At 44.9% G+C, this 144,179-nt stretch overlaps 1 protein-coding gene across 2 annotated transcripts; it reads right to left on the bottom strand.

Moving 5' to 3' along the window:
- Positions 1-39,521: 39,521 nt before the first annotated feature.
- Positions 39,522-127,751, bottom strand: LOC121269783 (RNA polymerase II elongation factor ELL). 2 transcript variants are annotated; one of them, XM_041174695.1, is made up of 12 exons: positions 127,598-127,751; positions 119,679-119,726; positions 80,929-81,059; positions 73,268-73,431; positions 70,651-70,916; positions 59,875-59,999; positions 52,334-52,448; positions 50,227-50,725; positions 49,068-49,131; positions 43,109-43,280; positions 41,495-41,539; positions 39,522-40,795 (listed from the first exon to the last, which is right to left on the bottom strand). In XM_041174695.1, the coding sequence occupies exons 1-12, from the start codon at positions 127,739-127,741 to the stop codon at positions 40,688-40,690; spliced, it is 1,881 nt and encodes a 626-aa protein (XP_041030629.1). In that variant the 5' UTR covers positions 127,742-127,751; the 3' UTR covers positions 39,522-40,687. The 2 variants fall into 2 exon arrangements, with proteins under 2 accessions (XP_041030629.1, XP_041030630.1); XM_041174696.1 differs by having other exon boundaries at positions 80,929-81,056.
- Positions 127,752-144,179: the final 16,428 nt, after the last annotated feature.

Genomic DNA, 144,179 nt, shown 5'->3' with positions numbered 1-144,179 from the left:
GTCCCACTCCCTCTCCCTCCTCCTACTGTCCCACTCCCTCTCCCTCCTCCTACTGTCCCACTCCCTCTCCCTCCTCCTACTGTCCCACTCCCTCTCCCTCCTCCTACTGTCCCACTCCCTCTCCCTCCTCCTACTGTCCCACACCCTCTCCCTCCTCCTACTGTCCCAGCCCCTCTCCCTCCTCCTACTGTCCCACCCCCCCCTCTCCCTCCTCCTACATTCCCACTCCCTCTCCGTCCTCCTACTGTCCCAGACCCTCTCCCTCCTCCTACTGTCCCACCCCCCTCCCTCCTCCTACTGTCCCACCCCCCATCTCCCTCCTCCTACTGTCCCACTCCCTCTTCCTCCTACTGTCCCACCCACTCTCCCTCCTCCTACTGTCCCACCCCCCATCTCCCTCCTCCTACTGTCCCACTCCCTCTTCCTCCTACTGTCCCACCCCCTCTCCCTCCTCCTACTGTCCCACACCCTCTCCCTCCTCCTACTGTCCCACTCCCTCTCACTCCTCCTACTGTCCCACCCCCTCTCCCTCCTCCTACTGTCCCACACCCTCTCCCTCCTCCTACTGTCCCACCCCCTCTCCCTCCTCCTACTGTCCCACCCCCTCTCCCTCCTCCTACTGTCCCACCCCCTCTCCCTCCTCCTACTGTCCCACCCCCTCTCCCTCCTCCTACTGTCCACCCCCCCTCCCTCCTCCTACTGTCCCACTCCCCCTCCCTCCTCCTACTGTCCCACTCCCTCTCCCTCCTCCTACTGTCCCACACCCTCTCCCTCCTCCTACTGTCCACCCCCCTCTCCCTCCTCCTACTGTCCACCCCCTCTCCCTCCTCCTACTGTCCAACCCCCTCTCCCTCCTCCTACTGTCCACCCCCTCTCCCTCCTCCTACTGTCCCACTCCCTCTCCCTCCTCCTACTGTCCAACCCCCTCTCCCTCCTCCTACTGTCCACCACCTCTCCCTCCTCCTACTGTCCCACTCCCCCTCCCTCCTCCTACTGTCCCACTCCCCCTCCCTCCTCCTACTGTCCCACCCCCCTCTCCCTCCTCCTACTGTCCACCCCCTCTCCCTCCTCTTACTGTCCCACCCCCCTCTCCCTCCTCCTTCTGTCCCACTCCCCCTCCCTCCTCCTACTGTCCCACCCCCCTCTCCCTCCTCCTACTGTCCACCCCCTCTCCCTCCTGCTACTGTCCACCCCCTCTCCCTCCTCCTACTGTCCCACCCCCCATCTCCCTCCTCCTACATTCCCACTCCCTCTCCCTCCTCCTACTGTCCACCCCCTCTCCCTCCTCCTACTGTCCACCCCCCTCTCCCTCCTCCTACTGTCCAACCCCCTCTCCCTCCTCCTACTGTCCACTCCGTCTCCCTCCTCCTACTGTCCACCCCCCTCTCCCTCCTCCTACTGTCCCACCCCCTCTCCCTCCTCCTACTGTCCACCCCCCTCTCCCTCCTCCTACTGTCCCACCCCCACCCTCCTCCTACTGTCCACCCCCCATCTCCCTCCTCCTAACGTCCACCCCTCATCTCCCTCCTCCTACTGTCCCACTCCCTCTCCCTCCTCCTACTGTCCCACTCCCTCTCCCTCCACCTACTGACCCACTCCCCCTCCCTCCTCCTACTGTCCCACTCCCCCTCCCTCCTCCTACTGTCCCACTCCCTCTCCCTCCTCCTACTGTCCACCCCCCCTCCCTCCTCCTACTGTCCACCCCCCTCTCCCTCCTCCTACTGTCCCACTCCCTCTCCCTCCTCCTACTGTCCACCCCCATCTCCCTCCTCCTACTGTCCACCCCCCCTCCCTCCTCCTACTGTCCACCCCCCCCTCCCTCCTCCTACTGTCCACCCCCCATCTCCCTCCTCCTACTGTCCCACTCCCCCTCCCTCCTCCTACTGTCAACCCCCCATCTCCCTCCTCCTACTGTCCACCCCCCCCTCCCTCCTCCTACTGTCAACCCCCAATCTCCCTCCTCCTGCTGTCCACCCCCTCTCCCTCCTCCTACTGTCCCACTCCCCCTCCCTCCTCCTACTGTCCACCCCCCTCTCCCTCCTCCTACTGTCCCACCCCCACCCTCCTCCTACTGTCCACCCCCCATCTCCCTCCTCCTACTGTCCACCCCCCATCTCCCTCCTCCTACTGTCCCACTCCCTCTCCCTCCTCCTACTGTCCCACTCCCTCTCCCTCCTCCAACTGACCCACTCCCCCTCCCTCCTCCTACTGTCCCACTCCCCCTCCCTCCTCCTACTGTCCCACTCCCTCTCCCTCCTCCTACTGTCCACCCCCCTCCCTCCTCCTACTGTCCACCCCCCTCTCCCTCCTCCTACTGTCCCACTCCCTCTCCCTCCTCCTACTGTCCACCCCCCATCTCCCTCCTCCTACTGTCCACCCCCCCCTCCATCCTCCTACTGTCCACCCCCCCTCCCTCCTCCTACTGTCCACCCCCCATCTCCCTCCTCCTACTGTCCACCCCCCCCTCCTCCTACTGTCCACACCCCCTCTCCCTCCTCCTACTGTCCAACCCCCTCTCCCTCCTCCTTCTGTCCCACGCCCTCTCCCTCCTCCTACTGTCCCACCCCCTCTCCCTCCTCCTACTGTCCCACTCCCTCTCCCTCCTCCTACTGTCCCACTCCCTGTCCCTCCTCCTACTTTCCCACCCCCTCCCTCCTCCTACTGTCCAACTCCCTCTCCCTCCTCCTACTGTCCCACCCTCCTCCCACCTCCTACTGTCCCACCCCCTTTCCCTCCTCCTATTGTCCAACTCCCTCTCCCTCCTCCTACTGTCCCACTCCCTCTCCCTCGTCCTACTCTCCCACTCCCTCTCCCTCCTCCTACTGTCCCACTCCCTCTCCCTCCTCCTACTGTCCCACTCTCTCTCCCTCCTCCTACTGTCCCACCCCCTCTCCCTCCTCCTACTGTCCCACTTCCCCTCCCTCCTCCTACTGTCCCACCCCCCTCTCCCTCCTCCTACTGTCCAACCCCCTCTCCCTCCTCCTACTGTCCACCCCCTCTCCCTCCTCCTACTGTCCCACCCCCCTCTCCCTCCTCCTACTGTCCCACTCCCCCTCCCTCCTCATACTGTCGCACCCCCCTCTCCCTCCTCCTACTGTCCACCCCCTCTCCCTCCTGCTACTGGCCACCCTCTCTCCCTCCTCCTACTGTCCCACCCCCCTCTCCCTCCTCCTACTGTCCACCCCCTCTCCCTCCTCCTACTGTCCACCCCCTCTCCCTCCTCCTACTGTCCCACTCCCCCACCCTCCTCCTACTGTCCACCCCCCTCTCCCTCCTCCTACTGTCCAACCCCCTCTCCCTCCTCCTACTGTCCACTCCCTCTCCCTCCTCCTACTGTCCACCCCCCTCTCCCTCCCCCTAATGTCCCACCCCCTCTCCCTCCTCCTACTGTCCACTCCCTCTCCCTCCTCCTACTGTCCACCCCCATCTCCCTCCTCCTACTGTCCCACCCCCTCTCCCTCCTCCTACTGTCCACCCCCCTCTCCCTCCTCCTACTGTCCCACCCCCACCCTCCTCCTACTGTCCACCCCCCATCTCCCTCCTCCTACTGTCCACCCCCCATCTCCCTCCTCCTACTGTCCCACTCCCTCTCCCTCCTCCTACTGTCCACCCTCTCTCCCTCCTCCTACTGTCCCACCCCCCATCTCCCTCCTCCTACCGTCCCACCCCCTCTCCCTCCTCATACTGTCCCACCCCCTCTCCCTCCTCCTACTGTCCCACCCCCCTCCTTCCTCCTACTGTCCCACCCCTTCTCCCTCCTCCTACTGTCCCAACCCCCTCCCTCCTCCTACTGTCCCACTCCCTCTCCCTCCTCCTACTGTCCAACACCCCCTCCCTCCTCCTACTGTCCCACCCCCCTCTCCCTCCTCCTACTGTCCCACTCCCTCTCCCTCCTCCTACTGTCCCACTCCCTCTCCCTCCTCCTACTGTCCCACCCCCTCTCCCTCCTCCAACAGTACAACCCCCTCTCCCTCCTCCTTCTGTCCCATGCCCTCTCCCTCCTCCTACTGTCCCACCCCCTCTCCCTCCTCCTACTGTCCCACTCCCTCTCCCTCCTCCTACTGTCCCACTCCCTCTCCCTCCTCCTACTGTCCCACCCTCCTCCCACCTCCTACTGTCCCACCCCCTTTCCCTCCTCCTACTGTCCCACTCCCTCTCCCTCCTCCTACTGTCCCACTCCCTCTCCCTCGTCCTACTCTCCCACTCCCTCTCCCTCCTCCTACTGTCCCACTCCCTCTCCCTCCTCCTACTGTCCCACTCTCTCTCCCTCCTCCTACTGTCCCACCCCCTCTCCCTCCTCCTACTGTCCCAAACCCTCTCCCTCCTCCTACTGTCCCACCCCCTCTCCCTCCTCCTACTGTCCACCCCCCTCTCCCTCCTCCTACTGTCCCACCCCCTCTCCCTCCTCCTACTGTCCCACCCCCTCTCCCTCCTCCTACTTTCCCACCTCCTCTCCCTCCTCCTACTGTCCACCCCCCATCACCCTCCTCCTACTGTCCACCCCCCAGCTCCCTCCTCCTGCTGTCCACCCCCCATCTCCCTCCTCCTACTGTCCCACTCCCTCTCCCTCCTCCTACTGTCCCACCCCATCTCCCTCCTCCTACTGTCTCACCCCCCTCCTTCCTCCTACTGTCCCACCCCCTCTCCCTCCACCTACTGTCCCACCCTCCTCCCTCCTCCTACTGTCCCACCCCCTCTCCCTCCTCCTACTGTCCCACACCCTCTCCCTCCTCCTACTGTCCCACCCCCCTCCCTCCTCCTACTGTCCCACCCCCCTCCCTCCTCATACTCTCCACCCCATCTCCCTCCTCCTACTGTCCCACCCACCTCCCTCCTCCTACTGTCCCACTCCCTCTCCCTCCTCCTACTGTCCCACTCCCTTCCTTCCTCCTACTGTCCCACACACTCTCCCTCCTCCTACTGTCCAGCCCCCTCCCACCTCCTACTGTCCCACCCCCTCTCCCTCCTCCTACTGTCCCACCCCCTCTCACTCCTCCTACTGTCCCACTCCCTCTCCTTCCTCCTACTGTCCCACCCCCTCTCCCTCCTCCTACTGTCCCACCCCCCTCCCACCTCCTACTGTCCCACTCCCTCTCCCTCCTCCTACTGTCCCACTCCCTCTCCTTCCTCCTACTGTCCCACACCCTCTCCCTCCTCCTACTGTCCCACCCCCTCTCCCTCCTCATACTCTCCACCCCCCTCTCCCTCCTCCTACTGTCCCACTCCCTCACCTTCCTCCTACTGTCCCAACCCCTCTCCCTCCTCCTACTGTCCCACCCCCCTCTCCCTCCTCCTACTGTCCCACACTCTCTCCCTCCTCCTACTGTCCACCCCCCTCCCTCCTCCTACTGTCCCACTCCCTCTCCCTCCTCCTACTGTCCCACTCCCTCTCCCTCCTCCTACTGTCCCACTCACTCTCCCTCCTCCTACTGTCCCACCCCCCATCTCCCTCCTCCTACTGTCCCACACCCTCTCCCTCCTCCTACTGTCCCACCCCCCTCTCCCTCCTCCTACTGTCCCACTCCCTCTCCCTCCTCCTACTTTCCCACACCCTCTCCCTCCTCCTACTGTCCCACACCCTCTCCCTCCTCCTACTGTCCCACTCCCTCTCCTTCCTCCTACTGTCCCACCCCCCTCCCTCCTCCTACTGTCCACCCCCCATCTCCCTCCTCCTACTGTCCCACTCCCTCTCCCTCCTCCTACTGTCCACCCCCCATCTCCCTCCTCCTACTGTCCCACTCCCTCTCCCTCCTCCTACTGTCCCACTCCCTCTCCCTCCTCCTACTGTCCACCCCCCATCTCCCTCCTCCTACTGTCCCACTTCCTCTCCTTCCTCCTACTGTCCCGCTCCCTCTCCCTCCTACTACTGTCCCACTCCCTCTCCCTCCTCCTACTGTCCCACTCCCTCTCCCTCCTCCTGCTGTCCCACGCCCTCTCCCTCCTCCTTCTGTCCCACCCCCCTCCCTCCTCCTACTGTCCACCCCCCAACTCCCTCCTCCTACTGTCCCGCCCCCTCTCCCTCCTCCTACATTCCCACCCCCTCTCCCTCCTCCTGCTGTCCCACCCCCTCTCCCTCCTCCTACTGTCCCACCCCCTCTCCCTCCTCCTACTTTCCCACTCCATCTTCCTCCTGCTACTGTCCCACCCCCCTCCCTCCTCCTACTGTCCCACTCCCTCTCCCTCCTCCTACTGTCCCACTCCCTCTCCCTCCTCCTACTGTCCCACCCCCCTCCCTTCTCCTACTGTCCCACCCCCTCTCCCTCCTCCTACTGTCCCACCCCCCTCCCTCCTCCTACTGTCCCACCCCCTCTCCCTCCTCCTACTGTCCCACACCCCTCCCTCCTCCTACTGTCCCACTCCATCTCCCTCCTCCTACTGTCCCACCCCCCACCCTCCTCCTACTGTCCCACCCCCTCTCCCTCCTCCTACTGTCCCACCCCCTCTCCCTCCTCCTAATGTCCCACTCCCTCTCCCTCCTCCTACTGTCCCACTCCCTCTCCCTCCTCCTACTGTCCCACCCCCTCTCCCTCCTCCTACTGTCCCACTCCATCTCCCTCCTCCTACTGTCCCACCCCCTCCCTCCTCCTACTGTCCCACCCCCTCTCCCTCCTCCTACTGTCCCACTCCCTCTCCCTCCTCCTATTGTCCCAACCCCTCTCCCTCCTCCTACTGTCCCACCCCCCTCCCTCCTCCTACTGTCCCACCCCCCTCTCCCTCCTCCTACTGTCCCACCCCCTCTCCCTCCTCCTACTGTCCCACCCCCCTCTCCCTCCTCCTACTGTCCCACCACCTCTCCCTCCTCCTACTGTCCCACCCCCCTCTCCCTCCTCCTGCTGTCCACCCCGTCTCCCTCCTCCTACTGTACCACCCCCCCTCCCTCCTCCTACTGTCCCACCCCCTCTCCATCCTCCTACTGTCCAGCCCCCTCTCCCTCCTCCTACTGTCCCACCCCCTCTCCCTCCTCCTACTGTCCCACACCCTCTCCCTCCTCCTACTGTCCCACCCCCTCCCTCCTCATACTGTCCCACCCCCCCTCCCTCCTCCTACTGTCCCACTCCCCTCTCCCTCCTCCTACTGTCCCACTCCCTCTCCCTCCTCCTACTGTCCACCTCCCCTCTCCCTCCTCCTACTGTCTCACTCCCTCTCCCTCCTCCTACTGTCCCACTCCCTCTCCCTCCTCCTACTGTCCCACTCCCTCTCCCTCCTCCTACTGTCCCACTCCCTCTCCCTCCTCCTACTGTCCACCCCCCCTCCCTCCTCCTACTGTCCCACCCCCCTCTCCCTCCTCCTACTGTCCCACACCCTCTCCCTCCTCCTACTGTCCCACTCCCTCTCCCTCCTCCTACTGTCCACCCCCATCTCCCTCCTCCTACTGTCCCACCCCCCTCCCTCCTCCTACTGTCCCACTCCCTCTCTTTCCTCCTACTGTCCCACCCCCCTCCCTCCTCCTACTGTCCACCCCCATCTCCCTCCTCCTACTGTCCCACCCCCCTCCCTCCTCCTACTGTCCCACTCCCTCTCTTTCCTCCTACTGTCCCACCCCCCTCCCTCCTCCTACTGTCCCACTCCCTCTCTTTCCTCCTACTGTCCCACCCCCTCTCCCTCCTCCTACTGTCCCACCCCCTCTCCCTCCTCCGACTGTCTCACTCCCTCTCCCTCCTCCTACTGTCCCACCCCCCTCTCCCTCCTCCTACTGTCCACCCCCCATCTCCCTCCTCCTACTGTCCCACCCCCCTCCCTCCTCCTACTGTCCACCCCCCATCTCCCTCCTAGTACTGTCCCACCCCCTCTCCCTCCTCCTACTGTCCCACTCCCTCTCCCTCCTCCTACTGTCCCACCCCTTCTCCTTCCTCCTACTGTCCACCCCCCATCTCCCTCCTCCTACTGTCCCCCCTCCATCTCCCTCCTCCTACTTTCCCGCGACCCCCCTCCCTCTTCCTTCTGTCCCACCCCCTCTCCCTCCTCCTACTGTCCCACTCCCTCTCCCTCCTCCTACTGTCCCACTCCCTCTCCCTCCTCCTACTGTCCCACTCCCTCTCCCTCCTCCTACTGTCCCACCCCCTCTCCCTCCTCCTACTGTCCCACCCCCCATCTCCCTCCTCCTACTGTCCCACCCCCCTCCCTCCTCCTACTGTCCCACACCCTCTCCCTCCTCCTACTGTCCCACACACCTCCCTCCTCCTACTGTCCACCCCCTCTCCCTCCTCCTACTGTCCCTCTCCCTCTCCCTCCTCCTACTGTCCACCCCCCATCTCCCTCCTCCTACTGTCCCACACCCCCTCTTTCCTCCTACTGTCCCACCCCCTCTCCCTCCTCCTACTGTCCCACCCCCTCTCCCTCCTTCTACTGTCCCACACCCTCTCCCTCCTCCTACTGTCCCACCCACCTCCCTCCACCTACTGTCCCACCCCCTCTCCCTCCTCCTACTGTCCACCTCCCATCTCCCTCCTCCTACTGTCCCACTCCCTCTCCCTCCTCCTACTGTCCCAGTCCCTCTCCCTCCTCCTACTGTCCCACTCCCTCTCCCTCCTCCTACTGTCCACCCCCCTCTCCCTCCTCCTACTGTCCCATTCTTTCTCCCTCCTCCTACGGTCCCACTCCCTCTCCCTCCTCCTACTGTCCCACACCCTCTCCCTCCTCCTACTGTCCCACTCCCTCTCCCTCCTCCTACTGTCCCACTCTTTCTCCCTCCTCCTACTGTCCCACTCCCTCTCCCTCCTCCTACTGTCCCACACCCTCTCCCTCCTCCTACTGTCCACCTCCCATCTCCCTCCTCCTACTGTCCCACTCCCTCTCCCTCCTCCTACTGTCCCACTCCCTCTCCCTCCTCCTACTGTCCCACTCCCTCTCCCTCCTCCTACTGTCCACCCCCCTCTCCCTCCTCCTACTGTCCCACTCTTTCTCCCTCCTCCTACTGTCCCACTCCCTCTCCCTCCTCCTACTGTCCCACTCCCCTCCCTCCTCCTACTGTCACACCCCCCTCTCCCTCCTCCTACTGTCCCACTCCCTCTCCCTCCTCCTACTGTCCACCCCCCTCTCCCTCCTCCTACTGTTCCACTCCCTCTCCCTCCTCCTACTGTCCCACTCCCCCTCTCCCTCCTCCTACTGTCCCACTCCCTCTCCCTCCTCCTACTGTCCCACTCCCTCTCCCTCCTCCTACTGTCCCACTCCCTCTCCCTCCTCCTACTGTCCACCCCCCCTCCCTCCTCCTACTGTCCACCCCCCTCTCCCTCCTCCTACTGTCCCACTCCCTCTCCCTCCTCCTACTGTCCACCCCCCATCTCCCTCCTCCTACTGTCCACCCCCCCCCCTCCTCCTACTGTCCACCCCCGCCTCCCTCCTCCTACTGTCCACCCCCCATCTCCCTCCTCCTACTGTCCACCCCCCCTCCCTCCTCCTACTGTCCACCCCCCCCTCCCTCCTCCTACTGTCCACCCCCCATCTCCCTCCTCCTACTGTCCACCCCCTCTCCCTCCTCCTACTGTCCCACTCCCCCTCTCTCCTCCTACTGTCCCACCCCCTTCCCTCCTCCTACTGTCCCACCCCTTCCCTCCTCCTACTGTCCCACCCCCTCTCCCTCCTCCTACTGTCCCACTCCCTCTCTCTCCTCCTACTGTCCCACACCCTCTCCATCCTCCTACTGTCCCACACCCTCTCCCTCCTCCTACTGTCCCAATCCCTCTCCCTCCTCCTACTGTCCCACTCCCTCTCCCTCCTCCGACTGACCCACTCCCCCTCCCTCCTCCTACTGTCCAACCCCTCTCCCTCCTCCTACTGTCCACCCCCTCTCCCTCCTCCTACTGTCCCACTCCCTCTCCCTCCTCCTACTGTCCAACCCCCTCTCCCTCCTCCTACTGTCCACCCCCTCTCCCTCCTCCTACTGTTCCACTCCCCCTCCCTCCTCCTACTGTCCCACTCCCCCTCCCTCCTCCTACTGTCCCACCCCCCTCTCCCTCCTCCTACTGTCCAACCCCCTCTCCCTCCTCCTACTGTCCACCCCCTCTCCCTCCTCTTACTGTCCCACTCCCCTCTCCCTCCTCCTACTGTCCCACTCCCCCTCCCTCCTCCTACTGTCCCACCCCCCTCTCCCTCTGCCTACTGTCCACCCCCTCTCCCTCCTGCTGCTGTCCACCCCCTCTCCCTCCTCCTACTGTCCCAGCCCCCTCTCCCTCCTCCTACTGTCCACCCCCTCTCCCTCCTCCTACTGTCCACCCCCTCTCCCTCCTCCTACTGTCCCACTCCCCCTCCCTCCTCCTACTGTCCACCCCCCTCTCCCTCCTCCTACTGTCCAACCCCCTCTCCCTCCTCCTACTGTCCACTCCGTCTCCCTCCTCCTACTGTCCACCCCCCTCTCCCTGCTCCTACTGTCCCACCACCTCTCCCTCCTCCTACTGTCCCACCCCCTCTCCCTCCTCCTACTGTCCACCCCCCTCTCCCTCCTCCTACTGTCCCACCCCCACCCTCCTCCTACTGTCCACCCCCCATCTCCCTCCTCCTACTGTCCACCCCCCATCTCCCTCCTCCTACTGTCCCACTCCCTCTCCCTCCTCCTACTGTCCCACTCCATCTCCCTCCTCCTACTGACCCACTCCCCCTCCCTCCTCCTACTGTCCCACTCCCCCTCCCTCCTCCTACTGTCCCACTCCCTCTCCCTCCTCCTACTGTCCACCCCCCTCTCCCTCCTCCTACTGTCCACCCCCTCTCCCTCCTCCTACTGTCCACCCCCCATCTCCTTCCTCCTACTGTCCCACACCCTCTCCCTCCTCCTACTGTCCCACCCCCTCTCCCTCCTCTTAGTGTCCCACCCCCTCTCCCTCCTCCTACTGTCCCACTCCCTCTCCCTCCTCCTACTGTCCCACCCCCTCTCCCTCCTCCTACTGTCCCACCCCCTCTCCCTCCTCCGACTGTCTCACTCCCTCTCCCTCCTCCTACTGTCCCACCCCCTCTCCCTCCTCCTACTGTCCACCCCCCATCTCCCTTCTCCTACTGTCCCACCCCCCTCCCTCCTCCTACTGTCCACCCCCCATCTCCCTCCTAGTACTGTCCCACCCCCTCTCCCTCCTCCTACTGTCCCACTCCCTCTCCCTCCTCCTACTGTCCCACCCCTTCTCCTTCCTCCTACTGTCCACCCCCCATCTCCCTCCTCCTACTTTCCCGCCAGCCCCCTCCCTCTTCCTTCTGTCCCACCCCCTCTCCCTCCTCCTACTGTCCCACTCCCTCTCCCTCCTCCTACTGTCCCACCCCCTCTCCCTCCTCCTACTGTCCACCCCCCATCTCCCTCCTCCTACTGTCCCACCCCCCATCTCCCTCCTCCTACTGTCTCACTCCCTCTCCCTCCTCCTACTGTCCCACTCCCTCTCCCTCCTCCTACTGTCCCACCCCCTCTCCGTCCTCCTACTGTCCCACCCCCTCTCCCTCCTCCTACTGTCCCACCCCCCATCTCCCTCCTCCTACTGTCCCACCCCCCTCCCTCCTCCTACTGTCCCACACCCTCTCCCTCCTCCTACTGTCCCACCCACCTCCCTCCTCCTACTGTCCCACCCCCTCTCCCTCCTCCTACTGTCCCTCTCCCTCTCCCTCCTCCTACTGTCCACCCCCCATCTCCCTCCTCCTACTGTCCCACACCCCCTCCCTCCTCCTACTGTCCCACCCCCTCTCCCTCCTCCTACTGTCCCACCCCCTCTCCCTCCTTCTACTGTCCCACACCCTCTCCCTCCTCCTACTGTCCCACCCACCTCCCTTCACCTACTGTCCCACCCCCTCTCCCTCCTCCTACTGTACACCTCCCATCTCCCTCCTCCTACTGTCCCACTCCCTCTCCCTCCTCCTACTGTCCCAGTCCCTCTCCCTCCTCCTACTGTCCCACTCCCTCTCCCTCCTCCTACTGTCCACCCCCCTCTCCCTCCTCCTACTGTCCCACTCTTTCTCCCTCCTGCTACTGTCCCACTCCCTCTCCCTCCTCCTACTGTCCCACACCCTCTCCCTCCTCCTACTGTCCCACTCCCTCTCCCTCCTCCTACTGTCCCACTCTTTCTCCCTCCTCCTACTGTCCCACTCCCTCTCCCTCCTCCTACTGTCCCACACCCTCTCCCTCCTCCTACTGTCCACCTCCCATCTCCCTCCTCCTACTGTCCCACTCCCTCTCCCTCCTCCTACTGTCCCACTCCCTCTCCCTCCTCCTACTGTCCCACTCCCTCTCCCTCCTCCTACTGTCCACCCCCCTCTCCCTCCTCCTACTGTCCCACTCTTTCTCCCTCCTCCTACTGTCCCACTCCCTCTCCCTCCTCCTACTGTCCCACTCCCCTCCCTCCTCCTACTGTCACACCCCCCTCTCCCTCCTCCTACTGTCCCACTCCCTCTCCCTCCTCCTACTGTCCACCCCCCTCTCCCTCCTCCTACTGTTCCACTCCCTCTCCCTCCTCCTACTGTCCCACTCCCCCTCTCCCTCCTCCTACTGTCCCACTCCCTCTCCCTCCTCCTACTGTCCCACTCCCTCTCCCTCCTCCTACTGACCCACTCCCCCTCCCTCCTCCTACTGTCCAACCCCTCTCCCTCCTCCTACTGTCCACCCCCTCTCCCTCCTCCTACTGTCCCACTCCCTCTCCCTCCTCCTACTGTCCAACCCCCTCTCCCTCCTCCTACTGTCCACCCCCTCTCCCTCCTCCTACTGTTCCACTCCCCCTCCCTCCTCCTACTGTCCCACTCCCCCTCCCTCCTCCTACTGTCCCACCCCCCTCTCCCTCCTCCTACTGTCCAACCCCCTCTCCCTCCTCCTACTGTCCACCCCCTCTCCCTCCTCTTACTGTCCCACCCTCCTCTCCCTCCTCCTACTGTCCCACTCCCCCTCCCTCCTCCTACTGTCCCACCCCCCTCTCCCTCCTCCTACTGTCCACCCCCTCTCCCTCCTGCTGCTGTCCACCCCCTCTCCCTCCTCCTACTGTCCCAGCCCCCTCTCCCTCCTCCTACTGTCCACCCCCTCTCCCTCCTCCTACTGTCCACCCCCTCTCCCTCCTCCTACTGTCCCACTCCCCCTCCCTCCTCCTACTGTCCACCCCCCTCTCCCTCCTCCTACTGTCCAACCCCCTCTCCCTCCTCCTACTGTCCACTCCGTCTCCCTCCTCCTACTGTCCACCCCCCTCTCCCTGCTCCTACTGTCCCACCACCTCTCCCTCCTCCTACTGTCCCACCCCCTCTCCCTCCTCCTACTGTCCACCCCCCTCTCCCTCATCCGACTGTCCCACCCCCACCCTCCTCCTACTGTCCACCCCCCATCTCCCTCCTCCTACTGTCCACCCCCCATCTCCCTCCTCCTACTGTCCCACTCCCTCTCCCTCCTCCTACTGTCCCACTCCATCTCCCTCCTCCTACTGACCCACTCCCCCTCCCTCCTCCTACTGTCCCACTCCCCCTCCCTCCTCCTACTGTCCCACTCCCTCTCCCTCCTCCTACTGTCCACCCCCCTCTCCCTCCTCCTACTGTCCACCCCCTCTCCCTCCTCCTACTGTCCAACCCCCTCTCCTCCTACTGTCCACCCCCTCTCCCTCCTCCTACTGTCCCACTCCCTCTCCCTCCTCCTACTGTCCAACCCCCTCTCCCTCCTCCTACTGTCCACCCCCTCTCCCTCCTCCTACTGTCCCACTCCCCCTCCCTCCTCCTACTGTCCTACTCCCCCTCCCTCCTCCTACTGTCCCACCCCCCTCTCCCTCCTCCTACTGTCCCACTCCCCCTCCCTCCTCCTACTTTCGCACCCCCCTCTCCCTCCTCCTACTGTCCACCCCCTCTCCCTCCTGCTACTGTCCACCCCCCTCTCCCTCCTCCTACTGTCCACCCCCTCTCCCTCCTCCTACTGTCCACCCCCTCTCCCTTCTGCTACTGTCCACCCCCCTCTCCCTCCTCCTACTGTCCACCCCCTCTCCCTCCTCCTACTGTCCACCCCCTCTCCCTCCTCCTACTGTCCCACCCCCCCTCTCCCTCCTCCTACTGTCCACCCCCCTCTCCCTCCTCCTACTGTCCACCCCCTCTCCCTCCTCCTACTGTCCCACTCCCCCTCCCTCCTCCTACTGTCCACCCCCCTCTCCCTCCTCCTACTGTCCAACCCCCTCTCCCTCCTCCTATTGTCCACTCCCTCTCCCTCCTCCTAATGTCCACCCCCCTCTCCCTCCTCCTACTGTCCCACCCCCTCTCCCTCCTCCTACGGTCCCACCCCCTCTCCCTCCTCCTACTGTCCACCCCCCTCTCCCTCCTCCTACTGTCCCACCTCCACCCTCCTCCTACTGTCCACCCCCCATCTCCCTCCTCCTACTGTCCACCCCCCATCTCCCTCCTCCTACTGTCCCACTCCCTCTCCCTCCTCCTACTGTCCACCCCCTCTCCCTCCTCCCACTGTCCCACCCCCCATCTCCCTCCTCCTACCGTCCCACCCCCTCTCCCTCCTCCTACTGTCCCACCCCCTCTCCCTCCTCCTACTGTCCCACCCCCCTCCTTCCTCCTACTGTCCCACCCCTTTTCCCTCCTCCTACTGTCCCACCCCCCTCCCTCCTCCTACTGTCCCACTCCCTCTCCCTCCTCCTACTGTCCAACCCCCCCTCCCTCCTCCTACTGTCCCACCCCCCTCTCCCTCCTCCTACTGTCCCACTCCCTCTCCCTCCTCCTACTGTCCCACTCCCTCTCCCTCCTCCTACTGTCCCACCCCCTCTCCCTCCTCCTACTGTCCAACCCCCTCTCCCTCCTCATACTCTCCACCCCCCTCTCCCTCCTCCTTCTGTCTTACGCCCTCTCCCTCCTCGTACTGTCCCACCCCCTCTCCCTCCTCCTACTGTCCCACTCCTTCTCCCTCCTCCTACTGTCCCACTCCCTCTCCCTCCTCCTACTGTCCCACCCCCTCCCTCCTCCTACTGTCCCACTCCCTCTCCCTCCTCCTACTGTCCCACCCTCCTCCCTCCTCCTACTGTCCCACCCCCTTTCCCTCCTCCTACTGTCCCACTCCCTCTCCCTCCTCCTACTGTCCCAAACCCTCTCCCTCCTCCTACTGTCCCACTCCCTCTCCCTCCTCCTACTGTCCCACTCCCTCTCCCTCCTCCTACTGTCCCACTCTCTCTCCCTCCTCCTACTGTCCCACCCCGTCTCCCTCCTCCTACTGTCCCACACCCTCTCCCTCCTCCTACTGTCCCACCCCCCTCCCTCCTCCTACTGTCCACCCCCTCTCCCTCCTCCTACTGTCCCAAATCCTCTCCCTCCTCCTACTGTCCCACCCCCCTCCCTCCTCCTACTGTCCCACCCCGTCTCCCTCCTCCTACTGTCCCACTCCCTCTCCTTCCTCCTACTGTCCACCCCCCTCTCCCTCCTCCTACTGTCCCACTCCCTCTCCCTCCTCCTACTGTCCACCCCCCTCTCCCTCCTCCTACTGTCCCACTCCCTCTCCCTCCTCCTACTGTCCCACTCCCTCTCCCTCCTACTACTGTCCCACACCCTCTCCCTCCTCCTACTGTCCCACACCCTCTCCCTCCTCCTACTGTCCCAACCCCTCTCCCTCCTCCTACTCTCCCACTCCCTCTCCCTCCTCCTACTGTCCCACCCCCCATCTCCCTCCTCCTACTGTCCCACTCCCTCTCCCTCCTCCTACTGTCCCGCTCCCTCTCCCTCCTCCTACTGTCCCACTCCCTCTCCCTCCTCCTAATGTCCCACCCCCTCTCCCTCCTCCTACTGTCCCACCCCCTCTCCCTCCTCCTACTGTCCCACACCCTCTCCCTCCTCCTACTGTCCCACTCCCTCTCCTTCCTCCTACTGTCCACCCCCCTCTCCCTCCTCCTACTGTCCCACCCCCTCTCCCTCCTCCTACTGTCCCACCCACTCTCCCTCCTCCTACTGTCCCACTCCCTCTTCCTCCTCCTACTGTCCCACTCCCTCTCCCTCCTCCTACTGTCCCACCCCCCCCTCCTCCTACTGTCCCACCCCCCCTCTCCCTCCTCCTACTCTCCCACCCCCCTCCCTCCTCCTACAGTCCCACCCCCTCTACCTCCTCCTTCTGTCCCACTCCCTCTCCCTCCTCCTACTGTCCCACCCCCTCTCCCTCCTCCTTCTGTCCCACTCCCTCTCCCTCCTCCTACTGTCCCACTCCCTCTCCCTCCTCCTACTGTCCCACCCCCTCTCCCTCCTCCTACTGTCCCACCCACCCCCTCCCTCCTCCTACTGTCCCACTCCCTCTCCCTCCTCCTACTGTCCCACCCCCCTCCCTCCTCCTACAGTCCCTCTCCCTCTCCCTCCTCCTACTGTCAACCCCCCTCTCCCTCCTCCTACTGTCCCACCCCCTCTCCCTCTTCCTACTGTCCCACCCCCTCTCCCTCCTCCTACTGTCCACCCCCTCTCCCTCCTCCTACTGTCCCACACCCTCTCCCTCCTCCTACTGTCCCACTCCCTCTCCCTCCTCCTACTGTCCCACCCCCTCTCCCTCCTCCTACTGTCCACCCCCCTCTCCCTCCTCCTACTGTCACACTCCCTCTCCCTCCTCCTACTGTCCAACCCCCCCTCCCTCCTCCTACTCTCCCACCCCCCTCTCCCTCCTCCTACTGTCCCACTCCCTCTCCCTCCTCCTACTGTCCCACTCCCTCTCCCTACTCCTACTGTCCCACCCCCTCTCCCTCCTCCTACTGTCCAACCCCCTCTCCCTCCTCCTTCTGTCTTACGCCCTCTCCCTCCTCCAACTGTCCCACCCCCTCTCCCTCCTCCTACTGTCCCACTCCTTCTCCCTCCTCCTACTGTCCCACTCCCTCTCCCTCCTCCTACTGTCCCACCCCCTCCCTCCTCCTACTGTCCCACTCCCTCTCCCTCCTCCTACTGTCCCACCCTCCTCCCTCCTCCTACTGTCCCACCCCCTTTCCCTCCTCCTACTGTCCCACTCCCTCTCCCTCCTCCTACTGTCCCACTCCCTCTCCCTCCTCCTATTGTCCCACTCCCTCTCCCTCCTCCTACTGTCCCACTCCCTCTCCCTCCTCCTACTGTCCTACTCTGTCTCCCTCCTCCTACTGTCCCACCCCGTCTCCCTCCTCCTACTGTCCCACCCCCCTCCCTCCTCCTACTGTCCACCCCCTCTCCCTCCTCCTACTGTCCCAAATCCTCTCCCTCCTCCTACTGTCCCACCCCCCTCCCTCCTCCTACTGTCCCACTCCCTCTCCTTCCTCCTACTGTCCACCCCCCTCTCCCTCCTCCTACTGTCCCACTCCCTCTCCCTCCTCCTACTGTCCACCCCCCTCTCCCTCCTCCTACTGTCCCACTGCCTCTCCCTCCTCCTACTGTCCCACTCCCGCTCCCTCCTCCTACTGTCCCACACCCTCTCCCTCCTCCTAATGTCCCACCCCCTCTCCCTCCTCCTACTGTCCCACTCCCTCTCCCTCCTCCTACTGTCCCACCCCCCTCCCTCCTCCTACTGTCCCACACCCTCTCCCTCCTCCTACTGTCCCACACCCTCTCCCTCCTCCTACTGTCCCAACCCCTCTCCCTCCTCCTACTCTCCCACTCCCTCTCCTTCCTCCTACTGTCCACCCCCCTCTCCCTCCTCCTACTGTCCCACTCCCTCTCCCTCCTCCTACTGTCCACCCCCCTCTCCCTCCTCCTACTGTCCCACTGCCTCTCCCTCCTCCTACTGTCCCACTCCCGCTCCCTCCTCCTACTGTCCCACACCCTCTCCCTCCTCCTAATGTCCCACCCCCTCTCCCTCCTCCTACTGTCCCACTCCCTCTCCCTCCTCCTACTGTCCCACCCCCCTCCCTCCTCCTACTGTCCCACACCCTCTCCCTCCTCCTACTGTCCCACACCCTCTCCCTCCTCCTACTGTCCCAACCCCTCTCCCTCCTCCTACTCTCCCACTCCCTCTCCCTCCTCCTACTGTCCCACCCCCCATCTCCCTCCTCCTACTGTCCCGCTCCCTCTCCCTCCTCCTACTGTCCCGCTCCCTCTCCCTCCTCCTACTGTCCCACTCCCTCTCCCTCCTCCTAATGTCCCACCCCCTCTCCCTCCTCCTACTGTCCCACCCCCTCTCCCTCCTCCTACTGTCCCACACCCTCTCCCTCCTCCTACTGTCCCACTCCCTCTCCTTCCTCCTACTGTCCACCCCCCTCTCCCTCCTCCTACTGTCCCACCCCCTCTCCCTCCTCCTACTGTCCCACCCCCTCTCCCTCCTCCTACTGTCCCACTCCCTCTTCCTCCTCCTACTGTCCCACTCCCTCTCCCTCCTCCTACTGTCCCACCCCCCCCCTCCTCCTACTGTCCCACCCCCCTCTCCCTCCTCCTACTGTCCCACCCCCCTCCCTCCTCCTACAGTCCCACCCCCTCTACCTCCTCCTTCTGTCCCACTCCCTCTCCCTCCTCCTACTGTCCCACCCCCTCTCCCTCCTCCTTCTGTCCCACTCCCTCTCCCTCCTCCTACTGTCCCACTCCCTCTCCCTCCTCCTACTGTCCCACCCCCTCTCCCTCCTCCTACTGTCCCACCCCCCCCTCCCTCCTCCTACTGTCCCACTCCCTCTCCCTCCTCCTACTGTCCCACCCCCCTCCCTCCTCCTACTGTCCCTCTCCCTCTCCCTCCTCCTACTGTCCACCCCCCTCTCCCTCCTCCTACTGTCCCACCCCCTCTCCCTCTTCCTACTGTCCCACCCCCTCTCCCTCCTCCTACTGTCCACCCCCTCTCCCTCCTCCTACTGTCCCACCCCCTCTCCCTCCTCCTACTGTCCCACTCCCTCTCCCTCCTCCTACTGTCCCACCCCCCTCCCTCCTCCTACTGTCCCACTCCCCCTCCCTCCTCCTACTGTCCACCCCCTCTCCCTCCTCCTACTGTCCACCCCCCTCTCCCTCCTCCTACTGTCACACTCCCTCTCCCTCCTCCTACTGTCCCACCCCCCTCCCTCCTCCTACTGTCCACACCCCATCTCCCTCCTCCTACTGTCCCACCCCCTCTTCCTCCTACTGTCCCACCCCCCTCCCTCCTCCTACTGTCCCACCCCCTCCCTCCTCCTACTGTCCCACACCCCCTCCCTCCTCCTACTGTCCCACTCTCTCTCCCTCCTCCTACTGTCCCACCCCTCTCCCTCCTCCTACTGTCCCACCCCCCTCTCCCTCCTCCTACTGTCCCACTCCCTCTCCCTCCTCCTACTGTCCCACCCCCCTCTCCCTCCTCCTACTGTCCCACTCCCTCTCCCTCCTCCTACTGTCCCACTCCCTCTCCCTCCTCCTACTGTCCACCCCCTCTCCCTCCTCCTACTGTCCCACTCCCTCTCCCTCCTCCTACTGTCCCACTCCCTCTTCCTCCTCCTACTGTCCCACTCCCTCTCCCTCCTCCTACTGTCCCACCCCCCCCTCCTCCTACTGTCCCACCCCCCCTCTCCCTCCTCCTACTGTCCCACCCCTTCTCCCTCCTCCTTCTGTCCCACTCCCTCTCCCTCCTCCTACTGTCCCACCCCCTCTCCCTCCTCCTACTGTCCCACTCCCTCTCCCTTCTCCTACTGTCCACCCCCTCTCCCTCCTCCTACTGTCCACTCCCTCTCCCTCCTCCTACTGTCCCACCCCCTCTCCCTTCTCCTACTGTCCCACCCCCCCCTCTCCCTCCTCCTACTGTCCCACTCCCTCTCCCTCCTCCTACTGTCCCACCCCCTCTCCCTTCTCCTACTGTCCCACCCCCCCCTCTCCCTCCTCCTACTGTCCCACTCCCTCTCCCTCCTCCTACTGTCCCACCACCCTCCCTCCTCCTACTGTCCCACTCCCTCTCCCTCCTCCTACTGTCCACCCCCCTCTCCCTCCTCCTACTGTCCCACCCCCTCTCCCTCCTCCTACTGTCCCACCCCCTCTCCCTCCTCCTACTGTCCACCCCCTCTCCCTCCTCCTACTGTCCCACCCCCTCTCCCTCCTCCTACTGTCCCACTCCCTCTCCCTCCTCCTACTGTCCCACCCCCTCTCCCTCCTCCTACTGTCCACCCCCCTCTCCCTCCTCCTACTGTCACACTCCCTCTCCCTCCTCCTACTGTCCACCCCCCTCTCCCTCCTCCTACTGTCCCACTCCCTCTCCCTCCTCCTACTGTCCACCCCCCATCTCCCTCCTCCTACTGTCCACCCCCCCCCTCCTCCTACTGTCCACCCCCCCCCCCTCCTCCTACTGTCCACCCCCCATCTCCCTCCTCCTACTGTCCACCCCCCCTCCCTCCTCCTACTGTCCACCCCCCATCTCCCTCCTCCTACTGTCCACCCCCCCTCCCTCCTCCTACTGTCCACCCCCCATCTCCCTCCTCCTACTGTCCACCCCCCCTCCCTCCTCCTACTGTCCACCCCCCATCTCCCTCCTCCTACTCTCCACCCCCTCTCCCTCCTCCTACTGTCCCACTCCCCCTCTCTCCTCCTACTGTCCCACCCCCTTCCCTCCTCCTACTGTCCCACCCCTTCCCTCCTCCTACTGTCCCACCCCCTCTCCCTCCTCCTACTGTCCCACTCCCTCTCTCTCCTCCTACTGTCCCACAACCTCTCCATCCTCCTACTGTCCCACACCCTCTCCCTCCTCCTACTGTCCCACACCCTCTCCCTCCTCCTACTGTCCCAAACCCTCTCCCTCCTCCTACTGTCCCACTCCCTCTCCCTCCTCCTACTGACCCACTCCCCCTCCCACCTCCTACTGTCCAACCCCTCTCCCTCCTCCTACTGTCCACCCCCTCTCCCTCCTCCTACTGTCCCACTCCCTCTCCCTCCTCCTACTGTCCAACCCCCTCTCCCTCCTCCTACTGTCCACCCCCCCTCCCTCCTCCTACTGTCCACTCCCTCTCCCTCCTCCTACTGTCCACCCCCCCTCCCTCCTCCTACTGTCCACTCCCCCTCCCTCCTCCTACTGTCCACACCCTCTCCCTCCTCCTACTGTTCCACTCCCCCTCCCTCCTCCTACTGTCCCACTCCCCCTCCCTCCTCCTACTGTCCCACCCCCCTCTCCCTCCTCCTACTGTCCAACCCCCTCTCCCTCCTCCTACTGTCCACCCCCTCTCCCTCCTCTTACTGTCCCACCCCCCTCTCCCTCCTCCTACTGTCCCACTCCCCCTCCCTCCTCCTACTGTCCCACCCCCCTCTCCCACCTCCTACTGTCCACCCCCTCTCCCTCCTGCTACTGTCCACCCCCTCTCCCACCTCCTACTGTCCCACCCCCCTCTCCCACTTCCTACTGTCCCACCCCCCTCTCCCACCTCCTACTGTCCACCCCCTCTCCCTCCTGCTACTGTCCACCCCCTCTCCCTCCTCCTACTGTCCACCCCCTCTCCCTCCTCCTACTGTCCACCCCCTCTCCCTCCTCCTACTGTCCACCCCCTCTCCCCTCTCCTACTGTCCCACTCCCCCTCCCTCCTCCTACTGTCCACCCCCCTCTCCCTCCTCCTACTGTCCAACCCCCTCTCCCTCCTCCTACTGTCCACTCCGTCTCCCTCCTCCTACTGTCCACCCCCCTCTCCCTCCTCCTACTGTCCCACCCCCACCCTCCTCCTACTGTCCACCCCACATCTCCCTCCTCCTACTGTCCACCCCCCCATCTCCCTCCTCCTACTGTCCCACTCCCTCTCCCTCCTCCTACTGTCCCACTCCCTCTCCCTCCTCCTACTGACCCACTCCCCCTCCCCCCTCCTACTGTCCCACTCCCCCTCCCTCCTCCTACTGTCCCACTCCCTCTCCCTCCTCCTACTGTCCACCCCCCTCTCCCTCCTCCTACTGTCCCACTCCCTCTCCCTCCTCCTACTGTCCACCCCCCATCTCCCTCCTCCTACTGTCCACCCCCCCCCTCCCTCCTCCTACTGTCCACCCCCCCCTCCCTCCTCCTACTGTCCACCCCCCATCTCCCTCCTCCTACTGTCAACCCCCTCTCCCTCCTCCTACTGTCCCACTCCCCCTCCCTCCTCCTACTGTCCCACCCCCCTCCCTCCTCCTACTGTCCCACCCCTTCCCTCCTCCTACTGTCCCACCCCCTCTCCCTCCTCCTACTGTCCCACCCCCTCTCCCTCCTCCTACTGTCCCACTCCCTCTCCCTCCTCCTACTGTCCCACACCCTCTCCCTCCTCCTACTGTCCCACTCCCTCTCCCTCCTCCTACTGTCCCACTCCCTCTCCCTCCTCCTACTGACCCACTCCCCCTCCCTCCTCCTACTGTCCCACTCCCCCTCCCTCCTCCTACTGTCCCACTCCCTCTCCCTCCTCCTACTGTCCCACACCCTCTCCCTCCTCCTACTGTCCAGCCCCCTCTCCCTCCTCCTACTGTCCACCCCCTCTCCCTCCTCCTACTGTCCAACCCCCTCTCCCTCCTCCTACTGTCCACCACCTCTCCCTCCTCCTACTGTCCCACTCCCTCTCCCTCCTCCTACTGTCCAACCCCCTCTCCCTCCTCCTACTGTCCACCCCCTCTCCCTCCTCCTACTGTCCCACTCCCCCTCCCTCCTCCTACTGTCCCACTCCCCCTCCCTCCTCCTACTGTCCAACCCCCTCTCCCTCCTCCTACTGTCCACTCCCTCTCCCTCCTCCTACTGTCCCACCCCCCTCTCCCTCCTCCTACTGTCACACTCCCCCTCCCTCCTCCTACTGTCCCACCCCCTCTCCCTCCTCCTACTGTCCCACCCCCTCTCCCTCCTCCTACTGTCCCACTCCCCCTCCCTCCTCCTACTGTCCACCCCCCTCTCCCTCCTCCTACTGTCCAACCCCCTCTCCCTCCTCCTACTGTCCACTCCCTCTCCCTCCTCCTACTGTCCACCCCCCTCTCCCTCCTCCTACACTCCCACCCCCTCTCCCTCCTCCTACTGTCCCACCCCCCTCTCCCTCCTCCTACTGTCCCACCCCCTCTCCCTCCTCCTACTGTCCCACCCCCCTCTCCCTCCTCCTACTGTCCAACCCCCTCTCCCTCCTCCTACTGTCCACTCCCTCTCCCTCCTCCTACTGTCCACCCCCCTCTCCCTCCTCCTACTGTCCCACCCCCTCTCCCTCCTCCTACTGTCCACCCCCTCTCCCTCCTCCTACTGTCCACCCCCTCTCCCTCCTCCTACTGTCCACCCCCTCTCCCTCCTCCTACTGTCCCACCCCCCTCTCCCTCCTCCTACTGTCCACCCCCTCTCCCTCCTCCTACTGTCCACCCCCTCTCCCTCCTCCTACTGTCCCACCCCCCCCTCCTCCTACTGTCCCACCCCCCCTCTCCCTCCTCCTACTGTCCACCCCCTCTCCCTCCTCCTACTGTCCCACTCCCCCTCCCTCCTCCTACTGTCCACCCCCCTCTCCCTCCTCCTACTGTCCATCCCCCTCTCCCTCCTCCTACTGTCCACTCCCTCTCCCTCCTCCTACTGTCCCACCCCCTCTCCCTCCTCCTACTGTCCACCCCCCTCTCCCTCCTCCTACTGTCCCACCTCCACCCTCCTCCTACTGTCCACCCCCCATCTCCCTCCTCCTACTGTCCACCCCCCATCTCCCTCCTCCTACTGTCCCACTCCCTCTCCCTCCTCCTACTGTCCACCCCCTCTCCCTCCTCCTACTGTCCAACCCCCCATCTCCCTCCTCCTACCGTCCCACCCCCTCTCCCTCCTCCTACTGTCCCACCCCTTCTCCCTCCTCCTACTGTCCCACCCCCCTCCCTCCTCCTACTGTCCCACTCCCTCTCCCTCCTCCTACTGTCCAACCCCCCCTCCCTCCTCCTACTGTCCCACCCCCCTCTCCCTCCTCCTACTGTCCCACTCCCTCTCCCTCCTCCTACTGTCCCACTCCCTCTCCCTCCTCCGACTGTCCCACCCCCTTTCCCTCCTCCTACTGTCCAACCCCCTCTCCCTCCTCCTTCTGTCTTACGCCCTCTCCCTCCTCCTACTGTCCCACCCCCTCTCCCTCCTCCTACTGTCCCACTCCCCCTCCCTCCTCCTACTGTCCACCCCCCTCTCCCTCCTCCTACTGTCCAACCCCCTCTCCCTCCTCCTACTGTCCACTCCCTCTCCCTCCTCCTACTGTCCACCCCCCTCTCCCTCCTCCTACTGTCCCACCCCCTCTCCCTCCTCCTACTGTCCACCCCCCTCTCCCTCCTCCTACTGTCCCACCTCCACCCTCCTCCTACTGTCCACCCCCCATCTCCCTCCTCCTACTGTCCACCCCCCATCTCCCTCCTCCTACTGTCCCACTCCCTCTCCCTCTTCCTACTGTCCACCCCCTCTCCCTCCTCCTACTGTCCCACCCCCCATCTCCCTCCTCCTACCGTCCCACCCCCTCTCCCTCCTCCTACTGTCCCACCCCCTCTCCCTCCTCCTACTGTCCCACCCCCCTCCTTCCTCCTACTGTCCCACCCCCCATCTCCCTCCTCCTACCGTCCCACCCCCTCTCCCTCCTCCTACTGTCCCACCCCCTCTCCCTCCTCCTACTGTCCCACTCCCTCTCCCTCCTCCTACTGTCCAACCCCTCTCCCTCCTCCTACTGTCCCACTCCCTCTCCCTCCTCCTACTGTCCCACTCCCTCTCCCTCCTCCTACTGTCCCACCCCCCCTCCCTCCTCCTACTGTCCCACCCCCCTCCCTCCTCCTACTGTCCCACTCCCTCTCCCTCCTCCTACTGTCCCACCCCCATCTCCCTCCTCCTACTGTCCACCCCCCATCTCCCTCCTCCTACTGTCCCACTCCCTCTCCCTCCTCCTACTGTCCAACCCCCTCTCCCTCCTCCTTCTGTCTTACGCCCTCTCCCTCCTCCTACTGTCCCACCCCCTCTCCCTCCTCCTACTGTCCCACTCCTTCTCCCTCCTCCTACTGTCCCACTCCCTCTCCCTCCTCCTACTGTCCCACCCCCTCCCTCCTCCTACTGTCCCACTCCCTCTCCCTCCTCCTACTGTCCCACCCTCCTCCCTCCTCCTACTGTCCCACCCCCTTTCCCTCCTCCTACTGTCCCACTCCCTCTCCCTCCTCCTACTGTCCCACTCCCTCTCCCTCCTCCTACTGTCCCACTCCCTCTCCCTCCTCCTACTGTCCCACTCCCTCTCCCTCCTCCTACTGTCCCACTCCCTCTCCCTCCTCCTACTGTCCCACTCCCTCTCCCTCCTCCTACTGTCCCACCCCCCTCTCCCTCCTCCTACTGTCCCACTCCCTCTCCCTCCTCCTACTGTCCCACACCCTCTCCCTCCTCCTACTGTCCCACTCCCTCTCCCTCCTCCTACTGTCCCACTCCCTCTCCCTCCTCCTACTGTCCACCCCCTCTCCCTCCTCCTACTGTCCCAAACCCTCTCCCTCCTCCTACTGTCCCACCCCCCTCCCTCCTCCTACTGTCCCACCCCCTCTCCCTCCTCCTACTGTCCCACTCCCTCTCCTTCCTCCTACTGTCCACCCCCTCTCCCTCCTCCTACTGTCCCACTCCCTCTCCCTCCTCCTACTGTCCACCCCCCTCTCCCTCCTCCTACTGTCCCACTCCCTCTCCCTCCTCCTACTGTCCCACTCCCTCTCCCTCCTCCTACTGTCCCACACCCTCTCCCTCCTCCTAATGTCCCACCCCCTCTCCCTCCTCCTACTGTCCCACTCCCTCTCCCTCCTCCTACTGTCCCACCCCCCTCCCTCCTCCTACTGTCCCACACCCTCTCCCTCCTCCTACTGTCCCACACCCTCTCCCTCCTCCTACTGTCCCACCCCCTCTCCCTCCTCCTACTCTCCCACTCCCTCTCCCTCCTCCTACTGTCCCACTCCCTCTCCCTCCTCCTACTGTCCCACCCCCCATCTCCCTCCTCCTACTGTCCCACTCCCTCTCCCTCCTCCTACTGTCCCACTCCCTCTCCCTCCTCCTACTGTCCCACTCCCTCTCCCTCCTCCTACTGTCCCGCTCCCTCTCCCTCCTCCTACTGTCCCACTCCCTCTCCCTCCTCCTAATGTCCCACCCCCTCTCCCTCCTCCTACTGTCCCACCCCCTCTCCCTCCTCCTACTGTCCCACACCCTCTCCCTCCTCCTACTGTCCCACTCCCTCTCCTTCCTCCTACTGTCCACCCCCCTCTCCCTCCTCCTACTGTCCACCCCCCATCTCCCTCCTCCTACTGTCCCACCCCCTCTCCCTCCTCCTACTGTCCACCCCCCATCTCCCTCCTCCTACTGTCCCACACCCTCTCCCTCCTCCTACTGTCCCACCCACCTCCCTCCTCCTACTGTCCCACCCCCTCTCCCTCCTCCTACTGTCCCACTCCCTCTCCCTCCTCCTACTGTCCCACTCCCTCTCACTCCTCCTACTGTCCCACCCCCTCTTCCTCCTACTGTCCCACCCCCCTCCCTCCTCCTACTGTCCCACCCCCTCCCTCCTCCTACTGTCCCACACCCCCTCCCTCCTCCTACTGTCCCACTCTCTCTCCCTCCTCCTACTGTCCCACCCCCCTCCCTCCTCCTACTGTCCCACCCCCTCTCCCTCCTCCTACTGTCCCACTCCCTCTCCCTCCTCCTACTGTCCCACTCCCTCTCCCTCCTCCAACTGTCCACCCCCTCTCCCTCCTCCTACTGTCCCACTCCCTCTCCCTCCTCCTACTCTCCCACACCCCATCTCCCTCCTCCTACTGTCCCACTCCCTCTCCCTCCTCCTACTGTCCACCCCCTCTCCCTCCTCCTACATTCCCACACCCTCTCCCTCCTCCTACTGTCCCACCCCCTCTCCCTCCTCCTACTGTCCCACCCCCTCCTCTCCCTTACAAAACTGCTGCTGTCATCCCCCTCCTCAAAAAAACCACCACAACCCCTCGGGATTTGCCCATTTTGAACACTGCTTTATTCCTTCAGCCTTTTCTCTCCTAGGCCCCTGCCCACCTTTCCCTGTATGACTCCCTCCTTTGGTCATGTTCCTGTCCCGATCAGGGCATTGGAACATCCCTCATTAAAACCACAAAGGGCATTCTCTGTGACTGTGGCTGTGGGACACTGTCCTTTCTCATCCCGCTTGACCTCTCCTCAGCATTCAATGTCGGTGACCTTCCCATTTTGCTTCCATGTTTTTCCATGGTCTAACAGTGGGACTGCTCCCTCTGATGTGAGCACAGCAACAGCGTCTGTAAGTAGTAGCTTCTCTTCCCACCACCATTTCAGGAGTCCCCCAAGTTATCCATCCTTGACCCCCTTCCCATCTCTAGCTACGTGCTGACCTTCAATGACATCGTCTACATTCATGGGACCAGATACATGTTCACTGATGATGCCCAGATGTAGATCTCCTCCACTTCTCTTAACTGCTGCCACCCCACTGCTATATATTGTATATACCTCAGAGCAATGCAGAGATGACACCAGTTTCTTAGTGTACAACTGGTTTATTTACAAGAGTTTTAAAACATCTCTGCAATCACAAAATGTCCGCACCCCATGCTAACTGCTCAGCTTCTAAGGCTTGTCTGGTGTCTGCTCACTTTGCTCAGAGTCCACACCCAGGCTTAACTAATCAAGCACAGTGAGCATAGATCAGTTACCAGGCTTACATAATCAAACAGAGAACAAATGAACAATTAAACACTCTACCTGCCTCTGTACTATTAGATTCCTGTCAGACATCGAATCTTTGGAGTGCTGGACTTTTTAGGGCTAACATTGGGAATACTGAATTTTGTGTGTTTGGATACGCACTGCGCACTCCCAGAACTCAACTTCAATCTCCCACCATGTCACTGTTGCCAACCCTCCAGGATTGGCCTGGAGTCTCTAAGAGTTGAAGATCAATCTCCAGGTCACTGCTGTGTGCAACCCTGGAGAAAAATCATTAGGACATTAAAAGGGATATCTATATTTTACATTTCCTTTGAACATTTCTCTTTACCGGATGTAAAAATATTGAAAATGGCAGAAGAAAAGGTTGTTTGGCTGATGGTCAAGTATCATCCAATTGGGTAATGAATTGTTTTGCTTTCCAATTGGTGTAGGAAGTCAGTACGTCACAAGGATGGACACGTTGACTGACTAATGGCTGGAGGTAAGTGGGAGTTAGTCTTGTGATGGAATCTCCAGGAATATATTTAATCGCGGTTGGCTAGAAATCCTAAGTGTCTATCTCAGGATGGACCAGAATCTTCACAACCTTGGCTTCCGAACTGACTCCACGTGAAGATCCCAAACCCCACAGCCTCACAAGAAAAGCCCGGCTTCTACCTTGATAACATTGTCCACCTCTGCCTCAGCCCTGCCTGTGCTGAAACTTCCACCTACAGCTTTGTCACATTTAAACTCAGCTGTTCCAAAATTCTTCTCACCAGCCTGGCAGCCTCCACCCTCCACAAACAGCTGTGAATGACCTATTGCCTAGCCGGCGCCCAGACCCTGCCTGTCCTTGCTGCCAGTATACCAACTCAAAAACGTCAGCCTTGCATTTAAGTCCTTCCACAGTCTTGCCACTTCCCTTTTCTGTAACTTTCTCCACCAACGTTAAGGCATCTCGGAAACCTAGGCCTAGAATTTCAATGATGCTGCGCCTGTTTTCCAGGCGTCGAGTGGGCACCTAATCTCCCAACGTGGTGAGCAGGAAGCACGCCCCCTCCCACCTCGCAACACCCACCCGCTCCCCCCCACCCCCCCACCCCACCTTACTGGGCAAAAAAGCAGACACCTGCCAAATTGGTCAAGGTGAAATAGGCACATAGGGCTGTGGCACACATACAAACAAAGGCCTGAATGCCTTTTTGAGGCTTCGCCTCCTCCAGTATTGGTTTGGGCGGTTAGTCCCGGACCAGCTGCTTTCAGGAAAACTACATACAGGCCTAACAGGAGGTCCCTAAATCGGTCACCATAGGTCTCCACCAAAACGAGGTCCTTAAAGGAACTTATCCTGAATACATCTCCCCACCTGATCACCACCTCCCGCCTCCATATCCCGATTAGCCCCTCATCCTGATCGGCCCTTTTCTCCTCCTCATGCATCCCCACCACCCACTCCAGCTCCCCTCCCGTCTTTCCCAGGGAGCTGCCCAGGGAATGGGCAGCAGGTGACAAAAGCCGCCCGGTCTCCTTCAAATGAAGTCCGAGGCCCAATATTTGGCTCACTTCAGGGCCTAATGGTTCAGGATTGTTCCTTGCGCCCCGACTTAGGGTTGCCAACCCTCCAGGGTTAGTCTGGAGTCTCCAGCAATTCAAAATCAATCTCCAGGACACTGCTGTGTACAATCCTGGAAGAAAAGCATTGGGACATTCAAAAAAAAATGTTTTTGTTTGTCATTTTATTTGAACTTTTCCCTTTACCAGATATAAAAATATTGAAAATGGGAAATAAAGACTGTTTGGCTGACAGTCAAGCATCATCCAATTGGGCAATGAGTCTTATTGCTTTCCAATTGGCGTAGGGTAGGCAGTGTGTCACAAGGATGGATGTGTTGGCCAACTAATGATTGGAGCGTGGGGTAAATCATGTGATAAAACCTCCAGGAATACAGTTAATCACAATTGGCAACCCTATGCCTCATTCAGTCATCAATATTTTAACCTTGTTCATGCAACTATAATATATATATGTCCACCAGATGGCAGCATTACACAGATTTCTGAATTATTTGTGGAAAGCGAATATACATGCAGTTAATCTGCCTTTATTATGGATTTTTTGCACATTAGAGAATATTTCTACACAAAACAATGCTAAATACATCCCTGATGTGCTAAACACAGATTAACAGACTGCAAGCTTATTACATATGGATTATGGGTGTATTTCATTTTAATAACGTTTAAAATCTAATTTATGTTGTTAATCATTGTTGGCTTCCCTTTGTAAAGTTTTGAGACCAAATGAAATTGAATTCTGTGTTTGCACTGATATTTAATAATTAACATCCTACTTCATTATTACCTATCTGGTCTAATTTACCATAGGATCTTACGTGAAAGACATTAAATTTGGTTTGACAGATTAAAGACAGAAAGCATCTTTGCAAATCTGGTGCTTAAATCTCAAATGTCAAAACGTCATGTGGGTGGAAAATTCCCTACAAACTAATCAGGAAATCCTCATGTAGCAGGTACCTTTTATTGACTGAGAAATTGTTGATTTCCAGGTAGCATATGCACAGTCTTGGAACAGTTTGCAAATTTGATGCAGGATTTGGACAACTGAAATGCTTTTAATCCATCAGTGCATTATTTACATAGGGTTTGGGAATTATCAATGTGATGTAGCATTCGTTCAATTCCCTAAAAATAGGAGCATCAGAGGGAAGACTCACTGAGCCCAGACTAAATGGCTAAATGGCAGAATAGTGAGGGCTCACACCCGGCGTCACTAGCATTTCCTGTGAATACTGTTTCTTGGCAGGAAGTATGACCGATAATGTTCCCTTTAAATGCGTCATCTTCACACAAGTCAGGTAATCATTCCTGGACAGGTGGCCATACAGCCCCATCAAGTCCATAGAGCAATCCTGTCAGTCCAATTCCCTCGGTCTATCCCCATAGACCTGTAAGGCTATTTCTCTCAAGTGCCCATTTAAATTCCTTTTGAAATCACGGTCCCTGCTTGTAGGCAGCGAATTCCAAGTCAATCCACTGCGTTAAAAAAAAAGTTCTTCACATTTCTACACCCCTGCGCCTCACCTTGCCCAAAATCTTATATTTGCGTCCCCCTCATCCTCGTGCCATTAGTTTCTGGGAACGGCCTTCCTATGTCTATTTTACCTAAACCAGTCATAAACTTGTACACCTGTTTCAAATCTCCCCTCAATCCCTCATCTCTCTTGCTAGGAGGATTACAAATGAAACATGAACCAACCACAAACATGCTGAGGACTGTTGAGCCACCTCAGCGGAAGAACTAAGGTCATTATTGACTGATTTTCTAACTCCAATCCCAAATATTTAGGAAACCTGCCAGAAAAACTAATGCTCATGCGAAGGTTTCATTTTGTGCACGATGCTAATCTGGGACTGATTCACAGAAATGTTTCAACACAAACACCTGTAATATTCCAGTTTTCCATTTTGTTCTAATGTGGCACTGACATCAAAGCAACGTGTAACCAAAATAATCATTGCTATGCCTGAACTCCCTTACCCTCCCACGTGTCCAAGTTACAGATGTGACCATGGCTTGTTGGGAGTGCTCTGGCCTCACTGAAAAGGTTACGTTAAGCCATGTTCTAGAGTCTTGAAGACAAAACCTAGGCTGATAACCCAAAGCCATACTGAGGAGGTGCCATCATTCAGATGAGATGTTTAAACTAGGGTCTTTTCAATCCTCTTAGGTGGAGGTAAAACGCTCTGAACCATTATTCGAAGGGCAGTTCTACCAAGTGCTCTGGTCAATATTTAGCCTTCAACCAACAGTTTTTAAAAAATTTTATTTGGTCATGATCACATTCTGGTTTGTGGGTTCTCGCTGTGTGCAAATTGGCTGCCGCACCTCTCTACAGTTCAGAAGTATTTAATTGGCTGTAAAATCTTTTGGATTGTCTCGAGGGTTTGAAAGATGCTGTTACAGTGCAAATCTTTTCCTTGAACTGCCTGAAAGGTGGCGGCTGTGTAACAGAGGGGTTGGGGGGGGGTGGGGAAGAGAGGGGAGGGAGCGGTGGATGTCTCATTATGAAGAGGGCTTTGTAGAGACACTACTCTCATTTCATGTCACCCCTAGCTCTCACCTTCTGATGCCTTGGTTTTGCTGAAGGATTACAGCAGAACAGTTCCTTCATTCTTCTGGGCTTGTCTGCCTCTTCAAAGCTGCTCCCACTTCTTGTTCTGCTGCAGGGATCTTGTAATCCTGCTGATGCACTGCCAGCATTCCCCTTGCTCCCCCTCAATGATGGGAATCTAGCTTGGAGACTCCACGGCGTGGGAAATGATCCCCGATATAGGGTTATGTCCTGTCATGATTTTATCCCATGGATAGAAATCCAGCCCTAAGTTACTCATGCTTTATCTGAAGTTCATCTTTTGCATTCAAGAGAACTGTCTGCTATCCAAAAGAGAAAAATTATAGAACAACCCCTTTTAAAGGTTTCATAAACCGTTTACTGCCTCCAGTCTGGGACACCTTGTTCTGGATTTATGTCTTGTTTAAGGAAGGCTGAGTTGGTGAAATGAGGCAACTACACACAAATACCACACACACAATTCCCAAGCATTCCAGGATGAACTAAAGATGGGGGAAAGCTGCATATGCAGGAATAAACTGCATTCACAGAATGAGAAACATCCCCAATGCAGTCAGGGAAATTCAATGCTTTGCTGGTTTCAGTCATGTTTAAATTAATTATTTTTATTCATTCATGGGATGTGGGCATCGCTGACTAGGTGATTTATTACCCATCCCTAATTGTTCAGAGGGCATTTTTTAAGAGTCTGGAGTCCCACATAGGCTAGGACAGCAGATTTCCTTCCCTAAAGGACATTAGTGAACCAGGTAGGTTTTTTTCATGGTTTCATGATCATTAGGCTTTAAATTCCAGATTTTTATTGAACTCAAATTCCACCATCTGCTGTGGTGTGATTTGAACCTGGGTCCCCAGAGCATTACCCTGGGTCTGTGGATTACCAGCAACAATACCAATGGGCCACCACCTCCCCATGTAACCCAACCAGTAAATATAAGAAACTCAAGGTTTAAATGAAGTACAAAATTTTAACAGGATGGCTTTTATATTTTGCACTGTACTTTTTGAGACAGGAAACTTTTTGGTACAGGCAGGAAAACATCTTATTTACCTAAACAGAAAGGACAAAAATTGTCATCAGCTACTTCATTCAGAATAAAAGGGGAACAAGTGGAACACCTAGAGAAAATAATCACTCCAAATCAACAAAACCTTCAGCTTATTCTTCAGTGAGTTAGTTATCAGTTCACTTTGATAATGTTTTGATAATGTATGGTTCAAGCTGAAAACAGTTGCATTTTTAAAATCAAGAATGCTTTATTAAGACTTAACAAATTACAGCTAAGAGAAAAATACATTTTGAAATTTTATCTACTTTTTTGACCATTTTGCAGTAATACAATTTCAAATTTTCACAGTGAGATCAATGGACAAATCCAGCTGGTGTGTGAAGTAACATATATGGCAAAGCAAACAAATACAAGATAAAATTATCCTGCATTCAACAGATTTATATGAAGGCATTTTATCTGAATATTTGGAGAGGCCAGTAATCTTTCACGACAGTTCGGATTCAACATAGGAAAACTTTCAATGTCACTGATAACTAATTTTATCCAAATTGTGATGGTTCATTCCTGATTAATAATAGTGTTGCCTATTCAATAAATAGTTAAATAAATCACTTTGTCATAAATTAGTAAGCACTGAATAATCTTCTGCATCATGTTTAAAGTCAGCGGACATCACGTGTAATCGCATACTGAATGACATGTCCTAAAACACATTGCTAGCAATCTTTGCAAGCAATACGTTGGCAGAGTTTTAAGATGACAGGGAAGTTATGGATGGCAAACTGCCTTTGAGCAGTTACAGAAAATCAGACTCCGAGATGGCAGTAGGACGCATATCATCTGCAAAAGTTACAACACTTTTTGAAGGGTTCCTATGATGTACATTTTTCTGAGATTCAACATTGCACATTATCCAGGATTACTACAGTCTACTTCTCAATTAAAGCAGCTTAGTTTAAATGATCTGATCATTCGATCTTTTGAACACCATAGTCCCACTCTGTTGTGTCACTTTTGTTACGTAATGTGAGTCGTTGGTTAATTCTATTTTTTTTGTTTGAATTCTCAGGAATAGCCTGTGTTAAAATCTCATAAAGCCGCCAGAGTTAACTTGCATTTTGACATCGCAGGATTTTATGTAAAACACCACAACACCCAAATTATGCAGGACATGGAATTATGTTGGTTACCATTCTGCAATGGATTATTAGTGAAAGAGTTAAAGCTAGGTAGCAGTTTGCCCTCCCTTCCATCTTGACAATGAAGGCTGAAATGTCTCCCAATCAAATTATGAAAAAGATTTGTGTCCTGATTATTTTGTTCATTTTTTGTGTGGGTTCTCTGAGGGGATTCAGAGCGAGAGAATGATGGATGCAGAACCAACGTTTTCCTACTGAACCCCAAGAGACCCAACTTAGAAGAGGTGAAATGATTCTGAAGAAAGGAACAGTGTGAGGTTAAAATTAAGAAACACTGGCTAGCTGTTACTACCTTATTTCAGAATCTTATAATTTTTCCATGTACAATGGATACTATTTGTGTGCTGAAATTAGTCCAAAATCAACATGTGCGATATGCAAGCACACATTGTGTGCAAACGTTTAAACTCAAATGGACCACAAAACCATTTAATTTGCACCTATTATCCTGGTTTCTGCTACAAACATTAATCAAATGTGTCTCTGAGGTAAAGTGACTCGGAGGTATGAGAAACGACTGTGCACTTCTCAAAAATTGGGAGTGTTTTACGTCAGAATTGGTGGCCCAGGAAAAATGGAGCTATTCAGACACTTTTAAAGGAAGGGGGATAGAGGCTGCCAAGGAAAAAGGGTGTGTCACAAGAGTCAGACATGTGGGTTGTTGAAGGAAGAAGGACAACACGTCTTATTCTGAAAGCAAGGCACAACGTGACATAGAGGAGAACTGACCACGATTATATAAACAGCTACTGAACTGGGAGCTTGAGCCATGTGCAGTCAGCTTCATGTTAACGCAGTCAGCCGCACATACGCCTTGCCAACTAAAGTTAGGGATTTCGAAGATGGGCGTACATTTATGAAAACAAAACCGTGCTTATCCGTTTCCACCTAACAGAAAACGCCGTGAACTTCCAGGGATTTCTGAAGCGATGTTGCTCACGAGCACAGAGCTTTCTGGCTGGGCTCCCTATTACATGTGAAAAGCCATAACACAGAGAGTCACTAACATAAGCTGAGATCTCTGCACAAGTGTGGTTTCAATTTGCGCTCTTCCCATAGAGACAGTTCTCACTGGTCCAACCTGGGACTGCTTAAGTATATAATAACAGAAAATGCTGGAAAAACTCAGCAGGTCTGACAGCATCTGTGGAGAGAAAAACAGAGTTACTATCTTGAGTTCGTATGACTCTTCTTCAGAGCTAGAGAAGTAGAGATGTGATGGATTTTGTATAGATGTTATAAAATCCATCAAATTTCTACTTCTCTTTAGCTCTGAAGAGTCATACAGACTCGAGACGTTAACTCTGTGTTCCTCTCCACAGATGCTGCCAGACCTGCTGAGTTTTTCCAGAATTTTCTGTCTTTATTTCAGATTTCCAGCATCCACAGTATTTTACTTTTATCTTACAGCTTAAGTACAAGTAAACAATAGTCAAGGCTCAAGGGTTTAGAAGTGTATTCAGGGTTCACAGAATCACACTGCAGAAGAGGCCCTTCAGCCCATTGAGGCTGCACCGACATGTGAAAAACACCTGACCTACCTACCTACCTAATCCCATTTACCAGCACTTGGCCCATAGCTTGAATGTTATGACGTGCCAAGTGCTCATCCAGGTACTTTTTAAAGGATGTGAGGCAACCCGCCTCCACCACCCTCCCAGGCAGCGCATTCCAGACCATCACCACCCTCTGGGTAAAAAGGTTTTTCCTCAAATCCCCCCTAAACCTCCCGTCCCTCATCTTGAACTTATGGTTATTACTGGAGCTTAACCAAATGGCTGACTCTGCAATTTACCAGAAAATATTGGTAAGATATGACTTACTTGCCCAGCTATGTATACGCTACCATTTAAGGATTTGAGAGTTACGTTTAGTTAAATGGACCAAATACTAGCCCCAGTGACTGAGTAAATATGACTAGTGATTTCTGATGGCCAAGACATCACAACACCATGGACTGCCAATGCAAAGAGTATAGCAATGACCATAAGAAATAGGAGACTGTTTGGCCCTCGAGTTTGCTCTAGTATTCAATTCGATTATGGCTGATCTACCTCCACTCCACTTCCCTGCCAATCTCCATATCCCCAAATTCCCGGGGGGCTGGGGGCAAAAATCTATCAGTGAAGAGACAAATCAAGTTTCTCATAGTGCTGACATTAGCTGCCATTCATTCATTAGCTATATAATGATTTTTTTCTTACGTAGAACACAGCGTAACAAACATTACCCTGCAGTGTCATTGTGAAATAAAATAGGGTGATTGTAGTAGTGTCAGGTAATCTGGTATTAATATAAAGGAAGAATGCTTAATCCCAAAGCTCTCAAAAGTAGCTTAGCTGTGGCTCCATGGTTGCACTTGCATCTCAGATGGTCAAAAGGTTGTGGGTTGAAGTCCCACTCCAGGGCTTTAAATACAAAATCTAGGCTGACACACCAGTACAGTACTGATAGAGTGCTGCACGGTTGAAAGTCCTTTCTTTCAGATGAGATGTTAAACCAAGATCCCATTTGCCCGCTCAGATGTAGGTAAAAGATCCCATGCCACTTTTTTGAGAAACAGCTGGAGACTTCTCACTGGTGTCATGGCCAATATTTATCCCTCAACCAACACCAATAAGCAGGTTACCTGGTCATGATCAGATTGTTGTTGTGGGATCTTGCTATGTGTAAATTAGCTGCTGTGTTTTCCATATTACAACAGCGATTACGCTTCAAAAGCACTTACTTGGCTGCGGAGTGCTTTGAGATGTCCTGAGGTAAAGGCACTATGTAAATGAAATGTTTTCTTTTATTTTTAAATTATAGACCCCAAGATAGGCAGTGTTTAAGCTGTGCTGCAGTAAATAAAATTGCAGAGCTGCAGCTGGGGATGGGTTAACTGGCTGGGCATTGTGCGAATAGTGTTGTCAGGATGGTGTTCCAGTCAGGCAGTGACGAAAGGACACTTGGTAAGTGAACACTAGAATGCTGAACTATAGCTTTCTGCTGCACTGTCCTTTCCATTTATACGTTTTGATGTTAACAGTATAACTAACAGATTGCAGCTTGTCCTGCAGGCTACCAATAACTTATATCTCTATAGCGCCTTTAACATAATGAAATGGCTGAAGGGAGGGAATTCCAAAGCTTGGAGCCTGGACAACTGAAAGCACGGCCACCAATGAAGAAACAGTTAAAATTGGGGATATGCAAGAAGCCAGAATTGGAGAAGCACAAATATCGGTGGAGGGTGGTGGAGCTGGAGCAGAGGAGAGAGTTAGGGAGGGTGAGGACATGGAGGGATTTGGAAACAAGGATGAGAATTTTAAAATCAAGACATTGCTCGACTGGGAACCAATATAGATCAGAGCACAGGAGTGATAGGGGAAAAGGGCTTGGTGAGAGTTGGGACATGGGCAGCAGTGTTGTTGATGACCTCAGATTTGTGGCACCATATAGTCTAAGTTGTATTTTTTTTAAATAATTTGGTGATTTTCCTGATCATTGCTGTGAATGGGATGAGGCAGTATATAGGGGCGATTCTAGAATGGTTCTCTATTGAAGAAATCTAATACTGTGCTGCAATGTTAGAAAAATAATAGCCACTAGTATTACAGCAAGCATGGCCCAATCAAATAGTCATGTTTTGATGGACCCCTATAATTCCCTGCTGCAGCACACTAAATTCACATTACATCTAAAATTTTCAGTAAAAAGCTGTAAGGGTTTACACTCAAAAAGAAACAGTGTAGAACAAGGAAACAGGAGAAGGACAACTGAACATAAAAGCATAAAAGTTCTTCAAACCCAAAATGCCAATGGATATTTAAATGTGTCGAGCTCTTATATGGCCAACACGCGCCAAACTTGTGGTTATGCTTTAATTGGTTCCAGTATGCAGAAATGCTCTTTCAATAAGCCAGATTATGAGCCATGGTGTGGCACACAGCCACCGTCAAACAAATGCAACTATAGAGTTAATTCTGCATTTGCAAAGGTTGGTTAGTTATGGCTACAATATTAGCAGCACAGGATTATCCCTCATACATACTGCAATCCATTCCGAAAAGGTCAGAGTTAGCCACACAATTTTTAATGTTGACAAAACAAAGTCATTTGGGGTTTTGAGCAAGGCATGCCAAATTTCTTCATCCAAGGAAGCTGTGAAAGTAGCCTTTAACTGCTATGAAAGATCAAAAGTCTTTCAATACATCATGAAATCCCAAATCCTTAAATACATTTGAAAATATTAAGCTCAAATTAGTTCCCTTCTGAGAAAAAAATATAAATAAAGCTCTAGATATAAAAGGGCATTAAAGACTTCAAATCTGATTTGCAACTATTTCTATGTCAACTCGCGTCATGTAATATTTAACATCAAAACAATAACTTTTACGAAAAAAATGACAAAATACGACAGATGCTGACAAGACTCAGCAGGTCAGGCAGCATCTGTCAAGCGAACGCAAGGGCTTGAGGTTCAGGAGGAAGGGTTCCAGATTCTGAATATCAACCTATGCTCTCACACAGGCGCTGACTGTTTCTAATGTGCCTTGTTTTTGTTTCAGTGCTTTTATTTGTGTTTCTTAAGGTCAGGTTTGTGCCGGTGAAGTGTCATTTCACAGGTCCACGTGGGGATTTACTCAAAGTCCATATGTGGCAAAAGATGGACAACAAAAGGAAATGAGACAAGAGAAAGGCAAGATCCAAGAAAATAGATGAGGCTGGTAATAAGCTAGAGTGACAGCGATTACACGAGTAACAATTTAAAATCTAGAATTTCAGAGTGAAGCATAGCTCTAAAAATTCAATAATGGTTGAAAATAATGGAGGGGGGGGGGGTACCTAACACATGGAAGTTATTAGCATGGATATACCTAGTATATCCAAGAAGCAATATAACATTTGGTCAGCTGTTAGTCCCAATTTTTATGCCTACTTCAATCTCCTTTCGCAGGTTGAAAATCATATTGGTTAATGCAAATCTTCAAAAATGTTTACCTTAATAGATTTCGATAATGCAGAACAGCAACAGTAAACAAATCGATGAAATAGTTTCTAACTTTGAAATTTGCGTGGCTAAATTTTAGTGGGATGACAAATGACAAGAACAAGAGCTAAAGCAACCATGTAAACTTAGCATAGAATGTTGCTATATTACACCCAGCAAACATTCTGCATGACTTGCTTATCCAAGGTCTTTTGGCCAGAAATGATAAGATCTTTATTCTCCCACTTGCAAGCATCAATAACATGATAAAGAAAATCCCAAAAATGCTTTCATTTCAAACAAACATATTGTAATATTAGCATCAAATTTACAGGGGACCATATCAGATTGGTTGTGTCCCATTGTTGTAAGGTTTCAATGATATAAACACGGAGTGTACATCTTGGAAAGATCAATTCAACCACATGGGGTGCAGTTCAGGGCAGTATGGGTACGTTACTCTATGATCACTTCACCAGACGAGCTACTATACAGCACTCCAAGCCACGTTTGATTGTGGGTGCCTGCCCTCTGCTGCACACCCAGAGTAAAAGAGGATTCACCCAGAGCACTGGCTGTACTGCAAGAGGGAGCAGTCAGAATTCAGCTAGGGTCTCAGACTGATAAAGAGTTACAAAGATATATGCAATTTCCTACAGTGAACACCTGCCATGTATACATATATATATTATATATATATATATATATATATATATATATATATATATATATAATATATATATTTATATGCACCATTGTTATCTTTGATTCGGTATATTGTATATTTACCTCAAACACTTAAATTTTAAAATCATCCTGTTTTGATTGTGCAAAAAAAAAGCAAAAACAATTGAGCAATAAATTATTTTGTACACACCTCAGGTGTATGGACTCATGCACAAGGATGCAGTAGCATAAATCAATTTAGATAACACGTTTTCACATAGTGAAAATAGAAGAAAATTCCACATCAAAAACACTGTGCACCAGACATACAATCTGGAGATTACACAATATACTTTGTAGTAAAGTTTTACCAAATTGGGCTTTTAATTTTCTTCAACTGGGGTTATGCTCTATCCCTTATAAATGTTGATCGTTTTTCTGATAATGTTGAAAGTTACAATTACAAAAAAAAAATCCATATTAGTAGAAGTGTGAACATGTACAAGATTCTTCTCATACAAGATTTGTAAGCAATCTTGGATGAATATATTATTCTTATTGAAAGACATTTATTTGATACACTCATTGTACTGCCTGGGATCAAATGACAATAAACCATTTCTGGCTGGTTTAATAGCAAACTAAGGCAAAAGCAAAGGTCACTAGAAAACACATACTAGTATTATTCCCAAGAAGAAACACCTTAAGTAATATTACTGCTAAAACTGGGTACTTATGTCTTAAATATCTCAATGATGTTGCCTGAAGCTATAAACGCAGGAGATTGTAACCTTAGGTGATGAATTTATGAACAGAAATTTGCACTGCATATAAAGATTAGCCCCATAAAATGCATGGCAGACTTAAGTTTTAAATTCATATTAAGGCATCGTTGAAGAGATAAATATTTTCCAAAATACTACAATAGTACTTTTTTCTGGTTTTGTGTTTCGTTATGTAGTACATATATACATAGCAAAAATATATAAACAACATGCAGTTTCTGGCTCAGTTCACATGTCAATCACAGGTATTCAAACCTTGCTGCTAGCACTGAGGCCCTCAGTCCTTCATTAGCAGGTCGTATCTCTTCAATGATCAAACTGCAACGGTCAAAAGGTTTCTTTTAAAAAAAAACGCTAAAAATCGTCCTCCTTAAAAGTCATTTTCCAGACAAATAGGTTCTCTTGTGTTGTGCCCAGAACTAGTTGGTCCTAACATTTGAAAAATCGAAGTCTTGGCAGTGAACGCCATCATGACGTGTGGTTCGAGTCATATTCCAGTATTAACTGTTTGATGTGAGATAGCTTCCGGTGCAGGTACTCACAGCGAACCTTCTCTTCCCGATATGCAGGATGGGTCTATTTCAGTAAGGGGGGAAAAAAGCAATCACATTTATAAAACTGCCAGAAACACAAAATATAACAAATAGATAGTGGTTCTCTGCATAAGCTAATTTCACAACGTGCATAAGAGATCCTGGTTTGGTTCACTGCACAGCTTCTACACCTATCATAAACCTTTTGTAGTTGAATTCATATTGTTAATTTAGAAATGGTGATGGAAGAGCACAAGTTGACATGGACATTGATGACACCAGCGGTAAAGAGCAGAGCAAGAGTAAGAGGGAAAATAGAACAACAGGAATAAGCTGTTGAATAAATCTCGAGAGCTGGATTAAATAGCTGAGGTCAGAGAAACACAGAAAATGAAACTGGCCAAAACTGAGAATATTTGCATTGTAAAGGAAACAGATGTTACGCGCAGAGCAGAATGTGGCTACTATCAAACTGATATACAATATCATCCTCTTGAGAGTATTTTGAAAATACCCCATTTCCTATTTTACAACATTCTCGGGCAAGTTAAAGGAAACGTTAAATCCACCGTGTGGTTTGCAGAGATTAATTTGGAACTTAAGAAAACAGCAAGAAACACATTTATGCAATCCAGAATCTTGTAATGTTGATTGATGGCACGAAACAGTTTTCAATTTTACAAGGGCAAGAAAAACAGGAAAAACACTAAACCTCCCTTCTCCCCTAAAATAAGTAACCCACCTTTTTAAACTTCCTATATTCTTCAAATATTTGGTCTTCCACAATCTGAAATACAATATCATCAATAAAATAGGCTTCAAGTTCTTAAAATTTAAGTATACCAATACATCATATCAAACTTTAGAATCTAGTTTCAGAAATTAAGCTCAAATGCAAAACTAGTCCTTCCCCATTTTGAATTATCAATTCATAAGGTAATAAAATAATGAAAATAATTGAGATGTTTAAATGAGACTGTTCTAGTAGGCGCCAACACCAACTCGAAATACATTAAGTATATATTACAATAAAAATTAAATATTTTCTTCCTACGTTACCAACTTAAATGATAATCTAAACTTGTGTTTTACCAAGTCTATTTAAAATATGAGGTGTTGGGTACACATTTTTAGGGGAATCTAAACAGGACAGAGTCATTTTTATTCCGACAAGTATGGTCTTAAAACACGAGTAATCAATTCATAGGAAATGATAGTGGTCCTTTCCAAGAAGGAAGCTTTACTAAACTCAATTAAAAAGACAATGTTTAAGGGAGGATGCTCAGATTGTGGCATTGGGCCACACTTGGCTGCCATGTCCTGACAAACTGGCTCCTGAAGTTCAAGCCACTCAGTTCTACTTTTGCGTGCATGTTTTTGCTAACTTATCCTGTTTGAGATCTGTGGACCCGGAGGTTTAGCAAGCGTTGCTTATATCACTTATGCCTCGTTGGTGGAGAAATCCTAGAGTGGAACAAATCCTACCCCGGTCCACGGCATATAAACTGATCTAAACCACTCTGGCAGCTGCAGTATGACAGCGGTTCTCAGTTTCTCCAAGCTCTTTTGGGCACTGTGGGAGGGTGATGGAAATTACCATGGGCTCCCACTCCTCTACTTTTCCAAACTTTTGTGTTTTCCTGGAAAGTACACTGTTTTTTGCATTTTAACGGCAGATCTTTTTTTGTAATGCACTCTGTGATGCAATTTCAAGCATTGCACTAATTGCTTGGTTGAACTTATTTTAAGAAAGGGAAGCCAAGGGCAATCTCAAATTGGGTTGGAGTTGTCAAAAAGCAAATGTGAGGTTGATGTTGTATTGGCTGTTTATGACAGTGTAATAAGTCAAACAATACAGCATTTTATGGCTGGTTTCCATCTTTGACCTTTAAATATAAAATCTGACATGGTGTATGTGTTCTAGCTCTTTAGCTTGCCTGAACTGGTGCAAATCAGTTGCAGAAGTAGCTGAATATCATTCTATTTTAATAAATTCCCTCCTCTCCCTTCAATCATTTGAACACAATATGCCTACTAAGTTAACATATTTCACTTGCATAGAAATAAACCAGTGTTGAAAGTGATATTTAGTAAATTTAGGAAGGCACAAAACTGAAATTTAAAATTGCAAACACAATATGTCCCTTCCCCCATCCCCTTAGTACCACTTAGGCTTCTCCTCACAATCAGTCAACTAGTTTGCATAGTAACTCAGGAACAGCTGAAGTTCAAGGAGAGGGAGAAGACTGCAGGGTGGGGTTGGAAGGGATGGGTGGTGGTGCATAAAGAGAAGGGGAGAAGAGAGGGAGTTAAACAGCATCAGCCTCTGCCAATCAAACAACTTGCATTCTCTTACCTTGTATTCCTCTGTTCCTGGGTTAAGTGTTTTGATTTTTGATCCTAACTGTATGAATTGCTGAGTTACGTTTCCAATTCTCGCGTGAAGATCCCTGTATTCGCTGTACTCCGCATTGAAATCATTCCGATAGTTTTGACACAGTTCTAAAGATGTAATGGCAGTGTACTTTCTGCAAGAATAATTTTGTTGTTACCTCCAAGCTTTCAAAAACACAGGATTCTAAAGAAACAAATCAATGCAGTCAAACTTAATGAATGACACAGTTAGAAAATTGAAGAATCTTTGCTCAGGCTCTGAAGCACTTTACTCATTTGCGCTAAATTTGATGAAAAGGCCGATGAGAAGGATGTGGAGGGATTTCTACCATTCTCTGGTGTACCCATTCCTTTATAAAACTCTTGAGTTTCAATTTATACTGATTTTCACCCAAGAACTCAACTTGTTAACATACACGATTCACTATATCCCAAGGGTGAAAGTTTAATGAGATTTTGTCCCGCTCATTTCTCCAGGCTGCACACAGATCATTTTCTGCTGCGTTCTGTCCAACACAGCAAAGAATAATTGCATATCCAAAATTAAATGAAAAAGTATTTTGGAGAAAATTAAGTGCAAATATGTCCAAAAGAAGTTTTTTTCTATGGTAACACAATGTCCTCTTCCCTAACTTCCAACTAATCTTAATTTTTAAGAACGGAGTACATTACAAGGGAATTTACAAAAGGATAACACCTGAATAGGTTAGGAATCTGATTGATCTTTTAGTGTACACTTCTCAGATAACTGGTAGAATCAACACCATTCTCCTACGGTGTAAAGCAATAATTACATCAAGTCTTCCCACAAAAGGAGGGCTCCAGCAAAATTATGCAATATTTCAGTAAAAGCAATGGAGCCTAATGGATAGGTCATCTCTGCAAATAGCAAGTGGTTTTACTGACCACACCTTAAAAGAACTTATGTCCTAAACATATTCCAGTTCATTGTTTTTAAAAAAATGATCCAATAGGAAGACAGTTCTATAAAGGTATTTCATAAATAGCTATTGCTACCAGCCTATTATATTAGGTAGAGTTTTTGCATCTAATTTTACACATTTTGCAAATAGTCGCTTGGTACCACAGAACTTGAATATTGCCGAAAAAAGAGACGTTATTGAAGCTTTTTGTCTTGCACTCATCAGAACAAATGCAAGAATTCCAAATTTTAAATGATCATAACAATTATGTTATAGGAGAAAAGGGTGCTGATTAGTTGACAAGTTGATTCCAATTGGCAAAGGCATTGCCATGGAGAAAGCATCGCAGAACTACAGGCTCCCATGCTCCCAGGTAATTCAAAAGCAACATACATTCATACACAGGGACCTATTCTCTGCAAACAAAAGGAACATGTTGAAGCCTTGCGCCTTTTTTGAAGTACCCGAGAACTTGTGGAGCCTACAGCTCCCCGTTGCTTTCTCCATGGCAACCCCTCAGCCAATCAGAGTTTACTTTCCAACCAAACAGCACCTTTTCCTCCTGTAGTGCAAGTTGAAGTGATCATTTGAAATTTGGCATTCTTGCATTTCTCTTGATGAGTGCAAGATGAAAAGCTTCTGTAAGATGTCTCTCTTTTCACCTTACAAAAGATTATAAAATGTGAAGACTGCCCTTTAACCAGGAAAGGTGAGCAGCCTGGCATTGGATCAATATAATTCTTCTAGTAAAATAAAACAGACGCTAGGAAAACTGGCTTTGCCTGTGTTTTTTTTCCCGGATGTTGCATTCTGCTATACCGATGGCCTCCAACATCCAGTCAAGTGCTGAAGAAGCAGTCTAATCAAGTATGACTAATACACAACAGTGTACTTCAAACCTAGAACCATTCTGTTCACAGCTGGACCTTTGCTACTCACCTGCAACATAAGCTTTAGTTCTGAAAAGCTCCAACAAATCAGAAGTCTCCACTAAATTTCCTTTGAGTTTTTTTAAAAATTGAAATGAATAAACATGCCAAGTTGCTTTCGAGCTGTAGAATCTATTAATTATGCAACTGTATTATACAAAAAATAACCAGCTGTCATTTCCTTCTCCAGCAGGGGTCAGTAAGATAAATGGGTAAGGATGTAAGATGTGAACTAACACCAGCAGATGGCACCAATTTTAGACAGAATGAGGACCCAGAAGGATCATGTCAGATTATAAACTGCCTCAAGATCAAGTCATCATACTCTGGAAGGACAGCACGGAATACCTAGATCATGTATTCCTGAGAAGGTTTGATCAACGCTCTCAGAGATTATGTTTTGTCTAGTTTTTCTTGCTCCAGGAGACTACAATCCAGGAATTAGCCAGTTAGAACCCATTACAGGGTTCTATGGGAATCACCTTATTCACTTCTGCAAAATCGTACCAAACTATTCAATGATGAGCCACCAACAACAAATAAACTACCTAATCTTTCAGTGGCTGAGCTCAGAGAAGTCAACAAAAAGCCAGCATGCTGGAAAAACAATAGCTTGACTACATAAACCAGGTCTAAGACAGCCAGTCACCACACAGGTGGTAGAACACGTATAGCCTTCGAATATGTTTGCAATTGAATGTGCAGAGCTTAAAATTATATTGAATACTTTTAATAAGCCAATAGAAGGCATTTGCATTATCTTCAAGCAGAACAATTATAAACTTTCACTACATTTCTAGGCATACTTGAACAGTAAAAACAGTAAGTGACATTTTGAGGGCTAAATGAAAACCATGCAGAGAGATGTTAGTAGTTGCACTAGAATTCTTCATAACAAACTCCAAGTGTATTTTCCTCATTCCTCAAATGTACCACAGTCTCCACATATAAATAATATGTCCATCTACGTGGGGTGGGTCAAGATAACTGGGATTGTCGTCCCTTTATGTCCAAAGTTTAATGTGATGCTAACTTTCTACCTCGCCAAGATCCTCAATTCTATTCTCCAGAGGAAGTAACAACATCCGGAGTGCATGTGCTATCATGCACTCAAACTTTTAATCCCACCCATCCCATTGCAATATATGGGACAGGGAGGATGTTTTGTGCATGAAGGTGTATTGCATTCAATAAGGATAATACCAGTAGGGTACAAAGAGATATCTTTCATCAATCTCCAAATTCAAATAGAAGCGTACAAAAAAAACAGGAAGTGAACCTCTTCAACTTCATCATGACTCCAAGGTAAAGACCATGATCAGGCCACCTCTCCTACCAAATAAACAACGCCCAAGAAAAAGTAAAATGGAAGGAAAAACTGAAAAAAAATTGGAAACCTGAACTAAAAACAAAAACTGTAAAGCATCTGCAATGAGAGAGGCATGTTATGATGCTTTGGGTCTGTAACCTTCAAGGCTTCTTCACGTCACTAAATATTTCTTGGCAGATCCGGGACAATGTGTCAAAGTGCCATAGTGACATTCCTTCATCCGACTGGGATGGGTACCTCAGCCATACCAGAACAGTGCAAGCTCTTTAACCTTACTGACTCTGAGATTTGCACAGTGTCAGAGAGGCTAGACAGTGAATGGAAATTTCACCTGTTGCACTACCTCTGATACAGGCGCCAAGTCAGGGCTTCGTCATTGCCATGAAATCAGGAACTCCTCCATACCCTGCCTGACACCCCACTTGCCTGGTCCTACTGGCCCGGGATTCTTCCATCCAAAACAGCCAAAGCGTATCAAGCCAGAAATAACTTGCGCCCCAAACAAACTTTTCCAATGAAGGTGCCAGATAATTCGATCCTGCTATGAATTCAGGTTGAGATCATGAAATGCTCCACTGGGTGAACTTAAGCCACTCAATGTTCGAATACCTGTCCCCGATTGCAGTAATCTTGTGATCATCTCACATACATAACAGTAACAGAGGCACCCACTATGCCCTCAATGTGAATGAATTGTATCCAATGCCACTAAGGTACAACATATGCACTTGGATAGCTGCATCTGCCAGAGGGTTAGTGGGGTTGGCTACATCAAGTTTTTTTCAAATAGCCTTCGAGGGCACAATCTGAGAATTGAAGAGAACCAGAGAAAGGAATTGAAAGGCAGACAAATCTAGACAGGCTGACCAGTCCCAGTAATCAGCTGTTCAGCTGTACAAAATGAAAAAAAATTGAAATGCTCAAAGGATATAATGACTTGACCCCCAGTGTTCTACTCCTCAGTTACTTGTCACTTGCGTTAATATGCATCTACTCCTAACAACCTGTACCCACATCTGCAAAGATGAGAGAGAAGTTTTAAACCCCTTCAGGCTTAAGAAGAGCAGACACGACATGATGGTCAATATGAACGATGACCCAATTACCAGAAAGGACATTCACAAAAGGCGGCCAATTGGCCCATCATGTGTGCGCTGGCTGAAAAACTACTATCCAGCTTAATCCTGAAAGCAATTCATATTAGAATCACCAGCTTGGCTACATAGGAATGGGAGAAGAACAGTAAGTAGGCCATTTAGCCTCTCGAACTTGTCAGTCATTCAGTTACATCACGAATGATCAGTATGCCAGCTCGAGTTACCTTTTTTCCCTCCACTTCCAATGATATCCTTACCTAGCAGAAATCTATTGTTCTCAGGCTCTTAAATTGATTGGTCCAGCGTCTGAGCCTTTTGGGAGGCTAGTCCCAGTTTACAGTTACCATTTGTGAAAAAGTTTGCAATTGTCATCTAGCGATTTTACAGATGTTTGTAGGACAAGCTAGTCCTGCATAGGGAGAAGAATAATTGTCGGTGGACGCAATTAGCCAAAACCAAATCTCTAATTTATTTGGGGCATATCTGCAAGCATTTTCAAATGCAAACCCAGTTTCTTCCACCACAACCTAAGTCTGTACATTGCAGAGTGACGGCAATACCTTGCTCACTTAATTAACAGTGGAATCATTTGATATCAGACTAGCTCACAAACCCTTGGTATTTAACAGCTTTTTGATCATTACCAGATAAGGAAGTGACACAACCCCTGGGATATAAATGCCTCTTCCCTCGAGACTTATAACAGCAAAATGCTACTCAGAACTGGTGTGTCTCTAAATGGTCATTACTATATAAAAACTCTGCCTCTGCTCAAGTCCCTAGCTAATCTAGCCACCAGGGAAGGCAGTCATATCAAGAACAACAATGGATGGCAATGTGAACAATTATCACAGGAACAAATCCCATTTCATGAAAATCTTTAAGCAAAGGCAAATCCTTTCGACTGAAGACTATGGACATCAATCGAAAGCAGGCAACACAGGCCTTCAAAGTTAAACAAAAAAAAACTTTAATGTTTCAATACAGTTAACTTCAAGGAATTTGAAAAAGAAAACAAAACTTGATGGAACTAGGAACTTTTCCACTTGTTAATCATTGTGAAGTTTAAGGGAGTAATATGAAATTGCTCCAGACCAAGGATGCACATCAGGATGGGAGAAGAGGCCCAAGACATGCATTTATATTTTAAAAGAACAGCATCTTTTAAGTGTCTCTCCTCCTTTCTCCCTCATATAGAGAGGCAAAGAATCAGCTTGCTATCATTTTCAAAATGCACTGTTGGACATTACAAGTAAAGTACAAAATAATCCACTGTTCTGGGTGAAAGAACCTTATGGATTGAATTGTCTTCTGCACTGTCAACTTCGACAACTAGTTAAAATTTAACATAAGTATTTCGATGTCCCACCTTCAAAGTGTGAATGGAATTTTTCTGGCACTTGCCCAGTCAGCAGGACAGACTTCCTGCTGCAGTGTGAGCACCAACGTAACGCAGACAACACATCTTAGAGGACCAGGGAGCCTCTACTATGCAAATCAACAGCATTTTTATTTTCAGTCTGTCAGATATAAGCCATACTGATTGTCAACATGCATTAAAGGATAGATACATGACAACAGTGCCTTCACTAAATATAGCAATTGCCTAATGCAAATATTTTACTGAATTAATGCTACTCACAATAAATAGTCAGGCATTTCCACTGTTGCACTAGCGGTTGCAGATGTATTTGTGGTTTCATGCTCTGTAGATAAGATCATACAGGTTATTTGACTATCTAAAATACTAACTGTCAATGGACCTTACTAATTTCCAATAATAATTACATGGCTATTTTTTTGGTAATAGACATTGGTAGCAATGTATGATTGATTTCTTTTAAAGACTTTACTGGCAACAGTTGCTTGGGTCAATGGATCATCACAGTTATTTATAGTCAGTAATCAGCAAAATGAAAAAAGCTTTGGCACTTTGTGTACACAGTTAATAGCAAACGTACTTCACTGCACCTGCCACATTTCACAGAACCATGGACACAATGTTTGAACAGCTAAGGTAACTAGAAGTGGAAGGCGTAATTAATCTCTTTTGTTGTCAAACTTACACAAGAACATATAGGTTAGTTCCTACCAGTTTTGAGTTTAGCTTTTTCTGCAAAGCTAAATTAGGTAGTATACTTTTAGGAAAGGTACTGTTAAAATAAGGCTTCATATATAATATTAATCCATTAATTAAAACAGTCAAAAACATGACACACGATTTCACTTACAATAACACTGATGATGGCTCCTGTCACTGCTGTTGTGATTGCATCAACTATTCAAGGTGCAGAACTTATACAGATTAAGGGGTTCTGCACTTTTCTTTGCTCTCATATATATTGCAGAGCAGTCAGTACTTCATTATGTCCCTCATTATTGGCTATGGGGCTCTGCAACTTCTAGAAACTCAGAAATAGGAGGAGGTCATTCAGCTCCTCTAGCCACTTGTGCCTTCAATTAGAACACAGCTAATTTTCATCTTAACTCCATTCACTCACCTTAGTTCTATATCCCTTAGATATCCCATTGCCTAAGAAAATCTATTTTCTAAAGCAGTTTCATCAGCACTAAGATGCAGGAGGGGGAGGAAGCAAGCAGTTATCAAGACCCAGTTAAACTCTTTACATTTGTATTGAGAACTGTCAAAATCACCTCTAAAAGAGACATATATAGTTATAACATTTAGTTATAACATTTTAAATTATTCATCAAGAGTGACTGATAGTTTGAAGATTCGCAGCACTTCAAAATCTCCAGAACATTACAATTTAAAAAAAGCTATGCGAAACAAATGTTACCTTCAACATCTTGTTCGTCTGGTTTTCCAACCGGTTGTATCGGATTCTCCTTTTGCCACATTCTTGCTTCTGGTCTTGTATGTTCTCTCACCTTTTCTTTGTGTTTTTTGGACTTTTTTTTATTGTGACTAGCAGAGAGTTCCATACCTTCTGAATGAGGATAAGCTGTCTGTTCTAAACTCGCTTGGGCAACTCGGTTCCTAGGGCTACCAGTAATATTCCTGCCTTTGAATTCTTTATCATTTCTGTTTAAGTCACTTTTTGTAAAGTTGCTGCACTTTTTAAATGGTTCGTTAAACTCATTTTGACACACAGGGAGTGAAGAGCGAGTTTTCTGGGACTCGGTTCTCACAGTTACACAGGAATTTGCCATGGCAGTAAGGCAAGCTGAATGAGGAAGATGTCCATTCAAAACAGGCTGTAGGTGATTCTTGGATTGTAATACTTTACTTTTCTTGCTAGTGAGAGAATCTGTCCGTTCTGAAGGCACTGGTCGTTTCTGGAATAAAGGCACATTTAAAAAAAAGTGAATACAGCAGCCAACCTTTTAATACTTCAGCATATTCTTTCTTGTGGTCAATGACAGCAGCTATATAGCACTTTACAGGCAAAATAATGTAAGAGACACAATTCATGTTGACCTTCTTGGTCCAGCTTCTCTAGGCTTCTTAATCACAATTTAATACTGCAGTTGTGAGTTTATTGATGGAAGGGAAGACAATGGTGCACAAGGCACATTTTTTTTGTATTCTGAATTTAATGAGCAGCTGCTCTAAGCAGTAAATGATGCCAGCTAGCAGCAATATTTTCCCCTGCCTTTTTATAACATTATAAGCAGATCAGCAATTTAAGAATATGAAGCTGAACCATTAAATATTTCCAGTTTCACCCTTGGCCAATTTAAAGTTCAACCATAAATCAAGTATGGAATCAGAAGTGTCAAGTTAAAATGTCTGGGCAAAAGTGCCAAAATACAATTTGTATGGTTGGATCAAAATTTAATATAGCCAGGCTAGTTTAAAAATCATTTTTCAATGTATTTGGCTGCAGAGGTTCATTGTAATAAATGGGAATAGATGCAGAGAGGGGACAGGGTGCAGAGGGGGGCAGGACAGAGGGCACATAGGAGGAAAGGGGGAGCGGAGAAGGAAAGGGGGAGTGGAGGAGGAGGAAAAGGGGGCAGAGGGCGCAGAGTGAGGCCGGGGGGCGCAGAGTGAGGGCGAGGGGAATGCTGGGTGAGGGTGGGAGGCACAATGAGTAAGTAGAAGACACAAAGACACAAAATTGAGAGAAAGTAAGAGCACACACCTTTAGAAGAGTCTTGGTTTTTAGCGTGCCTTAGTGTCCAGCATGAACTGAGTGACTGATAAAATGGTATTTATCATAAAATTCAACGTAAGTCATTTGAAAGATTAACTTCTAAATTGTCTGGTGATTCCTGGTAACTTCTGGCTTATTGGGCTCATAGGTTTGGATTGTTTCTAGCTTAATCATTGGGCCAATAGAAACAAACGCAATAACATTACAGGAACAAAGCCGGTCAAATACCAGGAATAGTTTCAAAGCCTAGTTATACCACCAATCAAAATTCCTCGATTGACTTGCATCCAGCAGTCTGATTATATTTGGGTGGGCAAATTCATTTGCAGCACTGCAAAAGTTAAAAGCTTAAAGAATACAAGTGCTTAAGACGACAGCCGAGAAAATAAAACACACGATAACCACCAAAAGCTCTTGCCTCCTTATTCATTTTAATTAAACTCCTTCAATTTCTATAATGAATTCAAACATTTCCTTTCACTCAAAATGTCTTCTTATGCCTATTCTATATCATCCATTTATACACTCACATATAACAGCCCACTTCCACTCACGCTTTAAAATAGCTCAAATTCCATTTTTGTTCATTTTGGCATTTTCAAAGACATCCCAGTTCTCACTAAAACTCCACATATTAATACGAAGGAAACTTGAACAAGGCAACCATTCTATTAAAGCTCAATAAAGCTCCCCAAATATCTAGAGCATATATTTTAGTTGCAGCAGACTGGTTACTGCAGGAAATTATAGTAATGACATAAAAACAATCATAAATTTGACTTTTTACCAACAAAGAATTTTTGACAGGGCTCGACTGTGGTGAAGTTTCCCCTGAGGACTTCTGGAATGGAGAACTGAGTTGAAAACTCTTGGTCTGACTAGAATGTGATGGTTGCCGTTTCCTACAATAAAAAGACATCGGTTAGAGGTGGTCTAAAATGTCAAATAAACAAGAGTCCCAGCTCTAATGCTTTGTCAAATATGCTGCTGCATTCAGTACTGCATACGAACAAGTGTTACACAGTATCTTCTGCATCATACATGTGAATTGAGTTACAATATTCTTCATATTCCTTAAATTTCTATTTTAATACAAATGGTTTTAAATGAATCTCACCATTACAGCACTTTGAAGGCAGCAGAGATCTTAGCAACAGCATGAGCTCAATGTGAACAAGCACGTGCAATTGACAGAAAGAGGAAAAAATCCTCATGATCAGTGCAATGTTCTTTTACAGGCCATATGATGCTAATTAGAAAACAGAAAATTTCTAAAATCATATCAACCAGTAAAGTTCTTCAGTCAATCTGTAAACCACACTATTAGCTGATTGCAACCAAAGTGATAGGAATGCTACAATTGGCCTAAATGCCACTAGGCTGGTGAGTTGATCATTAATTAGCAAGGTTCCCTGATCTGAATCACTATTCAGCGATCCTTGCCGAAGATTTACTTGCATAATTTGGTGAAAGCAAGATCAGAATCTGCTACAATGCCAGTAGCCATTGAACTCTACTGCAATATGATTCACTGCCTTCAGAAGGGGCGGGGGGAGAAAACCGCAGGCTTCAGCAAAACTAAAAGGTACTGCTGATGAAAGCAATATCAAACAGGTTGAACACTGCCACTGAAAGCTGCAAAGCGTGCCAAGAACTATATCTTGAAAGGTTTCAAAGCCAGCTCAACACTCAATGCTTCAACTATGTAACAAAATCACAGGTTGAGTGTAATGTAGACTCAATACGACTTAGGAATGGATTGACTACTTCTAGTTGGACAAAGAAGGGACGTCTTGGGGCACAATGGTGGCATCTCTATCTCTGGGCCAGAAGCTCTGGGTTCAAGTCCCACTTAAGGACTTCATGGCCACAGCGGCACAATGTGGCCAATCAGCTTGATTGTCAGCCTGTTAATCCTTCCAAATATGCCTGATGGCAGGAGGTAAAGAGCGGGAGAATTTCCTGGTCAGCCATATTGCAGGAGTCAATGCCAAACCACTGCAGTACTTTGCGAAACATAATCATGGACCAATCCAATGTAAGTCCATGGTCTTGAATGCCCTCTTAGGGCATGCACCTGAAGGAGGAGGAGGAGTTGGACAAGGATACGTTGTTCTTGGTTCTGGTCCTTGTGGGTATACTGTAACAATTCATGGACTTCTGTTATTGTAATGTATATTTTGTCTTTGTATTTTATTTGTTCTATATCAAAAATAATAGTTCTCTCCATTTCTTCACTTCATCTTTCTGCAGTTGTCTTTTTAACTCAGTTTACTTTTGTGCCAATCTAATAGACTCCAGTCACTTCTTCAGCAACTATGTTGCACCAATGTTCTCATAAAAGTACTTTATCCTATCCTTCAGAATTCCTATGAAATAATGAGTTCAGCGAGGTGTAATGGGGTTAAGACCTCACGCTATATATATTTTAGATATATCACCATGGCTAATTTCTAAAATTTTAAAATTGGACAATGACCTTTTAACATGACTGAGACATGTCTGGCTGTGACCTCTGAACAATAGGATCTCATCTGGCAGTATCAAAGAAATTTGCACCTTGTTATCTCTGAAGAGACACCAACAACCCCTGTGGGTTGCAGAGGCCAAATTGAAAGGGAATTATACAAAGGTCATTTACATTCCATAAGCCAAGCGTGGACAACCAGAGCCAAGTCGTCTGCTGGAACGAAGCACCCTGCAACCTTCCTTTCAAATTCTTAATGGTTGGAATATTAACGCACTTAGGAACCCAGACAAAGGAATATACACCCTTTGTCAAAGCCAAAGCAGAGAGATGTGAATCATATGAACCCACTAGCTGGGAGAACCAATCTTGTACTGTCTTGGTGTACTGCAAATCAGTTTGCCATCTTCCACCTAACATGCAGCAGCACAAAAAATGGGCTCTGTCCAGGTTTGAATGCCTGGCCCCATCTACATGGTTTCTACTGGAACTTCTATGCCATTAGTACAAGACTAATTCATCTTTGTGCACCTATCTCATCATGGAAGTCATCTCCACTGGAAAAGTTAATTATCCAGCATCAGTTTTCAACCTGCTGCCCTCTGTGAAGGAATACACCATTGGACTTTGATTCTGGACTCTGGACTCACATGAAACAATAATTCTTTATTCTCTGGTCTTTGCCCTGTAAATTTAATAGAAATTGGATCACACCAAAACTGAGGGGTTGGGAAATATGCCTCCGCTTATAAAGGAAGAAATCAAAAGCAAAACATTTTGCTGTTTATAGACAGGTGCTGAGAGGAAATATTAGCGCTGCTAAAATTAAACCCCTTCCTGTCCATAACAAGGGACAAATTGGTAAAACTACTAAAGCTGTTTTAGGAAATGGCAAAAATAGTGAATGGATTTTTCACAACTGTTTTCTCAAAGGAATACTACATTAATAAGTTTCCATCATAATAAATGGATCTCATGCTTTTAAAAGCTAGTAAAGAATGTGTTACGCAAAAACTGAAAGAATTTAATATTAACAAGACTGAATCAGATGGGATGATTATAGGTTTTCAAGAAATTAAGTGGAGAAAATTAACGATACTTCGGTTGATACTTTATTGTACACCATAAAAACTGGAATAACATCTGAGGACTGGAAGATTGCAAACGTAGTTCAAATATTCAAAACAGTAAACAAGAAGTATAGGCCACTTAGCCTACCAATCATAGTAGGAAAACACAGAAAACGTTACACATGATGCTGTAAATGAACACTTGAGTACAGATATGCAGAGCATGCCTATCGAATTAAAGGGCCGCACCTAGCAAACCGAGTGGAATTCTTTGAAGAGGTAACTATACTATAGGACATGGGCAATCCAATATGCATAGTTTACCTGGATTTTCAAAAGGCATTCATAATTTCATAAGAAATATAAGTAGGCAGCCATTCAGCCCATCAAACCTGCTCCACCATTCAGTAAGATCATAGCTCATCTGATTGTAGTTTTAGCACTTTCTTGTGTCTCTCGTAACCCTTGACTCCCTTGTCAATCAAAAGAATTCCACGAAGCTTTTTATGCAAAATTAGTAAGGAAGGTTAAGGCTCATGAAATAGGTCAGGTGTTTAGTTAGATCTGTCGTCCATAACTGTTGTGATTGTTTAAAACGGAATGGCAATTGCAACAATGGTAAAATGTGAAGGAAAATCAGATCACTTACGAAAATTGACTGAATAAATCATAAATGGTTCCAACTGCAACTACTCAGGAACTATTAATCTAAAAAGTAACAAATACTAATAGTTTTTTTTGTGTCATCATCTGTGAGCAAGAATTTCTAGCATTACTCACAGCACAAAATCACCCTGAACTTGGCAATCTCAATCAGAGCGACGGCAGGGTGACCTCTGCAGGAACTGGTAAATATTTTGACTAGTGCAATCAACGGTGCTCGTCCAAGATTTCAGCAGAAGCATATTGCAATGGAGAAAAATAATCATCCTGCATTCAGACATGCTATACCCACCCTAGGATTGCTTGGCGTCGACACTGGGTAACCAAAATGGAAAAATGTTCCATTTCCCAGCACTAATAACTCTCACTTTCATAAACACAAAAGTTACTGAATGATGAAAAAATAAGTAAAAAAAAATTCAGCATTTACTTTGATTATTTGTACCTGCAAAGGTGTTTAAAAATGTTTACTCAACGTACACTTAGTACTAAAATTACCAAATCGTATCTCCACAAAAAAGTAGGAAAGCAGGCAACAAATAACTGTTAGCTACTCAGGCCAAAAGCTAGTACAAAATTTCCTAACACTTAATGGAAACTAAACTATTTATTCGTACAAAAAACGATTATGCGTGTGACCATGAGGTAGTAGGTATGTTTTGGTGGTACGCCTTACAAAGTGAAAATACAACTAATAGAGAGTGACTCCCCTTGACATCAAGGCTGCACTTGACTGAGTGTGGCATCAAGGAGCCCTAGCAAAACTGGAGTCAATGGGAATCGGGGGAAAGCTCTCCACTGGTTGGCGTCATACTTAGCACAAAGGAAGATGGTTGTGGTTGTTGGAGGTCAGTCATCTCGGCTCCAGGACATCAATGTTCCCCAGGGTAGTGTCCTCGGCCTAAACATTTTAAGCTGCTTCATCAATTACCTTCCCTCCATCATAAGGGGATGTTCGCTGATGATTGCACAAAGTTCAGCACCATTCGCAACTCCTCAGTTACTGAAGCAGTCTACGTCTAAACGCAGCAAAACCTGGACGATATCCAGGTTTCGGCTGATAAATAGCAAGTAACATTCGTGCCACACAAGTGCCAGGCAACGACCATCTCCAACAAGTGAGAATCACTTTCACTTTCGAAAGTGACCATCGCCTTGACATTTAATGGCATTACCATTACTGAATCCCCCACTATCAACATCCTGGGGGTTATCATTGACCAGAAACTGAACTGGGCTAGCCATATAAATACTGTAGCTACAAGAGCAGGTCAAGGGCTAGGAATTGTGCAAGGAGTAACTCACCCCCTGACTCCCCAAAGCCTGTCCACCATCTACAAGACATAAGTCAGGAGTGTGATGGAATACTCCCTACTTGCCTGCATGAGTGCAGCTCCCAAAACACTGAAGAAGCTTGACATCATCCAGGACAAAGCAGCCTATTTGATTGGCTCCACATCCACAAACATACACTCCCTCCACCACCAACACACTCCCTCCACCACCAACACACAGTAGCAGCAGTGTATACCATCTACAAGATGCACTGCAGGAATTAACCAAGGGTCCTTAGACAGCACCTTCCAGACCCATGGCCACTATCATCTAGAAGGACAAAGGCAGCAGATAGATGGGAACTCTACCACCTGTAAGTTCCCCTCCAAGTCACTCACCGCCCTGAATTGGAAATCTATCACCATTCCTTCACTGTCGCTGGGTCCCTTCCTAACTGTACTGCGGGTATACGTACACCACATGGACTGCAGCGGTTCAAGAAGGTGGTTCACCACCACCTTCTCAAGGGCACCTAGGGATAGGCAATAAATGCTGGCCCAGCCAGCGAAGCCTACATCCCGTGAATGAATAAAGAAAAATACAACTGCAGAAATGTGAAAATGTATAGATTTACTCAATCTTTGAACTGTGAATGCCTGCAATTTGTTTTCCATTGGCTAAATAAATTGTTCTAACCTGATACTTTACATTTGCTTACATTCTGTTATTAATGTACACTTAGCATTTACTCAAGATTTGAGGAAGCCCACATCAGGTCTACCATTTCAACAAGTATTCCTAACACACACATGCTCCACAGCAGTTGTGGGTGTTCACTGTGTTATTGCACTGACACATGTCGACTGAGTGGCCTGTGATCTGAGAAGGCAGACTTGTCTTAAATATTCTCGACGAATCCAGACAAACACAAATTACTGTGGGAAAGTCTTACCGGTATAAATCTTTACAGGTTTTCTGGTAAAATGTGCTTTTATGGTAAACAGAACACAAACAGTTTGTTAACCACAGATACTGGAAAGTCCCAGGCATGAGATTTGTAAACTGTAATTTAACCACAGAGCCCATTGACAGATATAAAGGGCTTTCACAGACAAAACATGTGAACTATAACTTCACATCCTTGATGACTCAGATGTTTTGGCATAGTTCCTGATTTCTTTATATTTTTATTGCGATGCTGGACACAGGAAACTAGAGTTACAAAGCTGGTGCTAAAACGTAGAAGGGTTTTGTGAGCACCTTTCACGATTCAATGTGTTAAACTGATGGAGATCAAAGAAGATGGAATTTCAATTAAACAAGTTCCTAGTGAAGTAACCATCTAATGCTTCATCAGTGCATTTGATTATTTTACCGTGACAAGGTAAAGATGGCCAGAAGGCAGCAAACCTTCCTGGGTGTATCTGATTCATTGAAGATTATAGTCTGATATACAGTTACATAATTTAAACTAGTTTAAAATCCAGACAGCTTAATGTGCTTCATAACTTATAGTTAGCCACTCAACCAAAATGAAGGTACCAGTACCTGACACCCTATCCAGGAAGCTCGGAACCAGATTCAGGGATTTTGGGCCCTAAGCCTAGCATGTGCTTATAATACACAAAATAAAGTATGAAAAATAAAGAATAAAATTATTTTATTCAAATTGCTACCCAAGGCAACAGCTTTGAATGTAGCCAGTTTTTGGGTCCCTCTGGATTTTGGGACGCCGAATAAGGGGTTCGGTACCTGTATTCACATTTCAAGGATCGAGTAGAGCTACATATTAACTAACACAACAGCAGAAATGCATGTCGTTACTTTGTAAGGTATACCATCAAAATATGGGATTGGTTAGCTCAGTTGGCTGGATGGTTAGTGTGTGGTTCAGAATAACACAAACAGCACAGGTTTGATTCCTATTCTGGCTGAAATAGACTTGGGACCTGCCTCCTCACTCTGCCCCTGAGATTGCAAGGCAATGGGAAGCCACCACTGACAAAAACTGTCAAGAAAAACAATTCAGAATTAAGCATCAGCAAACAACGAGCCAAGGCCAGAGCCCAATCGACCCAATTAAGTGGTCAATTAAGGGCCCTTCCTGCCTCTGCTATTTTACCAGCAGCTGGGGGACTCTCCGCTGCTGGAGAGACTAGCAGATGAACTATGACAGTCTCTGGGGTGGGGGAACCTTCCTTTATGGGCACTACTTGTCTCACAGAGGGGGCACTGTCAATAATCATATCAGAGTGTGACAAATATATTTAAATTTTTTTGAAGTTGTTTTTATCAATAACAATTAGCTTCTTGACGTTATGACACAGGCTGGTTTAGACGTAGCTTAATCTTAGCAGCAAAATATTACATCGTGAGTTACAATATAATACCTATCATTAAGAACCAGAATTCATAACAGTAAGGGTAAACAATATCATGGGAGAGATACTTACTGAGCTCACATGACATTGCTCGAACATAGACTGGTTTGACATCTATTTACTAAAGTGGAACTGTGGCTAGTCTGGTCAATGCCTCAAGCTAATCTCTAGATATACCTATGTAAACCACTTCCCCACTTTTCAGGCCTATAGGAATGTGTTTAAATAGATACACCTGGAGATCAATTACAGCCTAAGTGCTGTGGAAAATTGTGGAAGATTGGCAGCAGCTTATAACTCCCAGACTCCAGGCCTTGGTGAGAGGCTAAATTAACGTCTGAAAACTTAGCATGAATTGGCGGGTCTTCTCCTCTTTGAAAAAAACCTTCCACATTTTGAAGTGCATGGTCTGAAGCGTGAGAAAAGTGTATTTTTAGAAGGCTTATATAAGAATAGATGTATAGAAGTCTACCTTATTAGGTGTCTTCGAATCAATTGCTTTTCTTCGTCACTATAGCCGGGCCAATCCTGTTGGACTTCCTTGTAGAGCTCATCTTTTAGTGTATAACCGTTGTCCTTTGAATTTAACTTCGCTACCTATAGGAAGAATGTAAAATGTATGCTTAGAGCAGAATAATCCAAATGAGCAAGTTGATGCCGAAAGAGAGGGTTTGAAACTATAATGGCATTTTATCGGAATTACTAATCAAAGTAGGTTTTTGTTGTGTGTGGATGATTGGGAAACAAAAAGTCATGTAAAGAGTTTTTTTTATTGCTTTAGAGTAAGTTTCAATAGAATAAGGATTACAATAAAGCATATTAAGTTTAATTTCAATAAAATAAAATTAAAATTTATATTGATAATTGGGAGAGCACAAGAATATCCCCATACAGTGTAAAGTAACTGCAACACCAGGCTAAACCTACTTCAGGCTCAGATAATTATTTCTGAGTTTAACATGTACTGCAGCAAACTGCTCATTCTACAATCCTGATCATTGATTGTATATTAGGACATTTCTCTAAATGAACTTGTAATGTAACATATTGGAGCCAGTTGGAGCATGCATTTAAGGTCACCAAGAGAACAAATTGGTGAGGTTAGGAGTTTATTTGCACAGAGGGTTATTAGGAGATGGGTTGCCGCTTTAGGAACACAGAGCAAGTCTACAGCCCTACCATTTCACCAGCTTTAAGGGATTGAGAATAAACGTATAATGGCATGGTAGCGAGCTCACAGATTGAGACTGGCTACAGAAGTATGGATTTCAGCTAGTGGAGATGATGTAATATATTCCATTGTAAGACCCTAGTGTGTATGATCAACTCTCCGCAAAAGACATTTCAAATCTTCAAATTTCAGCTCAATTAAAACATTTAGTTTAAAAAAAGTGAATTTATGCGAGGATAGAGGCAGATAATTCTGCAGGTAACAGGATGAGAGAATTCTTATGAACATCACCAGCCTCACTCATGGTTAAGAGTGCAAGCATCTTCAGCCAAAATTGCTGTGTGGTTGAGTTTGTTTTTCGAGTGGCTGGGGAGGCCAATGCGGAAGCCTGCCCAGGTGTACATTATCCGCAAAAACAGGATAAATCTAACCCGGCCAATTAACATCATCAGGTCAGGAGGGAGGCTGGTCAATGGCAATTCCATTCACAACTCCTCTGATCATAAAGCGGCCCACATCAATGACCGCAGGACCGGAATAATATTCAGGCTTGGGCTGAAAAATGGCAGGTTGCATCTGCTAAGTGGCTGGAATAAACATCTCAGATAAAAGAAAGTCAAGCCCGATCCCCTTGAGCTTCAACAGCAGCAGCAATGCCCAGTCTCCCACAATTAACACCAGTGGCTGCTAACTAAACTGGAACAATCATATCAATACTTGCTACAACAAAAGGGCCAAATCCACCTGACCCCTTAAAGCCTCAACATCAACCATAAGGCTAAAATGAGGAATGTGGATGGACATAGCTACAACAACTTTCAATGAATTCAACATCATCCCAGGCAGAATAATTTACTTCATCTTGATCAGCACTCCTGACACTGAACTCAATATCCAGCCCAATAATTGGAGGGGCAATAATGTGACCAGTACCAACCACACCCCTTGAACAAATTTTTTAAAAAGAACATTATGATATACTTTGCAAGATTACTCGACTCAACCAGTGACACAGGTGTCTGTCATCACCACAATCCATCAAAATTCTTAAAAGGACATAATAATCGCTAACATTTTACATAAACTTACTCCATTTTTGTTATATTAAATGCTTTAATTGAGCTAAAATTTGAAGATTTGAAATTGATATTATGTCGGGTTGATCATACACACTGTTTGAAAATGGGAAATATTACATTATTTCCACTAGCTGAAACACTTCCATAGCAGATTTCAAGCTGGAAGCAACTGGCCAAACTATCATATACTTATTCTCAATTCCCTAAAGCTAATAATTTGGGAGCACAGGCTTACTGTTATATATATATACAAATACTGTATCTGGTTGATAATTAAAAAAAAATCAAAATGACTTAAAAGCTGCGATTTTGCTGATAAAAAGTATCACTAAGCATAATAAGCCAATTCCGATTACATACATGAAAGCATCAAAGCAATCTCTATCTTCCAACCAACACTACTATTAACCGGTCATTTATCTCATGGCTGTTTGTGGCATTTTGCACAAATCATCTCCTAAATTAGCACACAAAACAACAAAGCTACATTTCAAAATAATTAACTGGCTGTAAAATGTGCTGTAATGGCACTAATGGCACTATATAAATCTCCTCTTCCATGTCATTGTGTAAGATCTTTTCTATGTTAAAAATTGTTTTTTAAAACCTTATATTGGGTGAAAAATTTCAATTTCTGGTGAAAAAAAACTTCAATCTTTTTCAAAAAACACTGAACAACGAACTGCGGCAGGAAAATAGTTAAATGCTGAGAATGCCATTCTAAGTAAAAGATAACAAATAGTAGTTTTTAAATTTTAATTAGAGATTATCAATGTTAAATGATATAAGCTGTGCAACCGGAAATAAGGTTTGCGGATAGAAGCACATCTTGCACAAACTATTTAATATATATGGTATTTGAGTTTAGATATTCCACACTGCAATAGCTACGTTTACAGGTAGCAGATGCTGTATATTAAACATCAACTTCATTTTGCCAAAAGCTGCATTTGAAATGGGTTCCACAAGAACACCATTAAACGATAGAAAATACAGACTTATTCTGATAGCTCCTGAGGGCTTTCAGATTTTAAATGGTTCAACTTAAGCAATATTTTAGTTTTCAAAATACCTGAAAAAAACCACTATGGTCTACAAATTGTGTGTGTTGTCCAGGTCTATGCAAAAACAATTAATTACTAAAAACTCCATATTATGTACGCACATCCTGATGCAAAAAAGCTAAACTACCAATACATCCCTCCAGCTCATGGGAAAATCTGCAGTTTTACAAGATTAGGGCTTTATACAAAGTGATGCATATTCTATGACTTTGCTATTATGGTGGAATTCCCCACATCTGGTGTTCCCTTTAAAAGTATCATTTGTGATTAGGTGCATACTGAGATTGAATAGAGGCAAACTTTTTCCTTTTACTATTACTCTTCAATCCTTTTTTTTGTTTTTGGCAGGTTCCTAATGAGTCCAAAATGACTTTCTGCTGTTCTGTAAATATATTTAAGCCAATCTGGTGCTAATGTGATGTTGGCTATCCATATGTAATACTGCCCAAGTGTGATCAACATGCTAGATGAAATAAATAAAATATAAAGCAAGAGTTAAATTTCCACAATGTAAATTTATTTGTAAAAAAAAAATCTTAACTGCAATTGTCTACAATAGTCAGTCACTCAGAACAGGCCTATATTGACTTGAGATGTTGAATCTATCGGGTGAAAATACTTAAGAGTATGCAATGCTTTTGTATATCTATGATATTTTATATATTTGCCTATCTATGCAATCATATTTAGATTCAGAAGAAGCTGGACACTGTGTGAGAGATAGAAATGTTATAGCCTAGTGATGTTCCTACAATGCGATGCCTTTTAACTGTTTTTGTGACACAAATAGAGAAAGAGTAAATGGCATTAGAGTTATTGTTGAAGTGTTTTGCATTATCAAAATGTACTTGAGGCATTAAGAATAATAGGAAAATAAGAATTTTAATACATTTTGCATGTTGGATTAGAACTGAATTTAAGTAAAGCAATAGTTAAATTCATAGGATGTGAGCACAAGAGAAGCTTTTGTAAAAAGATAAATCCTAACTGCAATTGTCTACATCAGTCACTCAGAACAAGTACCTGCATGTATTGATTTGAGATGATGAATCTTGTTAGAAATGATGAAATGCCTGTTATTCCTCTACATAAAGCAGATTCCTCAGTAATTTTTATTCCACACACATTAGAAACCAAGTAACTTTAAACATGACAGATAGCATTCTTTTCTTTGAAACTACAGTAAATGAAAAAATAATACAGCTACTTCTTAAAGGAACAATCTTGCAAACAAGGAGAAGAAAAAGGAGGCAGGATTAGCAACTGACACTGGGGGATATTGGGGCTGGCAAGGCTGGTGTGAAGGTGGGCACTGGCCTGAATTGCCAACATTACAAGTTGAACTCAGGGCTGAAGGGCAATGCTTTATGGCGGGCAAAGCCTGTCAATTGGTCTGGTGACATAAGGGTTTTCCCAGAGCAGGGCAAGGAAGTAAAACAGTGGGATCGGTCAACAGGTCAGGCAGCAAAGGGATTTCCTTAAGCAGGGCTGCAAATGAAAAAAAGTGGTTTGGGCAGTAGCAATGCTTCTATTGTGTATGGCCAGAAAACCTAAGTGAGGATTCATGCCAGGGACTAAGCTTGAGAATGCGATGAGTGCAAATGGGGTTTTCATGGAGTGAGCTTGGGAATTTTTCTAAAATTACATCTAGAATTGGAGTTAGAATTGGGAGAAGTAAACAATGGGAGAATTTTGTATAAACTTAAAATAGAATGTAAAACTTAGGAAACCACAAGCACAAAATGGTCGGCAGATGTGAGCAACTGATCACAGAGTGGAGGGAGCACTGAATAGTTATCTATTAGAAGTAATAGAAAGTACATTGGAATAACATCTTTGAAAATGGTTAAATGCTTAAGGCACATTGGGTAAAAAGTGTTATTAAATTCTGACGATAAAAAACATAAGTGAGAAAGAAAAGAGAGCAAGTGTTTGTGTACTAGTAGTGGGGTACATTGTACAGCATTGCCTCTAGTTAGGGCAGCAATTCTGTGAACAGGCACAGGTGAAAGGACTGGAGTTGTTTATATGCACAAGCACGCTTATCAGGAAAATGTCAACCAAACCAATTCTGAATCAAACTGGAAACAGATGGACTGTAAGTTATTTCCAGAGAACAGCCAGGTAAAACTAGCGGAATTGCAAACATCGTGTCCATTGTGGCTCTGTTGTCAGGCTACATATACCATTTGCAGTTAAGTATTGAATGCTGTTGCGTGTTCCTATCGGCAAGGAGTTTCTTCCTCCAGGTTATATTCCCTTTGAAATTAATTTTTGTTAATTAATTATGTGATCTACCAATTAGCATCTTGTTTTTTTCTCTTAAGGTTTCTTAATAGCATGTCAGAGCGTCTGTAACTTCTGAAAATAGATTTCCACTAAACCCTTGCTCAGTCTAACCAGAACACCTGCAACATTTTCTCAAGAGGTGATTTTGTAACATTGTAAAGCATTTAGAAGAGCATCTTATGTGAACAATATGTGAACATACTAATTGCTCCAGCATCAAGAGTCAGAGAGTTTTTTTTAATATGTGTGGAGTTAGTTATATGATTGAAACCCTTTGGTTTATAAAACTCGTAGGCAAAATTCATTGAACATTTGGAATTGGAAATAAAATTAATGTTTGAATGACTTATTTTAAAAAAAAACACTGAAATTACTATGGGACAAGTTTAAAAGCTGCATTGAGGTAAAGGCAAAACACTGCAGATGCTGGAAATCTGAAACAAAAACAAAAAACACCGGAAAATCTCAGCAGGTCTGACAGCACCTGTGGAGAGAAAGACGGAGTTAACGTTTCAAGTCCATATGACTTTTCTCCAGATCTGAAGGGAGGTAGAAATGTGGTGAAATATATACTGTTTGGGGGGGGGGTAGAATAGGTGAAGCTGGATAGAAGGCCAGCGACAGGTGGAGGCAAAGGAGGGATTGCAAAAGATGTCATAAACAAAAGGTCAAAGCGTCATTAATAGTGGTGGTACTGGCTAAAGGAGGTGCTAATGGTGACATTAAGAGTGGAAAGCAGAATGTGATAATGGCAGGAGCAGGGTAAGCACTCTGGAAAGTGACAGATGGCCCTAGTAGGGGTGGAGTGGGGGGGGGAGGGGACAGTGGTGGGAAAAAAAAATCGAAAAGCTGGGGATAAAACAACGAATAAAATTGGAAATAAATTTAACTAATAATAATAATGAAAGTAAGTGGGGGAAAACAAATAAATAAATAATAAAAATATAAAAACGAATATAGAAAAAAGGGGAGGATCAAAAAAGGATGGGGATGGAGGAGACAGTTCACGGTCTGAGGTTGTTGAACTCAATATTCAGTCCAGAAGGCTGTAAAGTGCCTAATCAGAAGAGGAGGTCCTGTTCCTCCAGTTTGTGTTGAGTTTCACTGGAACATTGCAGCAGGCCAAGGACGGACATGTGGGCATGAGAGCAGGGTGGTGTATTGAAATGGTAAGCGACAGGAAGGTGTGGGTCAGGACAGACCAAAGGTATTCCGCAAAGCGGTCAACCAGTCTGCGTATGGTGTCCCCAATGTAGAGGAGACTGTATTGGGAGCAGCAACTGCAGCAGACCAAATTGAGGGAAGTGCAAGTGATGTGCTGCTTCACGTAAAAGGAGCATTTGGGCCCTTGGATGGTGAGGAGGGGGGAAGTAAAGGGCCAGGTGTTGCACCTTCTGCAATTGCATGGGAAGGTGCCGTGGGAGGGGGTTGAGGTGTTGGGGGTGATGGAGGAATGGAACAGGGTGTCCCGGAGGGAACAGTCCCTCCCTTCACTCCCCCCATGGGCATTCCATAGGGACCATTCCCTCCGGGACACCCTGTTTCATTCCTCCAATACCCCCAACACCTCAACCCCCTCCCACAGCACCTTCCCATGCAATCGCAGAAGGTGCAACACCTGCCCCTTTACTTCCCCCCACCCCACCCCTACTAGGGCCATCTGTCACTTTCCAGAGTGCTTACCCTGCTCCTGCCATTATCACATTCTGCTTTCCACTCTTAATGTCACCATTAGCACCTCCTTTAGCCAGTACCACCACTATTAATAATGCTTTGACCTTTTGTTTATGACATCTTTCGCAATCCCTCCTTTGCCTCCACCTATCGCTGGCCTTCTATCCAGCTTCACCTATTCCACCCACCTTAAACAGTATACATTTTACCACATTTCTACCTCCCTTTAGCTCTGAAGAAAAGTCATATGGACTCGAAACTCTTGTCTTTCTCTCCAGAGATGCTGTCAGACCTACTGAGATTTTCCAGCATTTTGTGTTTTTGTTTAAAAGCCACAAACTAGATTAACCAAAGCAATTTATTCTATAAAATGGCACAGGCTGAAATGTATCAAGAAATTGAGAATTACATTCAAATTTGTGACAATCTTATCAAAAAACATACAGTAACAGTACACTTAATGTCAAACTGAAAACTGTGTTCCACTAAATAATTTTATAAAAATATTTGGCAATACACTAACAGACACTACACCAAGTTATGCAATGTGCCACATACCTCCACTTTGAATTATTTGCTGTGTTACAGGTGGACTACAGAAGAACAGTTCCCCATAGGAAGGAAACATGGATTACAATTTACCTCTAATCATTCCCTGCAAAAGTAGCAGCTTAAAAATGGCCCAAGACCTTGAAACAGGGAGTCAACTGAGGCAAGAAGATGAACAGTTCAAGAGAAAGGAAAGGCAGAGAAGTATTTTCTTCCTATCAAGCTTAATAAAGACCATTTCACGAGGCCTTATGTTGAAATTGAGATGGGAGCTGTACAATATCTTCTGCTTTAAAAATCAGATCATGGCTCCACTTTCACCACGTGATTTGATGAAACATTCCTAACACCAAAGGATATATCTTTCTTGCTTCCACAATCTTGCAAAACCAACTCATGATTATCCCCAGCGTACTGTAAATTTATACTGAAGTAAATGGATGCTACACTCAAATGATCATGCCATCTGGCTTCTGTAATTTTTTTTAAAAAGCGCTGAAATTTTTGTTTTTCAAGTTTGCAAATTCAGAAAAGCACAGCATTAAATAAATAGATTACTGTGCAAAACCACTAAAATTGGTCTTAAATTTTGGCGCAAGAATTATGCAACTTAAACACTACGGTGTAGCGCCTCTTACTAGAAATGCAATATTTACATTCATAGTAAGGACCAATTTTTTAAAAAAGTTAAATTATTACAATTCATGGTTATCAACATGAGTGATTGGGTCTTGTCTGAATTTAGTTACTATAAGCCAGCTAAAGCAGATTACCCTTTTCAATGGACATCTTTTAGACCAGGACTGTCACTGACCTCATCTCCTCTGGGGATCTTTCTCCCACAGCTTCCAATCTGATAGTCGCCCAACCTCGGACGGCCCGCTTCTATCTCCTACCCAAAATCCACAAACAGAACTGCCCCGGTAGACCGATCGTCTCAGCTTGCTCCTGCCCCACAGAACTCATTTCTCGTTATCTTGACTCCCTTCTCTCTCCCCTTGTCCAGTCCCTTCCCACCTACATCCGTGATTCCTCTGACACCTTTTGTCACATCAACAATTTCCAGTTCCCTGGCCCCAACCGCTTCCTCTTCACCATGGACGTCCAATCCCTCTACACCTCCATCCCCCACCAGGATGGTCTGAGGGCCCTTAGCTTCTTCCTCGAACAGAGGCCCGAACAATCCCCATCCACCACTACTCTCCTCCGTCTGGCTGAACTTGTTCTCACACTGAACAATTTCTCCTTCAACTCCTCTCACTTCCTCCAAATAAAAGGTGTGGCTATGGGTACCCGCATGGGCCCCAGCTATGCCTGTCTCTTTATGGGGTATGTGGAACATTCCTTGTTCCAGTCCTACTCCGGCCCCCTCCCACAACTCTTTCTCCGGTACATCGATGATTACTTCGGCGCTGCTTCATGCTCTCGTCGGGACTTGGAAAAATTTATTAATTTTGCTTCCAATCTCCACCACTCCATCATTTTCACGTGGTCCATCTCTGACACTTCCCTTCCCTTCCTTGACCTCTCTGTCTCAATCTCTGGTGATAGATTGTCCAGCAATACTCATTACAAACCCACCGACTCCCACAGCTACCTCACACCCTGCCTCCTGTAAGGACTCCATCCCATTCTCTCAGTTCCTTCGCCTCCGTCGCATCTGTTCCGATGATGCTACCTTCAAAAACAGTTCTTCTGACATGTCCTCCTTCCTCCTTAACCGAGGTTTTCCACCCACGGTTGTTGACAGGGCTCTCAACCGTGTCTGGCCCATCTCCCGCGCATCTGCCCTCACGCCTTCTCCTCCCACCCAGAAACATGATAGGGTCCCCCTTGTCCTCACTTATCACCCCATCAGCCTCCGCATTCAAAGGATCATCCTCCGCCATTTCCGCCAACTCCAGCATGATGCCACCACCAAACACATCTTCCCTTCACCCCCCCTATCGGCATTCCATAGGGATCGCTCCCTCTGGGACACCCTGGTCCACTCCTCCATCACCCCCTACTCCTCAAGCCCCTCCTATGGCACAACCCCATGCCCATGCAAAAGATGCAACACCTGCCCCTTCACTTCCTCTCTCCTCACTGTCCAAGGGCCCAAACACTCTTTTCAAGTGAAGCAGCATTTCACTTGCATTTCCCCCAACTTAGTCTACTGCATTCATTGCTCCCAATGTGGTCTCCTCTACATTGGAGAGACCAAACGTAAACTGGGCAACCGCTTTGCAGAACACCTGCGGCCTGTCCGCAAGAATGACCCAAACCTCCCTGTCGCTTGCCATTTTTACACTCCACCCTGCTCTCTTGCCCACATGTCTGTCCTTGGCTTGCTGCATTGTTCCAGTGAAGCCCAACGCAAACTGGAGGAACAACACCTCATTTTCTGACTAGGTACTTTACAGCCTTCCGGACTGAATATTGAATTCAACAACTTTAGGTCTTGAGCTCCCCCCTCCATCCCCACCCCCTTTCTGTTTCCCTCTTCCTTTTGTTTTTTTCCAATAAATTATATAGATTTTTCTTTTCCCACCTATTTCCATTATTTTTAAATATTTTAAATCTTTTATGTTCTCCCAACCCCCACTAGAGCTATACCTTGAGTGCCCTACCATCCATTCTTAATTAGCACATTCGTTTAGATAATATCACCAACTTTAACACCTATGTGTTCTTTTGTCCTGTTGTTTGTGACATCTTTTGATAACCTGCTTCTATCACTGCTTTTGCCTATCACCAACTTTAACACCTATGTGTTCTTTTGTCCTGTTGTTTGTGACATCTTTTGATAATCTGCTTCTATCACTGCTTTTGCCTACAACCACACCACCCCCCTCCACTTGTCTGTCTGTCTCTCTCTCCCCCGCCCCCCCAACCTTAAACCAGCTTATATTTCAATTCTTTCTTGGACTCGAACTCAAGTTCTGTCAAAGGGTCATGAGGACTCGAAACATCAACTCTTTTCTTCTCCGCCGATGCTGCCAGACCTGATGAGTTTTTCAAGGTAATTCTGTTTTTGTATCTTTTAGATTACAATGACTTCCAACTTCATGCCTCAGTGACTGCGCTCTTGCCTCTCAGAAGATAATGGCTTCAAAGATGGTCAGAGATGCTATATTTTTAATGAGGCATTAAACTGAAACGCAATCTGCTCTTTAAGGTGGATCTACAAGATTTCATGGCACGATTTGAAGAAAACCAGGAGATCCTGCTGCTTTTCTGGAAAATATTTATTCCTCAATCAACATTCCCAAAGCAGATTATCTCATCTATATCAATGATGTTTAGTATGATATTGCTGTGGACACATCAGCTACCTCATTTCCTTTAAATTACAGCAGTGACTATACTTCATTGGCTTTGGTTCATCTTGAGGTCAGGAAAGACGCTATACAAATTCAAGTTCTTTGTGTTTTTCTCACCTGGTCCAATACTAATGAAAGTTCAGCTTTGTCCTTTGGATTTGCTTTCTCTCTCTCCAACCATAGAATCAATTCAGGCTTTTTATATGGCTTCAAAGCCAAAAGGTGGATGACACGATCTTTAAGAGGCCTTTGGGTAACTGTACTGGCATGGTTCTTCTTCACCCCAAAGCATGGATTCATGGTGGGAGAATGTTTTCTAAGCGGAATACCATCAGCAGCTGGGCTTGCAGCTTGTTTTCGAATATGGACTGGCTTTCGTACACCTAGGAAGCAAAGCTGGATTTTAAATGCTGATAAACATGCTGGATAACCAAAAAAATATTAACAATGCCTTCTTTATATAAAGAAAAGATTCCAATGGGCTGTGATGAATCAGTAGGCTACTGAATGGACTTATGTACCACAAATACGATATAAGATTGACTGCATATACTTATGTAGAAGTCGAAATTTTGGGACCAATATTTTAGATCAAAAGTCAAAGGGTCGACTTTTACACAGGTAATATTTTCGAGGGATTGACATGAGTGCTTGGTTTGGGCCATAAGGTGATCATTAGAGGCTAGGAAGCCGAGGTATTGCCAAATTAATTTAAATAGTTCTTAAACCCATTATAAAAGGGAGCTGACATCTGTTAAATAAAACTTTCAAATCCTGATCCTCTGCTCAATATTCTTAACTATATTCTGCTGCAAAAATAACACCAGTCTATAATTATGTTTCTACTGCATTTTATAAAAATATCCTACCTTTGCTACAGTTTTTGAGTGATTTTTTTTCATTCATTCATGAAATGGGGCATCACTGGCTAGGCCAGCATTTATTGCCCATCCCTAATTGCCCTTGAGAACTGAGTGGCTTGCCAGGCCATTTCAGAGGGCATTTAAGAATCAATCATATTGCTGCAGGTCTCGAGTCACATGTTGGCCAGACCAGGTAAGAGGTGGTAGATTTCTTTCCCTAAAGGACATTAGTGAACCAGATGGGTTTTTACGACAATCGGGAATGGTTTCATGGTCATCATTAGGCTTCTTCTTAAAAATTGGATTCAAATTTCACCATCTGCTGTGGCAGGATTTGAACCCAGGTCCCCAGAGCATTACCCTGGCTCTCTGGATTATTATTCCAATGACAATATCACCACACCACCACCTCCCCCTTAAGTTCTTGCACAATGTAAAGCTCCAGGCAATATTCTCTCCCTTCTTAAAAAGAAAATAAATCCGCATTTATAATCTCAGCTGCTAACTCATCGTTATAATTGTCTCTTTGTAACTTTTATGACAACTAGGACCTATTTTTTGCTATCATTACCCATGTTGCATAGTATTTGGTCGGTTTCACTCTTGCCTTTCCAGTTGTAGCCCAAGCATTTAAAGCAATGGCTTCTTTCTTCCCAATCCCACATAACCCTTTGGTTGTGAGATTTCTGATCCCCTAAAACTAGAAGAGTGAAAACCTACGGCTTTTAAGGCCGAAAGTCATGAGAATGACTTTTACATGAGAATAACTTTTATATGAGTATATATGCTGATTCAAAGGTGCAAGTTAAGGTAAGGCTTGTTTTTGTAATCACACAAAGGCAGGAAGTATTTAAGGAGTTCAAAATATTGTTTTCATATTTAGAGCAGAAGCATGCCATCTGTTGTAAACAACAAAATTATTTCAAGTTGTTACTTAGAATGGAATGCACAGTTTAATGATTTACATTTCAAAACTTAATTGTTTCTAAATATTTGAATTTGAATGCAGTACAATAGCAGTTTTCTAAGTCATACATTCTTACAATTCTTCAAATTCTCTCTGGTTAGTTCTCTGGAAAAAGATGCAAGTCAAAAAGAGGAATATGTGTATACATAGATTTATGCAGCAACACCATACTCCTGGTCAGAATTATCTATTATAAATTATGGGTTTAAACATAACCAGTTGTTAGATACTTTGGAAACATATCATGTATGATATAGTTTATGGAAAATTAAATCCAGCAGCTAAATCCTCATTTAATCTATGATTATGTCTGTTGCTTTAATTTGTGTAGCAACTATTCAGTAAACTAACTGGTGAGCACTCCTAAGGCATGCAGCATTTGCCATTCAATGGAAAGTAGAACAATTACTTTATCATAATTGCATTATGTAAGTTGTATACAGGTTATTAAGAGACCATTTTGCCACAGCTATATACATCTAGTTACCAGAATGAAGCTGCACAAGCATCAATGTGCAGGTTGAGTGAATAAAATGTTATCAGTACTTAATTCATTCTGAAATTTTTAGTGACTAATTTACTTTAAAATATATTGACAATGTTTAATTAGGTGCACATTCAAACATTTCTAAAAGTACTGCCAGTTAAAATAAATGAAGAAATGTTTATCAGTATTTACAACAGATATATGATTTTTGGGGCAAAGATGCTACAGCTGCATTTTTGTAACCAGGCACAATTTAGTTTTCAACCAACTTGCCATGTTAGAGATTTAGTAACAAACCATAAGGTATATTTCTGCAGGAAACAAATTATTAGACTGGCTATCTGATGGAGTTTGATACATTTTGTTGAATCAAGAATTGAACGTATACAGATTATCATTTTAGTGTGGTATTTATACCTTGATATGACGACCCTGGTTTAATTTCTATAGTTGTTCGACTCCATGACTCCTTCTCCACTTGTGACATTCGTTCTCGAGTCATCTGGTAAGAGTCATCAGTGGCACAAACTGTGATTTTATCCTGAATACTTCCCAGGCAGTCAAGTTGGTCTCTTTCAAAACTGGTTTAAACAACAAATGCAAAACAAAACCGAGACTAAGCAACATATCCTTCAACAAGTATTCACTACAACAAGTATTCCAAAATATACTATTCTTCTATTATACCTTTAATAAAACAAAAAAATCCATACAATGCCAATTTTAAAATAATTTGGACACACAAATACAAACAAAAGCACACCATCACGAAATAGAAAAATCTCAAAGTGATGGTAATTGTACTTTAATCTGATCTAATATGGGATTATCTATCTTAAGGTGTGGTTGCTCTTGTCCACATTTAAACAGGCACTTGTGTACATCAACCAAAATGATAACCATTAGTTATTTGCATGAACGGCAGTTTCAAAGTTGCCAGTTTATAGCATCTTAAGTGTTCCCTTTATTTCAGGCAGATGCAACTCTGCTTACTTACCTGTAATATTATGAATGAAGAACATATGAAAAACTCTTTTAAAAAATATATATATTGACTAATATATGTATTAACAAAAATAAATCACAAACAATAGTCCCAGCTGCTGAAATTCAGTGCTCTATTTAGGTGCTTGGGTTGTTTAAATAGTTGTTTGATAAAGGAGTTAGGATTTGTGTATTTTCCCTCCTCTTTGGATGTTGCTGAAATGCTCCAACTGCTAATGACTGTTTCTGAATGATGAGTTCTCCCCTTGCTCCTCCAAGCTCCTAATAACTGCGCGCAGAGTGTGATTGGCGTTGTGGTCCTTGGTCAGATCTAAGGTACGATAGTATGGAGTTATGTTCAAATAGCAGTTACAACCACGTGAGGAGGGGTGAAATGACTTCCTTATTCTCCCACTCCAGGTTTAACTGTAACAGGATCTTTTAGAGAATTGAGAAAGAATGTGCTTTGCCAATTCAGTAAGAGTCTCAGTATTTACACTTTGAGGTTGTAAAGAATTAATCAGATAGATTTTCTTAGGTTAAACAAAGAAGATGATAAATTTATTGAAACTATTTCCCAAGCTAAAAACAAACTAGGTGAAATGCAAACACCATTTATACGGTCACACACTTTTGTCTGGGCCCACACATACTAGTGCAGACGGCTGAGTGAAAGAATAGGCTTATAGGATTTTTTTTAATAGTTCTTGAAAGATAAAAAAAGAGTGAATGGTTAACTCTGTTCCTTGACTAGTCTCGATGCCGTGGTTCAACATTGTGGCAGTTTTGTTCAGCTGTCCTCCTGGTTGTAGTTGTATGGAGCAGATTTCCATGTTTTTTTTTAAAAGATCATCTCTGTTTGAGTCAGTTTTTCTTCTCAAAATGGTCACTTTGCAAACCGGACACAGCACATCCGAGAGAGGGAGAACTGAGCTTCAATCAGCCTGTGTTCAGTGCAGCATTGTCTTTTTTTTCTCCCCTCTCCTGCTTGGTAAGGCCCTTGAAGTATCTCACTAGTTCTATATTCCTTCTATTAATTCACGTCTGCTGCAGTTATTGTTTCAGAACAGGTAATTGCATTTTGATGTCTCATCTCAGAAATATTTCAAATATTTTAGGGTGGTGTGAATCAACAAGGGATGGGTCTTTCACACTCCTCAGGGGGTTCAGTGTCTGTCTTCATTCCACTTGGTGGAATGCAAAATTGTGTATATTGCAGCAGTCTGGGCAGTTTTCCTAATGTATGTATAGGGTCCCAGTTTCTTTTAAAATCCAGCTAGGAAAAGAAAAATTAGAAATTGTATCTTCAAAAAGCACATCCTTGTAACATAGTGGTTCAGAGGATTGTGGATGCTGACAAGTGGTGCCAACATTCTTAAAGCATTACCAGTGGGGCAAACACATCCTTTATAAGCGGTGTTGACTGTGGCACAAATATTAGGTGCTCACTTAATGGCACCCATACACATGTTAGCGAAATCTCATCATGTAACACATTTTAAGTTTGAGCCAACATTTGGAAGATCTCTTACCTTAAGCGCTCACACTCTATTCTTAAAGGCAGGAATGGATCACTAAAATTAGTGACTAAAGATGGGGCTGCATTCCAAGCCTGACCAACAAATTTGCTCTCTTTAGAAAAAGGCTCAAGTATTAGAGCATGTATGAATAATGGTGCCCTCCATGCCACCATGCCATACATGGCTGAACCACCAGGCTTAAAAAGCACACTGTGGTGTGATGGCATCTAATGAATTCAAAACACTCCCCTTATACAACAATAAAACCTTGACATAAAAGTCTTGAGACTGAAACAATGGGCTGGATTTTAAATTACCTCAAATGGTAGGGAGTTAGGGTAGGGTTGGTAGAGCACAGGGGACTGAGGTGTCAAGATCCCCTCACATATTGTGGAGATCTAACTAAAAGTTCACCTGCCCTACACAGACCCAGCAAACAACAGCTTCACAACTGCTCAGAAGACCTCATACTTACCTCAAGAACATAATCTGTGAGCTTGGGAGACATCTGTACATGGGAAAACACATTTCTCTCTGAACATCTCTTGTACCAATTCTTGAGGCAATGGAAAATGCATGACTGCATTTGCAAAGGGAGATGCTTGAAGGACAGCCCCAAGTCTGTCTGCTGGTTTCACTGGTGCTTCATAAAACTCTCCAAATTCATTTTAACTTCATGCATAAACAGTGCTCCCCTGAGGAAGTTACATTTCTATTAAGATTTCTGTAAGTCAGAATAAATTCTTGAGCCTCAACTATTCCAATGTTCTACTGGCCAGCCTCCCAGCTCCATAAACTAAAGCACACCTAAAATTCTGATGGCCGTATCTAATGCAAGTCCTGCTCACCCATTTACCCCATCATCACTCACCTACATTGACTCAACTTCACCAAAAGCTCCCTTTCTCTAAACATTCACCAGCCTGACAACAATCCCCAAACCTCATCCCCAGAATTTGTCTGAAGAGAAGTCAAACGGACTTGAAACATTAACTCTGTTTCTCTCTCCACAAATGCTGCCAGACCTGAGTTTTTTCAATATTTTCTGTTTTTACTTCAGATTTCCAGCATCCGCAGTATTTTATTTTGATCCTAGAACTCTTCATCCCTCTGACTCTGGATTCTTGTGTATTGCCCACTTCCTATATGCCATTAACAATCATTCGTTCAGCTTTCTACACATCTCATTTTGGAATTCCCTCCTTAACACCGCTGCCACTATATCTCCAAGACCTTTCTTAGAATTCACTATTTTGACCAAACTTATGGTCATTCCCTAATATCTCTTCTTTGGCTTGCCATCCATTTTTGTCTGATTATTGATTATTTTCTCTGTTATTGAACTTTTCAAAAAAATGTTTTGTCCCAGGTGATGGTTTCTCTGTTGGAGGAGCAAAGATTTTTTTTAAAATGACAATCAAGGTTGATGAATCTTTTATTTGTATGTTACATGTGAATAAAAGAAAAGATCATCTACCTCATTGGATTTCCTCCAACTTATTAAAAGCTGCATCCTGTTTCCACTGCTGGAATTAAGACAGCCCTGAGTCACACACTGAGGATATCCTATAGTGGTCAATGCCCTCAATGATATTGTTGACACTGGTATGGCCACCAACCCACAAAGTCACCTAATTCTGCACCATATAAATGCCTCAGCCACATGTTGGAGAAATTATTTGTTCTGATCTATTAATAAATAGAATCCTGGAACAGGTACATCTAGGTGCCCAGTCACCAGATAAATCTACTAATGATTGTTCATCTACAGTTAAGTTTAATTTTCAATTCCATTTGTTATAGAGTCATTACGGCATAGGAGGTGGTCAGTCAGCCCATCGAGTCCATGCCAGCCAAATGTGGAGCAATCCAGTCCTATTCCCCTCCTCTATTCCTGTGGCCCCACAAGTTTAAACCGTAGTTTTCCCAACTTGGAGGAGTTATTCTATACAGCAGCTTTTTGAATGTTATTAATAGAATCTAATTCAATGCTGTAGAACACTGTTAAATGTGCTAGATAAACTTCCATGGGCCAGCTTCCCATCTCCTGAGAGATTTGGTCTTGTGCCACAGAGCTGATTGCAATCCACTGTTGTTTTATAACCTTTGCTTAGGGATTGGCTTCACTTGGCTCCTGGGAGAAAATAATTTGGCACATTATGCAGTCAGACACAAGGTCTATTAGGCTGTACATTGCAGAAGTGACATTCTTGCTCTTATTTGTGAGGAGATGGATAAAATGAAGGAATTACAATTTTTTGATCTAAGTGGAAATGAACTACTATTAGACTGAAACTCAAGTGCGTCCAAAATCAATTACGACCAGAATGCTAAAGAAAATAAGGCAGAACAATGATGGGTGAATAAACTGAGGCCAAAGCCAAAATCTGAGTTTGTGTACGTCAAAAGGTCGAAAAGGAGAGCAACAGGAGCTGTCTTTATACAAGATTCAAATGTCTAAATGTAACAAGCTGGCTGGATACCAGTTGGAACAAAATGCCACAACTGATGCAGGTAGAAATTTAAAACACAAGCATCGATTGTGATAACAAAGCTAGCCAATAAATCCAGTCAAAAATAAGATGTTCGTTTTTAAAAATCTACATATATGTCATTAAAATGGTTGATGTGCTGATGATTTGCATCACATATCCTAATTACCACATGGCTGACAAGACCATGTGGCTTCCATGGAATTATAAGTAGCAAACCCTTGGTGAAAGCAGCAACAATTAAAATGGCCAAAATAATAACTTAATTCCTAAGATAGTGTTAAAAATAAAAATCATAAAACAAAACTCCAAAAAGCTTTACAGTACAAATTTTCTCAGTTCACTGAAACTGCAGTTAATTTATGTGATTTTAATTTCTGAAGCATTTCTGTCCCATTATAGGCCAGTTTCTGCTCTCATTAAGCAGTAGATCCAAGCCCGATACTTTATAACATTGAGTGCTGGCAAAGTCACTCAAAACGTGCTTCAAAAATTGAAATCAGGAATTCAGCTGGAGTTAGACAATGAGGAAAAACATAAATTTTAAAGCCCATATTCAAGTGCTGGTTGAGGGTGAGGTAGGTGGTGAGAACTCATTTATATATTGGAAGATGCTTTTCTCCTTTTAGAGCTACCAAGGGGGCAATTCCATGGCACTGAGTTAGGGATAGCACTGAGTTAGGGATAGTTCTGTTGTTACATGTGAGGGTGCCCTCCCACATCTCTGGTTTGCAGACCAGGTTCAGGGCACAAGGCAAATCCACCCTAACAACTCAATGCTGCATGAAGTACAACTAGAAACAGCAGCCATGGAACTGGGCATTCAGCCATCAGACAGCGCTCAAGTTTGAGTAGAAGGGTTGAACCCACATCAATATTACCATGGTGGGGTTCTTAAGTGCATCTCCTTCACAGGGCAACCATCACCTCCTTTCATCAATTACTGCCATTCCAAGAACCTGTTGGATGGAGGTGAGCAAGGGAATATAGAGGGGGAGGCGGTGGGGGCAGGAAGAGAAACTTGTTGATAGAAGGGGAGGAAAATGCAGATATTTTACATTCCGCAGAACCATCATATCTAATCAGCAAAAGAGCAGAGTGCAAAATTAGGTACAGGACTAAGATCAAGTGTACGAGTCATAGATTTAAATGTATGCTTCAGCCACATGTCAAACAAGCAAGTACCAAAAGTAGACTGAAAATGTGTGAGCTGCACATGCAGAGACACACAGAGACTGGGAGTCAAACAATGGAAGACAGAGAATTAAAGAACAGCGTAAAAGCAGAGACAGTTACAGGGAAATACAGATATTTGACATTTTTGTCCATAAGCAACGTCACAATAGGTTAACTTGCCCTTTTGATGAGCAGAAAGTAAGGCAAACTAAAGGCATCAAAAAGAACAGGTGTACAACCTGTTTAAATTTGTTTAAATTATTAATATTAAATATTTGTTTAAATTAAAAAACGAGCAAAAAATGTAAAGGTAATTGAACAGAGACAATGAATTACAACAACCATCAAACTCAGAAGTCCTAAAATTACACATGGAATATTAGCAAAGATGCAAATAAAATTTTTTAACACTTAAAAGAAATACATTAAGTGTTCATACACTTAGGTCTCGCATTCTAATTTCAAAACATAAGAATACTGACAAAAAATATTGAAAAGGTTGTTGCAAAGGCAATGCTAAGTAGAGCAGAATGTTATTCTTGGCTGGGAAATAACAAGCTTCTGCTCCCAACACATGGCCAGAGGGGGGAATAGCCCACAACTTGATTTCTCCAGAATGTTTTCCAGACTTGGTTCAACTATAGCAGTGAATGAGAAAGATTGTATATACTTACACAAATTAGCTTTTATGCTGAGCTAAATTTAGTACAGCATTAACACAAAAGTGGCAGATCTGGTAGCAAATTATTGAAGACATAAGATGCTTTCACTGCACTCATAGCTCATTCTATATTTTTGTAAGAGAGTTTTTTCATCGAATTCCTGCCTCAGAGTCAGAAGGTCATGGTTTGAAGCTCCTTTCCAGGACAGCAATGTAGCACTGAGAGAGTGCGCTATGTTATTGGAGGTGCCATCAATTGGATGAGATCTCAACTGAGGCCTGTCTGCATCTTTAGGTGCGTGTGAAAGAGAAGAGAATGAGAGTTTATTCATCAACAAAAGCCAAACTGATTTAACTGGTCATCTGTCTTGTTATGGGACTTTGCTGTGCACATATTGGCTACAACCATTGCCAAGAAAATATCAATAACTTCACTTCCAAAGTACAGTAACTAATTGGTTACGAAGCACTTTAGGACATTCGAAGGATGTAAGAAGTACCTTATAAATGCAAGCTCGTTTGGTCCATATTGCACATTTGTTTTGGAGCAAAAAGATCAATACTGAACAGGAACACAACTTAATGAGGTTGAACTGCAATATATGTAAATGGTATACAATTTAAAAAGGTCTCTAACATAATATTTATAATTAGTTCAACTATCTCCACTACAATCTGAAACACTCAGTGGAAGCTACACAGTGGCAATTACATTAGGTATCCCACGGAAACATCACTGGTTAACCAAACTGGAGAAATCAACCATGAAATTTCTAAATTTAATTGTGGCAATTGGAACATTATCCTTTCTAAATGATCAGCCAATATCAAACAAAGTTTGAGCATGCATATACAATCAAAAATGAAAATTGCCAAAGGAAATCATGGTTTTTAGCCTCAGAAATATGTACTGAATCAACAGACAAAAAAAGGAATGAGGTGTCCATGCCCTAAATTTCAGTGGGAAGAAAGGGGAAGAGAGCAAGGAGGGGGAAGATGGAAAAAGCAGTGGAAAACTGAGGAACAAGAATACTAACCAAGTAAAAATAAATAGGGGGGAAGTCTGCCAAACAAATCAGTGGAAGGTTTCACTCTTTAAAATTAGTTTACAAAATACCAACTGCACATTTCAGTTAATCAGCAATTATTTGAGCAATCTGTCTTATCTCAATACGCAGAAGGTACTTGGCTTGACGCAATAGCGACAGAGAAGATCATGCCTTGACAGCTATATTTTTTTTTTACCTTGAAACATACTGGTGGATACAATCAAAACTTGCTTGAGGCTTGTCTTTGCTGTCAGTCGACAAGTAGAATGAAAAACACCGCACACCATCATGACAGTCTGATTTAGGAGCAGGAATTTTGATGTACTGCTATAAAAAAGTGAGACATGCTTCAATGACTTAAAATTTTTGTGGAAACATAAGATAACATACTTTACTGTTACAACCGATTAACAATATAATAATAAATTGTAAACAACTGCACACTGCAGTAATATAACTCAACATTTGAAATGTAGAACTGTACTGCATAAAAGGCAGCCATTTGACCCATTGTGCCTGTGCTGGTTCTTTGGAAGAGTTATCCAAATAGTCTTACTCCCCAGCCCTTTCCCCCGTAGTTCTGCAAATTCTCCCCTTCAAATGCTTACTCAATTCCCTTCTGAAAGTTATTATTGAAACTGCTTACACCACCTTTTCAGATGGTGTATTCCAGATCACAAATGGCTGTGTAAAAAAAAAAGCTCCCCTCCTGAAACATTTAAGCTTGCCATATTCCAGCTTCTGCAATGGTTCAAACAGAAGAACAAGTGATGAACACAAAAGAAAAAAGCATTTCAAATGTTTTACTATTGTACCAGCAAATTAGCAATGCTGAACACACTGCAACCACCAAGCAAACCTTCAGGCACGTATTAACTTCAACATTTATGGCCTGTAGCACTGTACAAAGCAAGTTTTCACTGGGGATCAGGGCCATAGAGCTCCAAACTCTATAGTAATATAAAGCTTAGGAGGTCTTGTGGCGCAGTGGCAGTGTCCCTATCTCTGAGCCAGAAGCTCCAGGTTCAGGTCCCACTTCAGGACTTGATGGCCATGGAGACTGCATTCATAATGTGGTTAAAGAAGTTGATTGTCATCCTTCCAAGATGCCTGATGGCAGGTGGTAAGACCATGAGTGTTTCTTGGTCAGCTATACTGCAGAAGGCAACAGCAAACCACTGCAGTACTTTGCCAAGCATAATCATGGACGAATCCAATGGAAGTCCATGGTCACCAACACCCTCTTAGGGCATGGTTCCTGGTGGAGGAGGCATATAAAGTTTGCTACGATACATAATTGTTATGATCTCGGTGGAGACCAGTAACTTTTTAAAAGAAATTCGAACTCCCAGTTATTAACTGAAAGAATGCCACAAGATTTCACGTTTTAAAATAAAAAAAACTTCTCTGTTTAAGAATAAAACAAAACAGGTACTAATAACACTATATTTCATAAATAGTTATACTTTAAGCCCAAAAATCGCAACAGACCACTTCCTGTTCTATTTTTATTTCCACTTAAGAGTTCCCCTATACGTTCAAGGATATTGAATGTTCTTTCACTTTTCCTGGGGCCAAATAAAGGTGTGCCTCTCAGAAATTCACTTTGATATTTCCCAATGTTCCCAATATTTTCCAAGAAATAAGATTTCTTGGGGTCCTTTCAATAGCATCTGACGAGGCGAACCCTTCAGCTTTCCTCCAACACCTCATGATTGTGGACTCCCCACGTCATGGGCCTCGCTACATTCTTGTTTAGTGACGCCAAATCAGAAAACACCTATGGTTTCTGACAACCTTCTGCTCCTGGTCCACATCTGCTTCACAGCTCCTTGCAGATTTTCTCTCTACCTGTCCTAATGCTGCTTTCGAGCAGATTTCAACTACCTGCTTCTATGAATCCACATATAAAACCCCCAAAACCAATAACAAAACTTCCCCGCAATCTATCTCCATAGCCATGTGACACACCTGGGATATCCTAGATAGAGTTTAGAACTAATTTATTTTCAAAACATCCCTTTGATTCTAAGGCCCACATGAATAATTTATATCTTTAATAGGGACAAGTGTAATCTTACCAGACTCGCCGAGCCCATTATAAATCTAAGAGAGGACCACCTGCTGTTTACTGTTTTCAAACCTCTAACACTAATCACCTTGAAGTAAACATGGACCATCCTTTGAAGGGTAATTCACTTAGGGATGTTAACCAGTTTCTCAAATCCAGGGCTAGGCTTTTTGGGATGGCAAGTTTTCCCTTCCCGCCATCCAAAGAATTGACACTGTCTGCCCTGCAGCAATTTCACACTCCAATGGGCATTAATTAGCTGCAGACAGGACTACCACCCCTCACTTTGGAGAAATTCCCACCTCAGAGAGCTGCCGGCCAATCAGATTGGCCGGCAGCTCTATAGTCCCTGCAGGGCCAGAAGCTGAGGTGGACAGGACTGGTACTGTGTGAAGCGACCAGAGCCTAAGTCTCGAGATTCCAGGAAAAGGTAAGTTTTGGGGGTCTCAGGGCAGGAAGGGTAGGGGAGGCCTAGGTTGGGTAGACAGAGGGGGACTGGGCTATCAGTGGAGAGGCTGGGAGGGGGGTGGGGGTCCTGTGGCTACTGGACCTTAAGTTTGGGGGGGGGCGGGGGGGGAGAGGCGCCTGATGTTCAAAGGCCCCCCCCCACCCCCCCCCACCCCAAACTTGTTTACTTTCAGGCTTCCCCCATACCTGGAACTCCTCCCACCAGACTAAAAATTGAGATTGGGTGAGAAGTGGCCCTTAAATGGTAAATATTTGGCCACTTAAGGGCCTCAGTTGGGGCAAGGGTGGGTGGGCCAGCTGAGGCTTCACCTGCCCCAGCGTGAAATTGCAGAGGGGTTGGGGCAGGAGGGAAGCCCATCCGAGGAACTTTACGTTCACCTCCTGCCTACAAACACACCAGCGGGGGAGCGTGAAATTCTGCCCCAGGGTTTTTTCCCAATTATCTTGCATTTAAAATTCAATTCCCAAAACTAAAAGCTACACTCCCAAAACATACAAATTATAAAATTAGATATTCATAACAATACATTGTCCATTCAAAACTTACAGAATATGGTCTGAAACACTGCACAGTACATGCGGTTAATGCAACCGGCACTGCCACCGTCAGTTCAATTTTGAAGGTATAAATCCAAAAGTTATTTAAAAATGAAAATTACTTGATGCCACGAAATCAATCCAAGGATGTATGTTGCGTACAAATCAGAACACTGAGCAAGTACTGCACATGATTTTAGTGCATGGAATTGTAGTAAATCTATACCACATTCATTCTGTGCCATAGTGACAGGATCATTGTTGAAGTCCTGCACGTGCGAAGCACTTTACACAACAATTTTGTTTTCTTTCAGCTTTTGTCATCATTGATGGCTATTAATCAGGGACAGAAAATTTAGCAAATTGTTGAACCAGAATACCATACTTAAATCAGTGGGGAGAAATATCTTCAAACTTCCATTGATCTCTCACGGGCAAGTTTCCACTTGCCAGTTCAAATGCTAGAATCTCCAGTGCTACATCTTCACACATCGTGACTGCACGAGCCAGCTCCAACAGCTTTGATTCACAATATGCTACTTTTTTGAAACTGAAATGGTCCTATTTCAAATGTTTTAGTTCAGTTATTTCTAATCATTTGAATGAACGTGATTTTTTTGTGTTGCTATCTATTCATTTATTGTATTTCTCACAGTTTAACACAGGTTTCTGTTACAGGGCTCAGTACATCATCATTTCCCTTGTGAAGATTAAAATGCAAGAATTTGCTACATTTATAAAATATATTTGGAATAGGACTTGTATAAATAAAAAAAGAGCAGAAAATTATAATTTCCCCTGCATGGTCTCGGCCTCAGTTTAGGTAGTGCTAAACTGAACTTTCATTCAGGCTTGAAAGACTTGATCCAGGCTGTTGGAGTCTTCCAATTGTTAGCTCTAAAAAATGTAGTGTTTTTTTTTCAAATCAACAAATGGCCGCATATGTTTTGAACATACATTTTATGCTGCACCTTTTTCACAGAAACTCAAACTTCTATTTATACTCTGCATTGCCCAACTGAAATTGTATGCACTGCTGCGTGTTTCAGGTTTGAAAGGCTTTTTTTAGATTCAATGGCATAATATGCCTTACAATTGTAGAAATTCAACTAGGGTTATTAGGTTTTAAAATGTTAACTATTCAAGCACAAGATATTTAACTATACCTTTATGGCTACTTTACAAGTACTTGATAAGGTTGGGAGTTCCTTAACCGATTAGTAATATTTAGCAAATATCTCAACATACATTTTTATCATGTTTAGGTTCTACTGTTAGCTGTTTCACCTAACGAGGTGGCAAGTTTAAGGGTTGTAAATAGCAAATAAGTAAATTAACTGAATAAACTGGGCTTTTCCTGATGAACCTTTAGAGTTATTAGATTGTGCCCAAAAATCTAATTACCCTAGTTGAATTTCTGCAATTGTAAGGCATATTTTGCCATTGAATCTAAAAGAAGCCCTTCAAACCTGAAATACGCAGCAGTGCATACAATTTCAGTGAGCTACTGACAAAAGGAGAAAATTGTTGTGTGCAGTTGGTCTCTTAAATGTGACAAACCCATCAGGAATTGGATAGCAACAAATTAACCCCTGTAAAATGAGTCTGGGTTTATCCCCAAGAATTTCTAGAATAAGCTGTAAATGGGAAAGGGGTTCTAAAAAAAGAAAATACTCCATGGTCCTAGAGATAAAATCACAGATTACCCCTGCATTTTTCAGATATCCTATTGCTTCCAGCCAATATTCTGCAAGTTGGAAATTTCAAAGCAATGGTTTCCGAGAAGTACTTGCTATAAATGTTGAACAGAAAATCTTTACTCTGCTCCTAATTTTTAATGTCCCAATTAGGAAATAGTTTGAACGTTTTATTTCATGCTCAGCATTAGAACATGTATGCATTCAACAAAGCAAGACAGAATTTCAGCAAAATATTCATGTTCAGTTAAGATGCCCCAAATAAGTCTTACTATAAACAAGACCCACTATCAGGGGCCAATTTCATGCCACATGAGTTAGAAATGTATTTAAAGCCAAATCTGTTTTCTCCTATATTGCACATCACAAATTATCTACCCAATGTACAGTACTTACTTTCAGGAAGTTGACTGCACATCTAAACAAAGCAACAGCAAAGCAAAATGCTGTGAACGCTGGAAATGTGAACTAAAAACAGAAAGAGCTGGTCTGGTAGCATAGGAGGAGAGAGAAACAGAGTTAATGTTTCAAATCAAATATGGTTCTTCTCTCCTCCTATTCTGCCAGACCTGCTATTTCCAACATTTTCTATTTTTATAGCAGACTGAAAGAACAGGTAGAGAGAGTTAGAGACAAGGCCAAAAGGTGGTATGGTGGACAGATTTTGGAAGTGTGCTCCAGAGGGCATGATCAAATATGTTGAAAGAGCAGTCTGCACTGGCGGAGTTAAGCTGGTGAGGAATGAAGAGTAGATCAGTGCCAGAGAAGTGAAAGGTGCAAGCAGGTTCACAAGGCTGAACAAAGTCACCAGGTAAGATAGGTTGTGGCTTTTCAAGCAATTATACTTGAAGTTATCAACAGTTTCATAGCTAAAATCCAAAATCTTTTGGAAAAAAACATGATTTTACTTTTTCCAACTAACAAGACTTTCTTTAGCAGCAAAGAGCAGGTGGTACTTGTGTTGTTTAATCAGGTCATCAGTTCAGCGAGTTTTGAATATTAACAATGTCTTGCTAATTGGCAACTTGAAATTTCTGGCTGATATTGTGTCGGCTTGTTCTCGGTTCTGGTTTAGCAGATATCAGCTGAAGTAATAATTGAAGTGCCCCAAATTCAATGCTGGGCGCACCGAGGAACAGAAAAAACAGCCACGCGGCTCTCACTCCCAAATGCTGTTCAGTAATCCCTGATAAAAATCTATGCATGCCTGGATCTCAGCTGAGGCCAGGATCGTGCACAGATTTGGCAAACCCCACCTCACCCTCCAATGCCCCACCATCATATAAGCCTACCAATTTGACTCAGTGCCTAGGTTCACACACAAAGAAGAACAGCTACCCAAATGACATGCCAGGGAACTTACTTCACCTGAAAAGGCTCTAATACGAATAAGTGCCTTTAGGAGGGAGAAAATTGTATGGCGCGGGAGTGGGCTGTATGTCATCAGGACATTTGCCCAACAGAAATAATGATCAAACAAATCCTAACTTAGGGGGTTGGCATCAATCTCCATTCCATGTTTTCATTACTTCCTAAGTTATGTATAATTGTTGTGCTCAATGTTATATGCATGGTAATGTGTAAGGGATTCCAATAATACTAACATTTTCATAACTCACAAAAGAATGGTTTGCTCCTTCTAAAGGTTTTCTACTGATAATCCTACCAGTATTGCTGAAACTCTTGCATGTCTGTGTGTTTGTTATGACAATTCACAGTAATTATTTACGTGTTCTTATTCTGCATATATGAAATGAAGAACCATTTTGTTAAAAATTGAGGTCTTTCAATTGCAGTAATTTTAACTCAAGTGTTAAAGATCAGAACCTTTAACATCACAAGGAATTACAGAAATTACAATTTGTCAAATTATTTTTAAACAGTGAGGATGACTAGAGAAGTGAAATCTAGTGGTAGCTTTCTTTAATCCAATTGGAAATTTTGTGGCAGTATTGTAAAATGCTGTACAGTGGTATTTTTTTAAGAAACAAAATATGCTTGAATAGCCTCATTCTTGTTGTTACAAGCTCATGCTCTATTCTGTTTCTGCATGTCAGGTACATTGCCACACCTCCAGGTGACTGGTTTGCATGACTAGTTGCTGTTATCAGCACAATTCCCTAGACAGAGCTTTTCCTTAAATAGCAACTGAAAGCACACCCATGGATTTTTTTGTTAAACAGATTAAACAAAACATCATTCCATCATAGAGGGTTTTAAACCTGCTCAAATTAAAAAGTAAACATTGCGCCACAATTTAGACTGCAATAATTATTGTGCTTCTGAGACTCTTTAATCTTTCTTTTTAAGCTTTTACTGAAGTTCTGTAAAGTGTGGTGATTTTATACTTAACCTCATATTAAAATTAAGAAAGTTGCTCCACCAAGGGCTCAGCTGATTAAGTTTGTGAGCAGCTGAGTCACAGAGATCAGGGGGTCCCAGGTTCCCTACCTGTGTTCAGCTACCTGATCCCAGCCTGAACAGCATTAGAGGCATCATTATTTTCTCCAGAGCCCTGAACAGAGAACAAAACGCATAAATATATATTTTTCAAATAAAGAAGGATTCTCACTTCTGATCACCATTAAACAAACACCTGGTGCCTGCACAGCTCTCAGATGAAAACAGGATTTGCGATACCTCCTCAATTAAAGAACCAGCTGACATGCATTATCCAGACTCTCAGAAATAACAGCTATTTAATACTATAACTCAATATGTGCCAATAATGGTGGAATTGTACTGAGCAAAGTACCAAATCTTTGAGAAGGGAGAAGAAACTTGGAAGAAAAAAAAGCAGTAAAACATTACTTGGGCCGCACTCGTGCTAAATTTACTAAACTCCTATGTAACACGGAGTGTTGATGTCTATTCTTACCACACTCATAATCATAGAATGGTTACAGCACAGGAGGAAGCCATTTGGCCCACCATGCCTGCACCGGCTGTCGGCAAGATCAACTCAACCAGTTCGGTTTCTCTTTCCCCCACCACTCCCCTTGTTCCCCATAGCCCTGCAACCTTTTCTCTTCAGATAATGATCCAATTCTCTTTTGAAAGCCACGACTGATTTGCCTCCACCACACTCTCAGGCAGTGCATTCTAGATCCTAGCCACTTGCTGTGTAAAAAAGGTCCTTTTCTTCATGTCGTTATTGCTTTCTTTATGAATCGCCTTAAATCAGCGCCCTCTGATTCTAGATCCTTCAACTAAAGAGAACAGTTTCTTCCCATCCACTCAGCCCAGAACAGACCAGCATCCTCTTATTTATAAAGGAGGATGGACACACAGCAAACAATCCATTTCGGATGGGATGTCTCCATATGACACTTCTTTGCTGATGGCTGAAGAAGTCAATCTTTGAGAGGTAAGGTTCTGCCAAAACTGCCATACATGAAGCTACAAAGTGTCATTGTGGGTTGATGCTTTTGGCGTTGGTATCTGTTGCCAAACTGCTATAACTACTGGTCATTGTGGTGGTGAACATCAGTCCACAGGAGGTGTCACCATTTTCCTCCATTATCAGCTAGAGACTCCCATGTGTGATTTTTAATGTTTAGGACTTTCAATGTCATGCTCGCAAGCATCCTTGAAACAGAGCTGTAGGCATCTTACTGATCATCTGGCTCTGGCTACTTCACCATACGGAACTTCCTTGGGTATGCATCACTTCATACTTTTATTTTGAATTTCATTTGTGACTTTTTTGTCCATTCCACCAACCTATGTTCTTTTGAAATTTACCACCACTTTCCTCACAAATTCACAATATTTCCAAGTTTTGTGTCATCCGCAAATTATGAAATTGTGCCCTATTTACCCTAGACTTGATCATGAATCACTGATTTCTCTTTGTTGTTAACACCGGATATTTCTTAGACTCATCTATTGTGTGTTCTAATGTGGCTGTGAAGTCCAAATGCATGGCTATTCACAATGTGGACAAGGATGAATTGTCTGATTTTGTTGGGATTGTCTAGTCTTTCTAGTTGGCCTTTTGCCCTTAGCTGCCTGTATCCTTTGCTGTTCAAAAGAAACAAAGCCCTTACTTGAGATTGCTCCCTAGAGCAATTTTTCTCTCAGTCTGCCGTGGGCGTGCCACATTGTCTAAGGTTCACCTTCAAGGAGCCCTTAAACCTTAATTTTGACCTACCTCACAGACATTGTCTAAGTTTAAGTTGTGAATACATGACTGCCTCAGGGAATTTATCGTTAGTCATACGTTCCACACGTCCACTCCATCTAAGCTGGCCTCTGATGATGAATGCTACAATTCCAGAAATTTTTGCTCTTTGAAGTACCTCAGTGTTGCTCACTTTGTCCTCCCCTTTGATGCTCAGGATGTTCCAAATGCATCTCATGTGGAACCTGTCCAACTGTCTGGAATAGGTAGTCCAAGTCTCACAGGCACATAAGGGGGTAGATGTTACCACAGCTTTGTACACAGCAAAATTTTTCTGCAAGTTTGATACATCATTTCCTCTACAGCATCTTGCGTAAACAGGCAAATGCAGAGCTTGCTCTGACAATTCTATTTGCCTCCTCACTGTTGATGCAGACGTTTCTGGAGATTGTTCTTCTGAGATAGGTTAAGTTATCTACAGCCTTCAAGGTTGTGTCATTGATAGTTACAGTAGATGGGGTAAAGTCAGAAATTGGTGGTGGTTGATGAAGTATCTCTGTTTTCCTTAAGTGGATGGTTAGTGCATTGGCGATAGTCCACAATCCTTTGAAGGCCATGTTCACAATGTGGCACAAGGGCACGGTCATAAGCACAGCAATTCCCATATCATTGTCTTTGATAGCTTAGTCTCAGGTTGAAGGGATTCCCATCTGTTCTGAATTGGATGTATATTCCAACAATATTTCCATTAAATGCCCCAGAAAGCATGGCAGCAAAGAACATACTGAAGAGCACAGGGGCCATGACACACCCTGACTTCACAACACTTGTTACGTCAAGGACACGGTGTATTCCCCACAGTCAGCAACTCTGGCCACCATTTCAATGTGAAACTGCTGTATCAGATTTACAGCTCCATAAGGACATCCAGCTTTGGCTAAGGCTTTCCACAAGGCCTCACTGTGTCAAAGGACTGCATCAGGTCAATAAAGGCACAGTAGAGTCCCATCTGTTGTTTGCAGCATTTCTCTTGTATTTGCTGAAGCATAAAGATCACGTCACAAGTGCTTCTGCCTTTCCTGAACCCATTTTGACTTTCTGACAGTACAGATTCTGCTATGTGGCTTACCAGCCTGTTGAATAGAACTTCTGCTCAAATCTTACCTGCAATCAGAAACAGCGAGGTTCCTCTGTGGTTGTCACGCACAGAATTTTGTCCTTTTCCTTTGTACAAGTGAACGATCATAGTATCCTGGAACTCCTGAGGGATAGTTTATTGATCTCACATTCTATGATTCTATGATACAACTGTGAGTTTGATAGCTAACTGGGGTCTCCTAGATTTGTAAATTTCTCCTGGGATCCTGTCTGAGCCTGGAGCTTTCCAGGAGTGTAGGGATCTGATGGCTTTGTCAACCTCCACAGCAGGGGGCTTCCTGTCCAGGTTTTCATATATGGGCCAAGCTGGAAGTTTGTCTATAGCTACCCTACTTTCGGTGAATGGGGGGGTATAAGCATGACCCTGAAGTGCTCATCCCAGTACTCTTCGGCAACTGTCCTGTCCATCAGGAGAGATTCCCCTTCAGCACTGAGAATAGCCATGAGAGGGAGGGCCATACAGTCTTCAGGGCTTTATAGAAATTCCACATGTCGTACTGACCAGCATAGACCTGAAGCTCTATGGATTGCTTGGCGCACACAGTTTCTGTTGCAAATTCCTTTTGCTCTGCTGGACAATCATCAGCGCATACGCTCCAAAAATGACTAGTCCTGGGGATATCAAGGAACGATTCTATGACAGCCTGGACAGAGCTATTGCAAACACTCCACAGCATCTTAGCAACTCATGTATTTTTATTTCCCAGCCATGCTGCACATGGCAGTTGTTTAGTTTGATCACCTGACCTCGGTGGTTTCTTTTCTGTGTTCCGAGACAGCTTCCAGAACTGCTGATTGAAGATTGACTGTGCCACTTCAACATCATCACTTGGGCTTTCTTTGAGTCTGAGCCTGAATTGTTCGCAGTACTCTGGCGGATGTCAATTTCTGCACATCTAGCTTTCTTGGGGGTCTACTGAATGTTGTTCGTCTTTTCGGTGACAGTAAATTTCAATTTGGAGCATAGCATCCTACGGTCTGTAGAGCAATCTGCTCCTCTCATAGTCCCGGTGATTATAATATCTTTGTTGTTGCTCTGCTGTGTGAGAATAAAGTCATTCTGATGCCAATGTTTAAATCTTGGGTGCATCCAACTGTTTTTGTACTTTGCTTTCTGCCTACATGTCAATATTATATCGGAATTGCTCCATGCTAACCAGAGCAGCTCAGCATTAGGGTCGGGAGCTGTTGTCTTTATCAAGTAGTTTCTTGGAACATACAAACTCTAAGTAGAGTTACCATTTTTTCTTTTCGTCTCACCTGCAACATACTGCAGCATGTGTATGAATATTAATGCAGTGCATTTCAGGATATAACAGGATTAGTGTGAAGAAGTCGGTCTGGTGTGTACACAAGAAATACCTATGTGAGAGTCAATTGCACTTGGCTAGCCCCATTCTCTTGGTCTTGCACATCTGTTCCCAAGGTTTGACAAGTCAGGGTGGCTAGAGATGTAGTTGACTACAGTGGATGATCTGCAGCATATTCTGTGCCTGTGCTAATGAACCTTACAACAGTCCACACAGCTGTGTTGCGATGTTTTCAATGCCAGTAAGGGAAAACCATTTCCTCTACGACATCTGTCAAGACAGTTTTTTGTGCATTTGAAAAAGGGTGGTTGGAAATAGCATTCTACTTCATATATGGACACCAGCCTTGCCTGGTTTGGCCTGCGAACCACCGCAGTTACATGGGGTGTGCACAAGCAGCTACGTGGAGACACAGGTGAGAGCTGAATGAGTGTCGAGTACGGGGTGCAGTTATCCATCCAGCTATGAAAGCAGGATGTGGCCGACTCCTGCAAAAGGGGCTACAACTGATACACACCTCAAGGGAAGTGTCTATGGATTCTGGTAACTGTAATTTATTAGGACCCAGAAAAACCAGAACGAAAGAAAACTATTGTGCTGATTCTAACAATCTGAAGGATCTCTTAAATGGGCAGTGAATTATTTCAAAAGTGATGATATCACAGGAAAGGAGGTCCCTCAAGAAACAGCATCACCACTGCAGTCAGTCGATAGCTCTATTCCTGGTGTTGTGCATATTCCCAATCAGGAGGCAGTTATGCAGATTTGCAGTACCTTTGTGAACTGCAGAACCTAACATGTTCAGACATGTGAATCAAAGCTGCAAAACCTTGAGCAGCAGCGGATGGATGAATATTCAAGTTTTCTGTCTGAACGTAAGGCTACTGAATTAACAAGCCCACAGGTCTCTTTTGCACGCAAGTCCTTTTTACTGAATAATAATGATTTTCAAACAACATTGCCTTATGCAAAACAACTTGTACAAATGAAGGAAAAATGTGACAATGAGTTTCAAGATCAAATGTGCATTAGTATATATCAAGAAAAGCAGGGATCCTAATGCCAACCCCCAGGGAACCCCGCTATAAACCTTCTTCCAGTCTGAAAAATAACCATTCATCACTGTTGTTTTCTATCGCTCAGCCAATTTCATATCCATGCTGTTGTTGTCCCTTTTATTCCATGAACTCTAACTTTGCTCACAAACCTGTTAAGTGGCACTTTATCAAATGCCTTTTGGAAGTCCACATACACATCAACCTCATTACCCTCATCAACCCTCTCTGTTACCTCATCAAAAAACTCAAGCATGTTAGTTAAACACAATTTTCCCTCAACAAATCTGCATTTGTCCGGGTTAATTTTGGCCCAGGTTATCGTTTCTAAAAGATTCGGACCCCCCACCCCCCCCCCCCCCCCCACCCCCCCGCCACACACCCCCCAATGAAATTAAACTGACTGGCTTGCAGTTGCTGGGTTTATCCTTATACCCATTTTGAACAAAAATGTAACATTTGCAGTTTTCCAGTCCTTCAGCACCTCTATCTAAGGAAAAGCGGAAGGTTATGACTAAAGCCTCCACAATTCCCACCCTTACTTCCCTCAGTATCCTTGAATACATCTCATGTGGTCCTGGTGACTTACCAACTTTTTTAAATATAGCCAGTTTATCTAATCTCTTTATCAACTTTTAGCCCATCAGGTGTCTCAAATACCTTCAATTTCACTATGACTTGAGCAACATCTTCTTCCTTGGCAAAGGCAGATGCAAAGTATTCATTTAGTACCTCAGTCATGGCCCCTACCTCCAAGCATAAATCCCCCTTTAGCTCCATAATCAGCCACACTCCTCCTTTTATCACCCTTTTACTATTTACATAATTTTTTATTCTTTGATGGGATACGGACATAGCTGGCTAGGCCAGCATTTACTGCCCATTGCTAAATTGCCCTTGAGAAGATGGTGGTGAGCCGCCTTCATGAGTCACTGCAGCCCATGTGGTGTAGGTACACCCACAGTGCTGTTAGGAAAGGAATGCCAGGATTTTGACCCAGCAACTGTCAGGATGGTGTGCGGCTTGGAGGGGGAACTTACATCTGCTATCCTTGTCCTTCTAGGTGGTGGAAATTGCAGGTTTGGAAGGTTCTGTCAAAAGAGTCTTGGCAAGTTGCCGCAGTGCATCTTGTATATGACGCACACTGCTGCCACTGCGCCGTGGTGGTGGAGGGATTGAATGTTTATGATGGTGGATGAGGCGCCAATCATGCCGGCTGCTTTTTGCCGGGTGTTGTTGAACTTCTTTAGTGTTGTTAGAGTCATACTCATCCAGGCAGGTGGAGGGTATGCCATCACACTCCTGACTTGTGCCTTGAAGATGGTAGACAGACTCTGGGGAGTCAGGAGGTGAGTTACTCACCACAGAATTCCCAGCCTCTGACTTGCACTTGTAGCCACAGTATTTAAGTAGCTGGTTCAGTTCAGTTTCTGGTCAATGGTAACCCCCAGTATGTTGAAAGTGATGGGTTCAGATGATAATGCCATTGAATGTCAATATATGCCTACAGACAACTTTTAGATCCCATTTTATGTTAGCTGCCAGTTTCTCCTCAGTCTCTCTTTGCTTCTCATATGTTTTTTTCACTTCACCTCTGAATCTTCAACATTGAGTCTGGTTTTCAATTCAATCCTCCAGTCTTAAACTTACCATGGCTACCATGTGGGAACCAGTTTAAGGAAAAGGGAATCACAGGTTCTGCAGCTGTACTGAGACAAATAGTCTGCTCAAAGAGTTAAAAATAAAGCACAAGCTCAGTTTCCTTAAACCCATGGAGCATCCAAAGTTAAATTGAGTAAAGCTGTGAAGCAGTGAGTAGACAAGTAAAACAAGGAAGACAGCAGTAAGCACACTTTATCTGCTGCTTCATAGCTGGCAGGTAAGGATTCAAAAGTAAAAATTTACGCCCTTTTTAATATTTAATGAAACATTAACTGATAGAACTAATTATTTAGAAGGGATAAGATCATGTTTACTTCTGAAACATCAACTTCTGCCTTAAGTCACATATCTTAACTACTAACAACTGAAGTACAGCAACAGAAAGTTGTAGCTTCCATTTGTGCAATTCGACACAAGCCTGAAATGTATTATTTCTAAATTCAATCCTTGATATTCAAATGCGGATATTCAGTCCATCAGTTGCATCAGCACTGTGGTATTCAATGCAAAAATAGACAGACTACTCTGAGCCAGACTTGACTAGAAAAATAACTGCATGTCAATCTAAATGCCTTAATTAATGCACAAATCAGCTAGCAAGAGTGTAATATAGTGCAAAATTGCACATCTCCAGAACTTGCAGGTTGATTTTCCCCATTCCACCATTTGCTTCACACAATCTGCATCCTACCCTTAAACTCTCCATTTTTTAAAGAAATTGCTGGATTTGTGTATTGTCTATTAAACTTAATACAGAAAGTTAATTCTGGTGATTAATAATGCAAGTACCCTTTTAATTATTAATACAAAACCAAAATACTGTAGATGCTGGAAATATGATGAAAGGTCAGAGACCTGAGGCATTAACGTTGTTTCTCTCTCTACAGATGTTGCCAGACCTGAGTGTTTCCAGCATTTTCTGTTTTTATTATTGATAATTATCAATGATTGTCAATCAATCTCTTTGGCTCAGAAAGGGAGCAATATAAAATCTGTGGAGTCTCATTCTATCAGGTAGTGAATGATTGGAATTTTCCAAATCAAATTTTTAATTTTATTCTTACTTTCACTTGTCTGCTTTTTTCTCTCAATGCAATCTTCCTTTCCCTCTCAGTTTCTCTTTCTGTATCTGATTTGACTCTAATTCACTCTATTGCCTTCTCCATCAGATTTCTGTTTCTGAATTCTTAAATCTCAATAGTTAAAGAAATGCACTGGTGGTCCTGCCATTTGCTAATGACTTGTCCTGTTGCAATCACCATACTATATCAGCTTATTCTTCCAGCAAGTTATGGTGCAAAAGAAAAATTAGCTGAACACTGCAGAGAAAAGTCCAGCAAACAGCTTTTGCTATGAGGTGCTCCATTCATGCAAGTTCCAGCCCAATGCAATACATTCGAACGGCCAATGTAACACCTTTATTCAAAATGGGAGGGAGCCAAAAAACAGGTAAACATAGGCCAGTTAGCTTAACATCCGTCATTGGGAAAATGTTGGAGTCTATAAGAAAGGATGCAAAAGCAGATCATTTAGAAATACATAATCTAAGCAAGTAGAGTCAGCATGGCTTCGTGAAGGGGAAATCATGTCTAACAAATTTATTAGAATTCTTCAAGGAGGTAACAAGCAGGATAGATGAAGGGGAACCAGTGGATGTAATATATTTGGATCCAAAAGGCTTTCAATAAGGTACCACACATAAGGCTACTTAATAAGATAAGAACCCGTGGTGTTGGGGGTTGTATATTAGCGTGGATAGAGGATTGGCTAATAGCAGACAGAGAGTTGGAATAAGGGGGGCATGTTCGGGATGGCAACCTGTAACTGGAGTGCCACGGGGATCAGTGCTGGAGCCTCAATTATTTACATATATTAATGACTTAGATGAGGGAAGTGGAATGTACTATCGCCAAGTTTGCCGATGACACAAAAATAGGTGGGAAGGCAAGTGGGAGGATGACACAGAGTCTACAGAAGGATATAGGCAGTTTAAGTGAGTGGACAAAAACGTGGCAGATGGAATACAATGTGGGAAAATGTGAAGTTATGCACTTTGGCAGGAAGAATAGAGGAGGTGAATATTACTTAAATGGAGAAAGACTGCAGAAGGCTGCAGCACAGAGGGACTTGGAAGTCCTTGGGCATGAAACCCAAAAAGCTAACATTCAAGTTCAACAGGTAATTGGGAAGACAAATGGAATGTTGGCCTTTATTTCAAAGGGAGTGAATTATAAAAATAGGGAAATCTTGCTAAAACTACACTAGGCAAAACCATAGCTAGACCACACCTAGAATATTGTGAACAATTTTGGTTCCCTTATCTAAGGGAAGATATACTGGCATTGGAGGCAGTCCAGAGAAGGTTCACTAGGTTGATCCTGGAGGGAGCTTCTTATAAGGAGAGGCTGAGTAGGTTGGGCCTGTACTCATTGGAGTTTAGAAGCATGAGACGACCTTATTGAAACATATAATTCTTAGGGGGCTTGACAGGGTAGATGCTGAGAGATTGTTTCCCCTTGTGGGAGAGGCAAAGACCAGAAGGCATAATCTCAGGGTAAGGGGGCACCCACTTAGAACAAAGATGAGGAGGAATTTCTTCTGAGGGTAATGAATCTGTGGAATTCAGTACCACAGAGGGCTGTAGAAGCTGGGTCATTAAGTATATTCAAGGCTGAGATGAGATAGACAGATTTTTAATCAGTAAGGGAATCAAGGGTTATGGGAAAAAGGCAGGAAAGTGGAGTCGAGGATTATCAGATCAGCCATGATCTCGTTGAATGGCGGAGCAGACTCGACGGGCCAAGTGGCCTACTTCTGCTCCTACGTCTTAGGTCTTATGGTCAGACCAGCTACTCCCTATCACAATCTGTACTTTACAGTAACGATACTATAAGTAATATGTACTGCATACCTAACAGAGGCAGCTCCATTTGTTTTCTTACTGTGGTGCCCAGCTGCATGTGTGAAGAGATTTTACTGTGTTTTAAATAAAGTTACAGATCAATATATTAATTCTAGCTCCAATTTACAACATGGAGCTGGGAATTTTGCAATCAAAGTAAGCAGTTTAACTCTTCAAGATTGGAGCATCTATGCATGCCGAGGTGAAAAGCAACTCTAATTACATAATGAGGAGGACTAAAGTTGCCACACACAAAGTTAGAAAGTTACATCAGAGAGTTAAAATCCAGTGTAGATGAAAATATTTTGTGTCTTCTGGCTGTAAGGACATCTGTGTGCAATTTCAAAGTTTCAACTTAACAAGACTGCACTGCACTTTAAATCCCTTTTTGGTGAAAATCATTATCTTTTAAAATTTCATAGCATACACAATGCAATGTTGCCACATTACAAAATCTTCTACAAACATAAACTATCTCAGCGAAAATGCCTTTTTCTGCAATGTTTCTTTCAGATAGGTGAGTGAGGGTGCACAAGCTCACATTTAATAGTCTCAGAGGCACTTTTTTCCACAATACATGTAGAACTATACAAGAACACTGCCACAATTTGAAAACAATTCTACCAGTGACTTAAATCAGATGAGAAAAATCAACATTAGAAGGCAAAGTTTGAAAAACATCTGTTATAATGTAAGCCTATGTTTGGAATATTTTGAAAGTGACTTGCATCTATATTGGGGATTTGATTCCTCTTCGATATACAGTGAAATAAAACTCAACACTGCTGCAGTTCAGATCAGCCAATGAATTAGCACCTGATGAGAACCTGCATTTACAGTAAATGGTGCATCTCTTACCTAAGGGGCATTCAAAAGCACTTTGCAGTCAATCAATTACTGTTGTAACATAGGCAAACTACAGCAGCCAATTTGCACTGCTAGGTACCACAAACAGCAATAATATAAGTGACCAGATAATGTTTTAGTAGTGTTGGTTGAGGGTAAATATTGGTCAATTTACCAGAAAAACTGTGTTCCTTTTCTTCCAACAGTGCCATGTCAACTGCTTTCATCAGGCAGATGAGGTCTCAGTCTCATCCTAAAACAGCACCACTGACAATACAGCACTCCTCCGTACTGAATAAACCCGCAGCTTTCTGACTCAGAAGCAAGTGCTGCCACTGAGCCAAACTGACTGACGCTTGACCAAATGAATTTTTCCATTATTATTCCTTCACTGGGTGTGGGCGTCGCTGGCTAGGCCAGCATTTATTACCCACCTCTAACTGCCCTTGAGGTGGTGGTGCCTTCTTTGACCACTGTGGTCCATGTGGTGTAGGTACACCAACAGTGCTGTTAGGGAGGGAGTTCCAGGATTTTGACCTAGCAACAGAAAGAACGGCAAAATATTTCCAAGTCAGGATGGTGAGTGGCTTGGAAGGGGACTTCCAGGTGTGCCCATATATCTGCTGCCCTTGTCCTTCTAGATGTTAGCGGTCATAGGTTTGGAAGGTGCTGCCTACAGAGCCTTGGTGAGTTCCTGCAGTGCATCTTGTAGATGATAGACACTGCTGCATTGCATATGGATGGTGGCGGAGGGAGTGAGTGTTTATGGATGGGGTGCCGATCAAGCGTGCTGCTTTGTCCTGGACGGTGTCAAGCTTTATTAATTATTTTAATGCATGCCTGAACAATTGCAAAAATGAACTCCAGCTGAAAATATTGGACACAGAATGAGAGCGTGTTTGAAGGAAATATCACAAGAACGGAGATCTACTATGCTTTCTACCCAGTGATGCACACGAAAGATTAGATGCAAATCTGGAATTAAAATAAACCTGGCATCAATAATGGTGCCACAAAACTAACGTTAATTGTCGTAAAAACCCAACTGGTTCACTAATGCCCTTTAGGGAAGGAAAATCTGTCATCCTTAACCTGATCTGGCCCACGTGTGCCTCCAGGCCCACACCAATGTAGTTGATTGATAACTGCCCTCTGAAATGGCCTAGCAAACCACTCAGTTAAAAGGCAATTAGGGTTGGGCAACAAATGCTGACGCCCACATCGCATGAAGGAATTCAAAAACGAAATATGCAAAAACTCTAAGAATGTTATCAAAATCTGAATTTTAAGCACAGCTGTTAAACTAGAATGTGAATCTAAAAAATGGTACAGCAATTTACAGCCCTACCTCACTATTAACCTTCAACCAAGAAAGAAATGAAAGGATTGTTTAAAACAACCATGCACACACACTGGCTTCAGCACATTTTATAACCTGTAAATCTTTACGACTGTAAATTATTTAAGAACAGTCTTTTCATTATGCAGCACATTTTTATTTTCTCCAATATCAATCAACAAGCTTTCAAAACTTTGCAAGTGAAAAACATGCAATTTAATGATAATTATCTTTTGTCTCTGCTTTTAACGATCGGCAGAAAAATCCCTTTAATTAGCTGAAGTCAGCAGTGTCACTTTCAGATGCAGTTGGCTTTTGAAGAACCAGGCAGATTCTGTGCGAACAATTATCCATGTCACGCCAAAGCCACTGTGAGATGCAGCAGCACATTCTGATGGCAGCAATAATTAACATTAGCATCCCCAAAGTGAGTTCTAAATTCTTAACTGTTAGTAAGCCATGTAATACATTCCAGATCTGCAGATTGTACAAAATACAGACATGCCAAAAAGGTTTTCTAATGTAGTTAATTTAGTTGTGTTGGTAGCCTGAAGGAAGTCTGAATATACTCTTAGTAGGGTGTGCAGATAGAAGAACCAAAGCACAATGGAGGGACTGCTCACAGCAGGGCCATGAAATTTAATCCTGTCAACTTGACTACCTTGTAAACACAGCATTGTAATGAAATGGAGCCCAAATTACATCCCAGCAACATTTTCAGAGTTTTCTTCAGATCGAAACAGAAAATTTACCGTGAACATATTTATCAAATATAGCATTTACTATGCAATTTGAAATTTATATTTTGTTCTAAAAACTTGTAATCAGCCCTTCCCATTACTGAGTTATACAAGTCCAGGCAATGAGCAATTTTATACATCTTCATTCAAACAAGCCATAGCCCATTTTTAAAAAAAAGTTTGTGATTATTACTTTTGTTCATTCAGTTGTGTGGCTAACTCGACATTAGGGAACTGTTAGCTCTGCAAGAAAATGTAAACAGTCCAGTCCAAATATAAACAGCCATTAGAAAGACAAAAACAAAAAAACTGCGGATGCTGGAAATCCAAAACAAAAACAGAATTACCTGGAAAAACTCAGCAGGTCTGGCAGCATCGGCGGAGAAGAAAAGAGTTGACGTTTCGAGTCCTCATGACCCTTCAACAGAACTGAGTTCTGTCGAAGGGTCATGAGGACTCGAAACGTCAACTCTTTTCTTCTCCGCCGATGCTGCCAGACCTGCTGAGTTTTTCCAGGTAATTCTGTTTTTGTATTAGAAAGACAACATGGTCTGAAGGGAGGGGCTCTACAACCACAGAAGCTTTTGCTCCATAACTGGTGAAAGATTCAATTGTCTTTGCAGAAGAGGTGAAAACATCGTGGTTTGTTTCTTTTTAAAAAAAAAATTTGGTTACAGTGTAATTACTATTCCTTAAATCATGTGTAATAATAACAAATTGAGAATTAGCGGTCTCTGAACTAAGTTTTTCACCTGCTCCTGAAGCTTATTCATGTGTAATTCTGGAAGGATACCTGCCAATTAATGACACAGCTGACACTTGGATGATGAAGGCAAAGGAACCGAACAGATAAAACTCTGTTTCTTTTGATCCCAGTAATGTACTTCTTGGTGAAAATTCAAGCTGGACATTGATTGCAAGCAGCTCTTTTCACAGAACACTGTTCTAATATGCCAGGTTGAATAGATGTCACAAAACAACTGCACGCTGTAGTGTGAGACTTCACTGTGTTCTAGAAAATTTACATAGCAGTGTGAGAAACACTTCAGAAACAGCAGATATCAAACACAGTTCTGCCCAAATCAGACCTGCTTCATTTTTCAGTGCCCCATTGTTGGTAGCATGTGAAGATTAAGAAAAATTCCATTTGGATATTCCGGATTCTGGATATTCCACACTGTCACAACTAATTATTGACTAACACTGCACTCATATTGGGGAAGCACAGGAATGGTTATTACTTTGAAGCTTTAAAAGCCAGCTTGTTTGGGGTGCAAGGCTGTTTCTAAAGCAGCTTACTCTACTTTAAACTGCTACAGTTTTAACCAGCTTCCTGGGCTGGTACATTCCTGGGCAGAGTTCTATCCAAATGAGAAACAATTGTTTCTTGGCACACACAGCAGCAATTTTCCTGATCATTTGCCCCACCCACCCAACACCCAGCCACAACCCCCCACTCCCTAGCAGAGACCATTCCCCAAGCACATAGGTCAGGGGAGAATAGAGACCCGCCTGCTGTCCTTGGTCTTCTTTATATTGGTCTGGGCTTCCAAGGTTTCTCCACCTGGAGAATGGAAGGGGAGGCGAAGCTCATGTGCAACAGGTGCAGGTCCATGCCTGTAGTGCAAATGAAGTGTGAGGTGGTTATTAAATTGTTATGTGATTTGTAGGGGGCTGGAACCAATTGTCATGTGAACGTTCATCCAAGATGCCATGAAGCTCTTGCATTTTGAATCTAAAAGTGTGATTATTTCATACTTCTAGGAGCCAAAAGACACTTGTACCAGGACACATGCCTCTTTCTTTTGGAGTTGCAATTTTGGGACTCTCAGAGACAGGGGACCCCCACAAATCGGATACTGGTCTTCTGCTTGAAATATCCATTGGACTGAAGAACATGGGTGGGCTCAAAAGATTCCGTAGCACTATTCAAAGAAGAGCACAATGATTTCCCGCATTCCTGGCCAAGACCTTATGAGAACCAACACCTCCAAGAATACTCAAATTCTCTAGTCATCGATTCATTTGCTGTTTGTAGGTCCTTGCTGTGCTCTAATTATTTATCACATAACAGTAACAGAAGCATCTAAGAAAAAAAAAGCTGCAAAATGCATCCTCTTCCCTTATGTGGTCTGACTGATTTTTAAGTATATAGTGTTACTATCCCAGCAGATGTTAACATTGGACAAGTTAGATCCCAGGGGGAAACCTGGCTTGGTAGATCCTAACTTTTTTTTAGAAACTGTAGAGGAAAGTTACTGAACAAATTCACAGAAGTCCGCTGATGAACTTTTAACAAAGAATAAAATATTTATTCAAACAAGAAAAAATGAACTATATTACACCAGACAAAAAGGTTGGAATGATATCAATACAAACACATGATGATGATTGAATTTCCCAATATTCATTTACCCAGCAATATCTTTACAGACACACAGGTCAGTCAAGAGCTACCACTAGATAAAAACAAAAAAACTGCGGATGCTGGAAATCCAAAACAAAAACAGAATTACCTGGAAAAACTCAGCAGGTCTGGCAGCATCGGCGGAGAAGAAAAGAGTTGACGTTTCGAGTCCTCATGACCCTTCGACAGAACTTGCGTTCCACACACACACCTTAAACCAGCTTATATTTCCACTCTTTCTTGGACTCGAACGCAAGTTCTGTCGAAGGGTCATGAGGACTCGAAACGTCAACTCTTTTCTTCTCCGCCGATGCTGCCAGACCTGCTGAGTTTTTCCAGGTAATTCTGTTTTTGTTTAAGAGCTACCACTAGCTTGACACAAAGGCTCCTTCCTTGGGACTGGCACACGTGCAAATGGTTTTCTTCTGGCGAATTCTTGAACATTCACTTGATGCTTCTCACCCAACTCGTTTCACTCTGAGACACCCAAAAATAACCGCACTTTAAACTCACCTATTTCAGTAGCAACACCATTAAACTGATCACGTTACTGAGTCCTATAACTGACTATTCAGTTAACTACTGTCCCACTAGCCTTGTACTTTTCTCAGAGGGTTGAAAAATCCCTGCCTTCACTCTCTGACAATCACTGAACTCTTCCCTGTCTTTCTCGGTGTCTCTGTATCACTTGACCAGTGTTGCTAGGCAACAGCCCAGTTTGTCTATTTTGTTCCCCCCCGCAACTAAAATCACTAAACATCTAACCCCTTTTTAACCCATCTCTAACTTCAGGGGTTGTAAAACCTCATTAAAAATGTATATAATATAAACAAACCCAAGAGACTGATCTTTCAGCCACAGGCCCACCCAGGCTTCTGGGCCCCAAGGCTCATGAACAACCAAAAATGAAATTTATGAGGATAGGTTGGGCAGGCTAGGCTTGTTTTCATTGGAGTTTAGAAGGGTGAGGGGTGATTTGATTGAAGCATACAAGATCCTGAATGGTCTTGACAAGGTGGACATGGAAAGGATGTTTCCTCTCGTGGGTAAGTCCAAAATTAGGGGAGCACTGTTTTAAAATTAAGGGTCGCCCTTTTAGGACAGACATGAGGAAAATTTTTTTCTCTCAAGAGGGTTGTGCGACTTTGGAACTCTGTCTCAGAATGCGGTGGAGGCAGGGTCATTAGATATTTTTAAGGCAGAGTTAGATAACTTCTTGTTAGGCAAGGGAATCAAAGGTATTCAGGGTTAGATGGGTATGTGGAATTTGAAACACAAGCAGATCAGCCATGATCTTATTGAATGGCAGAGCAGGATCGAGAGGCCGAATGGTCTACTCCTGTTCCTATTTCTTATGTTTCTTATGAACCCATTTTACCTTTTTTAACACACAAATATATATTTAACCTAAAAATTATACATTGTTCCTACATTGTTCCAAAAGTAAGAATTTAAATTTGAAATCCCTGAAAATCAGCATGGGAATCATAATGCATTATTAACCTGCACCTTGTCGATTGAAATGCAGGTATCACACAAACCTGCTGCTCACTAGAATGATGTCTGAGTGCGGCCAGCATGATCTGCACCGTTCATTGGCTGCATGTGTCAGCAGGGACCTAAAATCACAACTTCCTAACATTGCTTAAAGCTAGACTTTAACACATAAGGTGGCTTGTGCATCTTAAAGGGGAGGCTGGAGCTGGTACTGGGAGTCGTGCAGGAAGTGAATGATCAGGGGAAACAGTGAAGAATGGAACACACAGGAGAGCAGTTCCAATATTTTTTGGGCTTTGCAATGGAAGTCTTGTTGGAGGGGTGGAAAGGTGATGTCCTGTACCCAGAGGCAGGGGCAGGGGCCAGGGGGGGGTTAGTAAGAAGCCCTTGAGACAGAGTCAAAAAGGAGTGGATGCTGATAACCATGAGGTCAATGTCAGAAATAAAGCCCTAAAGGACTAAATGCAGTGCCCCAAGAAGTTCAATGACCTTACAAGAGTGGCCAAGGGCAGTGAATGCATTTTCAAATGTTAACTATGCTACTAGCCTCAGTCACTGCTCAAATTTCCATATGCCCATCAATCACCTACCAACAATCTCCCTTAATCAGGATTCATATAGCTTCACCTCACCCTCACACACTTAGCACAACTGCAAGCCTCACACTTACATCTCACAGCTTGAACACACAGCTATTCAACCATGACAGCCACATCAGCCAAAAAATTGTATGACGCTCTGACACACTCCTATCTATTGTGCAGGAAAAGGTGGTGCACAATCAGAGGCAACAGGAGCTTAATGGGAGAGGGACAGACCCAATGTCATGTCTGAGCCCTCATGGAGAAGATGCCACTGACAATTATTGCAATGAATATTGCCAAGGCTCTGGCAGTGGTGGTACTCAAGTCATTGAAGGTGATGGTACCCTCAAATATAATCCTCCTCCTCACGTCCCACTTGTTCCTCATCCCACAATCTCTTCTGACTTACAAGCTGCCGATTGTATAATCATGTACCTCTCACATCCCCCCATCCTTTTGCCACAACTTTACCATTGTGCCTTTTCTCTTTCAAGCGTCCAAGAGGTTCAGCCTGGTCAAGCAGTGGAGGAACACCAACATGAGAGTGAGCGATATTTTTGCATGGTGGCTGAGCAGAAGCTGAGTCCATGGCAAACCAAAGGATGACTACTGGGCGAATAGGGCTGTTCACTGGCAAAATTGCTTGTGATTCCAGTGCACATGCATGCAATGAAGGTCATGCTGCCACATGAAATATAATCAGGCTGAAACATTACTTTCGTTGCCTGGACTGCTCTGAAGGAGCCAGCAGTACTCGGCAGAGTGGAGGAGGTTGGAGTGGAAACCGATATAGCCCCTTTCAGGCCAGGCAGGCCATAAAGAATGCATCTGAATGCGTTACCAGTAATCCCATTCCCCATTTGCCAATAGGGTATCACCTTACCTTTCCTCTGTTATTGGCTCTGACAACCCCAACTCTACCTTGCCAACATCTTTCTCAACCCCTCCATTGCCCATGTTGTCAGAATGCTTGTCTCATATCCAGTCTTAGATGAGCCACAATGTCTTTCAATTAAATACTAGCAAAATCAAATCCATTGTTTTCAGCCCCCAACAGAAACTCTGTTCACTTGCCACTGGTTTCACCTCCCTCTCTGGCCACTTGTCTCAGGCTGAAATAGGCTGTTTTCAACCTGCATTCAAGCTGACACTGTATTAAGCTTCCAGCTCCATATCCTTTCAATCTACGACTGTTAACATAAATTGAGAGACCAATGGTCTGTGGAAAAGTTGAAAACGAAGCAGAATATTCCTTGTACATAGTGCACAAAATCGCAGATAAAATGATTGACACACAGTTCGGAGCTACTGCAGTCACACGACAAAATAAGCAGCTGCAGATTACAATTAATATTTTTAAGAACAAGAGATTTGAGAAAACTAACCAAGCAGAAATCATAAAACCTCAACTGAACATTTTCTATAAAATCCATGGATTAAGAATTACAAGTAACCACTAATTTGCAGGATTAGTCAGAGAAATTGTCCTCTTCTCTGCTCCCAATGAATCCCTCTCTTGTTGAGCATTGTAAACAGATCTCATGTGAAAACTATATATTTTTGTCACCCTTTGTAACATTTTTTGCTACACCCAAATAGCTTCAGTAATAGCTTGTGTACATAGAGCAATTGCTTTTTTTTAATCAATTTTCTCTGATTCTCTAAAGGTGCTGATTCCTTGTTGGGCATTGCTCACTTATTGTTATCTCACCAATGTGACTTTTATTCTTCTGCCAGCCTTGGCAGTGAATGTTTACAGAATGTTCACCCAATGGAACATCATAAACATCTCCAACTCTGTGCTCCCCCAACAACCACACGCAAGCACTCCCAGTAGTGATTGCTGCATAGCAATCAAAATCAAGAGCCAGGCCAACTTGCCCCTCCTTAACCCAAGGTGGTTGCTGATGTGCAGTGTTCTTACAATGCCCCAGCTGAGGTTAGAATAATTAGAGCCAGGTCTCAATAAAATCATAATAAATAGAATAATTAGAGTGATTCGCGAACAGCTGATTTACTCCAGGTCTAAATAAAATCATTCAGACAGCATTTTGTCTACATTGCAAAAGCCAACATGCTGTAGAACAAATTAATGCATTAAGTGCTTGTGGACGTGGGCGCTGAGAGTCATATGAATCAGCAGCTCACTGGCTCAGCAAGTCTATCCATCAGATGAGCAACAAGTGCAGGTTTCAAAATGCTGGAACCAGAGCAAAGTACAAGAAAAGCAAAGTTCTTTTATCAGTGTTTTAATGTTATTAGATAGGTAGTTTTAACACTTCTGAATTTCCATGATGTACAGCAAACCTTTTTTTTAATTTTAGAGACAGCACCATCGCAAATGCAACAGAAAATACTTATGTATATCAGGCAAATATATTGGCGTTGGTGCATTAAAATAAGTTTTTTCTTTGTTTGACTGTTTTATTGGAATTATCAAAATAAATCAACTCAAAATAAGCCATGGAAGGAGAATGCAACATTCTTTTGATTCACAACTTATAACAAAGTAATTGACAGAATTTCTCAAATAGGAAGCCCTAGTTTTTAGTTTAAAAAAAATGACAATTTCAAGGAACTTTTCTCCTTAGACTATCCATCGTCAACAACCACCTTTTCTCCAACCAATCTAAAATTGACCATGTGAATGTATGCAAAATAGAATCCTGAAAATTGTTTCACCTTCCAGGTGGACTGCCAGGAGCAACCAAGTTTACTTATGACAAGACTCAAAGGATAAGCTTACTGAGGAGCAGAGATGTCAGGCACCAGAATGGACTAATTGAATGTATGTTATTTAAGGTTTAGTGATGGTGGGTGAACAGCCTCAAGATGCAGCTTTGCAGATACTTATGATGCCCTGACATCTTACAAGGGAGGGGAAGGGAGGAGACAATACCATTAAAAGAACCAAGCCGGATGGGGGAGGGTTTAAGCCTTTATTTCTTCCTTTTGATCAAAAATTTGTTTCTTTCAAATTTTGTTACGGCAGAACAGTTCTTTTCTCACATTGGACGCAAGAGGGCAAAGTTTGATTCATCGACCTAAAGTAAATTAGGCATTGTAATCTAGGTACTTAGACAAAGAACAATCTGCTAGCCAACATCTACAGCGCTCAGTAATGAAACAGGCTTTGTACTGTTTGTTTTGTAATATGCCTAGATCAGGCAGACCAGATTTAACTTTGCATTGGAAAGGATCATAGCTTCAGTGATAGCTTGTGTACATATAACAGCCTTTCGTAGAAGTGTAACACAATTCGGATATGATATTTTTAGTTTAAGTGAATATTGTTGTCCAACGTAACTAGAGTAAAATAGAGAAGACCATAAAGGTCTGCTCAGTAAAACAACAAAATAACTGTTTGGAAACCTTCCAAAAATACCTTTGAGATTAAGAATGAAGTTTTTGCTTGGAGTAGCTCACTAAGGTTTAATTAACAAGGTACCATAGGGCGAATTTCATCATCAGTCCCGCTGACAAACAAGGGTAACCTGGGCAGGCACCAATGGGAAATTGGATGGAGAATGTATCTGCCAGCCCAATGCCACTTCCACAATAGCAATGTCTCGTACTGTACCCAAACATGGGTAGGTTTAGTAAAGTGTCTTGTATGAGTGGAAACATGGCATATTTCTCTTCTCATGGAGCATAGTAACACTGGGCCCTGGTGATGACTTGTGGTTCTAACATATGGGGCTGCAAGGACCTTGGGATGGGGAGAGACACTGATAAGGTCCAAAGGAATGCAATAATTTCATTCCTCTGACTCATCATTTTTAACTTAATAAAACTGAACCTTCTCTTCAGCTATTGCAGAGATCTGCCACAGTGATTTCCCTCATTCAAAGCCTGACAGAAGTTGGGAATCCCACCAGAGGTCTACCTAAAATATTTCTCTGTGACCCTGGAAAATTATCAAGACCAGAGGTAGGTAACAGGAAGCCCCACCCTGCCAAAGTTATGGCACCATTGTAGCCTTTAGCAAAATTTGCTTCAACATTTCCAAGTCAAAATCCTAAAGATAATCTTTTGTTACACAGTGAAACCAACTCAAACAAAGAAATCTGATTTTAAAAACACTAATTTAAATAACTGCAATGGGCTGTAACCAGGACTCCAGCCTCACATATTATCAAAAACAGATTCATTGGACTTTGTTTTCATTGCTATATGGAAACCAAAAGAAATCAGCTACATAGAATGTACAGCACAGAAACAAGCCATTCGTCCCAGCTGGTCTTTGCTGGAGTTTATGCTCCACATGAGCCTTCTCCCATCTCTCTTCAGCATAACTTTTATTATTTTCTCCCTCATGCACCTATCTAGCTTTCTTTTAAATGCATTTAGTACCTTTAAGACAATTAAATGCCATTTTAAGTTGAAAAGAAATAAGCACATTATTCCTCCAAACCAGGTCTTCCCTGCAATGATCCATCTGTTAAGCAACATTTTCTAAAGCAATAATTTTACATTAATTGTAATATACACTTATTCTATACTTTCTAACTTCTGGAAAAAAATGTTAAAGAAAAGACATCTTTTATCCATCTAATAAGCTAAGGGCCGAATTTTCACTACCGAGACGTATAACTTGAGTAAGAAAATTTCCCAACTCACTGGACCTGCCTCAGTAAAACGTACACCAATACAGCAATTTTTGTTTGGTGGGGAGGATAAGAATGGAGTGTGGGACGGAGTCAGGCCCACCAACCTAGCAAGCAGAACAGGGGTGGGTGAGTGCTGAGGCAGACTGGTTAAAAGGACTGTCTCACTTCCCTGGGACTTTGTCCCAGTTGTTTCAGGGGCTCTTAGGTCCACTAGCCCTCATATCCCTAACCCCTCCACCCACCCACTGCCCCATATACCCTCCATGCCAACTCAAATGTCGCATCTACTCCCAATGGCCCCTCATACTTTCCATGTCAACTCAATGCCAACTCATGACCCCCGCCATCTCATGATACACTCCATATCCCCTCCCAGTTGCCAGATATCTACCATGGGAAGACCTCAGGAGTCATTTGGAGATGAAAAAACAGACTTATAAAAATCTCATAGCGCTCACTCACCCTTGATAGTGAAACAAAACTCCCATTCATGATACCCATTCATAGCTTTTAAATCTCAAGTGGTTAATCTCTTATAAAAGCAAACAAGCTTCTATTCAGGCCCCATAAAGACAGCTAATTGTTTAAAAGACTCTTTAAACTGTCAAACTGTGAACTCAGAAACTTTGCTAAGATGATTGTAGCTTTTAAAACTCAGCCAAGCATTCATAATGGCATAATATTAGCACTTGGGAAATGTCAACCAACCACCAAATGCTACAGTTTTTTTTTAAATTATCAGATGGCCTGTCAATCAAAGCAGCCTAATAGAGAGTTTTTCTTTTAATCTCAATTGCAGCCTGCGTTTTCTTCTTAAAGTTTAAAGAGCAGGCAATTTAAAAACTTCACATCATGGCAGTTATACAGACCTATATGCCCTTCAACAGCTTTTACGTCTACTCCTTAAATTTGCGACTCCCATACTGTGGATTAAGGCTTTTGCTACAGACAAAATGTGGTCCGTTTCAACTTGCTGAGTTTAGATTTCCCTCATGTGTGAAACACACACCACCTCCTTTCCCCTACTGGCAGCAATTGAATCTGCTAGAAATGGGGCAGGATTTTCGCTTTCAGGTCCTGCCCACCATTTTTAAAGGTCCATGGAGTCTTACCTACTCAGGGAAAATCTGACCCCAAGTCTCTTTTGCAAGACACAAATAGCTTTCAAATCCAGGTCTTAAATTAAGATTAGCATGGTTACATCAAATTAGGAAGTACTATTTCAGGTCAAGTAATTTTAAGAGAAACCCAGGGAGCCAAAATTGTCATGATGATGTAATGTGTGCATGTGGAATATTAGTCTTTAATATCATCAGCTATTGACTTAAGATGGCTGCTGCAGCTCACCTGACACATTTGGAATTACAAGTTGGTCAGTTTCTGGAAATTTCCAATGTGGATTACAATTAGGAGATGCCAAAGCAAACATCATATGGAATTTCACACTTGCTGATGTCAAGAATTACCTCAAAGATGAACTGCCTCTCACCATTTGCATTTCTATAATGGCTATATAGGTGTTGATATGTTCTTCCCAACTCACCACAGGAAAGAATGGTCCATTCAGAACTGATTACTGGGTCACTAAAGCAACTAAATACCTAGAGGCAATAATATAATAGCCAAAGTCTGTCCAGATATAAGCTAATCAATAACTTTCTGTGCAATACGCACCATTGAGAGTTCATGTGACGAGAATCATCATTTTTTAAAAGTTTTTATTACAACACCCTGCTTTCTTCTGAAGTAGCAGTCTGCAAATGAAGCAGCAGCACTATCTCTCTCTCTCCCTATAGTGAAGGAATCATAAACAGTGAACTCTCTACTTTTTGCCTTTTATCACTGAGCCTTAATTTGGCCAAAAGTTAACCTCCTCTACTGTATGGCTTGTAATTTTGTGTGTGTGTGCTGCAAAGGTCAGGATATGGGTTTATCTTTTAAATATCTTTATATCTTTACCTGGGTAGGCTTTTAGCACAATAAACACTAACCCTTTTGTGTTTAAGCTCAAGAAATCTTGCCGGAATGAGTTATATGCAATCAGCACATAAATGGTTAAGCACGGACACTGAATTAACATCTTCATCCTTATAAATTCCAAAAATCTCTGTTATGATCAATCAAGGCGTGGGAAAGAAAGGCCAAGTCCTGGCTTGTGTCCTCACCCGGTCATAACAAAACACCTTCAGGGGAGATAATGGTTACTGGTCATTGCAAACTTAAAATATAATTTCATTTTATATTTGAAAACCTAATTCTGAATGTAGAATCAATAAAACCAATGTGAGCTTTAGCATTCCACAGCCAAAAACCCCTAGAATATCCCAATAGCTTCTTAAATCAATGCTGTAGCCTGAGAAGCAACTGGTCAGCATTTCAATAAAGGTAATATAACGCATTTAACCAAAATTAATTTTGAACAGGATCTATTATATGACAACATACTGCAGTCTAGTGCTTTTAATTCAAAGTTGTTTAATTGAAATGACCTGATAATTCATTCAAAGTCCTGAATTCACACTATTCTGTGTTATTTGCATTGCTTATCGCCAATTATTGATTAAGTCGATTTTTTTCTTAAATGCAAAAATCAACTTTTGGTTCAACTACTTTGCCTCCCTGTGAAATTCTCTCTTGGCAATGTCAGTGCCTGGAATGCGCTTCCTTGCATGCAGCAATACCAAGTTATTTATTTGGTGACCTCGGATTTCGGGGGCATGCATTCGACTATGAAAAATTACGACTTGTCCAACAGTATAATTTCTCCATAGTTTCTCCTATGCAGACACCATTGTTAATTTTCAAAGAGTAAGGGAACTTCAAAGAAAAGTTCTGTTACGCCTCCTAATACAGAGGTGAAAGCAGTACTTAATTTACATAGAAACATACATAGAAAATAGGAGGAGTAGGTCATTCGGCCCTTCAAGCCTGCTCCACCATTCATTATGATCATGGCTGATCATCCAACTCAATAGCCTGCTCCCACTTTCCCCCTGTATCCTTTGACCCCTTTCACCCCAAGAACTATATCTAACTCCTTCTTGAAAACATACAATGTTTTGGCCTCAGCTACTTTTTGTGGTAGCAAATTCCACAGGCTCACCACCCTCTGGGTGAAGAATTTTCCCCTCATCTCAGGCCTAAATGGTCTACCCCGTATCCTCAGACTGTGACCCCTGGTTCTGAACTCCCCCACCATCAGGAACATCCTTCTTGCATCTACCCTGTCTAGTTCTGTTAGAATTTTATAGGTTATAAGATCTCCCCTCATTCTTTTGAACTCCAGAGAATATAATCCTAACCAACTCAATCTCGCCTAATATGTCAGTCCCACCATCCCAGGAATCAGTCTGGTAAACCTTTGCTGCACTCCCTCTACAGCAAGAACATCCTTCCTCAGATAAGGAGACCAAAACTGCACACAATATTCCAGGTGTGGTTTCACCAAGGCCCTGTATAATTGCAGCAAGACATCCCTGCTCCTGTACTCGAATCCTCTGGCTATGAAGACCAACATACCATTTGCCTTCTTTACCGCCTGCTGCACCTGCATGCTTATCTTCAGCGAATGGTGTACAAGGGCACCCAGGTCTCGTTGCACATTTCCCCCTCTCAATTTGTAGCCATTCAGATAATAATCTGCCTTCCTGTTTTTGCTGCCTAAGTGGATAACTTCACACTTATCCACATTATACTGCACCTGCCATGCATTTGCCCACTCACTCAGCTTGTACCTAAAAATTAGCAGAAAAAATATTCTTAATATCAGTTTGAAAACTGCAAGGACCCTAATTAATCTTACTGAAAGAAACTCCTGATGGAAGGGAAGGGTTACTGAAAAATCTTACCAGTCTATTTACTATCCTGGGTATCTATAACCTGCCACATCCCCAGAAGATTTGCTTTCCTGTTTTAGGCTTTTCCACACCATATACCTCTGCAACCAAGTCTAATAACCTGCTCGCCAGTTTTTTTTTTAAGTCTACCTTCAGGCACTTTTGGGGCTGGAGATCACTGATTGACAGCTAAAAAGGAATAGAATTAATCTAACCACATTTTGAAGAAAATGGAGATCCAACGATAAAACAAATGAAAATGCTGGGGATTGTGGAGACTCCTGCTCTACATTAGATGTGAGCCTTAGCTCAATGAGAACATTCTCATCTGAACCAAAAGGTTGTGGGGCAATTTTCCCCAATATTTCAGACGCTAAAGAGACTCCAAGGTGACCAAGCCTTTCCTTTTGTTCTTCTTCCATTCTCCCTTCTTTCATTTGCGTAAAATCTATTGTTTTTCTAACTTTTCCCAATTCCGATGAAAGGTCATCGATCTGAAATGCCTAAACGATTTCTCTCTACACAGGTGCTTCCAGATCGGTTGAGTCCAGCATTTTCTGTTTTTATTGGGGTCTTGAGCCACAAAAATAGGTGAGTGAACGACTAACCCAAGACTCCATTTTGGTAAAGAAGTTGAAGCACATGTGGGGAACAGCCAGCTGTCCGGAGGGTAATTGGGGAACTGATTGCCACTTAAATTCCCTGCTGGGCTCATTGAAGTGGCTGTAACTCTTTCGAGTACAAACCCGTTTCCATCTGTTTCAGATGAAGTTACATTGTTTCATAGTTTGCCATTATGAGATTTGAACTCTTGATCTTGGGGTTTCAAGCCCAGTACCATAACCTCTTGGCTATTTAGGCCAAGCTTGAAGTGGCTGTATATCATTTTGGTGGCGAGTACTTGAACTAGCTCCTAACAGCGATCAGCTGAATAGAAAAATAGGCATTTCTAATTATTTTGAGAGCTACTTGAAAGCATACTCACCTTTTACTGCTCACTTGCTGCTGGAGGCTTGAAGTAGACTTTTGAAATACATGAGGGGGGGGGAGGGGGGAGATGGATTTTCTGGGGCAATTTATCAGAACTTCAACAATCTAGCAACATTTATTCCAGAAATACTCAGACAATTTCAGTTAAAAAAAGTTCATTCTGTTACTTTTCCTTATAATAGTTACCAGGAGAGAGGGAGTTCTTGGTCACGGGCATCTTGCTAGCGGTCCCCTTTGGTCTGCAGCAGGAATAGAAAGAGGACATGAGACAAGCAGAGAGCAGCAGCTGCTGTGGGGGAGAGGGATAGGAGAGTGAGGTAGGAACCTTCCGCTCTACAGGTAGAAGACATCCCTCCTCCTCTGGACATCCTCCACTAAAGCCTCTAGTGCCATGTCAGAGAACCAATGCGTTTCAGTCCCTGCACCATCCTGCTGTTGGGTGTCAGCCAGCCCACTCTACAGCTTACATGAAGCTGCTTGTAGTCATTGAATGGTAAACCTGAAGTGTCTGTTTTAGCACTTCCAGGCAACTTCAAATTATAGGTAATCAACAATTCAGCTCAAAATTGCATCAAATAGGCATGTCTTATTAGCAAAGCATGTTTTCACTCTTTCAACAAAATAACCCACTCTAGAGATTTGTGCATATAACCCAGGCAGATATCTCATCAGTGCACCGAGTGAGCTGCACTGTCGGAGGTGCGGTTTGCACTTGCAGATGGATGCAAAAGATCTGATGACATTATTCGAATAGCCCATTCCTGCGTCCAGGCCTATATTTATTCCTCAGCCAATACACTAAAAGCAGATTTTTCTGGTCATTATCTCACTGCTCTTTGTGGAACCTTAATATGCACAAATTGGCTGCCACATTTCACTGCATCATAACAGTGACTACACTTCAAAAGTACTTAATTGGCTGTAAAGCGCTATAGGGATATCCAAGGTTATGAAAGGTGCTTTATAGATGCAAGTCGTTTCCTTTTCTTTTTATTAAATAATGCCATCAATAGCATCCTTTCAAGGTAGAAAAAACTTTTCATACAAGTTGTGACCAGGCAGGCACCAAACGCTCTTCTGAGTTAGGTATTCTATTACCTGCTGATTGGTCCCCTTGCCTTTCTGAGAGACAATATAGCTGGCCCAGTGTCAGAAATGCACAGTAATACTGTAACTATGACCAGTTAACTTGTTCTTAGGTTTGTTACATCCAAGGTATAGTTCCATTTCATACCTCAATGTGCTGTTCCAATTCATCTTCCTTTCATTAATGTTGAAAATTCTTAAATCGAGGCAAAATTGCCAACAATTCCATTCAGCTTTTAAATCCAAAAGAAGCATTTTAAAGCTATAAATTTAATTCAGAGATAGCAATATTTACCAACACAAAATGCATCCTTCTTCCCAATACTCACCTTGCTTAGCCCTTCCTAGCAGAGTTGAAGAACAAACCTATAAATGCGTGATACATGGACCCTTTCTTACTTCTCTTTTGCCACCTTTCAGGACAAAGGGACATTGGTCCTTACAATACTGCCAAACATTATTCTGAAATCCTGTAGGTAAAAACATATGAATGGAAGTAAGCCATTCAGCTCAAGTCTGTTCCGTTTGAGAGTTGTATCACGGCCAATCTACATCTTAACTCCACCTACCTGCCTTGATTCTGTAATCCTCAACACACCTACCTTACAAAAAACTATCAATCTCCATTTTGAAATTTTCAACTGACATAGCTTCAACAACTCTTTAGGGGAAGTGTTCGACATTTCCATTCCCCTTTGTGTGAAGAACTGCTTCCTGACATCACCCTGAACAGCCTAGCTCAAATTTTAAGGTTATGCCCTTGTTCTAGTCTCTTCCCCTAAGCGTGGTCATCATTTATATACACAGTGAAAATCTGAAGCCCCTGTACTTCTTAGGTGGTTCCTCAGGATCGAGGATGACCTGCTTCCATTCCAATTTGATGGGTTCGAAGGCAGCTAATAAGTAGAATAAATGGTCTGAAAACTGTGCCACATGTGGCAGGAGTTGCTTGAAAGGCGGATAGATGAGGTACTTGGAAGTTTGCACACTCTCTCCGCTGCCTTGACTTCACCTCAAAATGTTTCCAAAGTCTACTGATGTGTTTGATGCCTTCCCAAATGATCCTTCGCCATTTTGGTCAGTGACAAACCAGGGACCCCATGTGTGATCTCTTCAGGGATGGTTTAAGGATATCCCAACAGCATTTCCACTGTCCTCCTGGGAGTCTCCTTCTGAGACTGAGTTCTAAGTAGAACAGTTGCCACGGCGGGGGGGGTCTGATGTCAGGCACAAAGATGAAATGTTCCACCCAACAGATCGCTTTGATGCTGGGCATGTTGGCTTGAGAGAGGTTACTGCTGTTAGGCCAATTTGAAGGATCTTGCAAAGGCACTGCTGGTACTTCTCCAGTGCTCAGAGGTGCTTGCTGTAAGTTATCCAAGTTTCCAAAGCATATAGTAGCGGGAAGATCACTGCTGCCCAGCAAACCATGACCTTAAGCTGAGGTCTGAGATCCTGGTTTTCAAATACTCTTCCTCAGCTGGCCGAAGATTGGGCTGGCACGTCGGAGGCAATGATGATTTTTGTAATCTATGTCTCCCTTCATTGAGAGGAGGCTCCCAAGGTACGGCAAGTGACCCACGTTTTCAAAGGTCTTGCCACTGATCTTAACTGACAGAGGGAGGTGTGCGCTGTGACAGCTGGTTGAAAGAGGACCTTCATTTTTCATTTTCTCATATGCTTCGAAGGAGGAGTCGACAATGATCTGGAGCTCAGTTTGAGTGAGCGCCCACACAAATGTCATCTGAATGGAAGTAATCCTTTCTATATATTGTAAAAGGCTGAAGCCCCAGTACAGATCCCTGTGGGACACCACTAGTCGCATCCTGCCAATTGGAATACATTCTCACTGTCTCCGAACCAATTTGTTTCCCATGTCAATAAGTTGCATCCCACTCCACGTGGTCTCATTTTGTGCAGAACCTTATCGAATGTTATTTGAGTGTCCACATAAATAGCATTCATTGTTATTGCCCATACAAAAGGTAAACAGCTTTTCATACAGAAATTCATCCAATATGACAGAAACAATACTAGATTTCGCTCCCCCCCCATGTATTTTAATGATAGAGGTAATCCATTTAAAATAAATAGAACAATCCTGTTACTATAATCATGAGAAGTGCAAAATCTAGCTCTCAGCTATATCCATAATATATCAAACTTTTATTTTACATACAACTACCACTTAGTGAATATTCAAACTAGTACGAGTGAAAGTGATCAGTTTATTTCACAATACTTCATGCTGTGATGTCTATCTCCATAGGGAAGCTGCACATTTTCGAAGTCATAATATATTCAAAGTCCATATCTAACTCAGTGAGCCAACCAACAGCAATGGGTTGGTTACAAATAACTTACTTCCTCACGATAAGTTCTTTCTTGCAACCAGAAATATTAATTAATTTTTTTTTCTGGCTCTGTATGCCAGCTAAAAAGGAAGCCTTCCTAACAGCACTGTGGGTGTAGCTACACCATGTGGACTGCAGTGGTTCAAGAACGCAGCTCACCACCACCTTCCCAAAGGCAATTAGAGGTGGGCAATAAATGCTGGCCTAGCCAGTGATACCTATATCCTGTGAAAGAATAAAAGAAGATTAAGCAACATGTTTCCATGCCTCAAAAACTGCCAGATGCCTGACAGCAAAAAAGCGGTCAAAAGTGACATTGCTACGAGAAAAACTGTTAACTTGCGTGAAACACTGAGGGAGTGAAAATGAGGCGCACTACACACAGATGAGCAGGGGAACACGTAATCAAACCTAACATCACCAACAGGCAGGCATGTTAATCTGCCTCTCACTGCGTGCTTAGTTCTCATGTTGTTTTCCTCACCACTTGATTTGCAATGATTTTCCAGTCCCCTATTTTCTGATGATCCTCCCCTCCCCACCTCCAATCCTTGGGAGTCTGTCATGCTGTAAAAAGAGGTCAGAGGCTGGGAATTCTGCAGAGAATAAGTCACCTCCTGCCTGCCCAAAGCCTGTCCACCATCTACAAGGCACAAGTCAGCAATATGGTGGAATACTCTTCACTCACCTGGACGAGTGCAGCTCCAACAACACTCAAGAAGCTCAACACGATCCAGAAGAAAGCAACCCACTTAATTCACACCCAATCCACCACCTCCAACATCCACTCCATCAACCACCGGCGCACAATGTTTGCAATGCATACAATTTAGAAGATCATTGCAAAAACTCACCAAGTCTCCTTCAGTAGCACCTTCCAAACCCATGACCTCTACCACCTAGAAGAACAAGGGCAGCAGAAGCATGGAAGCACCACCACCTGCAAATTCCCCACCAAGTCACACACCATCCTGACCTGGAGCTACATCGCCGTTCCTTCACTGTCGATGGGTCAAAATCATGGAACTCCCTTCATAACAGCACTGTGGGTGTACCTACATCGCGTGGACTGCAGTGGTTCAAGAAGATGGCTCACCACCACCTTCCCAAGGGAAATTAGGGGTGGGTAATAAATCTGGCCTTGCCAGCGACATTCCATGAACAAATTAAAACAAAGCCTAGCTCAAACATCTGCAGAAATTTTGTGGACAAATTCTTTTTTAGGAAACTGAATTCCCAAAACAACAATATCAGCTATGTGAATCTCATTTGCCACTGTAATTCAGGTAGATGCTAAAAATCCTATGACACCATTCTGAAAAGTTTGTGCAGTTATCCCAACCAACTTTCCTCCCCAAACAACATCACCAAAAACAAATTAACTACTCATTCAACATTTGTAGAATCTTGCTGCTGCAAAATGGCAGCAGTATTTACCTACATAAAATAGTGTACTTCAAAATAATTAATGCTACAGTGAAGTGCTTTAGTGTCATCTGAGATATGATGGACACCAGATAAATTTAAGTCTCTCGTTGATATTATGTATCACATTATGCTACATACAATCAGAATTAAATGTTTATTTCACTGTTACCTAATTTATCAAAACTAGAAGAGCAGAGATCTAAATTTGTGTCTGAATCAAAGAAAACATTTAAGAACAGTACTCACCCCCTGATTTCCCTGGAAGCAGATTACTGGTTGATTTGGTAAGGAAGCCTAGGAAACAAAATAAATTATTGTTTTAGAGGAAGGTACGGTGATTAGATAGGACAAATGCATGTTTATAAGCTTGCACACATTAATTTATCAAATACATCTCAAGTTATGATTTAAATCAGATTCAGTATAACATCTAGGAAAACTCACGATAAGTTTTGACATACCAAATTGTGAGCAGACATCTATATTTTGAAGCAAAGGCCATTGAAAAGTCATTACTTTTAAACACTTTATAGAAATAGGAAATATTTATGAGACACAAAAACCCTCCCTACTCACCATATCCAGAAAAGCACCCGCTTCTCCCTTGAACCCATTTCTACATTCCACTTCAACAGCCTCCCTGGTAATTAGATCTACAGCCCTACTCACCTTTGGCCAAAAAAGTTCCACAATACAAACCTTAATATTCCAAGTTTTTAGCTTGTGTATTTGGGCCCTTAACCATAGCCCTTTATAATGCTGAAAATTAACCAAGTCACCTTGAAGTCCTCAGCTTCCACCACCCCACACCACCCGCAAAATCTAAAATTTCCTCAAAATCTTTTTCTCTAGAGCAACACAGTATGTATTTTAAGACTGTTGATATTAGCAAAATGTCCACCCACTGTATCAGGTAATAGTCCATTGCTGTAGATGAGAACCTACACTAAACATGAAGATTACAAACATATTCATAGAAAATAGTTTCATACAACCAAGTCCTGATATTCCTCAACACTTTCAATGCATCAGTGTACAATGCTTAGATGCTGGTTTGGCATTATATGTAGCTTCTTCTTCTTGTGTCCATGGACAGTCTATACATGGTCCAGCCAGAACTAGACACATTTTTGCACCTTGTTGTTGAATTCGGCAAGATCTGCAACAGTGCAGGAGATGTTGCATATTCTGTGGCTCAGTTCCACATTCACAATTTGTTGGGCAGGTTGTATATCCCCATTTGCTTAGTGACACCTTTGAACAACCTACACCAGTCCTAAGCCTCATAAGGTTGCCCAGTTGCAATTAGCTCCTGGGGGAAGACTTTCATCCGATAGAATTTCCATCACTAGGGGCCAAGGTAGAAGCGTTCACTTGGCGGCCCTGTGTCAACCAATTCTACCACCACCACGCACAGCAAGTAGTGTATACGTAGTTAAATCGTGGACATAATATCACAGATAAATTTATGGTTTAACTCCATGCAATTACATTGGTAGCACATGTATTAGTTTTTATGAAGGCATATATTAGGAGTGTTCTATACAAACTCAACATCAAATTATCTTTAAAAATGGCAATATAGCATTTACATTGTTGGCAAACAAGTTGAGTTGGAGCAATTAATGAGCAATTAATTTAAAATTACTTCAGTTTTGAAATGAGCCACCAATTATTCCATGCATTTCTGAAAGTGTATGAAAATTTAAGTACTTGGTTTATTATTTCAGATTAAAAATTAAGGGTAAACAGCTGTTTTTCACTCATTATCTTTTCACAACGAGATATGAAGATGGGCTGGGCCTTAGTAAAGTTCCACACCCACTACAGTGCATAACATAACAACCAAACCATCAGAACCATTCTATGGCTCAGGGCAAAAAGAATGACAGACTTGCATTTATATAGCGCATTTCATGACCATGGGATGTCTCAAAGTACTTCACAGTCAATTAAGTCTCTTCATTGTTATAATGTAGGAAAAGGAGCTGAATAGCAATATGATAATACCAGATAATCTGGTTTTTTTGAGATGTTGACCGAGGGATAAATATTGGCCAAGACACCAGGGAGAATCCCCCTACCTTTCTTTGAAATAATCTCATTGGATCCTTTACATTCACCTTAAGAGACAAAAAGGGCCTCTATTTAATGTCTCATCCAAACCTCCTATGTAGCAGTCCCCTCAGTACTGCACTGGAATATCAGTGCTCAAGTCTTGGAGTGGGACTTGAACCCAGAACCTTGAAACTTAAGAGGCGAGAGTACTACCAACAGAGCCACAGATGCCAGGGGAACAGACGGCTAAACAGATTGTGTATATTATAAAGACAGTTCCATTCTACAGCACATAGGTTCTAATTGAGTCTCTTTTATCCTATTTGTAAATTTCCATGCGTATCAACCAATGTTTTGGGTTGTTACAATAAGCAGAGGGTTCCTCAGAAAAATCAGCTTTTTACTTCATGAATACTTTAAATGGTGTGAATAGTCTAAATATGAATATTGTCCAGAGGATGTCCTTGTCTTCTTCAAAGAGAGAGTTGAGGCTTCATTTTAACATTTCATCCAACGGGCAGCATGCTATCAGCACTACACTAAGCCTTGTACATTTTCTATGGAAGGAATGAGAATGATGGGGCATGGTGCCTTTTCTGGTCAACGTTTTCTGTACTTGCATGCAATAAAACAAACTTGACCAGTTCAATATTTACAATTCATCCTTTAGATGAGGATCCACCTGCCTGTTCTGGTAGTTTAAGCCAACATTAAAATATCCCGTATCTATCCATAAAGAACAGAATGTCTCAGCCAACATTCCTCCCATAACCAGTAATTCATCCCTTGCCAACCTGCCACAAATGGATGCTGTAAATTATTACGTCACAATCACTGCACTCCAAAAAAATTGCTTATTTGTGTGAAATGTTCGAGATGTGTTGACAGGATTAATGTTATTAAATGCTCATCTAAATTCCTCTCTTTACATTCAGAACAGATTATGCGCTTTTTCACCAAACGGTATGCGTTTCTTCACCAAACGGTACACGATTCTCACTTGGACTAACGCAATTAAATTAATACATCAGAGCAGTGTTCCAAGAATTCTGAAAAAAGTTTTCTGAACTTTTTTTTCATAAAAAATACAGCATGGTTAATTATAATTTCTATTATTCTGCAATCAAAGGTCACTGTAAAGAAAGTCAAGACAAATAAATCAGGGTTCTTAGCTGCAAAATATGTACCTGGGAGAACAGATAAAAATCTGTGATTCAAACAATGGAAAATTTTCTGGCACATTATGTACAAATATTTGCCGACTGAAGGGGCTAAAAATACGAACGAACTGTCCTACAGGAACATATGGAGCTATAATCTAAAAGGCTAACAAAAAAAATTGGGGCTGGAATTCTCAACATATTCTTCAACTATTTTGTGGTTTTAATGTTATTCAGTGTTAATAGCTTCAAACCGATGAAAATATTATCTAGAGATTAAAACAAACGTGCCCAGTACTGCAACAAATTCACAAGAACAAACTGGCAACCAAAGGGTCAACAGATGTTCAAGTCTCACGTTGTAGAGCTGCACATTCGCCAGTTTCCAAACCAAATATTTCAATTATTTCACTGTGAAATGTCTTTCTCTCTCTCTCTCACATACACAGACAGTATACATGATCAATATTATGTCAATCTCTTGTGCAGAACAATGCTTAATTACAGGCATCTCAAATATGTTTAAATTCATCTGATTAATTCTGTTTTATGCTTACGTTTTATTGGGGAAAACTCGTGAGTAAACATCTAACAAATCTTCCAGGAGGGAGAGTTCTGTACAGCGCAGCAAACAACTGCATTTATGAGTAAAGGCCAGCATAATGTACCAGTGTTGGAACAGTTCAGAGCCCAGAGGTCAAACATACATACGCTAGTTCTGAAAAAATATATCAAACAGCTACATCGGTCAAGCAATCAACTGCAAATATCTGTGCATGTCCTCATAAAGAGCCAAGAGGTAATTTCCCCATACAACCTAATACTCAACCTCAAAAAGTAGAGAAGATCCTGCTAATGCAGCAGTAATTGAAATTCACTCCTGTACAACAGAAGGAAACATAAAAGCCAGGATTTTTACTAATTGATTTCTTGATACTTCAATGGATTTACAGCAGTTATTAACTCAAGGTGGTGGCTCACCACATCCTTCTCAAGAGTAATTAGTGATGGCCAATAATAAATGCTGGCCTTGCCAGTTCACACCCCATGAATGAATAAGAGTAGAAAGCTAAAAGTGTGCACATGTTATGTGCTGAGTCAGGACAGGATCAAACTTAGTTGTGAAGTCTCCTGCAGTCAAATAGCTTGTTTACATTGAGTTTGCAAATAAATAAGCTGGACAATTATAAACACAAGCAAATAAGAACAATTCTTCTCAGGTGACAGCAATATCACAAAAGAATAAAACAAACATAAATGAGAATATTCTGCACGGCCAAGTTCAAAATGTGTAGCTTTGTGGGTCTAAAATGAGCAGTAACTATAAAGACAACCCCTCACATGAAGCATTTCTATTAAGCCAATGGCACTGTTTTCAGGGGCACACGAGTGAAAAAAACATGACATAAGTGCATCAGCTTGCATTTGAACCCAAGGAAAACATGAAAACAATTCAAGGCATATTCACTATAAGTGTTCTCATATTAATTAGGGCCATTACTGGGAGTTAATTTGTCCTGACTGTTTTTTTGTCAAATTTAAGGTTTCATCTACGAGAGAGCAAAGCCCAAGGCATTTAGCTCAAAATAAGCCAAAAGGGAAACTGATAATTAGGTGGGAGAGAAGGAGAGAAACATTTAAGAGTGTCAACCAAGCAGAAATGGAGATTCAACGTGACACTTACACTGTCAGGTTCAAACTGGTTGAATCCAACAGTCTGTCTATGCTGAAGACTGTTACACCTCAATTTATGATAGTAAAACTGACAATTCACTGTGCAGGTGTATTACCATCATACATGGTGACAAGACACCACATTGTAAATCCTAGTTACTTGAAAATGTGCAGAAGACACTAAGGACACTTCAGTCAGACAATTATAGTTCACAGAAGCTGCTTTTATGCAAGCACAAAACACAGTAGTATGGGCATTTTTATAGTGACATAGTTTTGTATTGCCAATAGAAAACAGGATCACCACCCACTCACTGTAATGTGAATCTAGTTATTCAATAAGTGGTAGGCAGCAACCAATGTGTGGTAGCATTTTTTTTAAATGATAATTTTTTGGCATACCCCTTTGCCCTCTTTTTCTATGAATTTTCCACCCTCCTCTTCCAAAGGCACCAGCTCCTTGCAGCAGTAGTTTATGGGTGCCAGGTAATTTGGACAATGACCATGCCATATGTTTGGAGCATGGCTGAAATTATCAGCAGGCTCCCACCGGTGTAGGTGGGGTAGCAGTTTGGCTGGGGGAAGGGGAACATTGTTGACCCCAATACCATTCTCACCCAACATCCACACATATGCATTTCCCTCATGGGTGGTGAAGTGCTATAAGGAGCAGGAGCCTTGCTGATTTTTCACTCCCCAACGCAGGAACCTTGCAGCCAATTACGCTTTCCCTGTCCCTCCTGTCTCCCTAGCCAAGATGAACTAAATCACTGTACGATGCATTTGAAACCTTTTTCTGGGTCACTAGCCCTGCCTTAACTAACTGAATCATAGGGATAGCTCTATTCGGTACAGTTTGAAATGTGAACAGACTGCCAGCAGGCTAGGGAAAAGGAAGAGCATCTGCTTGACGAGGAATTAACTGTGGAAACAGCATGGCCAAGGAAGTTTCAGCAAGCCAAGTGCAACTGAGGCAAATAATAGAAAACAATCTCAGCTGTAAACTGACAACTAAAAATTGCCATTTCGCTGTGTGGTGCTGACTCACTGCTTCAATACAGTGACTTGGATGAAAAGTTGAAAACACCTTGCTCAAAATTTAACACTGCACTTATCTTCATGAAAGCTTTGCTTTGTACATAATTGAAACATGCATATGGTAAATAGTAACACATTAGATTTTTTCATAAATGCAGTGTTGAGCAACAAACTATTTAAACATTTTTGATATATTCTGATCTGTACTGCTACAGCTACTCAATTATTTTTGAACACCATTCCCTTAACATTAAAAAAAAACTCTAGAAATTGTAATGTTATGTGTTGCAAATGTGCTGCAAATCGATTAAAATTACAATTGCTGAGATTGTTTGCTGACACTAACACATCTCTACAGATTCTGACAGACCTCTGCTGTGCCTTTCCAGCATTTTAGGTTTTTTCTCGGATATAAGTCATAAACTACAGCTTATGCCGCACATCGTGAAAGGTGTCAAGACTTAAGCTTATTACGTTTACTAGCCAACAGACCTGAATTTCCAAAAACTTAGACTCAGTTAACCTTCTCAGTTACAGCCCCCCCCCTACAAACTTGCTGAACTTGTGGAAAATTTGGAGTGGTCAGTTTTAAAAGAACTTAACAACCTTCAGAACTTAGTAATTTTATTTTTTTGAAAAAGCACAGTTAACATTTTAAAATTACAGTGCTCCGTTTGAACATATATCAAAAGCCACTGTGATTGACAACCATGTTAACCCCAGGGAGCATTCTGACCATAGGTCAGTTTAAAGAGATGCACAGCAACAAATGGTCTGACCAACTAGAAACCCCAGCTGAAATAGCCAATAGGAGGCACAGCCAATTAGGAAACCAGGGCAAAGTTGCCAATAACAGGTAGTGCAAAAGGGAAAGCAGGATTCAACTGAATAGACAGAGGAGAGGACCAGGACTAACGAGGCCAGCTCAGAACAGACCAATGGGGCGTTGGGAGGACTGACCACTGAGAGCGACTGCGGGGGAATGTAAATTTACCTTCACCACTGGGATGTACAGTGATACAACACTTCCTAGAATGAGGGGGATAGATTCACACCCCCTCAGAATGAAGGAGGCAGATAACAGCCCCACACCCTGGTTTACGGTAGACAGATACCTCCCCAACCCAGAATCAGGGGGCTGAAATTCCGCCCCCAACTCCCGTAGAATGAGGGGCACAGATGCCTCCCCACTCCCTGGAATGAGGGTAACACGCTTCACCCCCTCCGCTACCCCGGAATGAGGGGGACAGACTCCCCCCACCCCAAATGAGGTGGCACAGACCCCCTCCCAAACCCCTGGGAATACTGCAGGCACAGACCCCCCTCCCCATCCTCTGGAAATGAGGGGGGCACAGACCCCGCCCCTCCCCACCCTCTGGAAATGAAGGGAGGCACAGATGCCCCCTCCCCACCCTCTGGGAGCGAGGGGGGCACAGACAGACCCCAACCCCCAGGAGTGACAGGAGCACAGACTCCCCCTATCTCTGGGAGTGAGGGGGGGGGCACAGACTACCCCTACCCCCTGGAATAAGGACAGATCCCTCCCCAACCCCAGGGACACAGACGCAACGCCCCCCCCCCCCCCGGGAATGAGGGGGACAGAACCCCCCCGCCCCCCACAACCCCCGGGGAATAGGGACAGACCCCTCCCCCAACCCCGGGGAATGAGGGGCACAGACCCCCCCCCCCCCCAACCCCCAGGAATGAGGGGCACAGACAACCCCCCACCCCACCCCCAGAATTTGGGGGACAGACCCCACACCCCCAGCCCAGGGACACAGACGCCCCCCCCCCCCCCCCTTGGGAATGAGGGGGACAGACCCCCCTCCAGCCCAGGGAATGAGGACAGACCCTACCCCCCCCAACCCCAGGGACACAGACGCCCCCCCCTCCCCACCCCCCCAAACCATCCCCAGCCACCAGGACGTGTTTTCCCGGACAAACCCTGTCAGCTCCGCCCGGGGACGGAGGACCGGGAGCCGGCGGAGCGGCACCGACAAGCGGGGAGGGTGGGAGCCGGAGCCCGGGACTGGGAGCCGGGAGTCACCGGCCGGGAGGGGAGGAGGGTGTCCCGGGCTCGGGCTCCCTGCCTCTGCCCGTATCCCCCCCACGGCTCTCTCCCCCCCCCAACCCCACCCCCCCCCCCCCCCCATCCATCCCGGAGCCGCCAGCCCTGAGCTCCCGGGAGCAGCAACAGGTCCCGTCCCCCTCTCCCCGGTCAGCGAGTTGACTCACCGCCAGCCGCCGGTAAACCTCCAGAGCCCGCACCGCCGTGTCCGTCAGTTTGACATGGAAAAGCGAGAGCCGCGCGCCCGAGTTCAGCTTCTCACAGGAGAGACCGAACCGCCGCTCCTCACCCAGCGCCGCCGCCGCCGCCATCTTCACTCAGAGCAACCGCCAGCCGCAGGGGCGGGAGACAGAGAGAGAGAGAGAGAGACCGAGCCGCTGCTGACTGGATCACCGCCCCGCGCTCACTGGATCACCGCCCCGCGCTCACTGGATCACACTCACCGGATCACCACCCCGCACTCACCAGATCACACTCACCGGATCACCATCCCTCACCGGATCACATTCACCGGATCACCGCCCCACACGCACTGGATCACACTCACTGGATCACCACCCCGCACTCACTTGGTCACACTCACCGGATCCCCGCTCCACGCTCACTGGATCACACTCACTGGATCACACTCACTGGATCACAATCTCACACTCACTGGATCACACTCACCGGACGTCATTCACTGGATCACAACCTCACGCTCAGTGGATCACTGCCCCACACTCAAACCGTCTCACATTCACTGGATCACTGCCTCACACTTGCACCAGATCACGCATATTTGATCGCCACCTCTCTGGATCGCTATCTCACACTCACACCGGATCATATGCACACCTGATCACAATCAGTGGATCACCACCTCACACTGGATCACACTCACTGAACCACTATCACACACACACACTGGGTTGCACCTCCCACTCACTGGATTGCCATCTCCCATGTTCGCTGGACTGTCATCTCCAATATTCACTGGATTACCATTCATACTCACTGGATCATGACCTCACATTCACTTGATCATCACCTCACATTCTTGGATCACTGCCCCACACACACTGGATCAACACCTCACGCACTTGATCATCACCTTACAATCACTAGATCCTTAGATTGTCATCTTCCGCTCACTGGATCACCACGTCACACATTGGATCCCCTGTCACACTCACTGGATCACCATCTCATCTTCACTAGACTACAACCTCACACTAACTGGATCACTACCTCATACCTTCAGGATCACACCTCCCATTCACTAGATCATCATTACCCATATTTACTAGATCATAACCTCCCACATTCATTGGATCACCACCTCACACTCACTGGATCACCAACTCACATTCACAACATCACCACCTCACTCACTGAGTCACTGCCCCACAATCATTGGATCCCAGGATCACCATTCACTGGTTCACAACCTCACACTCACTGGATCCCATGATCACCATCCATACTCACTGAATCCCAGAATCCTGACCTGTCATTCCCAGGTTCCCAACCTGAAATGCTGGATTCTTACCTGTTACTCACTGTACCTATGCTCCAGGATCCCAATCTGCCACTCACTCCACTGGATCCTGGGATCATGATCTGTCACTTCCCTCATTGGATTCTGACATGCTGACCTGTCACTCACTTCACCTATGTCCCTTGATCCCAATCTGTCACTCACTTCATTGGGATCCCGACCAGTCACTCACACCACTAGATCCTGGGATTCTAACCTGTCATTCACTACACCCATGTCCCAGAATCTCGACGAGTCACTCGCTGCACAGAATCCTGGGAGCCTGGTCCACCATGCAATTTGATCATGCTGATCTTCTGCCTCAACTACACTTCTCTGCCTGCTCCCCATATCCTGTGATTCCCTGAGAGACCAAAGGTGTATTGATGGAGCATCCACAACCTTCTGGGGTAGAGAATTTCAAAGATTCACAACCTTGGCGGTGAAAAAATTTCTCTTCATCTCAGTCTGAAAAGCTTGATTCCTTACCCTGAGATTTGGGCCGCATATCGAGCCAGGGGCAACAACCTCCTAGTATCTACCCTGTCAAGCCCCTTCAGAATCTTGTATGTTTCAATAAGATCACTTTGTTTTCTTACAAACTCCGAGTATAGACCCAATTAACTCGGCCTCTTGTCAATGGACAAGTCTTTCATCCCAGGGACCAATCTAGTGAACCTTCGCTGCACTGCCTCCAATGCAAGTATATCTCTCCATAAATATGGAGACCAAAACAGTGTATAATGCTCCTAGTATTGTTTTACCAAAGCCCAATACAATTGCAGCAAGACTCCCTTAAACTTGTACTATAATCCCAGTGCAATAAAGGCCAACTTTTTCATCCTAGTTGCTTGCTGTACCTGAATGCTAATTTTCCATGTTCCTTTACCGAGTACACCCAAGTCTCTCTGAACATCAACATTTAGAAGTTTCATGCCTTTTAATAAACATTTTGCTTTTCTAGTTTTATTCCCAAAGTGAATAACATCATACCTCCCCACATTATACGCTGTTTACCATCCTGTTGCCCACTCATTTAACCCGCCTATATTTCTGCAGTCTCTTTGTGTCCTCCACCTCTAGCAGCAGTGTGTATGCATGGGGACATAGCAGCCTGGCTTGCAATGCACTGGGAACAGATTATATATATAGCACCCTACCACTAATGCATGAGAGTACATGGGGCAGGCGACATATCACACTCTATCACTGAGTGCAGTATAAACAAGGGATACATATCTTCCTTCACTCAATGCCTTGGGAATGGCTTGCACATGGGCACAGGTACCCTGTCACTTAAAGCATCATGTACCGTTTGCATAGGGACAGAATACACAGCATTTTGTAATTCAATGCATCAAAAACGTGTATACATAACACCCTGTCACTCAATGCTTTGGAACAACATGTATGCAGGTTTGGGACAAACAGCAAACAACACCTAACACATCAGGAGCAGTGTGAACAGAGACATGGTACACAGTGCCCAGTTACTCAATGTGCCAAGTTATGTCTGAACATTGTTTGCAAAGGGATTTGGAACAAACAACAGTGTGTCACTCAGTGTACCAGAGTATTGTATATGCAACAAGACAGAGTGTCATTCAATGCACCTGGAAACGGGGATACACTGTCACTCAGTACTAGAAACAGTGTGGGCACAGCAACACGGAGTATCTATCGTCCTGTCATTCATTGCATTAGGAACTATGTACAAGGACGAGAGACACAAAACATCTTCATTCAGTACACCAGAATAGTATGTTCACGGATAAAGGGCACATGCAGCACCTTCTCACTCAATGTAGGTGAGATAGAGTGCTGAGATCACCATGAGTAGGGGACATACAATGCAGTAATCACTATTTGTTATGGATATACAGCAGTCTGTCACTCAATGCATTGGGGCCACGATGTGCGGGAGACACATGCACTGGGAACAAAGTGAGCACAAAAGCAGGGACCGCTGTGCCATGGCATCCAATACAGTGGGAGCAGTGTGTACACAAGAAGGTATCCTGCACATATGAACATACGAACAAGGACCAGGCCATTTAATAAGATCATGGCTGATCTGATGGTAACCTGAAATCTGCATCCTACCTACTGCTGATAACCTATCAGCCCCGTGCCAAGAATCTATCCACCCCTGCCTTACAAATATTCAAAGACTGTGCTTTCAACACCTTTTCAAGAAGAGAGTTCCAAAGCGAGTTCATGACCCTCTGAGTGAAAAAATTTCACCTCATCTCTGTTTTAAATGGCCGACCTCTTATTTTTAAACAGTGACCCCTAGTCTAGAGTCTTCCTCAAGAAGAAACATCCAATCCACATCCACCCTGTCAAGTCCCTTAAGGATCTTATAGGTTTCAATCAAGTCACCTCTTAGTCTTCTAAACTCCAGCGGATACAAGCCTGGTCTGTCTAACCTTACCTCATAAGACAACCCACCCATTCCAGGCATTAGTCTGATGAGTCTTCTCTGAACTGCTTCCAATGCATTTACAACTTCCCTTAAATAAGATGACTAATGCTATACATAGTACTCCAAATGTGGTCTCATTAGTGCCCTGTACAACTGAGGCATAACTTCCCTACTTTTGTAATCAATTCCCTTCACAATAAATAACATTCTATGCACTAGGACACCCAGATCCCTTTGCAACTTAGAGCTCTGCAATCTCCCACCATTTAGATAATATGCTTCTCTTCTATTCTTCCTGCCAAAATGGACAATTTCACATTTTCCCACATTATACTCCACCTGCCAGATCCTTGCCCACTCATTTAACCTGTCTATATCTTCTTGTAGCCTCTTTATGTCCTCTTCACAACTTACTTACCTATCTATCTTTGTGTCATCAGCAAATTTGGCAACCACCTCTTCAATTCCTTCATCCAAGTTATATGTATAAATTGTAAACAGTTGAGGTCCCAGCACTGATCCACGTGGCATGCCACTCGTAACAGCATATAACTGGAGAGAGAGAACACAATTCCCTGTCACCCAGTGCATAGGCAACAATGTGTACATGGTAAGAGATTACACTGCATCCTGTCATCAATGTACCATGTGCATCACAGGAGAGGACGTACAGTGCTCTATTACCCAATTTAGTGAGTACAAAGGGACAATGGACACCCTGCAGCCTGTGATGAGTGAGGAACAGTGTTCGCACGTGTAGAAGGTGCATGCAATGCCCTGTCCTTCAATACAATTTACATAGGGAAAGGGGAGAAACATATGCCCAAAACCTATTACACCAAGAATAGCTTATCCACAAGGAGAGAGGTCCTGCAGCATTCGTCCCTCGTCCCCCAATGCACTAATAATGATGTGTCCACTTGAGGAGGTGCTCCCTCAGCAGCAGCAAATCCATGTGCAGAGCAAGAGCAATACTGGCCTAACAGCCAATACACATGTCCAGGAGGAGGACGGTACAAGAGGAAACACAAACAGAGAGATGACATACAGTGCCAAGATCCGGTGCACTAGGAACAGCTTGTAGACAGGAAAAAACAATGTACAGGACTGCAACTCTTAATAGGGGTGAATTTCCACATGGGTTTCCAGTCTGTCTGCCATAACTTCAGCCCAAAAGGTTTTGGAAACCCTGGAGAAACTGCTGTTTCTGTGAGATATGGTGATGCAGAAACCTATGTGCTAAGTATGACTAACTCCAATGGTAGGAGTACAATTCTTTAAAGATAGAAGTAATCTTGTACAGTCACCACAGATTGAAAGAGATGTTGCATGAAAATATAGAGAATAGATCCAGTTCTGAGATTTAATGATTGATATGTTGAGATTCTCATTATAAATACAGAATCCAGTTATAGGTACATGGGAACAGTTCTCTTTAGTAGAAGGAGGTTTAAAAACTCCATGTAAGCAGAGACAATAGAGTCATAGTCATTGGGGAACTGAAGAGGGCCATTCAGCCTATTATGGATCATAAGAGGAGATAAGGTAAATTATTGATCCTGGCACCATAATCTGGTTATATATGAAGTTATAGAGTTTACTTTTTTTAACTGCTATAACAATGAAGTGTTGCTAGAGACAACTCAAAGGACTCAAGATTATGACTTTATGAATAAAGATTTAGACTAGGGCATTGGTAGTCTAGGCAGATTCTCAAAATGTAAGATATGCTGCAGGCCATATTTGATGTTTTACAAAAGAATAAGAAAGAATTTGCAGCAATCATGTAAGAGTTTCACAGGCAGAAAGTAGCACACAAACCTTTACATAAAATCCTATGCAGGTTGCGAAATGACAACCTGAGCTGTTCATGGAGGGTGAACTTAATCTCAAATCCCTTATTTAACATTTTTCAACTCTGAGGTTAACTAACCATTGAGCTGCCTCAGAGTGCACACCATCCTCAATTTATATCATGCAGTAGTTTCTTCCTTAACCCCCACCAATCTTCACCCTCCACCTTCCACCTTCTGCATACTATTTCACTGGAGCTGAATTTCAAATCCCGTTTCCTATCCATCACCAAAACCATCTATTTCCATCTTTGCAACAGTGCACATATGTTCTAACTTATTCCCACCAATATGGAAATACTTATCTATGCCTTTGTCACCTCTAAGCTCAATTTTGTCCAAAGTTATCCTTGCCAGCTGCCTGCATTCTTCTGTACATAAATTTCAGCTTGTCCAAATTCTATTTCCACAGCATAATCATCGTTAAATTCAGTTCGTCTACCACACCTGTACTCATCAATTTCCATTAGCTCCCAATCTTGTAACACATTGAATTCCATATCAACATCTTCATTTACTTAACTCTTCATGCCACTTACCACAATCTGCATTCTGCCTCAAGCACAAACACCAGACCGTTTGCAACCTTGGTATTGTCTCTGATCCTGATATGAGCTTCCAACTGCTCATGTGGTCCATCACCAAGACTTCCCCCTTCTGCCTCCATAACATTTCCTGATTGCAACCTTGCCTCAGCTCATCTGTTGCTGAATCCCTCATCCATGCCTTTGTTACTTTTAGATTTGACTGTTCCAATGCTTCCCTGGCCAGCCTCCCATTGTCCACCCTCCTTAAATTTGAAGTCATCTAAATATTTGATGTCTGTTTCTTAAAATGCACAAAATCCCAATTAATCATCACCCATGTGCATAGCCAGCTTTAAGGTGGGCCTGAACCAGGTAAATCAAATCTCAAGATAAAAATAAAATACTGCAGATGCTGGAAATCCAAAACTAAAACAGAAAGCACTAGAAAAGCTCACCAGGTCTGGCAGCATCTGTGGAGGGAGAAACCGAGTTAACGTTTCAAGTCCGCATGACACTTGTTCAAATCTTAAACCTGTCTAAATAAGAGGTTTCAGGGGTAGTTCACCTACATTTAAAATGTATGTTGGCTCAGCCAATTTTGTCCACATTTTGCTGGTATTATTAATGGAAACTATTGGAAGCCTTATTCCAGAAAATTCAATGGCTTGAGATTAAAGGCACAGAATATTCAATAACATTAAGCCCAGCAATAGGCATTGTACTGCAGAGTTCTCATTCAGGATATTTACATGATATATTTGAATGCCAATGTAATTAACAATTAATTTTCTGGTACACTCTGTCGAAGAATTTGGGAAACCTTTGCAAATCAAACGTTATTAACTTTTCCTTCGAGCATATCAACATACAGTTTTGGAAAACGTCTTTTTCTTAAATCCATATTTTCATGTTAAATGAATGATGCATTCTTGCCTGTAGTAAAAGCTATGTGAATTGATTTTGTCCCTTTCATTGTTTTATATGATAGTTAAATTAACATGGCTGTTTTTGAATGAGGACAAAAAAACAGGGTAAAAAGCCTAGTGATCAATCTGTAAAAAGATGGAATTCATTGTGAACACATTGTGGAGTAGCTATAACATGTTGGCTTAACTGAAGTGCATTTTCATGGGGGAAAAGCAACAATGTCCTCCTACCAACAGGGTTGTGATTGTCTAGGGGTTATTTTAGAGCAATAGAAATCCAGATGTCTCTATTAAATCCAACCATATCAGTTTTTCAGAATTTGAAAGGAAGAAAACTTGCATTTATATAGTGCTTTTCATGACCATTGGACTTTCAAAGTGCATTACTGCCAATGAAGTACTTTTTTTAGAAGTATAGTCACTGCTGTAATGTAACGTTGCAGCCACTATGCACATAGCAAAGTCCCACAAAAATCAATGCAATAATGGCCAGTTAATTTGTTTTTGTAATGTTGATTGAGGGATAAATATTGGCCAGGATACCCGGGGTAACTTTTTTGCTCTTCTTTGAAATAGAGTCATGGTATCTTTTACATCCAACTGAACAGGCAGACGGAGCCTCGGTTTAATGTCTGATCCGAAAGACAGCACCTCCCTTGGTACTGCACTACAGTGTCAGCCGTGAGTTTTGTTCTCAAGCCCTTAAGCGGGACTTCAGCCTGGAACCTTGTAACTCAGAGACAAGATTGTTACCAACTGAGCCACGGCTGTCATTGAATTCAGTTTAAAAAACACTGTAAAATGCTGAAATCAGTATAAGTGTCAGTTGTAAAAACTCAGTTGGTTCACTAATATCATTAGAGATGGAGACCTGCCATGCTTATCTCCTCTGGCTTATATGTCGCTTTAGTCCCACAGCAATGCAGTTATCTCTTAACTACCCTCTGCAGTGGCCTAGCAAGTCATTCAGTTGTATCAAACAGTTACTTGTATGGTTCAAGAAGATCCATTACCACCTTCTCCGGGCAATTGGGACGGACAATGAACGTGGCCTTGCCAGAGATCCTCACATCCTGAGAAAAAATTGTTAAAAAAAATACCCAATTTTTCATGTGGTGAATATGCATAATTCTTGCACTTGCCTGCAATCAAATATCATTTAATATATTTTAAAACTTCAAACAGATAATGGATCCTTTACTTGGTATTTTCAAATATTAATAAAAAAATTCAGAGAAAACTTTGGCAGGCTAATTTTAACATTCAACAGTGTCAAATAAATAATCTAATAAATATTACAAGAAATCAGACCATTCAGAGACAGTTTACACCAACCAGCAATATTAAACATGTTAGTAAACATGCACACGGTGCTCCGGAAAACAATAATTGTCACACCACTAGATATCCATGAGCTTGGTTTGACTTGAGCATCATCATTACAACGAGGCTCTGGGTCATGCAACAGGTGTCTAAATCTTAATAGGCCGTATCTCCCATAAATCACTTACTTTGATGTCAAAAACACTTCAGTGATGTGACATTTACTGACTTGTTGAGAATTATATGCAATCACGTGGTATTTACCAGGTTTAATAGTATTGATGCAATCTGTCCCAGTATAGTCTGATTCCCAGTTTATAGGGCACATCAAAGGCATTCTGCAGGATAATGGCTACACTGATCAGATAATTTCTCGCTGTATATTTTGCAAACTCATGAATGGACCTAAGGCCATCACTTTTGGTCTACCTCAGATTACCCTGGAAGGGCAAGATATCTCAAAAAATCTGAGCAACATGTGAAGCTAGCTGTTTCACACTCATACTATGCAGTGGCAGCTATGAGCCGTATTCGTCACTAACAGCCAAAAATATGTTCTATCTATCACACAAAGAGTAATGTGGTATATGAATTTCAGTGCCTGTGTGATGCTAGGTGTGTAGGTTGTACGTCCCAAAGACTAGCGGATTGTATCAAACAGCATGTCCCAGCCACTCTTCACAACAGGCAGGGTACAGACCGTACACAACCATCCTGTGCTTGCAAAACTCAAAACACTGTGTCCAACATCAGATGTGCTTCTGCCATTGGACAACATTTACTAAATAATCTTCAATGTGCTAAGAATTATGTCAATGCCCAATTTAAGATTGTCAGTCAGGCTCGCAGTGTGGCACATTTGCATGTACTGGAAGCTACATATATTAATACACAGGGCCTAGTTTTTTGCAGTCAGAAAGAACATGTACATACATTGCGCCATTTCAGCTAAACAAAATAAGTGACAGCCATTCACTGACTCATTCCTCAGGGCAATGCCTTGACCAATCAGGGTCAAGGTGCCTGATTTAAATTTGAAACAATGTTTGTCAGGTAACTGTCAGTCACCATCAGTGGTGCATTATCCATGGCAATGCCATTTGCCAAACGATCAGCATTCTCTTCACATACAGTATAAATTGTTGTTTATGCCCTTTATATTAGCATTCTTGCGAGTGTCCTGATGAGTGCAAGACAAAAAGCTTAGACATGTCTCTTTTCTCAGCAATACTCCAGTTGTGTAGTACCAAACGACTTCTTTAAATAAGGTACCCAGCATGATAAAGCGGCGAGGTGATAGCGTGGCGGGTGAATGAGACCCTACCTGCTATTGAAGCAGCATGTTTCCCAGCAATGCATTGTTAATGAAGTGGGATTGGGAAGCTATGGCGTGAAAAGTCGCCATTGTGGCCTGCAGATAAAATATCCTTCTCCCTGCCTGCTACCGCACTTAATACAAATCTGAGACAATTCTGCCCCCTGTCTTTTCTCTCAGGTGGACATAAAAGATCCCATGGTAATATTTTGAAGAAAAGCAGGGGAATTATCCCTGGTGCCCTGGCCAATATTAATTCTTCATTCAACACCACACAAGAAAAAGATTATATGATCATTATTACATTATTATTTGAGGGAATTTGTTGTGTGAAAATTAGCTGCTGCATTTCCTATCTTATAACAGTGACTGTATTTCAAAGTACTTCATCGGCTGGAAAGCACTTAGGATGTCTGATGGATATGAAATGTGCTTTATAAATGTAGGCCTTTCTTTTAACACGTCTGCCTTCCATTAAAACTTACTTCTGTGATCCCTAGTACCAATGTCTCCTTCTTTGGCTCTATGTAAATGTTGGTCTGATTGTGTCCCTGTGAAATTCCTTGGGACACTTTGCAATGTTAAAAAGCGCTATGTAAATGCAAGTTGCCATTGAAACAAATCAGGCAACTTCAACATCAACATTTTGAGGAGTATGCAGTCTTTATCAACATGAGGTAATTAAACAGAAGCATGCGAGTATGCAGTATGGCCTTTGGGAAAAATGAATTAAACATGACGATTGTGACAACTTCACATTGAACAGACTTGTTTATTTGTTGCCTGCTTCATTCTAACAATCAGTAAGACTAAATCAGTTGGCTCTCATTGCAGCAGCTTGTCTTCATTATCACAGTTATCCAAATGGTGGGACAATTATTCTTTAGCACCAAAGTCTTGTCAGTGAATTGGATGGTCAGGTCATTGAGTGTAAAAATTTCACCAACATTAACATAATAGCCTCCTTCTGGGCTGCACTGTTCTAAAGCTTATAATATTTGCAACATAATGTAATTCTAAAAACAGAAATTGGCACCAGATATCACAATATTTACTGAATGAATGTTCTTGACATGGTCCATTAGCATCAGAACCAGTTTGGTTGCCAGGATGAAATTGACACAAATCAGCCTTGCACATTTGGGCGTCAACATGTTTTACCACAGACTCCTAGGATATAGATTTACAATCACGTAGAGGGGCTGAACAAAAGCAAGAAAATTCCATGCTGAGAGATTCCCTACACGTAGTCCAACCATAATTTTTAAAGCTACTATAGAGCTTTTAGAAATTCATCCTTTGGGTATAGGTGTCACATGCAAGGTTGGCATCTGTTGCTCGCCCATTGTTGTCCTTGAAAGGGTGGCAATGGGCCTTTTTCTTGAACAGCCACAGTCCATGTGTTGAAGATGCTGTTAGGTAGAGTCCTGAGAAAAACGCCTTCTACCTAGCCAGGGAATGGTGTCTGGTATAGGGAAACTTGAGAAACAAACTAAACCAAATGGAAGATAGAAGGGAAAGAGTTGATACTGGGCATTCCATTGCATAAAATACCTTTAATAACAAAACAATTCAGAGCAGAGTGCACTAAAGCCAGTATGGAAATTCTGTAGTGAAGAAGGAGACACAGCAGTCTTTCTCCATCATTGTTCAAGTCCAGAGTGGAACCTATGCATTCAGACTGCACCAAGATGTATTAGAGAGTATGAGGACGATCTCATTTTTAATTGGATTGTATTAGCAACAACATTTGAAATGAGTATTATGACACTGTAATTTATGGGGAACATCGTCCATCTGCCAACTAACTGATTTGTAGTTGACCAAAGAATCTACTTATGAATATATTTTAATATGGGTATCACACAGTTACTATGATTGAAGATAGTGTTTAATTTCGACAGTAAATGCTGAAACAGGAATACAGGCTTTGACTAGTGCAGTAATTAGGAACCAAAACTCTTATCAATTATTAAATATATTCTTTCACACTGCACTGAAGATTACAATTGGTGTGCATTCATTTAGCCTACAATGATTCCAGAACTGTAACATATCTTCTGGGATCAGCAATAGTGAAATGCAGAAGTATGCTTTTTTTAAAGTTTTCTACTTGCTTGACAGTTTTGCCCAATTTAAATTCACTTAATTTTCAATGATCCACTTGAAGCCCACTTTCTGTCTTCTAGCAAATTCCATCTCATTAAATAATATTCTCATTTCTGTGGCATTCTCAGGTTCTGTCATTTAAATTTGTGCTTGTCCACTTATTTTATAAACTGGTTTGTTATAGTGTAGAGCATTTAATTGTAATTTTAAAAGTTTCTTTTTTGTTATGATTATCTGTTTCTCTGCATTTGTGTGTCTTTTCATTTTAACCCTTAATGTTTTACTGTGTCCATTTCAAGTATCTTCCCTCAATCATCTATGTTCCTTTTCCCCATAACACATATAAATAACTTCTGTCTATTTTCCATTGACAAAAATAGTTTTTAAGCTTAAGTAACAATGACTAGGATGTGGTAAGCTTGCTAGATGTGCAGTAAACATTAATCAAAGATCAAACAAAATAATTTGCATTTATGTAGCCCCTTTCACATTGCAAAGCATTTTGCTTCCAATGCATTCTTTTGAAACGTAGTCAATATTGTTCTGTAGGAATCAAGGTGGCCAATTTGCACACAGCAAACTCTCAACTTGGCAATAAAATAAATAAATGATCGGTTAAGCTGCGTTTTTCTGTGGAATAACTGTTGGTCAAAACAAATCTGCTCTTCTTCAGAGAGTTTCATGGGGTCTTTGAAGTTGACCAGACAGAAAAGGCCTGAGTATACTACCTCATCTAAAAGACAGTACCTCTGGCAATGCAGCCCTCTCTTAAACGTCAGTCAATATTTTGTGCTCACGTCCTTGGACTGGAGCTTGAACTCATGACCTTCTGATTTAGAGGTTACTGTTCTACTTACTAGCTCAAGCTGCTGCAGTGGATGATTTTGCTGATTTGAATCAGTTTCGCAATTGGGAAGCTAAACAACACTGTCACATGAGTTGGGACATGTCCATAACTTTTATTTTAAAATATTGTTAGATTTTTAAAGCCTCATGAAACCTCATCTCGCCCGTGGATGAGGTTTTATGCTATTTCAGAAGCCCACCAGGGCTCCCGGCCTGCCCGCCAACCTTAAGGTTAGATGGGCAGGTCCATTAAAGACTTTAACTATTTTGTTAATGGCCTTAATAGGCCTTTGACAGTTCGACAGGTGCGCAGTCAACTGGGGTGCGCGCCCGCCAAACTGAAAGTCCAAATGACGTGCGATGCTGTCAGGATGCACGCCCAAAATCATCCCACGTCTTTTTACTCATCAGTGAGCAAGCCCCGCCCCTGCTCGCCGACTGGAAGATACAGCCCTTAAAATCAGAACAGTCGATATAAGCCTCCAGATGATTTGCCAAGGTTAGAATCAATCATTAAGGAGATTATAGCTGAGCACTTAGAAAACTCAAGGTAATTGGGAAGGGTCAGCATGGTGCTGTGAAAGGGAAATCATGTTTAACCAATTTACTGAAGTTTTGGAGGCGTAACATGCACAGTGAATAAAGGGGAGCCTGTACTTGGATTTCCAGAAGGCATTTGATAAGTTGCCACATCAAAGGTTTGGGAGAAAATGAAAGTTCATGATGTAGTGGATAACATATTAACATGTTTAGAAGATTGGCTCGCTGGCAGAAAACAGAGAGCATGCATAAATGGGCCCTTTTCTGATTGGCAGAGATGAGTGGAGTTCCACAGGGGTCTGTGCTGGGGCCTCAGCTTTTTACAATTTATATCAATGGCTTAGATGAGGGGAGTGAAAGCATGGTAGCTAAATTTACAGATGGCACAAAGATAGGTAGGAAAGTATTGTGAAATGTCTGTCTTGTTTAAGGAAGTATGTAAATGTGTTGGAGGCACTTCAGAGAAGGTTTACTAGATTGATAACTGGAATGAACAAGTTGTCTTATGAGGAAATGGTTGGACAGATTGGGCTTGTTTCCACTAGAGTTTAGAAGAGTGAGGGGTGGCTTCATTGATATATATAAAATCCTGAAGGGTATCAACAAGGTAGATGTGGAAAGGATGTTTCCTCTTGTGGGTGAGTCCAGAACTAGGGAGGAATGTTTTAAAATTAGGGGTCACCCTTTTAGGACAAAGATGAGGAGAAATTTTTTCTCTCAGATGTTTGTGCGACCTAGGAACTCTCTGCCTCAGAAGGCAGTGGAGATGGGATCTATGAATATTTTTAAGATGGATGTAGATAGATTCTTGTTAGGCAAAGGAATCAAAGGTTATCGGGAGTAAATGGGAATATGAAATTCGAAACACAAAGCAGATCAGCCATGATCTTATTGTATGGTGGAGCAGGCTTGAGGAGCTGAATGGCCTACTTCTGCTCCTATTTCACATGTTCACATGTTTGCATGTTACCCATGGCCTCTAGCCACGTAGAAGAGCAAAAGCAGCAGGCACCATCTGCAAATTGAGCTGCTTATGTTGAAGTGGTGACATTAGCTGAAAACAAGGTGGACCACGTCAAGATTGATATCTCCCAACCTACACTTTGACACGGCCTTCAGCATGTAGTTATGGGTAATCAGTGGTACACTGAAAATAACATTTCTACAATGGTTCCCTGTCCTGTCTAATACCCCACCTCCTGACGTAAATGCTGAAAGATTTTGAATGCATTGAAGCCAACCCAGAACTGCCAGTCCATGAATATCTTCAGAACCTGCCAAATATTTGACTCAAATTGCACAAATCTTTCTGGAGCTCTGGAGATGTTTTGAGTATTGCAGGTTTTGATAAAAAGGACAAATGGTGCAACCTCTGGGCTGACACCAATACCGCCAACAAATGATCCAACAGTAAAGCCTCCAGGATTCAATCTCCCTTGAAAACAGTGGTCTACACTCAACAGGATCAGCACTCTCCATCCAAGGACATTACGCCTCCTCCTCAAATAGAATTTCAAGGACAGCCCAGCATGTGACTGTGATATCTCCTATGTCTATGACATCTTTTGGCTATCTCCACCTATCATTGGCTCTTTATCCAGCTCTACCTGTCCCATCCACCCTTAAACCAGCTTATATTTCACCTCTTTTCTATTTTTCCTTAGTTCTGTTGAAGAGTCTTTCGGACTCGAAACGTTAACTGTGTTCCTCTCTGCAGATACTGCCAGACCTGCTGAGTTTTTCATGTATTTTTATTTTTATTTTTGTTGTGACTGTGGTCACCTGGATCAGGCTGTTCACCACATTGTGAATGAATGTGGCTGATGAAAATTTGCTGCAGGATTCAAGGCAATCCACCTAACAACACACATAGTGTTGTGAACTGACTGTCCAACGTGGACTTAGACTTGTAAATCTGCAGGATGTTATATGCCAGAGGAAGAGGGGGAAGAAAAAGAAGATTTGCAACTTCCCCTCCAAGTAACACCCTATCTTGATTGGAAGTATATCGGTGTTCCTTCATTGCTGCTGGGTCAAATCCTGGAACTCCCTACCTAAAAGCGCTGTGGGACTATCTTCATCTCACAGACTGCAGCAGTTCAAGAAGACAGTTCACCACCACCACTACCTTCTCATGGGCAATTAGGGATGGGCAACAAATGCTGGCCTTGTTAGCAATGCCCACATCCCATGGATGAAAAAAAAATGCAATGGTCAGGTAACGTTTGGAATACTGCGCACCATTTTGATCACCATATTTTAAAAAAGCTATACATGCATTGCAAACAATGCAGGGAAGAACATCATGGGAAATTGTAAAGAATGTGAAAAATTAGAGATGTTTTTGGTCAGGTAATAGAAAGGTTTGATGGGAGTAATGCCATTGATATGGTGTACACGGACTTCCAAAAGACATTTGATAAAGTGCTGCAGACCTGTACAGCAGACTTGTGGGTAAAGAACTCATGGAATAAAAGGCACAGCAACAAAATAGATACGAAATTGGCTGAGTGACAGAAATGGAAATTAGTGGTTAATGAATATTTTTCGGGCTGGAGGAAGGTTTAAAGTGGAATTCCCAGGGGTCAGTGTTGGGACCCCTGCTCTTCCTGATATATGTATGTATAGACCTTGGTGTATGGGGCACACTTTCAAAATTTGCAGACAGTACAAAACTTGGAAATATTGTGAACTGCGAGGAGGATAGTTTAGAACTTCAAAAAGACATAGACAGCCTAGTCCAATGGGCTGACATATGACAGATGAAATTTATTACAGTGAAGTGTGAAGTGATTCGTTTTGGTAGAAAGAGTGCAGAGAAATAATTTAAAATAAAGGGTACAATTCTAAAGGGGGTGCAGAAACAGGAGCAGAGGGACCTATGTAAATATGTGGATAAATCATTGAAGGTGGCAGGACAGGTCAAGAGAGCTGTTAGTAAAGCATGAAGCATCCTAGGCTTTATTAACAAGGATAAGTCAACACCTGGGTTGAAAAGTCCAGGTCACCTTTTAATAAGCTGTAGTCTGCAATGTGAGAGGTTATATATGAGTATATGCACAATGACAGGCTGGTAAAGACCCTTTAGCCTGTCCCACACAATTGTGATACACTGTGCATCACAATATATACACTATCCATGTCATCCAAAGAGCATGCAATCTTCTGGGAGATGATGGACAGAATTTACATGTTTCCTTTTACTGTCCATGATAAGTATGCTGGTATGTAAAAGGTACGTGTTTTCTTATCTCCAGAGTGAGAACCCCCAATTAAATAATTCCAGCAGCAATATTTCTCTGAGTTTTAAAGTAAAGAAGGCTACTTATACACTTGCCCCAGATTTTAAAATGTGATGTCTCACTC

Source organism: Carcharodon carcharias, chromosome 26 (genome assembly GCF_017639515.1).
Source record: "Carcharodon carcharias isolate sCarCar2 chromosome 26, sCarCar2.pri, whole genome shotgun sequence".
Classification (NCBI taxonomy): domain Eukaryota; kingdom Metazoa; phylum Chordata; class Chondrichthyes; order Lamniformes; family Lamnidae; genus Carcharodon; species Carcharodon carcharias.
The sequence above is the reverse complement of the archived record's forward strand: the minus strand, read 5'-3'. Positions and strand labels throughout refer to the sequence as shown.

Bases quoted from the DNA above. Each gene is read 5' to 3' on its own strand.
- LOC121269783 (XM_041174695.1), bottom strand. From the start codon at position 127,741: ATGGCGGCGGCGGCGGCGCTGGGTGAGGAGCGGCGGTTCGGTCTCTCC. The intron at 41,540-43,108 runs GTAAGAGAATGC...ATTGTATTTCAG, and splicing joins CAGGAACAGAGGAATACAAG to ATTGTGGAAGACCAAATATT. The intron at 40,796-41,494 runs GTGGGTTACTTA...TTACTGAAATAG, and splicing joins AATATAGGAAGTTTAAAAAG to ACCCATCCTGCATATCGGGA.